This window comes from Podarcis muralis, chromosome 11 (genome assembly GCF_964188315.1).
Source record: "Podarcis muralis chromosome 11, rPodMur119.hap1.1, whole genome shotgun sequence".
Classification (NCBI taxonomy): Eukaryota; Metazoa; Chordata; class Lepidosauria; order Squamata; family Lacertidae; genus Podarcis; species Podarcis muralis.
This window is the reverse complement of record NC_135665.1, coordinates 52,271,191-52,397,310: the sequence shown is the minus strand read 5'-3', so window position 1 is coordinate 52,397,310 and position 126,120 is coordinate 52,271,191. Positions and strand designations below refer to the sequence as shown.

The following is a 126,120-nucleotide window of genomic DNA, read 5'->3' as shown; positions in this document are numbered from 1 at the left end:
ATTATTGCTGATAATAAAGGCATATATATATGGTGACGCTTCCAGCTGAGGTTCCCAGGACTCCTGCGAGCAAGGCGTTTTATGTGTGTTTGTCACTCATTTAATGCCCTGGATAGGAAACGATCCTAATCTGAAATAATCCTGTGTCGTGTGCCTCTTTCCCTACAAAAGGGTTGTTGGAGACTTGTTTTCATTTCGCCTTCGAGACGCTCAGCGTGGAAATCCAGAGCCGAGTCAAAGGCATATTCAGCACACAAAGAGCCGCTTGTCTGCCTGATTCCATACAGAAAGCAGAGTATTGATCCGGAGGTGGGAACATGCAACACCTCACCTTTAAACTCTGGCCCACGTGACCAGGGAGCTCAGCAGCCAGAAAACAGGTTTATTTTTCCAGGTTGATCTTCTCTCACCCTAGAGAACCTCAACCCGCCATGCCCACCCCCCAGGTTAAGAGAATAGGGGCACTCACTGCTCCCCTTTTTCCCTACAGGAAAATGTAGGTGAAAAAGGCCGCAGAGATCTTCAAAAAAACCAGCCTTGGGGGTTCCTGGGTGCCGCATGTTTACGCTTTGCTCCAAATAGGGGTTCTCTTCCCCCCTCAAGCCTTACAAACGGATGGATCCTGATTTTGACAGAGATTGGAAGCTGGCAGCGCAGTCTAAGTCATGCCTACTTAGAAGTAAGTCCTATTGAATGCAGTGGAGCTTACTCCCGGGTAAATTGGCGTTGGGGTTGCGGTCTGAGTGGCACAAAAGAACAGGTGGAGCGATCTGCTGGGGCTTCGTCCGATTTAGCGCAGCGTCACGTGTGAATGGAAGCACCTTTTCGAGTAAGTCGGCTGGAGATCACTTGGACTTAACTTTCCGGGAAACGGGTTTAGGAGCGCGGAGTGCTGCTAATCCCAGCTAATCGTTTCGATGTGCGGTGGATCCCCCTGTTCTGAGGCGAGTCAGAGAGGCTTTCTTTCAGGAGCAAAGCGGATTCGCACCCAGGAATTGCGATTGGCTCCTCTGGAGTCCTCTGTAAAAACACCTCCTTCTTAGTTTAAAACTGACACGTGGATGGATTTTCCTATTTCTACCAAACAGGAGATTCTCCCTCTCAAGCCCCAAACTGAGCACGTTTCAAAAGTGTCCCTCCCACCCACTTTTTATAGGATTTATATTGTTGTCAGGATTAAGATTTTAATGGAGAGGGAATTGAAATAATTCTAATGGCTTTTTATTCTGCTCTGACATACCAAAACAAAACAAAAAAATCTAGAATATTTTTTTGCAAGAAATGTAGATGCGTGCCCATAATTTAATACACCATCCCTATCTAAAAATGTTTATGGTGACGTTTCTATTCTTTCCTCGCTCCTTGGAGAAGTCCCCTTTCCACCCTCTGTTTATCCTCATAATAACCGTGTGAGGTAGACTGGGCTGAGAGACGGTGCTCCACCAACAATTAAAAAATGCAGCAGGATGATTGGGTAAGGAACTGGACTCCTGACCCCCTGACCCCAACTCAGAAAGGTTGCATCTCAAAGTGACTTCCTTCAGTTTAATCCCTATTATTATTATTATTATTATTATTATTATTATTATTATTATATTTTATGGAAGGGGTTATACTACCCACATCAAGATACAGGTAATATTAGAGAGATTTATTTTAGCACAAAATATAATGTGTTTGTTTGTTTGCAAGCCTAATCCTATTTGATCATTTAATACCACAGAAATTTTAAAAAGGCTATCCGGAAGGAGTGATACCCCAACGTCTATTGAGTTAACCTTGTTGCTTTACCTGAGAAGCTGGGACTTTCCTTCCCACCGCTGTCTAGGACTCTTGCACCCACGTAGGGCTTCAATTCTGAAAGCGACTGAACATCTCCATCCTCAAATTATCCACTTATCATCATCTTCATTATTCCTATCACTACCGTTGTTAGCCTACATTCAAGAGGACTACTCCAGAAGTGAGTGGTTTGAGAATTTACCGCTCCCGAGGCCAATACTGAATCAATTTCAGGTCCTTGTAGTCTTGATCCTAGGCATGTTTACTCAGGAATTAACCTCGTTGGGTTCAGTGGAGCCGCCTCCTAAGTAAGCGTGCATAGAGTTGCAGCCTATGGCTTCCATTTCCAGCGAATTTACGTGGGAGACAGTCCCAATCCACGCAGGGTTTACTTCAGAATAAACACGCTTGGGCTCAGGCCATATGTATTCATACTAAGGGCTTTACGTACGAGTAACCCGCCCTCTCCCATACTCAAACCTTACTTAGGGGCAAGTCCCATTCAAATGATAATACCAATGAAATCCTATTGAGTTCAGTGGCCGTTATTATTATTATTATTATTATTATTATTATTATTATTATTATTATTATTAACTTTTGAGTAATCACGTCTCGTTCGAAGTCCTGATTTTTGTTTTAGCATGAGGGTCTCAAGCGTCCTCGAGATTTGGGGGAGGGGCGCTACTATCCCCCCCCTCCGTGTCCCCCCCTCAAGAGCCCCACAAGACCATGTCACTGGTCCAAAGATTTATTTTGCAAGCTTTTCTCAAGTTGTTTTTTTTTTTAAAGTGGGGCTTCTCTTTCTCCACGCCCCCCCCCCGCAGCCCACCATTGTTTTCCGAGCCAAGTTTTCTCTAACAGCTGGAAGTGGTTGGAAGGGACTGTCTTAAGAGACCCCCCGCTCTTCTTTTGACAGCTGATCAAAAGAAAATAGGTCACGCTTTTCAAACTTATGTCCCTCCTGCCCTTAATTACTGTCTCTTTAAACAAAGGCAACATCTGCGCAGCCTCAACCTGCTCTCTCGTCCGTCCCCCCCCCCCCCTTGGAGAAGCTGTTACTTCTGGAAGGGGCTGCGCGCGCTCTCGTTCTCTCTCTCTCGGCGGCTGGCTAGTCCAAGGAGGCTGGCACAGAAAATGCGAGGGATGGGTGTGTACTAGTGGGCGGGTAGGCAAGGGCTCTGGGAGGACCCCAAAGCTGCAATCCTAAATAAGCATCGCGACTGGAGCAAAAATCCCAGGGCACTGAATGGGGTCTTAACTGGTGGATCAATGCGCGTGGGATGTGGCTGCAAGCAGCCTTGCTTGCGAGTAACCCTCGCCATGCCCAGTGAGGGGAGGAAGCATGCATAGGATCCCACTGCGACGACGCTAGCTAGCCGAGCTGGATAGGGTTTACTTCCGAGTAAGGACGCTTAGGGTTGCACCTTCTCAGGTCCGGAATTGGCCCAACCCAATTCAGCGGAAGCCCTCAATTTCTGAATTGGGGGGGGGATGATTTGGGGCTGGGGGCTGAGCCCCTTTCAAGATCGACTCCTTACTCGGGAGTAAGTTCCTTAGACATCAATTTTACTTGATGTGGGTGATCTACAGGAACACTTCCCTTGGTCAGCTTGCAAGCGCCATCCTATATGTTTACTCAGAAGTAAGCCCGACTGCGTCCAATGGGCCTTACAGTGGGTATACAGTATAGGACTGCAGTCTTCATTCATGTTTGAGTCTCGGTCCTTTCAATGGCCTTTTATTTCTCTTGTTTGAAGGCATGCTTACTTAAAAACTGAGTTCAGCGAGGCTTACTCGCAAGTGAATGTACATTGGACGGTTTTAAAAAAAAAAGTTCGGTGTAGAACGTGCAGCAGGATCTTAGACATATTTGCACTCAGAATGGCAACCCACGAGCTTATTAGGGCTTACTCCAAAGTAAGTCTGTAAAGGATTTGCTTGCACGACGTCAATTTCCTCCTTGCAACCCTGGGCGAAGTAACCAGAGGAGGAAGCTATGTCGAACTTAGGGAGAATTTGTTTGGGAGTAAATAATCTAAGGTAAAGGTTCCATGTCTTGATATGAATCGGGCCAACTGCATCCCTTGGGGTTAATCTTCTGGAGTCTCTGTGTTTCTGGTTATTAAGAGCTGTTTGGAAAGTAACCACCAAAAGTACAGGTTTTTAATAATCATAATCACCATACATTTGTATTTTCTTTATTATCTGCTAATTAAACTTGAGGGTGTTCAAGAGCAGGACTTTGGCATTTGTTTCGACTCTCTCTCTCTCTCTCTCTCTCTCTCTCTCTCACACACACACACACACACACACGAAATCTCATTAAGCTTCTTGAAAGCACAACTACTGCAAAGCTTCTGCCGTGTTGGGGGTCCCTAACACAAGACAGCCAAGCGTCTCCTTGGATTTTCTCACATTAGTGAGGTTTACATTCGAGGAAACCGTGCTCTTTATAAGCTTGCCATCCTATCCTACTTCCGAAGGAGGGTGTGTTTGGAGCTGAGCTCCACTAAAATCAAGGGTCTTGCTTCCATGGACAGCTAAGCGCATTGGCCACGATCCAGCCTAAATTAAATGCCTTATAATTAAATGCCATTGCAGGCGCTGAACTTTCCCATTGAAATCAATGGGCGTTTTAGCAGCGGCGCGTAGCTGCGGCCGAATCTTGGCCGTTGGCTTCGCAACTGGATTGCCTTGCAATACACGTCGATGTAAGTGCGCAGCTCCGACGTGTTCAGGAGCCGGTGTGCATGCATAGGATTGCGATACTTGCGCGCAAAAAGGCGACCTGGAAAATTTGTAAATTTGATGCTTCGTGCCCTCGGGGCAGAGACCTCTCTATTCCTTGCGTCAGTCTGCTTAAGCTCTATGCGCCCTAACAGTTTAAGGATCGAGGTGCCAGTTTCATAGTCCATAATTGCAGGACTCATTCGGCGCAGACTTCCACCGAAGCCTCTTTTTGGAAAGAGGCGAGGAGGAGGAGGAGACTGGGATGGAATGGCGAAGCAGCCCAGCTAGAGGCATTCTTGGGACTGCCGAGATCTCCATAAAGGGCCATCCCCTCTCCATAAATAGCGCATATATTATGCATATTCACACACACACCCCTTGTTGTTGTTTGTGGTTGCAACGAGGCAGGCGCCGCCGCTGCCGTCTACCTAGCGGGGAGCTGCAGCCTCGGCCGCCACGCTCCTCAGCAAAGATCAACCCGCCGCTAATCAGCGTGGCTGCTGCATAATGAAGCCAAGTTTGGCTAAGTTCTGTCGCGCTCCGGGAAGGCGGCGCAGGGTGAAGGGAGAGAGAAGGCTGAAAGATTCTCCGGATCCAAAGGCGATCGGCTAGGATCACAAGCTCTGTTCTCCCCCCCCCCCCCCCCGCCTCTTCCTCCCCAAGAGACAGCCGGTTTTATGCATTTATTATTATTATTTGCGATTTTTATTTTTTTTCTAAAAACCAGCCATCCAGCAAAGCCAGTCCAAATATTCCCAGTAAAGAAACAACACGGAACATCACCTTTGAGGGACTTTGAGCTGGTGTAGAAAGGCAAAGCTTGGGTAGGGGGCTGGGTGTTTGGTGAGGAAGAGCCGGATCCAGGGCTGCCTGTCTTACTCGAAGGAAACCCCACAGGACTCCAGGGAGGCTAGCTTTCAGGCAGGCGCGCAGAGGCGTTGCAGCCCTGGATACCTGGGTTGGCGGTGGACGGGCTCCCTAAATAAAGACCGACCATGAAAATGCGCGCGCGGGGGGGGGCAATCACTAACAGTGGGGCGCTACATAGACATTTGTGTGTGTGTCTTTGTGTGTGTGTGCTGTAGCCTTTAACGTTGACTAGCTGGTGCCTGTGCCTAACAGAAAGGAGAGCTGGAAAAGAGATTTCTGCTGGGCATCGCCACCCCTTTTAGGTACTCACTTAACCGCCTCTGATTACTGCCTTGGCGTTGGCGGTACCCCGTTATTTTATTTTTATTTCCGAGAAGGGAGGCAGCTCCCGGGCGTGGCTCTCCTCTCCCCCCCATCTACAGAAGCTCCCTCTCCCGCGTTCCCTTTGTGCGCGCCGTGCGCCCTGCTTGCGCCTGGGCGCGGAGAGAGAGAAAGAGAAAAGCAGGGCTGGCCAGCTCCGTCTCGATACCCAAGGCAGGAGGACGCTGCATCTTTAAATTCTCTCTCTCTTTCATTCTCTCTCTCTGCCTCTCTCCTTGGCGTTTGATTCCAGTGCCTGGGAATCTTCAGGCAAGCTTGAAGCCTCCCGGCGCGTCGCTCCTCCTCCTCGCCTCTGCCATTGGCCGGGCTCCCGCAGACCTTGAGCCGGCTGGCTCGGCGAGGCGTCCTGAGTGGGCGATCTCCTCGTCCATCCGTCCGCAGAGCCCGCCTTTTCCCCGGGGCTGGGCTAGGTTGATGGGAGGCGAGCCTCGATCGCAACTCTGGACAGCTCCAGCTACCCAAACAGACGACGTAAGAGCAGGAAAGGGCTCGGACATGGCGAGGCGGCTGCAGCGGCGCTGGCCAGGCTGACGGAGAGGCTGGTGGCTGCCCTCCCTTCTCTCTCTCTCTCTCTCTTTCTCTCCCCCACCCCCCCTTCTCTCTCTCTCGGCTCCCCTCCCGCCCCCCACACGCACTCACCACACAATTCACACACGCACACAACTGAGAGGCCTTATATCGACACCCCCCCCCCGTCCAAAAAAAAGAAAGGAAAACCCAACACAGCAGGAGCGGCAGCAGCAGCAGCAGCAGCATCCAGCATCTTCCTCCGGCGAAGCGCCGCGGCTGGAGCTTTTGATCCCCCCACCTCCTCCCCTTCCCCAGAGCCAAGCGACCCCCGGAGCTCCGTCTGTCTGCCTGCCTTCCCCCTCTGCACCCACCCCCGCGAAGCCCCCTGGTGCCGACCACCCCTCTCCATGGACTGAATGAAGACTGCGTGCACCTCCTATCGATGCCTAACCAAAGAGCTGGACAGCTGCGCCATGAACCCGGAGATGACAATGGAGACGCTGGGCCCCTTGCACGGGCCCTCGAGCCATGAGCAGGAGCTGATGGGCAGCCCCAGCCCCCACCACCACCCCAGCAGCCGGAGCGCCGGATCGCTCCGGGTCCACCCGCCGCCGCCGCCTCCGCCGCCTCCAGGCCCTCCGCCGCCGCCTTCCCACCAGGACTTGGCGTCCGCCTCGTCGCGTTCAGCCATGGTGACCAGCATGGCCTCGTTGCTGGACGGCGCGGGGGACTACCGCGCGGAGCTGTCCATCCCCTTGCACCACGCCATGAGCATGCCGTGCGACTCGTCTCCTCCGGGCATGAGCATGACCAGCACCTACACCACGCTGACGCCGCTGCAGCCCTTGCCCCCCATCTCCACCGTGTCGGATAAGTTCCACCACCCGCACGCGCACCACCACCCGCACCACCACCACCACCCGCACCACCACCCGCACGCGCACCACCACCACCACCAGCGCCTGTCGGGCAACGTGAGCGGCAGCTTCACCCTCATGCGCGACGAGAGGGGCCTCCCGGCCATGAACAACCTCTACAGCCCTTACAAGGAGATGCCCGGCATGGGCCAGAGCTTGTCCCCCTTGGGCGGCAGCCCTCTGGGCAACGGGCTGGGCTCCATCCACAACACCCAGCAGGGCCTGCAGAGCTACGGCCCCGCGGGCCACGAGAAGATGCTGAGCCCCAACTTCGACGCGCACACTGCCATGCTGGCCCGCGGGGAGCAGCACCTGTCGCGGGGCCTGGGCACCCCTCCGGCGCCTATGATGTCTCACCTCAACGGGATGCACCACCACAGCCACCCCGGAGGCCACCCTCAGTCTCACGGGCCGGTCTTGGCCTCCGGCAGGGAGAGGCCCCCGTCTTCTTCCTCGGGAACCCAGGTCAACAACTCCGGGCAGCTGGAAGAGATCAACACCAAAGAAGTGGCGCAGAGAATCACGGCCGAGCTGAAGCGCTACAGCATCCCGCAGGCCATTTTCGCCCAGAGGGTGCTGTGCCGTTCTCAGGGGACCCTTTCAGACCTTCTAAGGAACCCTAAACCTTGGAGTAAACTGAAATCGGGCAGGGAGACCTTCAGGAGAATGTGGAAATGGCTGCAGGAACCCGAGTTCCAGAGGATGTCAGCCTTAAGACTTGCTGGTAAGCCTTCCCACCCGTCCCTCTCGCTCTCCCCGGTCTTTCCTTGTGTCACGGGGGGTCACCAGAATATTCGCTCTCCCAGGGAGTCAGCGGCCAAGTCTGTTGGTCCTCGGGTCAAAACAGGTTGGAGGCTAGGGAGAGAGGTTACTTCGCCTACGTGTTTGTGTGTGTGTGTGTGTGTGTCTGTGTGTGTGTGTGTGTGTGTGTGTGTAGGGCATGAGTGCTGCACAGGCTTTTGAACTTGGCTGATGGGTTGTCCCAAGAACCAACCGCCTTGGTTTTCGGGAGAGGATGCTCGCGAGACAATGCCCAGGCCCCTTGGTCTCCTTCCCGCCTCCCTCCGCGCCCTTGCCTTATTATTATTATTATTATTATTATTATTATTATTATTTCGGTGGTCTCGGTTTGGGTCTCTGTGGTACTTCTGGATGGCGACACCTATAAACAATCCCCGATGTTTCTATCTTCCGAGCAGGAATGCTCCAAAATTAGACATCTTCTTGGGAGAGGGTTGTGTTGTTGTCGTTGTGTTGTGCCACTTCTCTCCCAGGAAAGTTCCCTGGAAGATGGAGAAAAGGGAGCAGCTCTTCTCCCCTGACCAGCTTTTAGGATGCGCGGGGAGCGGGCGCGGGAGAAGACAGCTACAGCTTTGTGTATGCTGTGAAACAGGGGTCGCCAACCTAGTGCCCCTTCGCCAGGTGATGCTGGACTTCATTGCTGACCCACTGACCATGCTGTCTGGGGCTAAGGGGAGTGCAAAAAGCATCTGGCGAGCGCCACGTTGACTATCCCAGCTTTGGGAAAGGACAGTGCCTTTCTCAGTTCCAATCTCTGAGTGCTGTTTGTGAATTCTTTCGTCTATTTATTACATTCGAAATGGAGCACAAAACCAAAGCCTTTCTTTTTGGCGTCTGCTGTGGTGTCTGCAAGATAAATAAAAGCGTATGTGGTTGTGTCGAGGTGGAAATCTTCCATCCTCGTCTACCCCCACCCCCCACCTTTCCCTTCAGATATGTGTGTGTATCATTTAAAAGTCATCATGAGTGGAAATGGAGAATTAAAACCCGCGTTCGCTCTGCGAAAAAGGAGGCGCTGAGATTGAAAGCTACCAGATGAACGCATCAGAAAGCTTGGGGACTCTTTTGGGAGGGAGGGAAGGAAGCAGGGGAAAGGGCGCTATTTTCTGCAGAACAGATTGGATATATTTGAGCGTGGGGGGAGGGGGAAGGAGAGAGAACAATCACATTTTTTTGGTATATTGTTCTTTTGATGTGTGCCGAGTTGTTTGCGGGCGCCCTCTAGTGGCAGCTAAGGTAAGCCTTCTACCCCTTCTATTGTTCTAAAGATGGCAAGGAATTTCGTCCATTTGTGCGTAATGAAAAAATATTACAGTACGGATTGTTGACAAATGAATCAGCTGGATAAAGGTGGGCAGGGGGGTCAGGTCGGCAGATCTTACTATGCAAATCACGCTGAATGGGCTGAAACTGGGAGACGCCAGAAGGGAATGTGTATAAATATATATATTTCCATCCCATATAATGTATGCATCAGTAGGGGAAACTGATTGCACCATGGTTTTGACAGCTATTTTGCGGTGCAGCCTCGGGTATGGAAAGATAACCCTGCGCGGGGATTCGCCTCTCATCCTTTCATCACCCTTCATCACAAGGTAGTTAGATGCCCAAGGCTAGAGTCACAGAGGAGCGTGTTGATTTCTGGTACATTGAGATCTATTGTTTCCTAGGCTTGCTCCAGCTGGGCATATTTAAACATTCTCACGCAGTCTAACGCCCCCGTCCAATGTTTACAACCGCGTTTAATAAAAGGAATCCCTCCTCCTCTATCCTTGACAATTGCCTCATTCACCTGTAGTTTGATTGATTCTGGTCTGTTGCAATTAATCGTTGGCTGGTATTGATTAGCAGAGGGGAAAACTACTACATAGGGATACCTCCCCCCCCCCCAAGAGATGACTTCGCTTCCAAATTCTTCTCACCTCACCCCAATTTCCCACCCCACCCCATCTCCAAAATTACCCTTGCCTTTTATACCAAAGGACTGATCGATCCTTTGCAGGAGATTTCAAATTTCCTTTGGGGAGGGGGCGCTAGGAGGGTGGGGAGTGGGGTTTCTTTTCCTGACGCGTCTCCAGCGATTTATTAATAATTAGCATTCCTGCTCTCTTAATTATGAGCCGCGTTACCAGCTCGTGGGAAACTAAGGCAGGAGAGGAAATTGAATGTGTGAATGTTTTGCTTTCCTGGCGAGGCTGGGTGTGTGGCTACATCCTTTGTTCGTGTGTGTGTGTTGTCACGTCACTCTTTCCCTAACAAGACAGTTTGTGAACACCTCGTCTCCAAAGATGAGCTCCGCTTCCACCCGCTCCTTCCCTCCCTCTCGGCCCCCCTCCCCTTTCTCATTGGGTCTTACTGATGATAATTAACGTGAGAACCGTCTGAATTGGTCTATCGACCCGCCTTTTGCATGGTATTCCCCCTTTTAATAGCAAGGTTGTTTGCGGTAATAAAGCAAAGCGTTGGGGACGAAGGGAGGGGGGCCGGAGCGAGTCTTACGGTGGTGTTTTCCTCTTGGTTCAACGCGGCGTTATTTTAGACTGGGGTGCTGAGGGGGGTCCCATATTTCTTTCTGGTTTTTCTGATTTATGCAGAGCCGAAGGAGTTTCAGAATGGGGGGAAGCGCTGGAATGCACCCCCAAGTCTCTTGCTTTTTAGGATTCAAGTCCTCAACGCCCTTCTTTGGAAGTAAACCCTATGGATTCCAATGGGACCGCAGGCACATCTTGTGTCTAGAAGCTCATATTTCAAAGCATTAAAAAATATGCTGACTTTCAAAGCTGCCCGATTATAATCCAAAATCAGAGGTGCAAGGGTGACAATAGGTGGGAAATACTTTCCCGTCCTGCCTATTATATATCAGTAGGCTAAGATACTATTATGAACGTTTTTGGCGTCGCGATCCCATTTAGGTTGCACTTTTAACTCCACAGAGACACTTACTTCCGAGTAAACATATAGAGGCTTGTGCTCTTAGGCTGCTTCCTTGCAGCTCCCCTCTGAATGCGCTACGCGAAAGTAGGGCCCATTGAAATCAACGAGCTTTCCTTCCAGCAGGTGCGTTGAAGGTGCGGCTAGGAGTCAGTTAAAGAGGAGGAAAAACTTGATTGTTTGATAAGGTTTCTAGTACAGCCACAATCTCGTTCCCTTGTTACTTTCAACAGTATGCGGGTTGCACCTTTTGAAAAACCGCGTTCCGTTTTGGATGTTGATCCGCCGTTTTATTCCGAGTAGCCCTGGCACACTTGTTGCAACGCAGCCTAAGGAGTTCTCCACGGTGCGGGGATGGCCAATATTGCCATATTCACCACCGCAGCTTGTCTATTGGCGAAGCAGCTGGCATTGCTGGAAGGATCCAACGGAGAGAGGAGATATTACCATGGACTTTACGCGTAGCTGCAGACACCAGCAAAAGCGCGGGGGACGTGCGCAGAGAAAAAGAACAAAAGCCCTCTTTCTATGAATTATTAAACTAAATCTGGGTGCTTATGGAGAGCCGGGGGGAAATGGGGAACGCTTGTGGGGTGGGGGTGGATTGCGAAGCGCACTCCGGTTTGGGTTGAGGAGTCGCAGAACCGGAGCCTTGGCAGCAAACCGAGGGTGGAGGTTTCTGCGCATTTCAAGGGAGTGACAACCCACCGTTTGGTCCAGTCAATTTCACAGCTGCAACAGCAGCGACCTGTGCAGAGGGGTGGGGGAAGGTCTGGCCAATTTCAAGAGCCGCGTTTGAGTGATGATGGAAGGTGACTTGGTATAGTCTCTCCATCTCTCTCTCTCTCTCCGAGCTATTAAAAATTCATGCTCAAGCCCCACAGGGCGAGATGGGCCGCTGTGCCGGGGTGATTTCTTTACATATTTAATGTCTGTTTAGGCTGTTTGCTCAAGCAGAAAGCAGCCTGCAATAATAATAATAATAATAATAATAATAATAATAATAATAATAATAATAATAATAGGCAGCCACTCGAAAAAGCAGCAGCAGGAAGAGTCGACGGGTTTCAATGGTTCGAATTTTACCATTAAAATTTATCCACACAGAGAGAGAGATGCAGAAGGCAGACGTTTCTCCTAACAGCCTTTTCTGGGCTGGGCTGGTAGTGGTGGTCTCTCCCCTTAGCCGCGCGTAACCATCGCCAGGCCGGCCTGCCCTCGCTGGCAGAAGCTCTGAACACGCTAGTTAATTGTTTTCACCTTTGCGATAAATATCACTTATGCAAAAGTCGCCCCGCCACTCTCTCCATCCACTTCCTCGGCGCCCCCTCCCCATCCCTAAATTTAACGATTTTCAATTAAGAGGAAGAAACATAACAGGAAGAGGGAGGGAGGGAGGGGCAGAGGGGGAGAGAGGCCAGATAATCACTATAACGCATGCATTGATTATATTTGTGTATCTGTGTGTATCTACGCATATAACACATGCACACATTTCGCTGGCTGGCCAGCAGTGCAAGCGGGAGACATTCCGAGGGATTTTATTTGCTCCACGCATATATATTCCTTTTCCATTGCTGTGCGGCGCTGGTTATTAATGAGCGCCCACATTTTCCTCGAACGGCTAATATTAGTGCTATCAGGAAGCTATCGTTTCGATTAACACCCGGTGTTCCTTTAATTACCATTCCCTCATTTGCCCTCCCCGCCTCCCTCTGGGGAAGATTGCGGGGAGAGAGAGAGAGAGAGAGAGAGAGAGAGAGAGAGAGAGAGAGAGAGAGAGACCTTCAGCCCCCGGCTGACATTTTCTCCTCTTGTTATGGCGAGTTCTGAATGCGCAATGGCCGTTGCGCAATTCCAGAGCATCAGATGTGCGCCTAATTGGCACAGGAGCACATGGTCAGGTTCCCACTCAGATCAATGCAAATGTTTCTGTTTGCAAACAGAAGGACTCTGTCCTCCGCCGCCGCGCCTCCCTTCCCAGAAGACACCTATTTCGTACAGAACATTTCCCTCCTTTAAAAAAAACCAACAGCATTTATTTGTGTGAGTGTTTTAGGTTTGAGATTTCCCTTGCTGTCCTAAAGACCTGTTAAATGATAATTTGTGGCTAGGGTAAGTAAGCACACTCATGAAGGGAAAACAGAACAAAAAAACAATGGAATTTTGACTTCTGCCAGATGTTCCAAGCCGCCCTAATGCCAAAGGAATAAGGGCATTGGCAGATGATTTAAGGGTGGTTAATTGTGGGATATGCAGATCGTGGAGTAATAGAGGGCACAATTATAGTGGCAATTAAGCACCTCTGAAGTCTCACTGAAATCGGTGGGAGAGAGAGCACACGCCTTTGTGTGCTTCAGTATCGCACATAGGAATCAATGGGATCTGAGAGTGCTTAACAGTGGTTGAATCAGCCCTGTGTCTGCTTCGTTGAACACATGCTTGTTTATAGATCTCTGCTATTTGCTTTATTCATTCATTTGTTTTGCTTGCTTGCTTTAATTGCAATTTTTGTGTTGCCTTGCGTTTTCATGCCATGAGCTGGCTGAAGAGTCTTTGGCCTCTGAATATGGGGTGTATATATTATATAAGAGAGGAGAGGCAGAGCAGACTGGGATTTTCTCCAGTGCAGACTGGGAACTGCTCAAGAGTGGTGCAAGCATATTCATTATGAACCATACAGATTAGTGAATACAGCTGTAATTGGTCAGTGAAATGGGGAACAACTTCGGCCTAATCACCATTGAAAGAATTACACACCTCTGACTTATTTCTAGGAGCTTTTGCAGGACCATCTACCAGTGGATTATGTTCATACATTGTGCATGATAGTTACAAAATAGGCTTACTCCCAATAATATATACCTGATTTCTGCAACCTGATTGAATTATCCCCCCTCCAATTTAAACTTCAATGTACACACTACCAAAACCAGTGACCAAAACACCCATTAAATTGTTGTGAAATTCACCCTGTACTAAGGATACAGACCTAAACAGACTTGCTTTGGAGTCAGCCCTGTTAAATTCATTGATACTTATTTCTGAGCAATTTTTTAATTATCCTTAAATACTCCTTAACCTTATATCAATGAACACAACCCAAGAGAGTTGGGAGCATATTTAAAACCAGTGAACTTGAGCATGAGTAAGAGTTATAGTTCAGCAATATGTTTAGAAGCAGAGTGCTATTATAATATACAAATGCCGAAAGAATACAGTGTCAGCAATAATAACCCAAGAATAATGTAATGCAAACCACTCTGTTAGTTGAATACTGCACGTTTTGGCTAATCTTTTAAAAACAAATTTATTCATCACAATGTGCACATGTGTTGTGCTATCCTGGTGTAAAAATGGTGATGCGCATGTGGAAAGAAGATTCTGCAATCAAATAAGCATTTTGGATCCTGCGCATGAAATAGTGTGTTGTGCAGAAGGAGGGGGATAAACGCTAAGTCATATTGCCATTGTCGAACAGATCATCAGTACTAATCTCCAGGGCTGGGAAAGACATTTGTTTGGTCGTGCCTATGGAATGAACACTTCCCAAACAAACTGAAATACATATTTTCTTCAATATTTGCACTCACTCAAACTTAGCAATGCAACTCTCCACCCCAAAAGTGCATACAAAATTGTACATATTAAGGGGAGTTTGCACACAAAAAATGCCTATATTCATGAAAATAACATACAAAAATGATGGGTATTAGACAAGGTTGCATACAATAATGTGCACAAGTGTTCATGCAAACTATTTTTTAAAGATAATAATAAAAAAATTGCAAAGGGATATGGAAATGGGGAGAAGTGACCTTAAGGCTGAAGAAATGAGAAATAGAAATTGATCAATCCATCCATTTTTACTTATCACATATAGATTCTATCTCTAGACTCAGAAGATGGTGAGACCTGTCCAAAATACAGAACATAGTTTTGAATGCTATGGTTTGAGGGATTTTGAATGCTATGGTTTATGCAGTCTTTAATTCTATGGTTTGTGCAATATGGTTTGTGGGGAGACAGGGAGCTGTGTCAGTACTTATATATAAAAGCACTGCTTAGTGGCAGGCTTTTTGAGTTCAGCAGTGTGTATGCAATATCTCTGATTGGTGCCTGCATGTATTTTGCTTTATGCATTCATATTCCCACCCTTTTTAGCAATTTCAATCAGTACCTTCCAAAATTTGCCTGGGTTTGTTTACACATCCCTCTCTGTTTATTCTGTAGCCTGTCACTGCAACATGCAAATATAAATAACGAAAACATTATGAGAGAGAGAAAATATTTGGAGCACCTATTCATATCAAAGCCTTTATAACAAAACACACAGTTTCCCCTCTTCCAAAACAAACCATCTTGCAATACCATAATATTCAATACTATGTTTTGTATTTTAGACAGGTTGTTACAATGCAATCTCTTTTTATTCATAGATATTGGTGGGCAAAATATTTGTGTGCACAGATACATTATGGAATATGTAGCAGTAGAGAATAAGCAGCCAAGGAATCATTTGACCCAAATCAAGATGCAAAATTCTGTCCCACACCTTTTCCCTCCATTTCCCCACAGCCTAGCACACAAAGCCACCTCTGTCCCTGGAGTGTATGGGAAGTTTTACTTCTAGCCAGACCAACAATTTCTTGTTTCCTTACAGAAGCTGGACGGGGACTGTAAACATTCTGACAGTTTTTGAGTGACTGGAATGCTTATGAGCATTCTTGGTCATAATAACAACCCAATCAATTGGTGTTAGAAAATTCCCGGTCACAAGTGGAATAATGATACTTAGCCACTGCTGTGTTTGAAACACGTGCATACATGATAACGAGCATGTATTAATAATCTGCCTTTTAACCAATTTGTTGGATAAAATTTAAATAACTTACATACTACAAAAAACGGAATATGTGGTTATTTTTCAGACCCTGAAATAACTTGCAATTTACAGTGCAATCTATACACATCTACTCAACTAAACTCCACCGATTTCAATAGGAATTACTCCTAGATAAGTGTGCGCAGGGTTGCAGCCTTGAGAAACGAAAGCTACTTCCCATTGTTAGTACCATGGACATACTTAATGTTAAAATTTCCTTTGCTTGTTGCAGTAACACAGCAGAATTTTTAAAAGGTGTATGGAGGGATAAACAGACGCACCAACTCAAAGATTGGCCTCACCCTTTAAAATTAGCCCATTCCCAATCAATCAACTAGGGTCCAATCCAAGCACACTCACTTGCAGAGAAACTATTACACTTAAGGCTTACTTCTGACTAAATAGGCATAGAATTGGTCTAATAAAGGCTTGGTTGATTAATCTAATGATCAGACTGATTAAGGCTTATATACCAACTTTTAGCTAACTGAAAAAGTTTTGATTTACTGGATGTTGGCATCCGTCTTTCACAGGAGGCAATGGAAATATTGCGTCCATAAAATTCACTCTAAAAATATGAGCATCCTAAGCTCAAGAGAGTGTGGTTCAGAGAAAAACGGGTATTCTAGATTCAAATTCTAATTCAGGAACTTGTGAGTCAGCACTGGGCCTGTTGTTGTTTATAGGTTTATAGGTTTGCCCATCTGTAAAATGGGAGCAGTAGTGAACTACCTAGAAGAGTCGTTGTGTGGCTCAAGAAGCAGTGTTTGTGTGTGCGCGTCATGCTTGCTTTAATATGAATTTTCTTTCAAATAAAATAGTGTCACTTGGCTTGTTCTAAATTCATGTCCTCATTGAACCCCTTACATGCCACCAAATTTTACACTGGAACCACTACATGAATGATTTCAATGTGTGGGGCTCAGCCCAGACAAATCTAAGCACAATTAATCCTCAATTACTTTAAGTGGAAGAGATTTAAGCACATGTAACAGGTAAGGACGCGAGTGGTGCTGTGGTCTAAACCACTGAGCCTAGGGCTTGCTGATCAGAAGGTTGGCGGTTCAAATCCCCGTGACGGGGCGAGCTCCCATTGTTCGGTCCCTGCTCCTGCCCACCTAGCAGTTCAAAAGCATGTCAAAGTGCAAGTAGATAAATAGGTACTACTCCAGCGGGAAGGTAAACGGCGTTTCCGTGCGCTGCTCTGGTTCACCAGAAGCGGCTCAGTCCTGCTGGCCACATGACCCGGAAGCTGTACGCCGGCTCCCTTGGCCAGTAAAGCGAGATGAGCACCGTAGCCCCAGAGTTGTCTGTGACTGGACCTAATGGTCAGAGGTCCCTTTACCTTTAACAGGTAAGGACTCTACTCTACACCCCATGTACAAAAAAAGCAATCAAGACACATGTAGTAGGAGCAGACCTTATCACTAACCTATAGCAGTGCCCATGTAACTTCCTTAAAAGGAATATGAATGAAGTGGCTCTATGGAAGTAAGTTTATGCAGTTCTATGGAAGTAAGTTTATGCACAGCCTAAACTCTGTCATTCACTGCATGAGCAGAAGTCTCAGATCCCAAGAAGTAATGGCACTGCTTCATTCTGCTTTGGTTAGATACCTCCTTGTTTGGAGATCTGTCTCCAGTCCTGGGCCCTTCGGTTTAAAGGACATTGGCCAAGTGTGTCTGGAGGAGGGCAACAGTGCATTGCAGGGGAAAGAAAGCAGCTATTGTGCTTATTTTACACCAGAGTATCCAGATAAGGCAGTCTCTAGTCTCATAAAACCAAAGGGGACAGACCACCTAATTGAGTGGTATGGAATCAGGTGTTCTTGGGCTACAGCTCCCTGCCCACTGGCCATTCCAGCTGGGGCTGATGGGAGATGGAACCCAACAACAGCTTGGGCACCAGAGACTTCCCACCCCCACCCCTGATCCCTGTGCCTTGAGTTACTCCAAGTCCCACAGCCAAATGAAAGGATGGAGCTCAGTGCTAGAGTATCTGGTAGTGAGAGCTCCTGCCAGTCCGTGCAGGCAGTACTGAACTAGATGGGCCAATGGCCTGACTTCGTATGAAGCAGCTTTCTATGTTCAGTTCCACTGTTTCCCTCAGCCTCTGGATTGAATGTTGGAAAGTTGGATAATAAATTGGTGGAGGTCTCAGTTGACCAGAAGGCTTTCAGTTCCTGATCCATATGCTACGAACCACAGAGTCATAGAATCATAGAGTTGGAAGGGATCGCAAGGATCCTCTAGTCCAACCCCCGGCAACACAGGAATCTCAATTTAAGCATCCATGACAGGTGACCATCCAACCTCTGCTTAGAAACCTCCAAGGATGGAGAGTCCACCACCTCCTGAAGGAGACCATTCCACTGTCAAACAGCTCTTAATTTCAGAAAGTTCCTCCTGATGTTCAGTCGGAATCTCCTTTCTTGTAACTTGAAGCCATTGGTTCGAGTCCTACCCTCCAGAGTGGGTGAAAACAAGCTTGCTCCATCTCCCATGTGGCAGCCCTTGAGATATTTGAAGAATATTATGCACTCACTGCTCTCCATGTTTCCTTTTTAGAGGAAATTCAGGCCCTTCTTCCACATTCTTTAGTGTGGTATACAACCAACCAGTTATTCTAGCATGACGTGGTGCGCAGTTTAACCTCCCTACCCTATCCTATCCCTGTGTGCTCTCAGTGCACCCCTCTGCTCCAGAGGACGGAGGAGAAACACAGAGCAGATCTAGATGGGACAGGGCAGTGTGGGGAGAAGAGGGAGGAGGAAGTTTCATTGCGCAACTCAAAGGCATTGCACTAACATAACTGCCCAGTCTGTCATTCTTGTGTTTGCTTTATTCCCTGGGTCTTTGTCCCTCAACATAAATTTACTCGTTTGAAGTAGCTGCATGCATTATACTCAATATAATATATATTATACTCAAATACGAATGACCAGGAGGGCTGCCTTATGGCAGTTTGATACAGTGGTACCTTGGGTTACATACACTTCAGGTTACAGACTCCACTAACCCAGAAATAGTACCTTGGGTTAATAACTTTGCTTCAGGATGAGAACAGAAATCGTGCTCCAGCTGCGCGGCGACAGTGGGAGGCCCCATTAGCTAAAGTGGTGCTTCAGGTGAAGAACAGTTTCAGGTTAAGAATGGACCTCCAGAATGAATTAAGTACTTAACCCGAGGTACCACTGTATTAGTGAAGTGATACACACAGTTCTCTTTAGAGGACAGAGGCCCTGTTAAGACCATTTGGTCCAAAGTCTAAAATTACCTAACTTCACCTCTAAAGCAAATGGCCAAAAAACAACCACCACATCCTTGTCCATGCCAGTTTCATCCTTCGGTGTGACTGCCACTTCTGTCCCCACAGTCTGTTCATAGGTGGGTCTTGTAATTGCAGAGGGGCATGTGGGAACTGGAAAATGAGGCGCCAGCAAATTGCTCCATACATGTTTCCAGGAAAAGCTGTTGTCTGGATGCAGGCCATAGGTCGGTGGCAGAGCACATCTGTACACAGAAGGCCCCCGTGATCCAGCTGTGCAGGGAAGGGCCATAGCTCAGTGGTAGGGCAGCCGCTTTGCATGCAGAAGGTCCCAGGTTCAATCCCCAGCAACTCCCGTTATGGCTGGGAACGATTCCCAGTCCAAAAACCTGGATAGCTGCTGCCAGTCAGTGTACGCAGTGCTGGGCAAGATGGGCCAGTGGTCTAAAGCAATTTCATATGAGTTTGTTTTCTTGCGATGCTAATTGTATGTTTTAAGTATGTTATTTCCCCAGTGGGAAACATCTTATCTGGAAGTAAATCTGGCTGGTTGCAGTAGGACTTTGCTTTTGTATAACTTAACCTGACCCAGCTAGGAGTGTTTGTATTGGCTCCTGTTCTTGCCTGGTTTTTCTGGATGCTGTTTAGAAGCCATAAACCACTTTCCGTTCTGTAGGCCAAGCTGAACTCATTACAGTACCTGGCCTTAGACAAGCTGTTAGATCTTGGCTTGCAGCAACACGGGGTAGGGGGATAACAGCAATGACCCGCCCCACAGGATCCTAGAAAGGACAAATAGAAGCACTTAATTTGGGCACTTAATGAAAGCTGTCTACAAATACCAGAGCATGAATGGGAAGGACTGGGACTGATGGAAGCCCAACCACAGAATAGCCATAGCTGGTGCGCAGGGTTGCAGCCTTATTGACTAAGAAGCCCTCTTAGATCTGAGTAAGCATGCACAAGACCGGGTTGAAAATTTAATGGAACATACCTAACACCCATGAACTTTTGATTGCTTTGCGATTGGTGCAGCAATAAAGCACATTTGCAAAGCTAAGCATGATTTCAAATTGGATGGGGGACACCGTGTCCTGGACTGGTTGGGTGCAGAGGAATGGTGGGAAGAACTAGCTGGGGAACCATCAAAGGAGCCCGGCGAGTGGTGGGTTGACAATGAGCGGTCAGAGGGAGATGACTGGGAAGATGAGGTGGTGAGCTAGGAGAGTCTGTGGCCGAGAGAATTCAAGAATCAGAAGCTGAAGCTGGTGAGTGGGAGGAGAGAGACCAAGAGGCAGAGATTATTCAGGCCGGTGAAGAATCATGGGTATCTCTCCCTCCGGCTGTGACAATCTCCTCTCCCCACTGTATCCCAGAACCAGGAGAGGCATGCAAAGGGCGGAGGAGAGATTGGCTGCCCCTATGTAGGCATAGTCTCCGATTGCTTGGAAAAAAGGAGATATAGACAGCTGTGGGGAGGGGAGGGACCTTCAGTCTCAGCAACTGATTTCCCGGAGGAAGACCCACCAGGAATGAACTGCTGTGCCAATAAAAGGTTAGCTCCAGCTTTGGACTGTGATTACAGACCAGCGTGCTTTGTGACACCTCGTGTTGAGATTCCTGCATTGCAGGGGGTTGGACTAGATGACCCTTGGGATCCCTTCCAACTCTGAAATTCTGGGATTCTATGATTCATCAATCCAGCCAAAGTTTAGCCTCCTAAGGATGCACCCTTATGAACTTCCTAGTACATGTGTACCAAATGGGGCAGCACTCTATTGATTTTATTGGCTGATATTTTAGAAGTGTGTTTTTAATTCTCCCTTTGGAGTAAATGAGACCAGGTGGGTCATGCTTATGATTTATTGTGATTCTCCACATTCTCAGTGCTTTGACAGCCTTGAGTCGGGAGCTAGGAGAGGAGAGTGTAACTCAGTGATAGAGCACTAAGGTCCTGGGTTCAGTCCTTGCCTTCTATAGTTGGGAAAAGCCTGGTGATGTGAAAGACCTCTATGCCTGGGACCTGTCCTCTGATCTTTGTGTGTGCCAGTCTGTAGGCTGGATTAAGACCTTTAGAGGTCATAAACAGGGGAAAGGTTATGGTGCGCTCCCTGCATGTGCCATTCAAAACAAAAAGAACACTAGACGGTAAAAGAAACCTATTAAACATTAAAAGCTTTCCTAAACAGGGCTGCCTTCAGATGTCTTCCAAAAGTTTGGTAGTTATTTTTCTCTTTGACATCTGGTGGGAGGGCGTTCCACAGGGTGGGTGTCACTACCAAGAAGGCCCTCTGCCTGGTTCCCTGTAAACCTCACTTCTTGCAGCGAGGGAACCACCAGAAGGCCCTCGGCGCTGGACCTCAGTGTCCGGGCAGAACGATGGGGGTGGAGATGCTCCTTCGGGTATAGTGGACCGAGGCCGTTTAGGGCTTTAAAGGTCAGCACCAACACTTTGAATCGTGCGCGGAAACGTACAAAACTTCTATGCATGCAGATATTAGAACAGTTTGCCCCCCTAGGTTTTCTGATTGCAAACTTATTTCCAAGAGAGATCCATCCTTCCTTCCTTTTGGTGCCCCTGCTTCGCTTGCCTACTGGCTGCTACTCCAGCGCTGCCAGTCTGAGCAGGCAGCAGGAGGCTACCTAGGCGAGCAGCCTGGCGGCCAGCTCTTTCAGGCAGCTTTTGCATGGGCGAAGCAGCTGTGTACGAGCCAGCACCTTGTCAACAAACCAACGGAGGTGTTCGATTTGGCGCAGAGCCATTGCAGACCCCCCCCCCCTCCTTCCCTCTGTACTTGGCGGCTCTTCCTTCCTCCCCCCTCCCCCTCCCCTCTATTTGTTTCTATTTATTCCCGCCTGCCTTCTCGCTCGCCCCTGTGGTTGTGTCACTTTCTCGAGCCGATGTGTATATGGAGCCGGATCGATGCTGATAATGTTGCGAAGATTAAAAGCGCATTAATGCTGCCAACGACGGCAGAGCGTGCGCGCCCGACTCGCCATTGATTGGCCCGGCAACTCGAGCCGGCGCCTTTCCAGGAACTGCGAGCTGGCGGCGCGCGCCTTTCCCAGCAGAGGCATCAAAGGCTGCCGCCCCCCCCCCTCACCCAGCAACCCCCCCCCGCGCCCACCCCCCAGACTTTCCCAGCCTGGGTGGGTTTCTCGTCTGGCTCGGGCTGGCCCCCTCCCTCCCCTCTGGCTTCCCTACCTCCCCCCCCCCCCAGGGCATCGCCCCCTCCCCTCCACTGCCTTTCCCAGTCTGGGTGAGTTTTCTTGTCTGGCTTCCGCTCGCCCCGTCCCCACCCCCCGGGCATCGCCCACCACTCTTTCCCCGAAGTCTGGGCCGTTGGTGGGGGTGGGAGGAGAGAGAGAGAGACAGAAGCTGGAACTGACAATGTGGACGGCAAGGAAAGAGGAAAGGAGAACAAGCGAGCGTTCACTCCGAATTAATCGCCCGCGCCGAACCCGAATTGGTCCCCAGTGTTTCCCAAACTTAGGTCTCCAGCTATTTTGGACTAGTTAGCAGGACCGGTAGTCAGGGATTATAGGAACTGTAGTCCAAAAACAGCTGGAGACCCAAATTTGGAAAACACTGCTCCAAAGCCCCCCCCCCCCACCCAACAATCATTTTACAATCGGATCTCAAACCTACTTGGAACTCAATGGGAAGTATTTGCCGCCGCTTACTCGGAAGCAAGCCTCCCTGCATTGACCAAGGACCTTTTTCGGGCGCGTAGAATTGCAGTCTTGTTGCTTTTATTCGTTTGGGCTTTCTCTTAACCGGGAGACAGAGCTAAGGCGCTAGTCCCTTTGAAGTGGATGGGAAGCCGATGGGAATTTCGTCGATCCGGGTGTGGTTTGCCTTTACAAAATCCAGCGCCTCAATCGCCAACCGGTTTCCTTGGAAATAAATCCCCTTGGTTTCAGTGCAACAGGTTTCTAAGTTCACGTGTTTTGAACGGTGGCAGTTGGCATAGCTGCCTTCTGGATCGCACCTGAAATCCAAGCATGGTGAACGGTGGCAGGCAAGGCAAAATAGGGAGCAGAATCCGTGAGCCTTTTCCTCGGTTACCCATTTCCAGCCTAAGCGCTGAGATGCAGAAATATGTATATATCGCTACAGTTCTATTTTCCCTTGCAAGCCAGGTCCAGAGCGTCGTTGCTGCTCTTAATCCAAGCCCACCAATCTATGCTCATCCCGATCCTATGTATGTTTGACTCGGAAGCAGGGGCTGCAAAGTTGTGACCCCGATGATCAATCGCTTAGATGCGTTCATTAAAAACCTCTCGGTCTGTTAAAAAGAATCACCCGCTTAATCGAGCAACCGATTCCCCCTCCCCTTTAAAGAATTTTAAGTAGAAATAAAATTGCAGATGGTAAAGTGTCAACTTAGAGGAGACCTCCCCCTTTAAAAAAAATTCCTGCGCATCTATTGAATTATTTGCCACCAAGCGGTTTACACAATACTCAATAATAAACCATCAAAATGGGGGGGGGGGGGGTGAGGGAACGCCCCTTCTAAAATGGTGCTGGTTGTGACAGATCTGAGCATCCTAAAAATAAAATAAAAACTCACCCACCCACAATATGCCATTTCCTTCAAAACCTGCTTTTTCCACAGGCAGATATATTTATTAATTGACTTGCAGTTGAAAACGCATACAGTTAATCGACTGAAGCCGCAATCCTATGCGCACAAGGAGACCTTCTTCTGCGTAAACAAGCCTAAAATTGGGCTGTACGGTGTTTTGTAGTCCGATGATGCTCGGAAGTAAATCCCACTAGGCTCAGCGGGGCTTACCTTCAAGTAAAAGCCGTGTACAAAGACCTCAACTTTTTCTTGCGCGTTACCCGAATTGATTTCAGTGGTCTTTGGGCAGGTTTCAAACCTCAGCAGCACCCATCGGAGCGCAATTGCCACTGTATTCAATGGAAACAAATTCCATGGGAATCAATGAGGTTTACTTCTGAGTAAAAGCACCTAGGATCAGGATGTTAAACCCCACCGGGTGAATATAATAAAATCCTTTCTTAGGTGGTGACTTCCTGCTTGGTCTGGTGTGTTTGGACTGTACTAAGGCAACTTACCTAAGGACGCTTACTTGGGAGTAAGCCCCATTGAACTCTGTGTGCAGATTTAAAGAAACCCTGCGGTCCCATCCTGTGCGTGTTTTCTGTGCACACATCGTATATTTAAGTCTTACCCCCTCCCCTCCCCCCAAAAGAATCATTGGAATTATATTTTCTTAAGGGTGCTGGGAATTGTAGCTCAGTGAGAGGTAAACTAAAGTTCCCACGATTCTTTTTTTTGGGGGGTGCGGGTAAAGAAATGTGCTTTCAATAGATGGGGTGTATTGAAAAGCGATTCCCAATGCATGGGGATCACTTTCACCCTGGTCGTCTTTGCAAATCCCTGTCAAATCGCTTCAATGGAATGCAACTCTCGGTTTCTGAGTTTGAGCTCGCACCACAAATTTAAATACCTACCTAAATAAAGACTGAAGGAATTAATAGAAGAGGCCCCCGCCTGCAAAAGCCGGTCGCCGTCCACTTTAACGCTCAGCAGCGGACAATTCGGATTGCCCTGCGCCGAAAGAAAAGGGTCTAGGCTTGAAGCTATGGGGAGTCGGTCACTCTTATTTGCCAACACGCCGCTCCGATCCCTAAACTAAGGCTTGGTGCTGATGCAGAGGGGCTCAGCCCCCTCATCCCCCTCCCCCACCCGCACGAAGGGAAGAGAGTCTCAGGGCATGCACAGAGCGCAGCTCACTGAAAACCGCATCACCACAACCTTTATGGGGGACACATCCCGGCTTCCAAGGGGAGTTGGGTCTCATTTTAGCAAGCACATGTATGGACACCACCAGCCCGTCCTCAAGAGTGCTTTAGATGTTTAAATAAGTTAAATGCAAACTGCGCGGGTGTATATTAAGAGAATAAGGCTAGAGATTTCCAGTCCAACGTGCCGCCTACTTTCTAAATTCCGCCTCCTCCTAAATGCAAACGCCGTTATCTCCTAATTGCTGCTTAAGAATTGCAGTGCGCTGCTTTACCAAGAGGACGGTAGCAAGCCCGTTCCCCTACCCCCCCCCCCCGCGCGCACCCCCCCGTTAGCCCCTCCGGCCCCGCAACCCTTTGGAAGGTCAAATAGGTTGAGAAAGAGGCGCAGAGCGAGCGAGAGCTTTTGTAAATTTCATACTGCCCTTAGGAATTGATTTTTTTGGGGGGTGGGGGGAGGTTGTCACGTGACGTGACCGAGCCCAGTTAAGCAATCAGGTTTCCAGCCTTTGTTTCTGTTTGCTTTCTGGATCCACACAGCCCCGAGCTGCGGGCTTGGATTTTGAAAATCGGTCGCCACACCAGTTGCTAAGGCTTCAAGCGAGAGAATAAGTCCCAGAGGCTCTTATTCATGAGCAAACATGGGGCAGGGAAGGGTGTTGAAAAGGCCTTTTGGTGGAAACGTAAGCACACGGCTTATTTCCGTGGGATTTCCCATTTATTTATAGAGAGATTTCTGCTCTGCCCTTTTGGGGTGGCTTAGGACAGATAACGCCGCAATAACACAACCTAATAACAGTATTGGATAAATTGCATTGGGGTTCTGCTAAAAGGAGGTACTTCTTCACATAGCTTGGAGTTAACCTATGGAATTGTTTATATGCAGTTATTAAGAAAACCAAGCCTCTTGAGTTATAAGAAGGACTGGCACATTGAATCATAGAGCTGTAGGGACCACAAGAGTCATCTAGTCCAATTCCCTGCGATGCAAGAATCTTTCGCCCAACATGGATGGTGGAAGCATATTTGCCTTCTCTTTTGCATCCAAACTAATTGGCAAGGAAGGAATTGTTGACTATTGGTTTGTGGCACAGTGTTGAGAGTACTGGACTAGGATCTGGGTGACCAGGGTTCAAACCTTAACCCCATAAGGCTCACTGGGTGACTTTGGACCAGTCATGAGAATGAACATTCTTCCGGATCAGGCCAGCAGCCCATTTAGTCCAACACCCTGTTCTCACCTTGGCCAACCCAAGGTTGCCAAATTGAATAAAATATTGGGCAGGGGGACAGGTAAGCCCTGCCCCAAATAATCTATCACAAGACAAGGTGCACACACACCATTTGAATGGCATCGCCTATCAACTTTGGGGCCCCCGGACTCCTCTCACATATTTTATTGGGGGGACCAAAGGGACCTCGACCCCTAGGAGTTGACTCCTATGGGCCAATTAGATGGCCATGGGAAGTCTTCAAGCAAGACCTGAGCTCAACAGCATTCTCATCTCCTGTGGCTTCCAGCGACTGGTATTCAGAAGCAAAAGTGGAAGGAGAATGCAGCCATCAGGTTTAGTAGCCGTCCAGAGTTTTATCCTCCATGAATTTGTCCAATCATCTTTTAAAGTTGGTGGCCAGGGACGCGGGTAGCGCTGTGGGTTAAACCACAGAGCCTAGGACTTGCCGATCAGAAGGTCGGCAGTTTGAATCCCTGCGACGGGGTGAGCTCCTGTTGCTCGGTCCCTGCTCCCACCAACCTAGCAGTTCGAAAGCACGTCAAAGTGCAAGTAGATAAATCGGTACCGCTCTGGCGGGAAGGTAAACGGCATTTCCGTGTGATGCTCTGGTTTGCCAGAAGCGGCTTAGTCCTGCTGGCCACATGACCCAGAAGCTGTACGCCAGCTCCTTCGGCCAATAAAGCGAGATGAGCGCCACAACCCCAGAGTTGGCCACGACTGGACCTAATGGTCAGGGGTCCCTTTACCTTTACTTTAAGTTGGTGGCCATAATGATGCCCAACTGTTAGGCTGAGAGAGCCCTTTTCTCTCTGCCTAAACCTGGTCTCTTGGGATGTTGTGAGGACAAAATGAAAAGGGGGAGAACCACGGTTGTTACTTTGTGTTCATTGGAGAAGCTGGGATATGAATGTAGTTGTCATAGCAGTAGCAGTTCCACAGTGCAAGTTTGACTGCCTTAGTTGTGGCGTCTCCACCTACCAGGGACCTGTAATATTAGTAGATTTCCTGCTTCAGCAGAGGGCTGAGCTAGATGATTTTTGCAGTCCCTTCCAATGCTACGACGATGTGATGCCCTGTGACCAGGGTGCAATGATTAGGACCCGAGAACATCTTTTAAAATCTACAGCCTTAAGCACACTTACTAGAGGGAGGGAGTCTCATTGTAGCATTTCCATCAGAGCGCACTTGCTTAGGAGAAGTAAATTAGTAACACAAACTCTCTCTGAAGCCGTGAGTAAGAGGGGGAAAATCTCATCAGGAGTGATATAATATCTCTTCTAAATTGTAGTAAAATCTCTTGATTGCTCATAACTCAGCAGTGATTTGCTTTGTTGTTTTATTTTTTTTTTTAAAACACCACATGCAGTATTTCTTACTTCTAATGGGGAGATAAGAAGCTCCCTCTATTACACAAGAGATTTGTTTAGCCCTATGCACATAGTTAAAACCCCTCCTTGGTTTTTAGCAGCATCCATTTCATGGGACCCCCTCATTCTACATTATCAGTTGTCATGGCAGCTGCAGCAGGATGAGGACCACTTGCTATAGTGGTGACAAACATGCATTTCGATAACTGTATGTTAAGGGCAGAGGAGGAAACTCAGTGAGGTCTTGCTGTTTTCAGCAACTACTTATGATGTTCCTTGTCTGCCCTAAGGCAAATGCCTCAAGAATTCACAAAATAATGTGTGGAAACCAGACTGTTCAATGCACTTAGTTCCTGCTGATTTCAATGCAACTAATGGGTGATGGATGGCATAAGAAAATGAACTTAATGGTCCTTAATGGTCTGGAATCTCTCTCTCTCTGCCTTTGGGATGTCACACTCACCAGAGTTTCAGAAAAGGACCGAGAAATAGATAGAAAAATTTTCATCACAGAGAATTGGAAATGTTACACTGGAGTCGGATGCGTGCAGGATTATTAGCACATGTGCTGCCTACAACAAGAGTCTGTTTGCTTCCACTATGTTCTCCTAATGCCCTCTCATCCAACAGAAACTAAACTCTATAGTGTTGTCCTTGACTCATCTACACTCACCCTGGTCTCCTGCCAGGAAAGCGGGATGCCCAGAACAGCAATGCCATATGAACATGCAGCATGGTAGCATGTTCACATGTTCATGTTGTGCCAAGAAGATATCTGGAGAAAATTAAGCATCATCCTAATGCCCTCCAGATATTTCAGATGACAAGTGTGATCCATAAATTGCAATAGCACCAATGAGAACGCCGAGCTATAACACAAACTATTTTTTCCTACTGTTTTAAGGTAGAGATAGGGGGTGAAATCGGATTCAGTTCTCATTGAATGGCAGACTTACCCACTTTTCATATTCCAAACTGAAACAAAGGCATCTTTCAAAATTGGTGCTTCTCCAAATTTTGCAGTGCAGCCTTCCAGCCAAGCAATGTGTACAAAAATGCACAACTAGGCTAAAGTATGCATATAAATATACATATACCTACATACACACCAGTGACAATAGCAAACAAAACTGCATTATGTTGGAGAAAATTGCTTTGCAAAAGTGTGTACATTAGAAAAAAATCTACTCCAAAATGCTGATAAATTTCCTGATGTGGAAATCTGGAAAACTGAACATAAGATTGAAAAAACAAGAATCCAGAATTGACATATTCACCCAACCCTACTAAGGCATGAGGCACAGTGAGACGTGGCTGTCTCTATGGAGATATGAATAGATGTTAGCAAAATATGCCGTGGAACATCAAGTCAATTCCCATCCCTGCCCTGCCATTGGTTGTCCTAATCAGTCCCCAGGGATGCAGGAGGTTAATGGGAACACATTTCCTTTTCCCCTTAATGGTATAGCACACTGAAGGCTGCCTTTGACCTCTAGCCCAATATTGTCCACTCTGGATGGCAGAGGCTTTTCACATCATCCGCTGCCTGAGAGAGAGATCCTTGTTTAACTGGAGATGCAAGAGACTGAACCGAGGGACCTTCGGCATTCAAAGCAGCTGCTCTACCACTGAGCCTTTGCCTAAGACTGTGGTCCCCTCCTTACAGTACCCAAAGCCTAGTATGTGGGTTTAGCAATCTGGAGCCACTTGCAATGCCAAATTCAATGCCTTGCATTACTGCAGCCCTCAGTCTGTGGTACGCTGTGGTGTGGGTTATTTATGGGAAATGCATGTGTGAATGGTGGAGACATCACATCAGTCCCTTGAAAGTCCATAGGTCCCATCTTACAATACATGGGGAGTGCCCATGAATGCAATAGCGCTCAGGAGGTCTTCCCCTGGCATCCATAAAGCATCTGAACCCCCGCTCCACACTGCCTCTTTTCCCTCCCTTGAAAAACACATAGAGCTCAGAGAGGAAGTTGGAAGAGCGGCACTCTTTCTCACTTCCTCTTTCAGCTCTATGTGCCGTTCAAGGCACAGATTACTGTACAGTCATACCTCATGTTACGTCTGCTTCATGTTATGTTCTTTCAGGATATGTCCCGTGGCGACCCGGAAGTACTAGAAAGGGTTACTTCCGGGTTTCTCCGCTCGCGCATGCGCAGAAGCGGTGAATCGCAACCCGCGCGTGCGCAGATGCGCCACTGCAGGTTGCGTTCTTTTCATGTTGCAAACGGGCCTCCGGAACGGATCCCATTCGCAACCAGATGTACCACTGTATAGTGTAAAAATACAAAGAGCTGAGAGAGGAAGTTGGAAGAGAGGCACTCTTTCTCACTTCCTCTTTCAGCTCTATGTGCCTTTCAAGGCTCAGATTATAATGCACCTGACATTTTCCCTTGGAAAAGAGAGGTGTCCATGTGCGCTCTCTATCTCTTAGTGGGTAGCTGGTCTCATCGAGGGTGGGGCGAAAAGTAATTGGGCGGGGAGAGATGGTGTCCACAGCGCTCCCTCAAAAATCCAAATGTGTCTGTGAGTCTAAAAAGGTCGACGACCCCTGTAGTGCACTATAATAACATCTTTTATTCAGTCTTACTTTTACTTTTCAGTCTTTACTTTTATTCAGTCTACTTTTATTATCAAAAATGCAGGCAGTGTGATAAAGGATGAAGATAAAGGAACGGGGAGAGAAAAGGGTTGCCTAGGGGGAGAGAAAGAGAGGGAGAACGTGAAACGAGCACTGGAGGAATATTATATATCTGGAATATACTTCTTCACCTAGCAGGTGAGTTAATTCATGGAATCCAGGGCCACAGATGTGGTATGGCAGGGCTTTAGATAAATTTAGGTAAAGATCTTGTTAGAGACATTTCAATGCTCTGGTGATCTGTTGGGAAAGGACCTTGTGGCTCAGTGGTGGTGCTCTGCATGCAGAAGGTCCTGGAATCAAATTCAGGGATCTCTAGGCAGGACTCGAGAACTGCCACCAGTCATTGCAGACAATGCAGAGCCAGATGGACCCAATGGTCTGATTTAGCTTCCTGTGTTTCTCAGTACAGATGAAGGACACATTGGCCCCAAGAAGGAGGAAACAAGCAAGGTACCCTCACTGGTGATACTGTGCCCATTGTCTCTTCCAAAACACCTAATAAGTGCTTCACTTAAGTGGCTATTATTAAGGAAGATTGCTGTAGGATTGCATAAGTCTCACCTTGGTGCAGGATTTAAATGAAGGGTACAACTATCCCCAAGACTTGGCCATCTATCCTCTACTTAAATACCTTCACTAGTTATGGGCAGCCCCTACCTCCCAAAGGCAATTTCTTTCATCATTGGACAGCTTTTACAGTTAGAAAGTTTCTCCAGTGTTCAGCCAAACAGTGCTTCCTTGCAATTTCCATCCATTAGTTCTAGCTCCTGCCCTCTGCGGTAAAAGGGGAGAAGTTGACTCCATTTTCTGCATGACAGCCCTTCAGACGATTGAAGTTAGCTGTCAGGCCTCTCCTTAATCTTTGCTTCTCCAGACATGCCAAGCTACTTCAACTGTTCCTCACCGGTCTGCTTTCAAACCTTTTGCCATTTCGTCTTGGCCACTCTTCTCAGTCAAAAAGGAAGTCAAAAAGAGAAAGGTTGCTACGTGACTCATCCTTTTGTTACCTGGACAGGTTAGGTCATGCCCACCTTCTATCACATGCAAAAGGAAGGATGCTCCAGCTAGGAGGAACAGGAAGTTTCTCCTGGCTACACCAAACATTCCCTCGCATGTCTTCTCTAGCATTTCAAGGAATGTTGTACTTGACTGCCTCTCATGGATCACATCCCACAGACATGAAGGCTGGCAGCATCAAACCTGCCATGTGGGAATCCCTTGCAGACAACTGCAGTGCCTGGAGACAAGTCTGTCAGGTTGTGTATCCACAGCAGTGACAAGAGGAGGAATTACTGCTGGGAGGAGCACAGAAAGAAGAAACTGGTGTATCTGTCTGCAACAGCACAACTTGACACCTTCAACTGCCCCAGCTGCAATAAAACATGTCTCTCCTGCATTGGTCTCTACAGCCACAGCAGGCGCTGTAGCTCTCCAAGGGTTTGATTTCACCCTCAAAGGCACACTCCTCCATTATCTCATTAGACAGACGGATGCCAGCAGCATATATAATTATGGTGGGTGGCGCTGTGGTCTAAACCACTGAGCCTCTTGGGGTTGCTGATTGGAAGGTCGGCGGTTCAAATCCCCGCAAGGGGGTGAGCTCCTGTTGCTCTGTCCCAGCTCCTGCCAACCTAGCAGTTTGAAAGCACACCAGTGCAAGTAGATAAATAGGTACCACTCTGGCGGGAAGGTAAACAGTGTTTTTGTGCGCTCTGGCACTCGTCACGGTCCTCCGTGCGCCAGTAGTGGTTTAGTCGTGGTGGCCACATGACCCAGAAAGCTGTCTGTGGACAAACACCAGCTCCATCGGCCTGAAAGCAAGATGAGTGCCGCAACCCCATAGTCGCCTTTGCCTGGACTTAACCATCCAGGGGTCCTTTACCTTTGCCTTTTTACCTTATAATTATGATTGTGGTAATTACAGAAGAGCACAAGGGGGAGGGGGCGGTTTCCAAATGATGATCTAACACAAGTCCTGCAAACCCTCTAACGTTTCATAAAATACAACATGCACAGCCTGAGCCAAATATTACTGTATTCAATAGTAGCATTTTCCCCAGGCACTGAAGCCATAGGCCAAAATACTAATACAGGCAGGGGAAATATTAGCATTCATTCCTTGCTGCACTGTATCATTTTAAAGATGAATTATTCTCATAGAAACAGGTTGGCTTTGTCGGGGTTATAAGCATACCTCGACCGTAATTTAATCACATTTGGACTTTGGCTCCAGTAATCGAATATACATACACATTCTCCTTCAGGAAGAGAATAATTTAAATGTATATAGCCAGTATTGACTTTGGAGCATGTCGTAAGTACTAATCATATGAAATCAGGATGGAGCAAAGTTACATTAAGAGGAACGAATAATTAAAGACATTGGGTAGAGGACAAATGGTATATATATATATATATATATATTCTTCCTAGAACATCTCCTCCAAACAACCTAGACCAGAATCTCTCTCAGCCTTTGCATTCTAGAAGTTTAAAATGAAAACAATAATGCCTGGTGTATATTCCAAAAAAAGAGAATACAAACCAAAACACAGCTATCCTTTGAAACTCACACTTATTGGAATTTTGCAAAGCAGTTCTCCAGACAGTGTTTACAAAAATGCATATATTAGAGGAATGTGCCCATAAAAATTAATATATCACAGTAAAAATAACATTGGAATGCATTATGTTAGGGGGAATTGCTTGCAAAAATGTGTACACTAATCAAAACTGTGTATAAATATGTGTCTAGTATGATAAATTCACGCTAAAATGCTGGTGAATTTTCACGAAGTTTTGTGGTTTTTTTTAATTGCAAATTGCTGCAAAATGTGGAGAACTGAACTGATTTATAGGATGAGAGACTGAGAGCACCGGAATTGACAGATCCTTCCATCCACTCCTGGTGCTTACAGCCTTAAAAATCAAAATGCTTAGTTCAACCAAGGCTCTGCTTCCCACTTTTGGCACGTTATACTTCCTCGTCCCACAATGCAACAGCATCATCCATTGTTTTGTGTGCTGAGAAGCTCAAGAGATATTCTTTTTCTGGGAATAAAATAAAAATGGGAAATAAACTCCTGGAAATGTCTGGGGGAAATGAGTGCCCATTGACTAACGAATTCCCTAGTAAGTTTTCACAAATGAATATTCTTTTTTTTCTCTTTCCCTCAAATGTGTACAGTGGTACCTCGGGTTACATACGCTTCAGGTTACAGACTCCGCTAACCCAGAAATAGTGCTTCAAGTTAAGAATTTTGCTTCAGGATAAGAACAGAAATCTTGCTACGGTGGCGTGGCAGCAGCAGGAACATAGGCGCCGACTCCATGGGGCTTGAGGGGGCCCGAGCCCCCTCAAAAATTCGTTTGGGGGGGCTCCGCCCCCCCAATAATCTCCGGCGCCCCTCCAGCAGAGCGCCATCGCCGCCCCTCCCCCAGCCCAAAATGCACAGGGAGGGGCGGGCTGCATGCCTCCTGCCCTCCCTCCCGAGCAAAAGCTCCACCCAATTTCCTTTGGAGCTGATTAATAGGCGCAGCACGCTCTCCCCTATTCGCTCACGAGGAGGCGGCGCCACTTTATTTGCATATTCATGAGCTTATTTATTATTCATGAGCTTTCCCGGGCCCCCCCAATATTTTTTATAAGTCCGCATCCCTGAGCAGGAAGCCCCATTAGCTAAAGTGCTGCTTCAGCTTAAGAACAGTTTCAGGTTAAGAACAGACCTCCAGAACGAATTAAGTACTTAACCTGAGGTACCAGTGTATATCTTTATCGTTTTAAAATAGATACATTTATGCCAGGAAAGCAAACCAAACCAACAGACAAATAAACAAACTACAAATTGACAAACAGTAGCAATATATCAAACAACACAATTCTTATAACCAACATCCAGTGATGTGAACGATTGTAAAACCTGTAAAGCAAGAGATTAAAAATGACTTCCAAAGGAATATTCTTAACGTTAAGAAGACTTTGAACCAGCACCCACTGAAAATAATAATACAAGGGAGCAAATGCCCCCTTTCCATCATGAGCTGATCAGTGGGTGGGTGGGTGAAATAAAGTCAAACAACATCGGGGGACTAAATAAAGGCAGCAGCACCACCCTAGGGGAGCGGGGTTGTATAATATGAGTGGAAAATGCAGTGAGGGGCAAAATAAAATGTGACAAAGGGTATTGATGTGCAGACAGCCTAAGGCAGAAAATCCCCACTCTGGTTGAACCACTGGGAATCTTGTTCAGCCAAACACAGCAGGATAAGGTCTGTTTAATAATTAAGGACCCATTTACATGGCGGGAGCTTTTCTTGCAAGACCTGACTGGCATGTTATCCTGGACAGCCAGATTGCTGACCGCTGCTTGCGTCTCGTCAATGTCATTCTCCTTCCATCAGGTTGGACGCTCTAGATACACCAGCTGCTGGGTTTGAAAAGTAGGGTGAGTGGATGAAACCTGCCAAGGGGACCCCGTGGCCTTTTCAGTACTGGCCCCGACTTGGTGGAACGCTCTGTCACAAGAGACTAGGGCCCTGCGGGACTGGACATCCTGGCCTTTGGTTTGGACTCAGTTTGACCCTTATGTTTCCCTCCCCTTATGGTTTTGATCTATGGGCTACTTTTAAAATGAGGCTGCATTTTAAATTGCATTTTAACCTGTATTTAAAATTGGGTTGTCCCCCCACCCCCTTATGATTTTACTGTAATTTTACTGGTGTTAGCCGCCCTGAGCCCGGCTCTGGCCGGGCAGGGCAGGGTATAAATAAAATTTATTACTATTATTATTATTATTATGGGGCATGCAATATGCTTGCCACAGGGATGCCACTGGTTCCCCTTGATGACTGATCTCCGCCCTGGACCTAGCGGTGGAGCAAGCCAATCAGGCACCTGGGGCGGTGTGCGTGCCCTGTGCCCAGGGGCGGGGCCAGCTGTCCACGGGGGTGAGGCCAGCCATCCATGGGATGGGGCCAGCCAGGGTAGGATGCTCTGCGGGGCCTCTGAGGAGTCTGCCTGCCTCCTCCCACTCAGCCGCCCTACAGCTGAGGGGGAGGCAGAGAGCCGACCATTTGGGCAGCGCGGAGCCTGTGGGTGCCCAAGCCACCGTGTCACTCCCAGGAGAGATGTGTGGCTCGGGTGCGCTGCAGGACCCACGATGAGTGCCACCCTGCATTTTGTCACCCCCCTCAGTGGTGACACCCAGGGTGGTCCGCCCCCATCACACCCCCTTTCCTCTGCCCCTGCCAGGACCATAATGCTTGCAAGTTCTCACCACATGGATTTGGAGGCAGGGTTGCCATATTTTATTGCAACGAGAAGGAAAAGTAGAAGGCATCTAAAGAGACCGGCATGGCTGCACAAGGAGCTTTCGGAAGAGCTGCGGTTTTAAAGGGGCGTGTATAAGAAATGGAAGAAGGGGCAAATCATAAAGGAAGAGTATAAATGAGTAGCCAGCACTTTCAGAGAGAAGGTCAGGTGCGATAAAACTCTGAACAAGCTCAGGCTTGCGAAAGAAGTTTAAAATGGCTATGTTTGAAGCAGGACGCAGGTGGCGCTGTGGGTTAAACCACAGAGACTAGGGCTTGCCGATCAGAAGGTTGGCGGTTCGAATCCCTTCAGTGGGGTGAGCTCCCATTGCTCGGTCCCTGCTCCTGCCAATCTGGCAGTTCAAAACCACGTCAAAGTGCAAGTAGATAAATGGGTACCGCTCCGGCGGGAAGGTAAATGCCGTTTCTGTGCACTGCTCTGGTTCGCCAGAAGCGGCTTAGTCATGCTGGCCACATGACCCGGAAGCTGTACGCCGGCTCTCTCGTCCAGTAAAGCGAGATGAGCGCTGCAACCCCAGAGTCGTCCGCGACTGGACCTAATGGTCAGGGGTCCCTCTACCTTTACCTTTATGTTTGAAGCAAGAAGAGGAACAAGGAAGCAATAGGTCCTCTGCATGGAGAAGACAGAGAAATGCTATTGGGTGGTAGACGGAAATACTCAATGCCTGTGTCTTAACCCAAAAGGAAAGCAGCGCTCAACTTGGTTATAATAGAACTAGTGATGATGCAGAGACAGAGCTGTAGCTCAGGAAAAGGATCTGAAAGGGCTGTCACATTTAAGATGGAGCAAGCTTATTTTCTATTGCTTCAGAGGGTAGAACCTGAACCAATGGATTTAAGTTGCAAGAAAGGAGATTCCGACTAAGCAGCAGGAAAAACATTCTGATAGCAAGAGCTGTTCAACAGTGGAATGGTCTGCCTTGGAAGCCCTTGGAGGTTATTACACATAGGTTCAATGCCCATCTGTCAGGGATTCTTTAGCTGTGATTCCTTCATTGCTGGGGGTTGGGAATCCTTTCCAACCTACAAGTCTATGATTCTGTGAGAGCCACATGTTCCCCATTCTGTCCTAAAAAGGTAAAGGTACCCCTGCCCGTACGGGCCAGTCTTGACAGACTCTAGGGTTGTGCGCCCATCTCACTCAAGAGGCCGGGGGCCAGCGCTGTCCGCAGACACTTCCGGGTCACGTGGCCAGCGTGACAAGCTGCATCTGGCAAGCCAGCGCAGCACACGGAAACACCATTTACCTTCCCGCTAGTAAGCGGTCCCTATTTATCTACTTGCACCCGGAGGTGCTTTCGAACTGCTAGGTTGGCAGGCGCTGGGACCGAGCAACGGGAGCGCACCCCGCCACGGGGATTCGAACCGCCGACCTTTCGATCGGCAAGCCCTAGGCGCTGAGGCTTTTACCCACAGCGCCACCCGCGTCCCTCACCATTCTGTCCTAGACCACTGTAATTTTCTCGGCCCTCACTGTAGGCTTTTGAGAATGCACAGGCAAAAGCTCTACCTCTGTCCCCATCTTAGCTGTAATTCTGGACTGAAACTTGCAGTCCTGATTAGATGCAAAAGAAGAGTTACTAAATGCAGTGGGAAATAGATCGCAATACACAATTAGTACATGGCACCATGCGTCTATTTGAAAATTCGGCATCTCCTCTTTTCTTACTCTGCCGTGTTGTGGTTCGTGGGGAGCTATGTTCTGTTGTGTGCAGAGGTGATATATGCAAAATGTATGCAAAATTATAAGGTCCCCACCACTGACACCGCACGGCCTATTCTTCATTTACAGGTGCTGTGGATTCAAGGCTCCCCTGCCTGCTTTGGCTGCTCTGTAAAGTTCTGTGTACATTGATGGCGTTGCATAAATTATTGCAAGCATCTTTTTTTAAATCCAATTTGACTCTGTTGCCTGCCTAAGGTTTAGAAGATGGGTCGGGAGGCCTGTGCAGTGTTTAGCCTGCATCGTTCCTGCCGAATCCCCGGAGCCTATTTCCATGTTAAACGTAAGGGCACCTTCAATGTTTTCCATTTTATGTAAATTGGCCATGACCCAGGGGTCTTTTGGCAGCTGTCCAGCACCATTGTCTTTGCTGGGTCTTTTCTTTTCTTTCTTTCTTTCTTTCTTTCTTTCTTTCTTTCTTTCCATTGGCTTAAGTGATGGCATCCCCCAAGTCCAGTCTGTTAGCGGAATCTGTTGTAAACACACATCCATTGATTTGCATTTGTCAGGGAGGGAAGTTAAACCATCGAGAAAAGAAGGCTTCCGCCCGTTGTGTGTGTGTGTGTGCGTGCATGCTTTATGCAGAGCCAGGGAAACCTTTTCCATTGATCCTATTGATCCAATCTTTCCCTTTAAGGAAACCGCATAGTTAAAAGGCACCCTTCCCCCCCCCCCCACTCCCGCCGCCCAACACACCCATTCGATAGATTTATCCTTTATGTGTGCCTGCAACATTCTTTTAAGTGGTTTCGTCTGGGTAACAGCGGATGGTATTAAACAAGCAGACGAAATGGAAAGCGAGCTACTTCCGCCGAAGAAAGAGATCTCGAAATTATTAGCGGAAGATGCCCGTGCAATGGCCGGCTGCTATCAAAAATGCAGGAAGTTGTGTCACAAAAGGCATGGGGGAAAAAGAAGAAGCAAGAATGAACATAATGCCTTTTGCCCTGGCTCTAGAATTAGCTAACCTGCAGCCACTGACCAAGGTTGATGGGAATTGGAGTCACAGACTTGCAGGAATCTTTTGCCCAACATGGGGCTCAAACCTACGACCTTGAGACTAAGGCCTGCCCACCCTTAATATTTAATTCAAGTTGGCACCCCTGCTTCCAGGCCTCACACCCACACTGGTCCCAGGTTTGTGGGAGGGGAATTATTGGTTTACTTTTGTATTTATTATGTATTTTAGGTTCTTGTTTCGTATTTTTATGCTGTGAACTGCCCTGTGATCTTTGGATGAAGGGCGGTACACGAATTTAAACAGCAACATCAACTCCAGATAGGGCTGGAAATTACTCTCCACCTTAAATCCAGGGAGCCACTGCCAGTCAGTACAGAGCTAGATGGATCAATGGTCTGATTTGGCAGCTCCCTACATTCCTATGATTTTTATCAGAACTTGGATTATCTGAACATACTTCAGGCCAGAGTTACTCAATCTTGGGTCTTGATGTTGTTGGTCACCAACTCCCATCAGCACCATCTTTGCCAATGGTCAGGAATGATAGGCATTGACTTCCAACAATATCTGAGGATCAAAGGTTGAAGAAAGTTGTCTCAAGCTATTTACACAACGAGGCATGTTTACGCTCTTTTTTGGGTTCCTGTGTTCATGTCTAAAAGCTATTCCCGCACCCCATCCTGGCACCTGGGCCTACATTGCAAATGTCTGCAAGGAAGGAGGCTGGACACATCTGTGTCCAGATGTGAGGAGGTGGGGCCGGATGGCATGTCCTGTCGTGGGGAGGGGTTACTCGGCGCAGGCGCACTTATGGGTTGGAACCTGAGTGAAACATCTGCATAGGGCTGTTGTGCATTTTTAGAACCTCTCAGCTGATCTCATGAGCAGGGGGAGGGGTGGTGGTGGTGAAATTCAGCAGTGTTTTAGGAACAGATAATTAAACAGTTGGCCTGTGAGCACATAGAAAAGGATGCTGTGATTACTAAGAGCCAACATGGGCTGGACGCAGGGCCATCTTAAACATATCCAGCGCCGTGGTGCAAAGCTCCCTCCACCCCCCAGTTTCCCAGAGTTTTTTAGGGAGGACAGCGCTGCCGGCAGGTTGGAGAAGGCAGGCAGCGGCTGGAGGGCGGCTCCTCCAGTGGGGAAGAGGCAGAGGCTGGATGTGGCACCTCCCGGCTCAGCTGGCTGCTTCGTGCCGCCATGGCCACGGCACACGGAGGCTCTGGGCACGGCACTGCTTTGCGCAGTATGGTGAGGGCGGCGAGCTGATGCTGGGAGGTGCCACGTCCAGCCTTTGCCTCTTCCCTGGCGCCCTCCAGAACTTGGTGCCCTGGTGCTCCGCGCCACTAGCCTCTATGGGTAAGATGCCCCTGGCTGGATGAGTTAGCTGTTTGGCTGATTTGTAGCTGGTTGACTGACCGAACCCAAAGAGTGCTCACTAATAGTTCCTCGGCATCCTGGGGGAAAAGTGACAAGTGGGGTGCCACAGTGTTCTGTCCTGAGCCAATTGTTGTTCAACATCTGTATGAACAACTTGGATGAAGGTACTGAGAGGATGCTCATCAGATTTGCAGATGACACCAAACTGGGAAGGGTAGCCAATGATTCTGAAGACATCCTTCTCAGACCAGATTCAGAGCAGCAAAGCCAATGGCAAACAGAAACCCTTATGAACAGGGCAGCACAGCCAGTGGCCCTCCCAGTAGCCCATGACAGGCAAGCCACTGAGCTAGCCTTTGCCAGAAGATCCTAGACCCCTGCCACCTCTTCCTGTTTTGGGATCTTTCCACAAACTGCACGGCTTTTTAGTTGATGCAACATTTTCTAGAAATCATTCTGGGATAATTCTCATGGAAGGAAACATTAAGCTGGCTCCAGCTTTGGCTTTGCAGAGGCACCCTTACCTTGTTAGGCTGAAGGTCCTTTAGTTGGATGAGAAGCAAGCAAGGAAGTGGGAGGGATGAAATTGTCAGGAAATGGTTCTACTGTCTGGTTAACAGGGCTGGCGTTTTTTTGTTTTAAAACCCAGCAAAACCAGTTCAACCAGGAACAGAAGAGCGACAGTCCTGGGGCTGATGGGAATTGTAGTCCAAAGTAGCTGGAAGACACCAGTTTGGGGAAAGCTGAGCAAAATCACCATTCTGAAGAGTTCAAAGGGCAGAGTTCAAACGTGGTTCAGATTAATTGCCCACAAAGCCAGGTTCCTAGGGTTTGTGTGCTCCCGCAAAGCAAGTAAAAAAAATTCCAGACAGAGGTGCTATATCAAATCCAGGGTAGGCAAACAGCTGCATTTCTGGGGCAGTGCCAGAAGGAATTCTGTTTACAGAAATGGAAGTAGTAAGACAGGCTCACGCTACTTGGTTATAAAATTTAGTTTTTTGTTTTGTTTGTAAAATACTGCTTATTCTTGTGGGTTTGAACCCTACATTGAGCAAAATATTCCTGCATTGCAGGGGGTGGACTAGATGACCATTGTGGTCCCTTCCAATTCTACAGTTCTATGACTATGAATAAGAAGCAGTTTTTTTCTTTTGCCACTGGATAATTGGTATACTGGAATGCCTGACGTGCAGAGGAGAGGCAGAAACTGGAGAGAGAGGGCAGGCAGGGGGATACTCAGACCGATGAATAATAAAAAGTGGTTCTATGAGAATGGAGAGAGCCTTTTGTTTATGCAATTAGGGATTCCAGCAAGTGTCATTAACCTGTTTCTCATTTGTTGGCTATTTGCAGAAGCCAGGGGTCAAGGGTCAAGTAGGCCTACTGTATAAACAATGATAGTCCATCGAAAGAGTCAAAGGCAGCAAGACCCTCTTCTGCAATCTACAAACATTGCTGTCTTTCTGCATTTTCCCTCCCCTCAAGGTTGATGAGCAAAATGCTTGCATAGGTTGAATATGGATCCCAGTTGCTGAAGCATGTGCTTTTAAAGTGCATCTCAATAGATCGGGAAAGGGGAATTTGTGGCTCTGCAGGTTATCTGGATTCTCATCCACCTGCAGCCAGCTTGGCCAATAGGGATTATGAAAGGCATGGTCCAACAGCATCGGGGAGGGTGGGGCACAGGTAGAGATGGAGGAGAAAGAAATGTGTTCAGGTTGCAGGTTCATGCAAACCTACCCGATTCACATTTCCTGAGTCAACAAGCAAACCGAAATGCAGCCATCCTGTGCGTATTGCACTCCTCCAAATTTTGTGATGCATTTCTTCAGCAAAAAGTGTGCACAAGGATGCAGGCATTAGTGAAAATAATGTGTCAAGCTACATTCTAGTAGACCCAGATGCGTGCAAAACTGCACTTATGATTTGTGCGTTCTGTGCAAAAATGTATATGGATCTTTCTCGGAATTTGTAAGAGAAAATGTTACAAATGGATGCAGAAATGGGGGAAACTGAAAGTTCGCAAAATGAGAAATTGAAGTGGGTTGATTTGTCCACAGGTCCCTCACCCCTGCTGACAGAAAAAGCTGGTACAGCATCATGCCTAAGAATGGGAGCCAGGCAACTCCATGCCAAACATTACTAATAGTTTAGGAACAAAGTTATGTTTATTTTCGGTGCGTTGCAACAAGATTTAGCAAGGTCCAAATTCCTGCTTTTGGAGATGTTCAAGGTTAAACTGCAAGGGGGAGCAGTTAAGAGTATCATTGTGTGCCCATGTGTATGTTTGTGTATGCCGCAATATCCATTGCAGCGTTATTTACACAGCTCTCCCACTTTTGGTTTTGAGTCTTTGATGGGCTGTGTATGTTTTTAAGCAATGGGATGGGTGGTTTTGGCGTAGCTAAACAAAAGCAAACAGCCGTGCTTCACAGTTTTCCTGTTGTACGCAAACCATGGCATTCAGTTCTTAAGTCTGATTAGCGCAAACCACGGTGGATCTGATGTCTTACCTGAGCCCAGTAATCAAACCATCGTTGTAGGCGCTCTGGCCAAAGCCAGGCAAGAGTTCCGCACCTCCTTAAAGACTATAATTGTGACAAGAGCTTTCGTGGAGTGGAACCCACTTATCCAGGTGTCTTTCATACCTAGAGGTATTTTTTTGTGTTATTAAGTAAACCATAGAGCCAAAAGGCAATGAAATTTAAAAAACGTAGAGAAAGGCTCAGTGGTAGAGAATCTGCTTTGCAAGTAAAAGATATGAGGTTCAATTCCCGACATCTGCAGGTAGGGCTGGGAATGTCCCCCACCTAAAATCTTGCAAATCTCCTTCCTTGGAGGTTTTTAAGCAGAGGTTGGATGGATGCTTTAGTTGAAATTCCTGCATTGCAGGAGGTTGACCTAGATGACCCTCAGAGTCGATTCTAAGTCAGGTTGTCCACTAAGGAACACATCCCTAGGGCTGAAAAGGGTTCCCTGGACCTTCTCTAAACTAACCAAGTATAGTTTCAGACTCTGTTCTGCTGCTAGTTTGAAGTAGAAGAGTTTGGATTTGATATCCCGCTTTATCACTACCCGAAGGAGTCTCAAAGCGGCTAACATTCTCCTTTCCCTTCCTCCCCCACAACAAACACTCTGTGAGGTGAGTGGGGTTGAGAGACTTCAAAGAAGTGTGACTAGCCCAAGGTCACCCAGCAGCTGCATGTGGAGGAGTGGGGAATCGAACCCGGTTCACCAGATTACGAGTCCACTGCTCTTAACCACTACACCACACTGGCTCTCAGTAAGGTTCAAATGCCAATAAAGTTGAATTCCGCGCATGAAAAGGCAGGAGCCCCTTGGCCTTTGACTCAGGCAGCAAAAAGTCTTGGGTGGTCAGCCCTGCTTCCCTCTCCCAGATGATGTTGTGCCACTAATGATGGGAAACAAAGGAACATGTAGCTGGACAGACAAGGTGTTTTGGGCTTGGCAGCTCTGTAGACTTAATTGGAAAGCAGATACAAAACACACTTGGTACCGTCTTGTGCTCTGAAGAAAGTTTATTTCCGTCTTTGCCAAACCTGGTGTCCTCCAGATACTCTGGACTACAACTCCCAGCATCTGGGCTGATGTGGGTTGTAGTCCAGAGCATCCGGGGGCACCATTTTGGCAAAGGCCGCCCTATATCTTAGCCATTAAAACAGCTGGTTTGAACAAAGCGATATATCTGGTTTTGTTTTAGTTGTTCAAGACTTGGGTGTCTTCCAGGTTTGGAGACACACTTGTGGAGCTGTTTGTGAACCATGCAAGGTGCAGAAGGCACATCTGCCATGCAAGGTTTTCTAAATATTGTTATGTAGCTCTGGGTTGCATTGCACACAGCCTGTTCAAACCCCCAGTGAAGAAATGGGCTTTCGCTGTAGGTCTGGCATCAACACTTGGCAGTCCTGGGCAGCCGCTGGGGCCTGACCACCCTCTTGGGATCTCTTGATGTTGACCTGTGTGGGACTGGGGCCCTACAGCCCTCCTGCCCTGGATTTAGGTGGTGGTGGGCAGCTGCTAATATTGTAATTCACCTGCTCTTAGGAATTTCCCATAATGCTTCAGAGCAATATTCCATTTGGGCATTGGGTGAAGTCCTAGTGACGTTGCCTTGACAGGAGAACATTTATCTTAGAAGGATGTCAACACATGGGGTATTTTCTTGTTTTATAATGATTATTATTTGTTAGAAAGTCCTTTTCAGGAGCATACGGAGTCCTCTCTCTTTTTGCTTCCTTTGGTTTTGTTTTTTAAAAAAATATTTCATTTTCATTTTTTAACAATATTCTTATACATTCACATCATTTTCAGTTTCTGCACTTCTGGGATTACTTAGATCCCTTGGACTTACCCCACCCCACCCCCTGGTTTCCAATTTTCCCCTATTTTTATTGCATCTAATTACATTTTTCTAATCCATTTAATCTCCTTTTTCACTTTAAGTCATATTACATTGTGTTATAATAATCCTGCTAATGTTTTTAAGTATCTACAGTGGTCTTTAAGGTATTCTATACATTTTTTCAACTCTTGACTAAATAATTTTTATCATCTTGGTGTCTGATCTACACTGTCATCTTTGCCATTTCGGCGTACAGTGGTACCTTGGTCCTCAAACTTAATCTATTCCAGAAATCTGTTCCAAAACCAAAGCGTTCCAAAACCAAGGCACACTTTCCCATAGAAAGCAATGAAAAATGGATTAATCCGTTCCAGACTTTTAAAAACAACCCCTAAAACAGCAATTTAACATGAATTTTACTATCTAATGAGACTATTGTTCCATAAAATGAAAGCAATAAACAATGTACTGCAGTCACACAATCAATCAATGAATCAGTAGCTGAACTGGGTTCCACAAAGTCACAAAAACATAAAAGAGCCACAAAAACACAAAATAAATAGCAAAAACAGGCAGAACTCAGCGTAACAGTCAAATCAGAAGCATAACACTCAAAATGGAGTACCTTAAGCTTCCGGAAAAAGTTCACAAACCGGAACACTTAGTTCCGGGTTTGCAGTGTTTGAGTTCCAAGTTCTTTGAGTACCAAGGCGTTTGAGAACCAAGGTGCCACTGTATTCCATCATCTTGGTTATCCATTCTTCTTTGGTTGGGACTTTCTGTTTCCTTAGTTTCTTAGTGGTGTTCTTTATGCTGATGTGGGCACTGATGCTAGGCACTGCCACTCGTAAATGTGTGCTCAGGATTGGAATCATTTTTCCTTTCCTTTTTTTGCAATTTCAACAGGTTTCACAAATTTTCATGTTACACGTTTATTTGGTTCCACTGGAACAAATGCCATATTAACACTTTCTCAACATGTTGTTGTTGTTGTTTAGTCGTGCCTGACTCTTCGTGACCCCTGTCAGATTACAAATAATAAAATTATTATTATTATTATTATTATTATTATTATTATTATTATTATGGAATAGGACATATCTGTTTTCAGCGGAGAAGTGTTGCAGGGTATGGAATCATATGATGCTTTCTGCAGGTGGAGAGTAATTTAATCGGCTTTTTTCATGTATATTCTATCTTTTCTTCAATTATGGACTCAGGTAGTCACACCAGAGGCGGTTTTAGGGCAGCGCCACTGGTTCACCCACAGTTGACATGCAGCCAAGGAGGGCATCTTCTCAAAGCCTAGTAAGCACTTGCCTGGCAGGGTCCTAGAGTCCTCCTACCTCCTTACTAAAGCTGGGCATTAACTTACTGGGCATTGGGAAGGAGGAGGAAGGGCTTCAGGATGCTGCCAGAGCCTCACACCTCATTCTTAAAGCCCGTCACTTACTCAGCTTTTATAGGGTGAGGCTGGAAAGGGCGTCAAATTTTGGCCTTGCACAGGGTAAAACATCACCAAGGTCACATATCCAGGCATTGGCTGGATCCAGACCTGCTTAGCTGTATCAAGGTGGTAGCTTCATTTGCTTTCAGGCTGTACCCCGGGACCTTGCATATTAGGGAGAAGATATTGGGGGGATCTGTCTAGGAATTCAACTGAGTTTACATTTACAGTCGTACCTCGGGTAAAGTACTTAATTCATTCCGGAGGTCTGTTCTTAACCTGAAACTGTTCTTAACCTGAAGCACCACTTTAGCTAATGGGGCCTCTTGCTGCCGCCGTGCCACCGGAGCACGATTTCTGTTCTCATCCTGAAGCAAAGTTCTTAACCGGAGGTACTATTTCTGGGTTAGCGGAGTCTGTAACCTGAAGTGTATGTAACCTGAAGCGTATGTAACCCTAGGTACCACTGTAAAGGCAAAGCTACCTAATTCACAGTTTCCAAAACAACATGCTAGCTGAAACTCGAAATGTGCACCTCTCCCAATTTTGCAGTGCAGCCACTTAATGTGTACAAAAACAAATGCATTTCTGAGGACTTTTGTTAAAAAAAAAAGCCCTTGCAAACTAATAAGGAGGAAGTGAAATAAGAAACAAATAGATTTGCCCCTCTTTAGTTCTATCTTATGTTGAATTTCCATCAGTTCCACTTCCCCACTGCAGGACCTCCCCCTCTCCAAATACACCCTGAAAAGCTGCTCCTGGGGTTGGGGAGCCCTTCAGAGCAGTGTGATCAGGAAGAAATGGGACCCCCGCCCCCATCTTGGGAAAGTAGAATTACTTTATATAACTGCAAAGCTGCTACAGTGGTACCTTGGGTTACAAACTTCATACCGGAGGTCCATTCTTAACCCGAAACCGTATTTAACCTGAGGCGCGCTTTCGCTAATGGGGCCTCCCGCTGCCGCTGTACCACTGCCGCACAATTTCTGTTCTCATCCTGGGACAAAGTTCTCAACCCGAGGTACTACTTCCTGGTTAGCAGAGTTTGTAACCCGAGGTACCACTGTATTGGATGCAGCCACGGATGCTTGAGAAATCAGTTCTTTGCCATTCTGATTCAAAGGGATTTAAACAGACCCAAGCTCCTTAGACTAATGTGTGGATCAGAACATAATCAGCATACCCTCCAACATTTCTCCGATGAAAGTAGGGACGTCCTAAGGAAAAGCGGGGCATTTGACAAGAAGTCAAAAACATCACTGGGCACACCTGCAGTGACTCTTGGAATCCCATCCCTGAAAGTGCTTTAATCATCCCCCTCCATCTTGCACCTCAAGGGAATCCAGGAGCTGTAGAGCAGGCAGGAAAATAATTTATTATTATTATTACTATTACTATTACCTCGCCCATCTGGCTGGGTTTCCCCAGCCACTTTGGGCGGTTCCCAACAGAATATTAAAAACACAATAAAACATCAAACATTGAAAACTTTCCTAAACAGGGCTACCTTCGGATGTCTTCTAAAATTCAGATACAGTCGTACCTTGGATCTCAAACGCCTTGGCTCCTGAACAAATTGGCTCCCAAACTATCGAAACCCGGAAGTGAGTGTTCTGGTTTTTGAACAATTTTCAGAAGCCAAACGTCCAGCACAGCTTCCATGGCTTCCAATGGGCTGCAGGATGCTCCTGCAGCCCATCGGAAGCTGCGCCTTGGTTTTCGAACGGTTCCCGGAGTCGAACAGATTCCTGAAGCACATTCTGTTTGAGAAACAAGCTACGACTGTAGTAATTTCCTGTAGTTGTTCCACAGGGCAGGCACCACTACCGAGAAGGTCCTCTGCCTGATTCCCTGTAACTTCACTTCTCGCAGTGAGGGAACCACCAGAAGGCCCTCAGAGGTGGACCTCAGTGTCTGGGCTGAACGATGGTGGTGGAGACGCTCCTTCAGGTATACTGGGCCAAGGCCGTTTAGGGCTTTAAAGGTCAGCACCAACACTTTGCATTGTGCTCGGAAAGGTACTAGGAGATATGTATTTATAACAACAACATCATTCTTAGAATCTTCTGCAAAAGATAATATAGACTGAAATCATGTTCATACACATGATGTGGGTCTCCAGACACAAGCTATCTCACCCTTTTGTCAAAAAAAGAAAGAGAGAAAGGTCCATGTTCAGCGTTGCTCTGACAGAAGGGAATGCCATTCAAGTCCTGAACGCAGAACAGGTTTGTGTGTCGAAGTGAAGGGTCTTTTGTCTAAGCCTGTTCCTGCCAGGTTGACCCCCCACCCCACTCCTCCACCCCCGCTGCTTTCAGATCTCCAATTGATCTCTGGCAGAGATTTGCATGTGAAGAGTGTCTGGCATTGCACTCTCATTTGATAGTCAACCAGACTTTTCATTGATTTAAACTGTAAGAAGAATGATGGGCAGTTGATAGATGGTGAGAGATACAGAATCAAGCTGCTGGGGTGTGAAAATATGAGGTAGCGAGAACATCAGGCCGGTGGTGATGTGCACATTGTGTAGAGAAGAGAGAGAGAGAGAGAGAGAAAACAGATGGGGCATTTTGGGCAACCCAAGTTGCTCCATAGCTGCACAGAGCACTTTGAGAACAGCTTTGGACACCCCAGAATGGAAATGGAAGAGGAAGCTTAATCTACTCTCTTTAGAGCATGTTCAGAATGGCACCAGACAACTTTCATCTCAGGAACAGTGAATGTTGTTTTGGATTCAGGGCCATAACTTACAACTGTCTTTGCAAACTTGGTTCCCTGTGGAATATTTCGACTGCAGCTTCCATTTATGGTCCGTTTATGCTTGCTGGGAGTTGTGGTCCAAAATATCTGGAGGGCACCAGACTGGCAGTGGCTCTTCAGCAGTTCAGAAAGGGACATCTAACTAAGCCCCTCATAGTTAGAGCACATGCGTTGCATGCAGACGATCCTTGGTTCAATTCCTTACACCTCTAAGTAGGAAAGATCCCTGTCAGAAGTCCTGGAAAATCACTGCCCATCAGCATAGACAGTTTTGAGCTATTTGGACCAATGGTCGGACTCAGTACAAGGCAACTTCCTGTGTATCCCTTCTGGCTAGGAGAAGACACCTCAGAGAGCCTCTGCTACTCAATGTAGGCACGACTGAGCTTAATGGACCATTTGGTAGCTTCCTGAGTTCCTGATAGATATGGCTGGACTCCAGCTCCCATAATCCCTGACCATTGGCCCTGTTGGCCAGCAGGGGCAGATCTACTATGAAACTAATGAAGCTGAGAGCCAGTGTGGTGTAGTGGTTAAGAGCAGTGGTTAAGAGTGTAGTGGTTAAGAGCAGCCGAGGGTCAATGGGTTTTAGGCATATGGGTAAGGCTGGGTGGAGGGTGTTGCTGTGATAGCGTCCCAGTGAATGGGTTACTGTTGCTTACCAGTGTGGTGTAGTGGTTAAAAGCAGTGGACTCGTAATCCGGTGAACTGGGTTTGCTTCCCCGCTCCTCCACATGCAGCTGCTGGGTGACCTTGGGCAAGTCACACCTCTTTGAGGTCTCTCAGCCTCACTCACCTCACAGAGTGTTTGTTGTGGGGGAGGAAGGGAAAGGAGAATGTTAGCCGCTTTGAGACTCCTTAAGGGGAGTGAAAGGCGGGATATCAAATCCAAACTCTTCTTCTTCTTCTTCTTAAGCTTCAAGGCCCCTAATCCAGGAAGGACCCCAGAAGCGACTTTCATCTACATTGCTTAAAAAAACATTAGGTCCAGTAGACCCAATTTGAGTTGCACAACTCAGATTGTTTAATTTCTTGTTGTATATATGTCAACAATCCCAAAGTTTGAGAGTCAGTAGCACATACGTTGTAAAAGTGGAATGTCACGGTAAGAGTGCTTAAATTCTTTATTCCTATTGCCTCTAGAAAATGATATTGCAAGGAAACTCTCATAGGATAAAACTGTACGTGAATAGATTGCTAGAAAAATCTGAAAAGGTGTATTTTGTAGCAAGTGCTTCACGTAATATGAGATAATTCAGTATAGCAATTTTAATCAAAATTTGAGGTGTTTCCCCACCCAAAAATTGTGGTGTTGTGGAACAACCCCACTGAAGAAGATAACAGTGGTTATCTTAACCCAACTGAAGGAGATAACAGTGGTTACTCAGACCTTGTTGCTGGTTGCAAAGGGACCCCTATAACAGTTCAAGCTTTAGGGACCCAAAAATGTAGGTCTGCCACTGCTGGCCAGAGCTAATGGAAGGTGGAGTCCATCCTTTGCAGAACTGCAGGTTCCCCAGCCTTGGACTAAACTGGCAAATCTTCAGATGTAGCACAATACAGTTTCCTATAAGATGGATGGGGAGCAGGATCTGCTGGCGCCTCTGCAGTCTTGCTTGAAATTAGACACTTGAACCAGCAATGCTCCCTATTTTATTTAGCATTGCATTTATACCCATGTTACCCCCAAGGAGTTCAAGGTGGCATAAATGGGACATGGGTTATCCTCACAACACTGCGAGGCAGACTGAGAGACAGTGACTGGATGAAATTCACCCAATGAGCTTCATAGCCAGGTGTGGATCTGAGCTCTGGTACCCCATGTCCTAGCACAGCACTCAAATTACTACACCTCAGGGGGCAATGGGGAGGGAGAGAGGTGATTGCAGTGTAAAAATCCCCCCAAAAGTAGCATACAGTAATGAGGTATAAAGGCCTAGATCAGTAGGGCAGTAAGGCAGTGGACCTGGTAGGTGGAGAATTTTTTATTTCTGCAATTTTGCACAAAAAGCTCAACAAGTTTTGCCAAAAATTAAAAAAAAACTCAACAACAACATTGCCCAAAAAAATGTTCAAGTTTGAAACATGGCAACCCTACTGGGAAGCAGAAGAGTATGATGTTCCCCATAATATAGTAGGTCATTCAGATGTATGGATCTGCTCCACATGGCCTTGTCTAGTGAGACTGGTTTATGCTTTCATTATATTTTATCTCATTTCATTATATTTTATCTTGCATAAGGTACACAAAGGAGGTTGCTGCAACAAAACACTGTGATACATTTTTGCCTCCTAAGAACAGCTCCTCCAAGTGTCCCTATTTTCCAGGGACAGTCCCTGATTTACAGAAGCTGTCCCAGTTTCTAATTTGATCCTGGAATGTCCCACTTTTCTTTAGGACGTCCCTATTTTCATCAGAGGAATGTTGGAGGGTACGGAGTTATGAGCCCCACGAACCGAGGAGATAAGTAGCTGTATAACCTTTACAAGACATCTGAAGGAAGCCCTGGATAGGGAAGTTTTTTAAAATGTTGGAAGCCACTGGGGCAGCCCAGTCTGAGTGGTGAGATGTTGTTGTTGTTGTTGTTGTTGTTGTTGACGTCCCTATTTTCATCAGAAAAATGTTGGAGGCTATGTAAGGAGTGTGCTCCTGATCAGGGTTCCAGCCAGCCAAGCCATGGCAACTCCCACCTGGTTTTCCATTTCTCTTTGCCTATGAACACCCAGCATACCAGAGCTAGACTACTGAGCATGCTCAGTCTATATTTTGAAAACCATGAGTATGCGGATGCCACTCCTTAGTTTCTCTGTCGTCCAGTTTGGGCTTCTTTTTTAGTCTGCACTTGCCACTAGAGTTCACTCTTATAAGCTGCCTTTGGTGGGCGTTTCACCGGGAAAGATGGAATATGCATTTTAATAATGAAAGAATGACTGTGGTTAACTTCACACACCCACACCCCACTTGGAGATCTTGGAAAATTCCGGTGGTAATGGAAACAGGAGCGGGAACAGTCGGGGTTTGCGTATTCATCCCATGCCCAGAACTGAAATCAACCAGCGAATAAGATTGCTATTTGCTGTTGCTTCTGCTTTCGGTCTGTAAATGTTACATACTTATGTTCCACCCCATTGGCATTTCCTTTCCTTGTTTGCATTGGTACAAATGGAATGGTGTAACATAACAACAACGTAATTTACGCGATTACTGTATTTTTCGCTCTATAGGACACACCAGACCATAGGATGCACCTTGTTTTAGAGGGGGAGAACAAGGGAAAAAAATTCTCCCCCTCTCTGCTCAGCGCCCCTTCAGCGAAGCAGCAGGAGAAACGAAGCCCCTTCCATTTCTCCTCCCGCTTGGCTGAAGGGGCGCTGCGCAGCTCTCCCTCTCTTCTGAAGCCAGGAGAGTCTTGCTCTCCTGGCTTCAGCGAAAGGAACCTGAAGCCTGCGGAGCACAGCAGGAACTCGCGCTGCGCTCCGAAGGCTTCAGGCGGCTATCCCTGAAGCCTGGAGAGCGAGAGGGGTCGGTGCGCGCCGACCCCTCTCGCTCTCCAGGCTTCAGCGAAAGCAATGTGAAGCCTCTGAAGCGCAGAGGGAGCACTCTGGAGGCTTCGCGTTGCTTTCACTGAAGCCAAGGAGCCTGCATTCGCTCCATAGGATGCACACACATTTCCCCTTAATTTTTGGAGGGGGGAAAGTGCGTCCTATAGAGCGAAAAATACGGTAAATGGTGTAACCTATGTAATTTCACCACAGTGGACAGCGAGACGAATGATGTAGTATTGGGTGGCAGATGAACTGCAGTGCACTAGAAACAGCACTGCATGCAGTGGAATGGGGAAACGATGCTTTCTTACACCCCTGGCGCTGGTGTGTGAAGTACCTATGCAATCTGGGTGGCCCATAGGGTAGGAAACTTCTCTTGTCACCAGTGCAACTTGAGCTGACCTTGGCATGGCAACCACACTCCCTAGGGCAATGTCTGAACTGGGCTTACAGACTCCCAGTGGTCACCAAATCAGCTTGAAGTTCCAGCACCCACCAGGGATGGGAAACTTCTATGCTGGTAGGAGGAGAGCTGGCTTGACTAACAGCTTCCGAATGCCTGTTTTACAGTGATATGTAAAGTGTCTTTAGAGGGTATTCCTAAGGTTAAAAATAACAGGCAGGCTTAATGGGCAACTACCTGGCGGAAATAAGCAGATAAATATGTTTACCGTTCTAGCCTCCCCCCTTACGCTATGTTTATTTGTGTCTTCATTCCAATTGTTCCCTGTTACATAATGGTTTTGTACACAGCGGAGTACTTAACCTAATTTATATCGATCTCAATTGCTCTCATTTGTGCATACTTAATTCAGAGAGGTAATCAAATTGATTTCTGGGGCCTACTTTTTAAGAGATTGTACTAACACAGATATACAAGAGGTTGCTGTAACTAAATTAGAGGAAAAAAGGAAAACATTTTAAACCTTTGGAAGCCCTTTTTTGACAGTCATTTCATTGTGTTCAGCATTACGGGCGTAATTGAATTTCTCTTCACATTGAGGTCTGTTTGAAATCAAATTGAGAAACTGCTTCTTCTTCTTCTTCTTTAGTTCCATTGGGCAGATAACTCGGCTGAGCTGGATGCACTCTGCACACGCAGAAAACAACACATAATAAACCAATATGCAAGCCTTTCCCTTGGAAAAAATGCAGAGTGACTTAGGAATGTATTGGCTATGGATATGGTCCAGCCGAGGGTCAATGGGTTTTAGGCATATGGGTAAGGGCTGCATTCCACATGATACTTCAAAAGCGGTTCACTGGCTGGAGGGTGTTGCTGTGATAGCATTCCAGTGAATGGGCTACTGTTGCTTACCAGTATGGTGTAGTGGTTAAGAGTGGTGGACTCGTAATCCGGTGAACTGGGTTCACTTCCCCGCTCCTCCACATGCAGCTGCTGGGTGACCTTGGGCCAGTCACACTTCTTTGAAGTCTCTCAGCCTCACTCGCCTCACAGAGTGTTTGTTGTGGGGGAGGAAGGGAAAGGAGAATGTTAGCCGCTTTGAGACTCCTTTGGGTAGTGATAAAGCGGGATATCAAATCCAAACTCTTCTTAGAAAGCTACAAAGCCGAGCTGGTGGGAATGAACACAGGCCTGCATCCAGGCAAAGTTACTTCCCATTGAAGCCAGCAGAACAAAAATTAAGTCAGGACTAACAGAGACTCCTTAGGGTAATGATAAAGTGGGATATAAAATCTAAACAACAACAACTTCTTCTCCTTCTCCTTCTCCTTCTCCTTCTCCTTCTCCTTCTCCTTCTCCTTCTCCTTCTCCTTCTCCTTCTCCTTCTTCTTCTTCTTCTTCTTCTTCTTCTTCTTCTTCTTCTTCTTCTTCTTCTTCTTCCCAGGAGGGAAAAGGGGGGAAGGGGGTCTGAGGTGGTGGGGAGGTCAGCATGGCGCAAATGCACCAGCAGGAACACCAGATGGGCAAAGTAAACTGCTGCAATCACCCTTGCTTTGTTAGCATGCCACTTTAAACTACACTTTAAGCTTAGCTGTGGTTTTAAGGTGAACACACAGCATGCTGGTCCACGGGGAGAAAATTGCAGCCACTTTGCTCCCCCCACTTCTGCTGCTACCAAGAGCTAAAACCATGGTTTCGCTTGGCATTCTATCCAAGCCTGGGGTTGTGCTTTGCTCATTTCCAGGACTGGTGAGCTAGCCTTGGTTACAGCCTGTGCTTTGTTTGGAGAGAGGCAAACCATAAACCTGGGTTTGGACATCATACTGAGCCAAACCATGGCTTAACTCCTGCCAGCACAGAAGGGAAGAGGGAAGAGGCTGTGGCTTTCCCCCTGTGCACCTGTGTGCTGCACTTTCGCCTGTAAACCATAGTTAGGGATAACTGTGGTTTTAAGTGATGTGTGAACCAATCCGATGAATGCTCCATTCCTGGGTATTTCTATTTTAGTTGTATGCTTATAAATTGCCTTCCCCTGAATGTGAAAGGTGACAGAATAACAACATCAATAACAAAGGTGACAGAATAACAACATCAATAACAAAGGTGACAGAATAACAACATCAATAACAGCAGTCGCCCTCAAGTGCATGTCCTGGGGCACTTTGAAATGTGCCTTCCCAGCTGATCTCAGCAGGTGGACAGGAAGGTATGGAGAGAAGTAGTCCCTCAGGCAGTCAAGTCCCAAGTTGTTTAAGGCTTTATATACTAACAGTAGCACCTTAAACTTGACTCAGTAGCCCATTGGCAGTAAGGTGCTACATGCAGATACTAAGGCTTGCAGTTGTTTAATTTTGGATACAACATGTTCAGCAGAGGAGCAAGCCAATCGGGCGCCTGGGGCGGCACGTGTGCCCTGTGCCCAGGGGAGGGGCCTCATGGAACTTTGAAGTGTCAGGCATAGCCCTATTGGCTTTAGCCCAAACGTAGCAGAGTTTTCCTGCACAGCGAAGAAGCTAGTTGTGGCAGTAATGACAAGTCAGCTAGACTCAGAATAACTATTTACAGGATTTATTAAAAGGAGAAAATAAAACCAGCAGAGTTTCTGCATACAAAACAAAGCAAAATAAACCCTCTCTTTCTCTCTCTCTCTCAAAACCATACACAGCACTTCTACTCCTAACAACACCTCACATCAAACTGAGCTAGCAAACCCTTGATAACAGAGCAGAGTGCTGGTCGTTAACCAATCAGAGTAGTTTCTAGGTCAGGCAGACCTGGGCTTTCTGCCAAGAGTAAATTGACACCAGCTTGAGTTAATTGTGTGAAGCTAGAATCTGCAAGTTTCCCACGAGAACCAATTAACAGAAACTGAACACCCCCTCACAGATTCTGCTGAACAATTAACATCAAATACACCTATGTAGGAGATCATTTTTCCAGCAAACCTAAACCCTTGCACATTCGCTTGTTCTTTATCTTTGCCAATGGTTTAGTTAACACATCTGCTACATTTTCTTCACTTGATACATAAGTACAGGTGATTACATTGTCTTGTACACAGCAACGTACATTTTGGTATTTTACAGAGATATGTTTGGAACGCGATTTGAAACCCTCTGTTTTACTTAAGGTTATACAAGCTTGATTATCAATGTAAACTTGTACTGGTTCTCCACAATTTACATTTAAATCTGCTAACAAATGCTTGAAATAAATCACCTCGTTGCACAATTCACTCAATGCGGCGTACTCTGATTCCGTTGATGACACACTTACAACGTCTTGCTTGCGTGACCGCCAGCTGATTAAAGCTCCACCGACCATTATGACTAGTCCTGTGACAGATTTTCTATCCGGCAAATTTCCCCAGTCACTATCACAGTAGCAACTCAACATTTCATCCTCTGAAGAATTTAATTGTAACATATAGCCAATTGTCTGTTTCAGATACCTCAGAACTTGTTTTACCCCTTTCCAGGCATTTAGTGTGGGTTTTGAGACCAATCTACTTAATATGCCTACTGCATAGCTAATATCAGGTCTGGACCACTGTGCTATATACAATAAACTTCCAATTACAGAGTGATATACATCGGGATGTTCAAATTCAGGACCCTCATCTGTATGAAGTGTTTTTATGAAACCTGGATCCATAGGCACCACTGCCCCTTTGCAATCCTGCATCCTGTATGTAGTCAGTAGTTGTTTAACTTTGTTCTGCTGACTAATTAGGCAGCTGCCATCTTGGGCCCAGCACACTTCCAACCCTAGATATGTCCTAACCGGGCCTAAGTCTTTCACTTTGAACTTACTGGACAATTGCTTGGCAAACCTTTTAGTTTGTTTATCTGTTTTGCATGCATACAAAACATCATCTACATAAATCAGACAAAACTCTTGATCACTGCCTGTACCACGTACATAAACACAATTGTCAGCTGTACTCTGCTTGAAACCAAATGACACTAAGGCCTCATGGAAACATTTGTTCCAAGATCTTGCAGCCTGTTTGAGACCATATAGAGCTTTGTTTAATTTTAACACTCTATTGGAACCTGTCTCATAACCAAGCGGTTCGGCTAGATACAGATCTTCTGATATTGATGCATGTAAATATGCAGTCTGGATATCAAAATGGTTTAACAGGAGCTTTCTCTTTGCTCCAAGAGTTAAAATCAGCCTTACACTGTCCCCCTTAGCAGTAGGGGAAAAAGTCTCGTCATAATCTTTTCCAGGCCTCTGAGAGTATCCTTGAGCCACTAAACGAGCTTTGTATTTGTACTCTCCTGTCACCAGAGGTTTAAGTTTGTACACCCACCTGCAGCCTACAATCTTTGCCCCCTCAGGCGCTGCTACTGGTGTAAAAACCTTGTGCTCGTTCAGAGAGGACATCTCTTCCTCCATTGCCTGTTTCCAGCGCTCTGCTTCCTCTTTTGGTAATTTTAACACTTCCTGAAAACTCTTGGGTTCTGCAATTACACTAAACACATTTGCAGTATCTGGAGAAAAACGCACCGGAGGCACTCCTTTGTTTTGTCTTTTAGATCTTCTGGGAGAAAATTTTTCTTCTGACCCACTTTCCTCCTCAGAACTACGACCTCTCATTTGTTGCTTAGCAACTGGTCTTTGGCTAACACCACTTTCTTGAGAGCTCTTATCTGAAGTTTCCTCCCCCTCAGACTCTGATTCTCTGTGTCTATCTTCAGAGTCATGAAGCTCCTGGGAAGGTTCAAACCAAACCTCAGTATTGGCATGTAGTCTCTCCCAGCCACTATGTTCACAAAAACTGGCATTCCTGGAGATCACAATGCCATTTGTCCCTTCAGCAAAACGGAAACCTTTTCCCAGCTCCTGGTAACCCACAAACACTAACTGTTTGGTCTTAGGATCTCCCTTCTTCCTCATTTGTTTCGGAATTAATACCCAGGCTTTTGATCCAAACACATGCAAATGGTCAATTTTGGGTTTTTTCTGAAACAATTTAAAGTACGGAGTTGTACCTATTGTTTGATGAAAGAGCCTATTTTGGAGATAACACGCGGTGAGCATGCTCTCCCCCCAATAAGACATGGGCAAATCAGCATCATCAAGCATGGCAAACATCATATCTTGTAAAGATCTGTTTTTCCGCTCTGCAACGCCATTCTCCTCTGGGGAAAAAACGTTCGTTTTTCTATGCCCAATGCCACGCTTTTGTAACCAATCTTTAAAGGCATTTGACATAAATTCGCCACCTCTGTCCGTCTGAATCCTTTTGAGTTTAATGGACAGAAATCTTTCCACAGATGCCACCCAGCCTTTAAACTTAGTGAACACGTCACCCTTATTCTTCATGGGAAAAACCCAAGAATAACGTGTGGCGTCATCCACAATTGTTAGTGAAAAACGCGATCCACCCCTGCTTACAGCAAATGGACCAATTACGTCCATGTGAACCAGCTGTAGCGGTGACTCACTAACTCTGTCACTTCTGGGGTAAGAGACTCTGTGGGTTTTGACCTTTTTACACACATTACAATCAAGGTACTTGTTACAACTCTTTAAATTACCCCCATCAGCTAATTCAGACATTTTTAGTACACTTTTCCAGCAAGCATGCCCCATTTTCCTATGCAATAAGTGCACACAGTTGTCATGTATAGCTTTGTTATTCACTGCAGGCTGAGATTTACTGACTACTGCTGCAACTTGAGATCCTGCTTTAAGCCAAAACAAGCCTCCCTCTGACTTAGCAGTGCCTAAAATCTCACCAGCCTTCTTAATAATGCAACTGTCTCCTTCAAAATACACTTTAAACCCGGCTTTTAGCAAACAATCTACAGACATAAGATTGCTCCTTAATGACGGCACACAAAGTACATTTTGCAGGCATTCACGAAGACAAGGAACAAAAACTGCACCCCCCGAAATCACTTCGGAAGTACTTCCGTCTGCTAGAGCCACCTGGCTGCGCTGTGCTGAGTTCTTGGAAACAAACAATTCATCTGTATTTACGATGTGGCGAGATGCTCCTGAATCGACCACCCAGACCGCTTGTTTCTCATCAGCAATCTTGACCTCGCCGGTCACCAGCTGAGCCGACTGTTTTTGTTTGAAGAATTTCTTTTTACGCTGCTGCTGCTGCTGATCTCGTCTCTGCTCCTGCACCGGCAACTGAGACTTGACCAACTCCGGACATTGTCGTTTTAGATGCGCTGAAGACCCACATCGGAAACAACGCCTAACAGCAAACGCTGACTCCTCACCGGTACGCTGCTTTTGCTTCACCTCTGGCACGGCATGAGAACTCCTTCCAAACCGCCCGCCTGTAGAAGCCTCTGCAGCCAACGACCTTTCTTGCCTCTTCTGCCATTCTTCAATCAAACGCCCAGTAACGTAACTGACTGATAAATCATGCTCCTGCATGCCTTCTAGAGACAAAACTAAATTATCCCAGCTTTCCGGGAGAGAACTCAAAATAATAGCCACCTTCTCCTGCTGGTCTAATGCACAGTCTCTTTCCTGTAGCGCAGTAAACTTTAACTGTAAACTGTGCAGGTGTTCCTGCATTGTAACCCCAGGCTGTAACATTGCCTTGTACAATGCCTTGCGAATGAACAGCTTGGAAACCGCTGTCTCACGCACATGGAGTTCTTTAAGTGCTTGCCACACACCTCTAGCTGTCTTGATTCCCCTCACATACGGCAACTGGGAATCTTCCAGCCCCAAGACAATTGTGGCCCTTGCTCTTTGGTCTTTATCGAGGTCTTCATCATCAGGCTTCGCAGGAAACTTACTCACCACTTGCCAGAGACGATCCCTCTGCAGCACTGCCTGCATGCGTTCCGACCACAGCAAGTAATTGGAGTCATTCAGATGCTCAAAAGCCATCTGAACTGGTTGTGAGGCCATCTTGAGAGCGATGTCCCTGGAACCCGGAACCAGCTACTCACGACCACCGAGAGAGAGAACAGGAACCACAGCACCCAGCACTCACACGCTGCAGCTGTTGTCCTTGTGTCCACTGCGTCACCAGCTCACCACGGTCAGGAACCAGCCAGGAACAACAACCTCTGGAACTACTGGAACCAACGCCGTTGATGCTGACACCACCGCAACTCAGGCTGGCAGCACAATGCCCATAACCTCATGGGACTTTGAAGTGTCAGGCATAGCCCTATTGGCTTTAGCCCAAACGTAGCAGAGTTTTCCTGCACAGCGAAGAAGCTAGTTGTGGCAGTAATGACAAGTCAGCTAGACTCAGAATAACTATTTACAGGATTTATTAAAAGGAGAAAATAAAACCAGCAGAGTTTCTGCATACAAAACAAAGCAAAATAAACCCTCTCTTTCTCTCTCTCTCTCAAAACCATACACAGCACTTCTACTCCTAACAACACCTCACATCAAACTGAGCTAGCAAACCCTTGATAACAGAGCAGAGTGCTGGTCGTTAACCAATCAGAGTAGTTTCTAGGTCAGGCAGACCTGGGCTTTCTGCCAAGAGTAAATTGACACCAGCTTGAGTTAATTGTGTGAAGCTAGAATCTGCAAGTTTCCCACGAGAACCAATTAACAGAAACTGAACAGGGCCAGCCGCCCACAGGGTGGGGCAAGCCAGGGCAGGATGCTCCACAGGACCTCCAAGGAGTCTGCCTGCCTCCTCCCATTCAGCCACCCTACAACTGAGGGGGGGCAGCGGGCGGACCATTTGGGCAGTGCGGAGCCTGTGGGCACCCAAGCCACCGCGTCACTCCCAGGAGAGACATGTGGCTCAGGCACACTGCAGGCCCCACTGTAAGTGCCACCCAGCATTTTGTCATCCCCCTCAGTGGTGACACCCGGGGCAGACTGCCCCCACCGCCCCCCTTCCTCTGCCCCTGAACATGCTCTGTGTGGTGACCTTTCTATCTCCAGTTTCCCACAATTATGCCTTGACCTGCTTAATTATATGTATTTATTTTGAAATCTGAATCCTGCTTTTTCACCTCCAGAATTCAGGGAGACAGTGGTGCAGGGGAAGGTGGGGAATCTACTGACCCATCCCTGTGCGCCTTCCTTGGACTGCCCTAGCTCCTGCCTTGTGAGTGGCATCACCCCCTACAAATCACTGGTCCCCTCTCCTGGGTCACTCCCCTGGTCCCTTCCTTTTGGCACACTCTCTGCAGACCCCTGCCAACCCCCGACAGCCTGTTGTGGGATGTACTCAAGAATAAAGGGTGACATGGGTGGAGAACTTCTGCCTGGCCTTCAGGTCTCTGCTTAGACCACCCCTCTTATTGGCCCTGCTCCATGCCCTCTCTATATTCTTCTGCCTGGCTGGGAAGAGTCCCTGGATGGTGATAATGCTTCTTGTTTGTCTGGATGGATGACGCATATTTGGGGTGGGAGATCATGCAGAACACCTCTGGCTTTTGCGTAGCCTTCTGTGCAAAGTTCAGAGTTACCTCTCTCGTTCTTCCCGCTTCTGCCTCTGGCCTTGCTCACCACTGGCGTGTGCCCCCAACCCCCCTTGGAAGGATGCACACAAAGGAATATGACCCTTGGTTCCCTGCCCCTGATTCCTGCATTTCAGGGGGCTAGACTAGAGGACCCTTGGGGGTGGGGTCGCTTCCAACTCTACAATTCTATGAAGCATGGCAAACCCTGGTTTTCTTTAGCAGTGACATAAATATACATAAGAGACAAACGCATATACAGTCATACCTCATGTTACGTTTGCTTCAGGTTGAGTGTTATCAGGTTGCGTCCCGCAGTGACCCAGAAGTACCGGAAAGGGTTACTTCCGGGTTTCGCTGCTCGTGCATGCACAGGTGTGCAAAATGACATCATGCGCATGCGCAAAAGCAGCGAATCACGACCTGCGCATGTGCAGACCATAGCTGTCAACTTTTCCCTTTTCTTGCAAGGAATCCTATTCAGAATAAGGGAATTTCCCTTTAAAAAAGGAAAGACTTGACAGCTACGGCGCAGACGTGGGTTGCATTCTGCTCATGTTGTGAACGGGCCTCCGGAACAGATCCCGTTCGCAACCAGAGGTACCACTGTACACATAAACACCTAAAATTTGGGCTAACATACAAATTGGCCCTGCCACCACGGAGGCCGACTTCAACTGTTTCCCTAGTGAACTAATTTGTTTCAGGAGGTGGTCTGCTGCTGCGAATCTGCATGCAGAATCTGGCGACCATCCAGGTCGTCTTGTGGTCTTTGCCTAAGAGGAGAAAATTGAGTGTAGACTTATCTGAAAGGTTAGCAAGCCTCTCCAGCTGAGGGTCAATGGTATCTCTGCGTATCTCGTCATAAAAGGGACATCTAAAAAATAAATGCTCAGGGCTTCCTATTTCCCCTAATGGGCAGGCGCAAAGTCTCTGAGCATACGGGACTTTTCCAAATGCTCCTTCCAAAACCGGCAAGGGAAAGGCTGAGCTTCTGGCTAGAGTAAAGGCCCGTCTTGTGTTTCTTGATGCGAGAAAATAGAGGTATGCTGCCGGGGCCGCAACATTATCTCTTGACAACAGCACTAATAGATCATTGACTGTGGTACAGATCTGGTTCTGGAAAGGCCCCTGATCTCCAAATAATGTGGGCTGTAGGTAACAGGCCAGGTTTTCGGCTCTCCCGGTTGTGAATTCACCAAAAGCAGACTGTGACTTTTCTAAGCATATTGGCAGCTTGAATGCAGACTTGAGACATGACCTGTGGAAGAAGTAGGAAATTGTATAAGATGTGAGCTTGTTAACAAACAAACAAAAGGTGTAGAACGTTGTTTTAGTGTGAGTGAGTGAGTGAGTGAGTGAGTGAGTGCTTAAAAAAATAAATGGGGAGAGCAAAAGTGGTGTCTTTTAAAAGCACTTGCTATTGTTGCTTTTTAAAGCTTCATAATAATTGGTTGAAAGGTGATGAACCAAGAGTCACCACAGCCACCCCTTGCTCTGAGGATATGTGCCCATTTAATTGTTTGTAGAGATAGCCACTTAATGTGTCGAACCAGTGAAATATCCATGCTGCTGAGGAATGATCACATCAGAAACAAGGGGAAGGGAGGGCCCTGCTTCCCCTCTGTCCTCCTTAAATGATGCCCCGGTTTCCATGCAGGGATTTCCTTTTACTGGATCAGGGGAATTGCATGTGTAAGCAGCTCCGGCTTCAGACAGCTCCAACAGATAGCTTAAGAAAGCCTGAACTTCCCTGCCCTCCATTAATCTTGCAACAGGATCAACTAAAATGCTAACACTTTTAATGTCAGCATTAAGTGCGAATATTTTTAGTATTCTGCATCGGGCAGGCTTGCAAGCCTGTTTCATTAAGGATCTCACGCTAATTGAACTAGCTTTCCAGTTCATACATATAGAGTGATTCATTAATCACTCTTCCTCATTACAGATCTGATCACTTCTCCATAATGCATCCAAGGGGACATTATGATGCTTTGCTCAGAGTTAAGAAATGGATTGCACAATTAGCTGAACACAGTCACCCTGACTTGCTGCAAAGAGATATGCGGTTGCTTCCTACTGCCTCCCTGGCAAACCTGCTGTCACGCCTCTCAGTCAACGGGGGTGTTTGCCATTGACTTGCTGTGTGCATGACTTGCTGACTGCAGCATCAAATAATGGCTTGCATCAGGCGTGGGAAACTCTTTAGGTTTTGTTGTACCAAGCTCCCATCAGCTCCTGCCAGCTGATGTTGGCCAGGGATGATGGGCGTTGTAGTCCAGTGGCGTAAGGAGGGCCACAAGTTCAGGTCTCCTGGCATGACGAATAGGCCACAGGTAGAAGTTTCAGATCAACCCAGCACTTTTCAGTGCCTGCCATTCAAGTGCACTGAACAGGGATTTAACAACTGCAGCTGCCCTGGTTGAAATGTACCCAAATCTATTGCTGTGCCTTAAATGCCAAAATGGCACCTGAGCATTTTACACCTATAATTAAAAGATGCAATAACTATTCCATTGGAGTATTGAAACATCCTTCATTAAAGCGTATAATAAAACACACAAAGCACAGCAGTTTAAACAGATAAAAGAACCAGTTACAACAATAGAACCAGGAGAATGCTTGCCTTAAAAAGTTTGCTTTCAGGAGCCGGCGGAATGCCAATGTTGATGGGGCATCTCATATTTCAGCAGGGAGGGTACTCCGCAGCACTTCATCATGTGCGAACTAGCCTAAGGATGAAGCAATTAAAAAATAATAATAGAAGTGATGTGAAATAATATGAGAACACAACTGCATTTGGAGCAGTGTGTGTAGTTCTGACCACCTCACCTCAAAAAGGATATTGTAGAGTTGGAAAAGCTTCAGAAAAGGGAAGCCAAAATGACCATGTGGGATTAAAAAAAACTCACCTATGTGGAAAAGTTGCAGCATCTGGGACTTTTCGGTTTAGAGGAATACAAGTTAGAGAAGACATGATTTATTGTTGTTTAGTCGTTTAGTCGTGTCCAGCTCTTCGTGACCCCATGGACCAGAGCACGCCAAGCACTTCTGTCTTCCACTGCCTCCCGCAGTTTGGTCAAACTCATGCTGGTAGCTTCAAGAACACTGTCCAACCATCTTGTCCTCTGTCGTCCCCTTCTCCTTGCACCTTCCATCTTTCCCAACATCAGGGTCTTTTCCAGGGAGTCTTCTCTTCTCATGAGGTGGCCAAAGTATTGGAGTCTCAGCCTCAGGATCTGTCCTTCCAGTGAGCACTCAGGGCTGATTTCCTTCAGAATGGATAGGTTTGATCTTCTTGCAGTCCATGGGACTCTCAAGAGTCTCCTCCAGCACCATAATTCAAAAGCATCAATTCTTCGGTGATCAGCCTTCTTGATGGTCCAGCTCTCACTTTCATACATCACTACTGGGAAAACCATGGCTTTAACTATACAGACCTTTGTTGGCAAGGTGATGTCTCTGCTTTTTAAGATGCTGTCTAGGTTTGTCATTGCTTTTCTCCCAAGAAGCAGGCGTCTTTTAATTTCGTGACTGCTGTCACCATGTGCAGTGATCATGGAGCCCAAGAAAGTAAAATCTCTCACTGCCTCCATTTCTTCCCCTTCTATTTGCCAGGAGGTGATGGGACCAGTGGCCACAATCTTCATTTTTTGTTGTTGGTTTTTGTTTTTTGTTTTTTGAAGACATGATGCTGTTGTTGTTTAGTCGTTTAGTCGTGTCCGACTCTTTGTGACCCCATGGACCAGAGCACGCCAGGCACTTCTGTCCTCCACTGCCTCCCGCAGTTTGATCAAACTCATGCTGGTAGCTTCAAAAACACCATCCAACCATCTCATCCTCTGTCGTCCCCTTCTCCTTGTGCCCTCCATCTTTCCCAACATCAAGGTCTTTTCCAGGGAGTCTTCTCTTCTCATGAGGTGGCCAAAGTCTTGGAGCCTCAGCTTCACGATCTGTCCTTCCAGTGAGCGCTCAGGGCTGATTTCCTTAAGAATGGATACGTTTGATCTTCTTGCAGTCCATGGGACTCTCAAGAGTCTCCTCCAGCACCATAATTCAAAAGCATCAATTCTTCAGCGATCAGCCTTCTTTATGGTCCAGCTCTCACTTCCATACATCACTACTGGGAAAACCATAGCTTTTACTATACGGACCTTTGTTGGCAAGGTGATGTCTCTACTTTTTAAGATGCTGTCTAGGAAGACATGATAGGGGTGCACAAAATGTTGCATCTCTCTCTCTCTCTCTCTCCCTTGCAGCAAAAATACAATAAGAAAGTGAAGTTACTAACAATTTGCTGCTCTTTTATGACACCCAAAGTTGTGGCTGCTTCACTCTGCCTAATGGTAGGGTCTGTGCTGTTTGTAAAGAAGCCCAGTGTGGTGTAGTGGTTAAGAGCGGTGGACTCATAATCTGGTGAACCGGGTTCGCTTCCCCACTCCTCCACATGCAGCTGTTGGGTGACCTTGGGTCAGTCACACTTCTCTGAAATCTCTCAGCCTCACTTACCTCACAGAGTGTTTGTTGTGGGGGAGGAAGGGAAAGGAGAATGTTAGCCGCTTTGAGACTCCTTAAAGGGAGTGAAAGGCAGGATATCAAATCCAAACTCTTCTCCTTCTTCTTCCCAGATGAGTCAGATTAAGGTTTTTGCTTGGAACATTTGGGTCAAACCCAAGTCTGGCCAGCAGAGTTCTCAGATCCAAATTTTAGGTCAAAGCAGATTGCAGAAGCCATTCAACACGCTTGCAGCTTTACTGAGAAATGCGAAATGGGACCTGTTCTCCCTGGCATGAAAATCCAGTTGCTTCTGTGGAAGGATTGCAGGTCTCTCAGTTCCCTTCTCTCCCTCCAAGGCCTCAAGTTTGCAGGTGGGGTAGGTCACAAACAAGGTCCCACAGGCGGTCTGCAAGAAGCAACGCCTGCCACTCTGAACAGGGACTAATCTCGACAGCCAATTCTGCCTTATACACATGCAGAGGCGCACACACATTATGCCAGTTAACAAGGTGTGCAAGCTTTCCAAAATCTTCCCAGCCTGCAAAAATGGCTCAATATGCAGAATGCAAATGTTGCAAGTTTGGGGGAACATACCAGATTCTGTCTCAATTCTCCTGGCAGTGGGCTCTCCATATCATCACTCATCTTCGCAGCCGGTCTCTTGTCCTCTAGTTACCAGAGTCTGCATTGTTAGATGTCTGGTAAGAACTAAAAATGTTCTTGTTTGACATGACTTTTCCTCTCTTTTTTTCTATCTCTCGAGGCTTTTGCTTCTGAGAAATCACCTGATGCAATGGCAGCTTCTTTCTCTGGCTGTGAATGCTAATGATTTTGCTGAGTGCCTCACCAGAGCGTCCCTCTGAGCCTTTCGGAGATTTCCTCAACAACGTTTTCCAAATTTCCCTGGCAAGTAGCTGACATTTCCTTATTCCCTTCCAGGGACAGCCTCAAGACAATCCATCCCAGAGACAGCTCAGCTCAGCAGTGATAGTCCAAGACATTTTGCTTCCTGAACCAAAGCGCCAAGCCGTGCCCCTTGCCCACCCCCCCTCCATAGAAAGGCCAATCCTTTCACACATCAATGCCCACCTTCATCTGTCTCCTTCATTTGGTGTGCTTCCTTGGAACAGGGATTTAACAACTGCGGCTGCCCTGGTTGAAATGTACCCAAATGATGTTACTCTAAGCAACTCGTTTCACTTGGTGCTATGGTAGAGCTGGCCCTTTAACCCACAAATTACAAAAGATTAATTTAATCTAAACCACAGAGCCTAGGGCTTGCCGATCAGAAGGTCGGTGGTTCAATTCCCTGTGACGGGGTGAGCTCCCGTTGCTCGGTCCCTGCTCCTGCCAACCTAGCAGTTTGAAAGCATGTCAGAGTGCAAGTAGATAAATAGGTACCCCTCCGGCGGGAAGGTAAACGGCGTTTCTGTGCGCTGCTCTGGTTTGCCAGAAGCGACTTAGTCATGCTTGCCACATGACCCGGAAGCTGTACGCCGGCTCCCTCGGCCAATAAAGTGAGATGAGCGCCACAACCCCAGAGTCGTCCACGACTGGACCTAACGCTCAAGGGTCCCTTTACCTTTACCTATGATTATGATTATACCCCACACACCTGGCTGGGTTGCCTAAGCCACTCTGGGCAGCTTCCAACACATATAAAAACATAATAAAACATCAAGCATTAAAAATCTCCTGATACAGGTCTGCCTTCAGATGTCTTCTAAAAGTTGCATAGTTATTTATCTCCATGGAAGGGCAATCTACAGGGCAGGTGCCACTACCAAGAAGACCCTGTAAGGTCACTTCTTGCAGTGAGGGAACCGCCAGAAGACCATTGGAGCTGGACCTCAGTGTCTGGGCTAAACAATGGAGTTATGCAGGAGCAAGTCTGAAAAGGGCTTTACAGATCAGCACCAACACTTTGAATTGTGCTTGGAAGCCAGTGTAGGACTGGTCCACACACACTCAAGAGTGCTTAAAGCAGGAATTGCCAACCTGTTTAGATCCATGGGCACATGTGGATTTCTGGGTGAATGTGTGTGCAGTGGAACCTCAGGTTACGTACCGTCCTCCTTATGAATGCTTCGGGTAACGAGCTCTGCTAACCTGGAAGTAGATGCCTCTACAGTGGTACCTCAGGTTACATACGCTTCAGGTTACAGTCTCCGCTAACCCAGAAATAGTACCTCGGGTTCAGAACTTTGCTTCACGATGAGAACAGAAATTGCACAGCAGCAGGAGGCCCCATTAACTAAAGTGGTGCTTCAGGTTAAGAACAGTTTCAGGTTAAGAACGGACCTCCAGAATGAATTAAGTACTTAACCCGAGGTACCACTGTAGTTGCAAACTTAGCCCAGGAGCGGAAGTTGTGCATCGACAGCAAAGCAGCAACGGGAGACACCACTAGCAAAAGTGTGCCTCATGTTAAGAACAGTTTCGGCTTAAGAACGAACCTCCGGAACAAATTAAGTTTGTAACCGGAGGTACCACTGCAATGATAAAAACAATTTAAAATATCTAAAAACATATAAAGGGAGGAATTAAATGTAGCGCTACGGCAATCGTTCTGTCAGTGCAAGCATTTTGCTTTGCCGGACAGGACAACCTCCCCTGTCCTCCCCCTGCACAACTTTCTGGGGGTTCTCCCAAGACAATTTTGTGGGGCGTATGGGGAGAAGAGAGCAGGGGACAGCCCCTCTGAGCTAGCAGAAGTCTTCTGCTTAGCGGGACTCATTAGTTGAATCCCGCCCAAAATGCTTTTAAAATGATTTGAATGGCAAAGTTGTTATGAAACCACAATCTAAAAATATTATAAGGAAGGAAGGAAGCTGACAGGTCTATGTCCATTGCAGTACATTTTAATACTTGGTAAATGCTTGTCAGCATCTTCAAACCCCAATCAAATGCAGCTGTGTGATACACACATAAAAATAATTCTCCTCCCCATTTAATAGGAGGGAGCATAAAGAGGGATGGGCATGCAAAGTGGCTATGTGTATACTGCAGCAAGTTATGCCTTGGGATGGTGGTTGTTTGCACTCAGAGCTGTCTGTGATCATACAGGGAAGGGCCATAGCTCAATGGCAGAACATCTGCTTTGCAACATGCAGAAGGTTGCAGGTTCATTCCCCCAGCATCTCCTGGTAGGGCTGGGAGAGACTCCTGCCTGAAACTTTGGAGAGCTGCTGTCAGTCTGTGTGGACAATACTATGTCTGTTAGGCTCATCACAAGGTAATTTATTGTGCTTCTATCCTGAAACATTCCTGCCTCAATCCCAGCGCACTCTAGACAGCCAGTGTGGTGTAGTGGTTAAGAGCGGTAGACTCGTAATCTGGTGAACCGGGTTCGCTTCCCCGCTCCTCCACATGCAGCTGCTGGGTGGCCTGGGGCTAGTCACGCTTCTCTGAAGTCTCTCAGCCCCACTCACCTCACAGAGCGTTTGTTGTGGGGGAGGAAGGAGATTGTTAGCCGCTTTGAGACTCCTTCGGATAGTGATAAAGCGGGATATCAAATCCAAACTCTTCTTCTTCTTCTTCTTCTTCTTCTTCTTCTTCTTCTTCTTCTTCTTCTGTCTGCCCAGAAACAAACCCTCAAGATTCCTCATGCAAATTTCACATGCTTAGCCGAACATGTATTTCTGGTGTGTAGTGTGGCGCTGGTTTCTTTTGCAGCCATGAGATGTGATTTCAGATTCAGTGATTGGGGCAAGGGGAGATGAGGAGGGCAGAGAAGACCCCCCACAATTCCTTTCCCAGAGCAAACTTAACAGCTGGAGGAAAGTATTTACCGAATCGCATCGAGACGCATTCAGCCTTTGCATTATTTATTGTTCGCTACTGAGAAGGATAAGGCCATGAATTAGTGATGTGATAAAATAACCTCCCAAAAAACCTTTTAGGAACAACAGTGAAAAGGTAAGAGCTCCTGATCATATTCCGTAACTTCTCTTGGCTTTTTGCGGGACCATACTGGAGACAGGCATCATAAATAAATAACCTAAGTGAAGCAAAAAGAAATGGGGGGGGGGGAGTGTTGAGGTTGGGGAAGAAATCTCATACGACCCTATTAAACCAGTAATTATTCCACATACACACAGTTTAAGACTTGCGGGGGGGGGGGGGATTTATTAGAACCTTTAAAAAAGCCCCGCTTAGCTCCTGCCTCATGAAAAGTACAACTAAGAATAACGGCAATGGAGCAAGGTCTTTTTCAGTGGTGGCCCCTCATTTTGCAATTTCAGGCTCATCTGGCACTTTCAGGTGCCTGGTGAATACCTTTTTTATTTCCCCAGGCCTTTTAAATCCATTTTAGACTTGAACCATTTTTACTCTTAGCCAAAGAGTATATTGCTGCTGCCATTTGTTGAGGGTTGGGGTTTTTGATTAGATGACCCTTTGAGTCCCTTCCAACTCTGTGTGGGTTTTGTGACTTTTAGGTTGTTTTATTTCTTCTTGTGGACTTCTCCGAGAACTTTATAAGGCAGTCCCACTTTAAGTAAAATAAAATAAAAATGAAACTTGATAAAAGCCACAACGTTGTCATTTAGGATGTCCTTACCACTCATCTTGGAGGTGTAATTGCTCAGTGGTACAGGCAAAGTGCTCTTCATATGCTCAGAGGTACTCTTGCCTTCAGTAGGACTTCACATGTTTGAAGCCTGAGTTGACAGTGAAAATACCCTTATTTTTCCATGTATAAAATGATGGTTGTTTAGGGTGTCGTTTTATACACGGATAGTGTAAGTGAGGAACGGGCGATTGGTGGCATCTGCGAATTGGAGAATCCGATTGGCGATTGGGCGGGTGATTGGTGGCTGCGGCAAGGCCTGCTGATGATTGGCTGCTGCTAAGGCAATTGTGCGTGTGATTGGTGGCTGTGGCAAGGCCTGCTTGCGATTGGCTACGGCGGTGGCGGCAATATGGTGGGCGATTGGCGGCTGATGGCGGCAAGTGGGCAAACAATTGGTCGCCTTGTCGAGGTGTGCGATTTGCAGTGGTGGTCAGGTGGGAGATGGATTATTGGCAAACCCCCCCCCCCAAAAAAAGGGGGTGTCTTATACACGGGAAAATCCAGTAGATTCAAGAGAGACAAAGGCAGGTATTGGTATGATTACATGAGAATAATAATAGACTGGCTTACTTTACAAGGGTAACTGTAAGGGTAACTGAAATAACGTTTGTGATTATAGTAACTTAGTGAAAGGTAAAGGTACCCCTGCCCGTACGGGCCAGTCTTGACAGACTCTAGGGTTGTGCGCCCATCTCACTCAAGAGGCCGGGGGCCAGCGCTGTCCGGAGACACTTCTGGGTCACGTGGCCAGCGTGACAAAGCTGCATCTGGCGAGCCAGCGCAGCACACGGAAACGCCATTTACCTTCCCGCCAGTAAGTGGTCCCTATTTATCTACTTGCACCCGGGGGTGCTTTCGAACTGCTAGGTTGGCAGGCGCTGGGACCGAGCAACGGGAGCGCACCCCACCGCAGGGATTCGAACCGCCGACCTTTCGATCGGCAAGCCCTAGGCGCTGAGGCTTTTACCCACAGTGCCACCCGCGTCCCTAGTAACTTAGTAGTAACACCCATTTGTAAGAATGTGTCTCAGAATGACACAGCTAGGGACTGCTGGCTCTTGCTTCTCTCTGCATACACTCATTCTTGACCATTTCCTTCCAGCCCCTGACTTTGCTTTGTCCTGCACTGGCTGCCTTTTCCCTCTCATCAGGGAAAACAGCAACTAAGCGTGAGATGAGGGCAGAAATTGGCTTGATGGCTGCTGATTTCATATTATTGGTTATCAGCAGTGATTTGTTCTAGTAGGGAATGGGTATTTTGGAAAGGGGAAAGGTTGCAAGCTTCCTGAGCAGCTTGTTACCTTCTCTCTCGCCTTTCTCCTTCCCAAGGCAGAAAAGAAGTTTTGGAGAATGTGAACAGAAACTCTCTTAAGTGTGCAGGGCTATTCATACTACTGATACTACCAGTAGTAGCTGCTAGTAGCGGTGGTGGAGCAAGCCGATCAGGCGCCTGGGGCGGCACGTGTGCCCTGCTCCCAGGGGCGGGGCAAGCCAGGGCAGGACACTCCGTGGGACCTCCGAGGTGTCCACCTGCCTCCTTCCACTCAGCCACACTACAGCTGAGGGGGAGGTGGCAGGCGGACCATTTGGGCAGCGTGGAGCGCAGAGACGCGTGGCTCAGGCACGCTGCAGGCCCCGTGGTGAGTGCCACCCAGCATTTTGTCACCCCTCCCAGTGGTGACACCTGGGTCAGCCCACCCCTATTGCACCCCCTTCCTCTGCCCCGGCTAGTAGTAGTTGCTAGTAGTAGTAGTAGTTGCTAATAGTAGTTACTACTAGTAGTTGTTACTACTAGTACTAGTAAAGGTAAAGGGACCCCTGACCGTTAGGTCCAGTGGTGGCCGACTCTGGGGTTGCAGCACTCATCTCGCTTTATTGACTGAGGGAGCCGGCGTACAGCTTCCGGGTCATGTGGCCAGCATGACTAAGCCGCTTCTGGCGAACCAGAGCAGTATATGGAAATGCCATTTACCTTCCCTATTTATCTACTTGCACTTTTGACATGATTTCGAACTGCTAGTTGGGCAGGAGCAGGGACTGAGCAACGGGAGCTCACCGCATCGCGGGGATTCGAACCAAAAACCTTCTGATCAGCAAGTCCTAGGCTCTGTGGTTTAACCCACAGTGCCATGCCGTCCCACTAGTACTAGTAGTTACCATTATTATTATTACTGCTAGTACTATTACTATTCCACTTATTGTAGTTGTTGCTGTTGTTATTCCTAAGGTCTGGAGTCATAAGAGTCATAGAACAGAGTCTTATCAAGGGATGAGGATGCATAGCTTTTGGTGCCAAGATCTCGCGGGAGCCAACTGACTCACACGAGAGCTTGGCATCCAATCAGAAGCCAGGATGGTGAAAATGCGATTGTTGATGGCATGTTATTCCTATCCAGTTAGGGTGAGCACGTATAATAATAATAATAATAATAATAATAATAATAATAATAATAATGTAGAAACAATCTGCCTTGGGCCCGTTTCTATCTGGGTGAGGAATCCTGCATCTAAACACTTGCTGCAGACATGCTTCTTCCACCTGATCCAGCCCCTTATATGCCCAATCAGTCACAGCAGGGGGAGACCTCCTGCAGATCTTATCAGAAAGTTCATTCCATAAAATATAGGAACCAGGCCTTTAGTGTTGTGGCATCTACTGCCCTTGGAATTCCCTCCCCTTGACGCTCTCTGTTGTCTTTGGGGCAGCTGCTGAAGAGTTTCCCCTCTCAACAAGCAGCCTAAGGCTGCATTCAGACAGCATTTATTCCATTTCCCCAGTTCCACACCTGATGCTTTCTGCATTTTATGTGATATTTTTCTCACAAAAGCCACTCCTTGAAATCTAGCAGATGTGTCGCACTCATTTTCACAATGATTGCTTCCAGAAAGGAAAAAGAAATGTTTGCAACCTCGTTAAGACAGATTTGGGGTGGGATTCCAGCAGACAGTTCTTTCCTTCCATTTTCATGGATGAATCATGTGGGAACGGAAGCACACATGTGTAAAGAAAGCAGCAGCATGCCCAATGATGTCAGAAGGCCGACACCAAGACCCAACAGAGGAACACTTTAACCCAATCCAAACCAACCCCAGCCATGTGCAAATGAGGTTTGGTTTGCTCTGCTAGTGTCTAAACTGAACCTAAACAGTTTCTCAAAGGGCATTGCTGTTTTGTTTTGTTTTGTTTTGTTTTGTTTTGTTTTGTTTTGTTTTGTTTTGTTTTGTTTTGAGAGCCAGTGTGGTGTAGTGGTTAAGAGCAGTAGTCTCGTAATCTGGGGAACCAGGTTCGATTCCCCGCTCTTCCACATGCAGCTGCTGGGTGACCTTGGGCCAGTCACACTTCTTTGAAGTCTCTCAGCCCCACTCACTTCACAGAGTGTTTGCTGTGGGGGAGGAAGGGAAAGGAGAATGTTAGCCGCTTTGAGACTCCTTAAAAAGGAGTGAAAGGCGGGATATCAAATCCAAACTCTTCTCTTCTTCTTTTGTTTTGTTTTGTTTTGAAATACATGTAGATCAGGCATGGCCAAACTTGGCCCTCCAGCTGTTTTGGGACTACAACTCCCATCATCCCTAGCTAACAGGACCAGTGGTCAGGGATTATGGGAACTGTAGTCCCAAAACAGCTGGAGGGCCAAGTTTGGCCATGCCTGGTGTAGATGTTCCACACGGGCTTTCCACTTTTCATCCAGGGAACTTCAGTTCTGCAAATGTGCATTTGGCAAGGACTTTCCACACTCAAAACAAGGAGGGGAGGAGAATTATGTTGGCTCAGCTTTGTCTCCAACCATGTGCATTAACTTAGCAGATTAATGTTGCATTTACTCAGCATAGTACTGCCAAGGAGAGCAGGAAATATAGTACTGTAGAGTTCATGGGAGTAGATATAAAATATTAGGTCAAGATTGTCTGACCCGCTATGCTAAAAGAGTTATTTGTTCTGTATTCATTTCACAGTCGTTTTCACTTGCTTCAATAATATGCTATACTTTGCCTACCAGATTATGGACTAGGGCTGCCTCCGAACCATCGCTATTTTGTAGGAGGGATTCGAGAGCACACTAGGTTTGTGCAATTAAAGCACTTTAAAGTGCTCTAGTGCAACAGATTCACTACTATTTAAAAAGCATGCTTTTTTTAGCTTAGAAAAATGATGAATGAAGGATGAACTGGAAAGCGTACAAACACCTTGCAAGCAAATCAGGATAGCCACTTCTCATTGTCATGTAACTGCTCTGCAAACAAATCAGAATAAATGCTCAGTAATTACCAGACATAGTCTAATCTCTGCATAAGCTTTCTGCAAGCAAATCTGCATGAATGCCCAATAATCAGATCATCTGGAGGAGCCCCGAGGCTGCCAATTCTAACCACAGCAAGTCACAAGTAAGTCCTGTTGAACAGGGACGTGGGTGGCGCTGAGCCTCTTGGGCTTGCTGATCAGAAGGTCAGCGGTTCGAATCCCCGCAACGGGGTAAGCTCCCGTTGCTCTGTCCCAGCTCCTGCCAACGTAGCAGTTCAAAAGCACGCCAGTGCAAGCAGATAAATAGGTACCACTGCGCTGGGAAGGTAAACAGTGTTTCTGTGCACTCTGGTTTCCATCACGGTGTCCCATTGCGCCAGAAGCGGTATAATCATGCTGGCCACATGACCCGGAAAGCTGTCTGTGGACAAATGCTGGCTCCCTCGACCTGAAAGCGAGATGAGCGCCGCAACCCCAGAATCGCCTTTGACTGGACTAAACTGTCCAGGGATCCTTTACCTTTTACTTTTACCTGTTGAATTCAGTGGGGCTTACTCCTGAGTAAGTGGCGTTAGGATTGCAGCCTAACACAGGGCTGGATTTGAGGGACAGCAAACCCACAGCTGCTGGAATCAGGCAGAGAAGCATGTCTCCTGAAGAGACCTTGTAGGAAAAGAGCGAAATGCTTCCATTTGGGAATATATCCCACAGCGTTCAGATAATCAGGTCTCTTAATTTTGGGGGCGGAGGAAGGAATCAGTAGCGTAAGCCAACACTAATAGCTATATCTTTTGGAAATACAATGATTTAATTGTGTCTGCGGCAATTCTTCCCAAGGGATTAACACAATCCATTGTAAGACCTGCTTTTCAGTTTGTCTTGCACATAGATTTCTCGGTGTTCGTTTCCACGAATCTGTGAATGCCCAGCTTTCATTTAGGATTGTGAGGAAGATGTGAATCTGTCCATAGAAATCAGTGGTTGGGATTTAACACACTTTTAAATGTTTCGGGGGGGCAGGTTGAGTTATTGTTTTTGTTTGCATGTGTTTTTATGTCTTTATATGTTATGTGTTTTTATGTTGCAGTATATAATGAGGGAGGGACGCAGGTGGTGCTGTGGGTTAAACCACAGAGCCTAGGACTTGCCGATCAGAAGGTCGGCAGTTCGAATCCCCGTTACGGGGTGAGCTCCTGTTGCTCAGTCCCTGCTCCTGCCAACCTAGCAGTTCGAAAGCACGTCAAAGTGCAAGTAGATAAATAGGTACCGCTCCGGCGGGAAGGTAAACGGCGTTTCCATGCGCTGCTCTGGTTCGCCAGGCTTAGTCATGCTGGCCACATGACCCAGAAGCTGTACACCGGCTCCCTTGGCCAATAAAGCGAGATGAGCACCACAACCCCAGAGTCGGTCACGACTGGACCTAATGGTCAGGGGTCCATTTACATTTATATATAATGAGGGCAGTATATAAATTTAATTTTAAAGGCTAATGCTATTTTAGGATGCATCAATGGAAGGACGGGCCAGATCAAGGGGTGTAATAGTCCCACTCTATTCTGCCTTGTTCAGACCCAATCTGGAGTACAGTGTCCAACTTTGGGCTCTACAATTTAAATAGGATATTGACAAACTAGAACATGTGCAGAGGAAGGCAACCAAGATGGTTAAGGGTCTGGAAACCATGTTTTATGAGGAATGGTTGAGGGAGTTGGGTACGTTTAGTCTGGGAAAGAGGAGACTGAGAGATTATAGCCACAAAATATCTTAAGGGCTGTCATGTGGAGGATGGAACAAGCTTGTTCGGAAGGAGGAATTTTGATTTGGCTCACATGTAAAGGTGGACCTTTTAAATTAGCACTTTCTGAATCGATACACAAAACCAAAATGCAGCCACCCTTCAAAATTCACACTTCTCCCAATTTTGCAATGCAGCTCTCCAGCCAAGTAAGGTGTACAAAATGCACGCATGGAGGAGAAGTGTGGGGAGAAATGCACATATTGGTGAAAAGGACGTGCAAAATGCATTACATTTGGGGAAATGGGATAAGAATGGGCACATTGGGGGGGGGGAATACAGTGGTACCTTGGTTTAAAACCATAATCCATTCCAGAGGTCCGTTTGTAAACCAAAACAGGTTGTAACCCAAGGCGCGCTTTTGCCACTCTCAATTTTTTTTTTGTCGTAATCCAAAAAAAAATGGGTTGTAATCCAAAAAAAGGTTTACAAACCGCGACATGCACTTCCGGGTTTGACGTGTTTGTGATCCAAAATGTATGCGAACCAGACTGTTTGCAAACCAAAGTACCACTTTACATTAAAGTGCTGTTGAATTTTCACAATGACTTTTTTAAAAAAAGCAAAAACCAACCAACCACAAACTAATGTGCAAATCTGGATAACTGAACTTGAGGCTGGAAAAATGAGAAACTGAAATTGTGCGATTCCTCAAATTTGCTTAATATACACATTTGTGCAATGCAGTTTCCCCTAAAACAATTCACTTTTGTTTGTTATTTTGATATGCTTCTTGAACACATTACTTCTCCTGCCAACCTAGCAGTTTGAAAGCACGTCAAAGCACAGCGGGAAGGTAAACGGCAATTCCATGCGCTGCTCTGGTTCGCCAGAAGCGGCTTAGTCATGCTGGCCACATGACCCGGAAGCTGTACGCCAGCTCCCTCGGCCAATAAAGGAGATGAGTGCCGCCACAACCCCAGAGTCGGCCACAACTGCACCTAATGGCCAGGGGTCCCTTTACCTTTACACATTACTTGGCTGGAGAATTCACTGCTGCAAAATTCAGAGGAGTGCAAATTCCGAAGGATGGCTATTTGCGTATTGTTTCGGAAAGTACAGAATAGGGTAGGTTCCCTTTGAAATCTGAGCAGAGCAGAGTTTTTCCTCCATTGCTAGGGGCAGAGCCATGGTAGTCTGCCTATATGCTAATGCCAACCCGGTTAATTACACACTCTGTATTAACCGAGATGGTTTTTACTATGCACTTTGCTTGCATTAGTCACTCCCAGTCAGAAAAGATGGGCCTGGGCAGGTTGGATATTGACGTTTCTGCAATTTGCACAATAAAAGTTGAACAGTTTACATCTACTCTACAGCTTCATCAATGTTTTCAATGTATCACCTGCTCAGTTGACTGGTACTTATGCATGCATTGATCCTCTTTCCCTTTCTCTCTCCTCTCTCTGTTTCTCTTTCCTAAGCATGCAAACGCAAAGAACAAGAACCAAACAAAGATCGGAACAACTCCCAGAAGAAATCTCGTCTGGTTTTCACTGATCTCCAACGCAGAACACTTTTTGCCATCTTCAAAGAGAACAAACGTCCGTCCAAAGAAATGCAGATCACCATCTCTCAGCAGCTGGGCTTGGAACTTACCACTGTCAGTAACTTCTTCATGAATGCTAGGAGGCGGAGCCTCGAGAAATGGCAGGATGATCTGAGCACCGGGGGGCCCTCCTCAACCTCCACCACTTGTACCAAAGCATGATCGAAAGTCAGAATCTAAATTGGGCACAACTCAACTAATATATATATGGAAAGGAATGGATTCTTACTGGGGCCCTTCACTGGTGATTTGAAAGCACAATCCTCTTACAACAGTAATACTGATTTACAACACAGGGCATTTTAATTTTATTTAAATGGTTTTTAGGGATTTCTTTTTTTAAAAAAAAAGTGCAGGTCAAAAATACATTAAAAGGCAAGACTAAGCATGTCTGAAACATAAGTAGGTCATGCATGACCCAAATTAATCCAGGGTTATCATGGCAGAGCCAACGGAAGCTGAAAATATTCATCAGCTTCGAGGGCCAAGGAATCGGTCAACAAGACAGCATCAATTTTGCTGAGATTTGTTCACCAAAGGAAATCCAAAGACACTGGACCTATTTTGTTTCCAACATGCTTAGTTTCTCCACTCTACTATACCAAAGCTCACAAGCATTGAAACATACAAGTACTGAGCACAAACTTAATCTAGACCTAAGAACACGGGGGGGGGGGTTATTTTAGAAACTCAGGCATGGTTACGTTAAACATTTTCAGAACTATCCGACTTGCTTTCTCTTAAGGGGGGGGGATGTCAATGGAGATAAGGTCTTGGATCAGTACGATTCGGTTCCCTTGAACCCAAACTATCAAGCACAAAGACACCAGAAAACAGGAACAGCTCTGGACTCTTTGCCTGTTCTTACAAGACGTGCTCGGAGTTAGGGGGTGTTAGCGAACACATTGGTTTCAAGCACACTTTTGCAGGTCTTCACAATTTCTATTTGTACATAGTGCAGACACACACTCAGGAAGCCAGATTAAGATGCTACCACAGACAGAGCAAATGCAACACTTGAAACGCTCTAGACTTTATTTTATATTTTTTAAAAAACCACTAATCGTGAATGTGTCCTAAACAGTTATGAGACATCCAATTTCATCCCTTCACTTATTTATTTAATTATTATTATTTTTGGCCACATCCATTCTGTGTTTGAGTTAGTTGGTGTTTCCAGGCAGGAAAATAAAGCCAATGCCTTCATAACGTCACTGACCACTGGAGCACTTACTCCAAGTCTCTTCCATGGATAAAAAGCATCCCACCCACCACTTCATGTAAGAATGCAACACACCAAAGATGCAGGATATTGCAAGCCAAAGACCATTATAACTTGCCATTTTCCAACCTCATTGTCATCACCATTGTCCTTGTCATCAGTGTAGTCAGGTTTTGAATATGTTAGAAGTAAACACCAGTCAGTGTACGGCTCTATTCCAGTTCACTTGTCCAGTGAGCTGAAAGAGACAGTGTTCTCAAGTGAAGCATCAAAGATAACTTTTAATCTCACTAGGGTACAGTGTTCACCTAAGGACACCCACACACAACACACGTCATCTTTCTCATCAGAATTGCTATGGTCACTCAATGTGCATATTCACCAGTGAATAGCCCCCCATTCCTTGGAACACCACTTGAGTGTTCAAAAGCAAGCCAAATGCTGTAACGATCCTTTAAAGACACTTGAGACTCTTTTATGTACTACTTAATCGAAACCAAAGAAACTTTTTCTGCACCTACTTCTTCTGCAACAAACTGTTCCATTTAGGGGGGAAAAAATAAAGAAATGAATAATAATTTAAATAAAAAAATAAAAAAACCAAACCAAGGAAGCACGTCAGGAAACAAACCAATGCTAACACACTGTGTTTTGACAGACATCTTGGGACATTTTTAGGAAGCAGAGTTCAAAGAAAGGGTTGACAAGAAAGGAAACGAATGGAAAAGCCAATGGGGATTGCTGCTTCATTTTGACAACTCAGTAATCTTAAAGTTGAAGATTGTCTTTAATTTGTGCCTATGCAGTTTTTTCAAAAGAACAAGGAACAGAGCAACCGAGACCTCAACAGCTACAATACCAAAGATGAGGATTTCTCACGACTTTTAGTTCAGTTCATTCTCCCCCCCCTTGCACAGCTAATATGCGTATAGCACGATTGATCTGTGCAAAGGTAAATTGATTCTGTTTCTTTTAAGCAACAAAAAACAAACACACAAAAAGGATGATATTTTTCTTTTTAATATTGAAAAGTTCTTTTCTTTTCTTTTTTTCAATTTCTGCTCTCACGTGGAATCTTCCAAAGGATTCCATGGGCTCCAAGTATAAGATGTTGGGATACTAAGCTAATGAATCTTCTCCAACCCGATGTTGTGCGTGTGTGGAGTGGAGAAGCATCTTACTCTTTAAATGATAATTTTGGCTCAGTGGGGTTGCATATGTTATGTGATTTTTAAATGATAACCTAGGAGACAGGGGTCAGAGGACAACTTTTGTGAATGCAAATGAATTGTATGTGTTCTTGTTTCATACTTGAGGAATCTCAAACTGTTGGAAAGGAGCCTGACACATATAATCCAGACAGTGAATAGTTAGTTCTTTGTCAGATCTTTGGGCAGTTTAACTTCACTATCCCGTGTCCTGCACATGGCCATTAAGTCTTGACCACTCAGGTCCAGATTCTTCCACCAGACCAGTGTTTCTCAAATCAGAAAATCATAGACCTTCTCGACCTTGTAGCTCTTTGGTCCCCACACCACCAAGCAGGCCCAAACAATCCTATGCCTAGCTCCTGCTCACACAGTATACAGCTCTGATTCATCCATGGTATACAGCTTCTTCCCTCAGATTCATATACATTCACTCTTCCTGGGAGAACTCCCTCTCTGAACTCAGGACATGACTCTACCCTTTTCAGTCATCAATGTGAGTGGAGTGATAATCCTTCCTTTGGAGAACCCAGAATATTGAAAGCATATTAAGTAATAACACACCACCACCCTGGTTGAGAAACACTGTTCTTGGTGACTTTTAAAATATTGCGGACCCACCAATGGTATTCTGTCTCCATTGAGAGCCTGCGTTCTGTTAATTTGAGCTAGTAATGAAATTTTCATAACCGCTATATGCAAAATCCACCTCCAGTCACCCCACTTCAAAGGGGAACCACCCTTAAGGCACCTCCAGCTCCTCTGTGGGGTGTTGATTTGCTGTTTGGGAATCAATAACTTAAGCTGGATGAGGAGCTGGAGATGTTGACTTGCAGGTATCATCCACACCCATTAAAATTGTTGCTAGTATTGTTAGACTTTGGTAGCAAAACTCCCCCCCCCCCCCTTTAACAATTCTGGACTAAGCTCTCAGCTCAGATCCATCACTATAACAATAACAGGGTAATTATGATTAACTTCATTGTAAGAAAGAATTTGGAACTATTGCACCAGTAGAACAAACTTGGATTCTTCCATGAGAAAGAGTTCAAGATGAAATGTCTTTTCAAACCCCAACCTGAAGATATAAAGGAAAAGCATCCAAAATTCATTCCAAAGTGCTTTGGTGTGAGAGGTGGATTTTACTTTTATCAGAAGGGAGTGTTGGCCCTAAAAGTCTTGGAGCCAAAAACCTAAATTTCCCCTTCCAATTGTTTTAAGAATTTCCATGGCAGAAACTGAAAGCCTGGCTTGAGGTCTAACCATTGCCACGGTGGCTTCTCAATGGTCACAGAACATCAACACTGAGTGAGTTTTGCAATGCGTCTTGTGCAAATGAAAAAGATCACGAGGTCCATGTGAAAGTCTGGGTATGGTCAGATGCAGGCATCGGCAGATGTGGCGCATCCCTCCAAAATAAGATACACACTTTGCATCTCGGGTCATGTTCTATTCAAGAATGTTCACTTATGCAATGCTGTTGATTCATTCTTGCATTTGATTTGTTCATATGTCTCAGACGTCTAACAGTCTCTTATTGGGATGAACATGGTACTTCAGCTGAAGAGCAAAAGGCCATTTCCAACCTCTTCAAATACTGCTCTCTGTTTTTCCTTTGCTTGCCAGGGAGGGACGGGTGATTCTGGGGGACTTCCTAGGCAGCACAGTCAGTTCAAGCACTGGCCAAGACTGTCAGGCCTCACTCTTGCCCTACATGAACTGAGAGTGTGCCCTATATTACAGCCGCCCCTTCCCCTGTGGCTGTGTGTACATTGCAGGGAAACATTAGCAGCGATAAGCAAGCTGTCTTTCTCGGAATGCTTGTCTGCCATGCTGGCTGCTCTTAGGTATCCAGGAAGCCCAGGAACCCTAGAGTGACACAGATTGAATGCCACTGATCTAGAATCCATTTATATTGCCTTTTTTCCAGTTGTTGGTGAATGTGGGGAACTATTTTTTTTTAATATCCAGGTGCTCACACCATCAGACACACTCTGGACTGCAGAAGATGTTTCTGGATCATTTTTTTAGGGAGCATGGCCAGCGCTCCAGTCCTGTCAATTGAGACCATAGATCAGGCACCCCCAAACTCGGCCCTCCAGATGTTTTGGGACTACAGTTCCCATCATCCCTGACCACTGGTCTTGTTAGCTACGGATGATGAGAGTTGTAGTCCCAAAACATCTGGAGGGCTGAGTTTGGGGGTGACTGCCATAGATGCTACAGGGAAAAGGCCACGTTACGCTCAGTCACTTGCAGAGTCTTTGCATCAGTGTAAACGGCTGCAACAGGAGGGATTTCCTAAATTGCAGAAGTCCGCCTTTGTCCAAAGAGTATTTTGCATTGGTGTTACAAACTTTCAAGCAAAGTGGGGGGAATTCCCTCCACATTTACCTGCTCCCCCCCCCCACGCACTGGCATGACAGTACACACACATAACTCTGGTAAGGCAGGGATAACTAAGTGCTCCCCTATTCCTTGAGCCAGAACAGGGTTTCCCAGGCTTGGCCCTCCAGCTGTTTTTGAACTACAACTCCCATCATCCCTAGCTAGCAGGTCAGGGATGATGGGAAATGTAGTCCCAAAACATCTGGAGACCCAAGTTTGGAAAACTCTGAGCTAGAACCACCCACTGAGACAGTATTAGAACAAATCCCGCCATACTCTGTCAAAGATGCGGACAAAATCCAATTGCAGCCATACCATACAGACAAGCAATGGGCAGAAAGCACTCAGTTATCTATTGGAAAGGCTAGACAACATTATAAACATCTCAGTGCTAAGATTGCTGTCCAAAGAGGCTTGTAATCTATGCGAGTCACAAATCATGAAAGACTCCATACTCCATTTCTGTTATATGCAGGCAAAGAAGTCACAGTCAACAACAACAGGAAATCTAGGTTAAAAACAAGAAATGCGGAAGACACAGATTTTGCATGTTAAGGGGAGTGGAATTCAGTTTTATCCAAGCACTTAGAGGCACTAGGGCTCAGGATAATTGCTGGCATTGCACTGAGCAACAGCTCAGTACAAACGATACACTTGATGCAAGAGCTCTGCATTTTGACTATGTTCTTCTTAACTAGGACCTCCCTTTCTACCCAAGCAAAATCCGCGTGAAAATATTTTACATGGCAAAAGGTTTAGGCTGCAATCCTACATTCGCCTACTTGGGAGAAAGTGCCATTTAACTCAGTGAGACTTACTTTGGAGTAGATGTGTATAGGATTGCACTGGCAAAGCAATGTCAGGAATGGGAAACCTGTGGCCCTGCAGCTATTGTGAGAAACCCACCACCCTCATCCAGCAAAACTGAGGCTCCCCATCCCTGCAGTAAGGCATACCTACATTACAAATTTATAGTGGGCTTCCCCTAAAAATCCCATGAAGGGTAGTTTGGGAAAGAGAAACTTCCTTTAGAGATCCTTAGCCCCCTGCTACCTGGGGGCAAGTCAGAGATGTGACTTTTGCTTATCATCACACATTAGGTCTTCCATTTACTCCAGGTTTGAGAGAGAGAGAGAGATTAAAACTCAGAATAGTGGAGCATGCATGTATCTCATTGGGTTTTCCCACATAGTCTGAAACATCAAAAGTATTTATCAGCATTGAACTGCATTCCTGAGGTCAGCACTGGCATTATGTGTGTGTGCACATATGTACACACACACACACACACACACACACACACACACACACACGGCAAGCCCTGGAAGGCAAAGCTCCAGAGCAGGAATCCCTAGGGATAAGGAGAAAGAGTCATGTGGAGAGCAGATTCATTGCACACAATTAAGGTTGCTAAGGTTGTGCTTTGCTAGGATTGGAGTGCCCAAGTGTTGATAAACTATACCTTATCCACAATGATGTGTTCCCGTGTGTGTGTGTGTGTGTGTGTGTGTGTGTGTGTGTGTGTACCCATTGCACATGGATATATACATATATAGACACACACATTCAGACTTACCTGCGGTCTTACTCTAAAAAGAACTCTGACAGCATTTCTGGCATAATGGTCACATTGGTGAAAAGGGATAATCTCAGACTATCAAATCCTGTCATCTGGTATATCTACTCAGGCATGAGACGCATATTCTGTTTTAATTATATGAATACGAAAGAAAGTGGTTAATGTTTGACATGCCATTTGTAGCTCCACCAACGGCTGCCAACAGTTTAGCCGGTGATTTCTACTCAACGTATAACACACATTCTTCCTTCTCTGAAGTTATCCAGTGTCTCTGTTCCCATTACGAACAGCCGCTTATGTTCCTAACCTCTTGTGGTCTTATTTTGACTTGTCCCAGCCATATTTCCTTTGTTGCAGTTGCACTGTTGGTAAACATTTATGTAACTTTGCCACCTGCCATTCACCAAATGACAAGGGCATCTTGGAGACATGGCAGCCATTGTTAATATTTTTAATTTTTTTAATGTCTTGGCTTAAACTTCTGTATAAATGCATTGAGTACTGCTCATTTTGTGTGTTCTGCTCCACCAAATAGTAGCGATATAGTATCCCAACATCTTCCTTACCTTTTATACTTGGAGTTTTTTTTTCATGGGCACATCCAAGATGAATTCAACTTTCAAGAAACCTTGGATATTGTTTAATCATCTGTGGAGGAACAAAGAATGTGCTTGATTACTTCGGTTGAATAGCTTTATACTGGATCTCTCTTAACTAAAGCTAAATCCAAAGACCTACGGAGGACAAAAACCAGCAAAACGTAAAGCTCAGACCGACTTACGGGAATAGCAACCTCCTTTTTTTTTACCCAAAAAAAAGAGGAGAAGTGGCAATGACATAGCTATGGGGGAACAAAAATTCTGATGTTTTTCTTGCTTGTCACCATATTTAAGTATTTTGTGATTTTTTTTATATAGATTATGCTTGGCCTACTCTATATTTATTATGGGAATTCTTATTTTTGCTATTGTTTAAAAGTTACGCCAGTCATCTTCAAAGCCTTTATTTCTTTCCTGATAATGTTGGGGCTATATTGGTGGTTATCTGTCGTAAGATTTACTTTGATGAGATCAAGGCCTAAGCCGAAAGCCTTAGCTCCACTTAAATTTTCATTCCGACCAAAGCTTCTGTTGGTTCCAATGGAGCCAGGGCGCCATCTTGGATTTTCGGATGCAACTTTAGCTGGAGCTAAAACGGTAGGGTCTCGCTTCTGTTGATTACCCTTTGTGATTATTTTGATGACGTTGCTGGTTATTTTGGTCGCAGCCCACTTGGATGTGCTCCCAAACATGTCCCACTGAAATGAACCAAAGTTGTGCAGGAGCATGGATGCATGCTACTGCCGCAGATTTCAATGGGTCGTATGCAAGAGCCTTTTCTGCTGGGCTGGCCTTTTTGTTAGACTTAATTTGCTCCCCCCCCCCCCCCCGCTCTTATTTATCAATCCTAGAATCGTAGTGCATCCTAGATGCAAATCTGAGGTTAGCACATAAATTTAATGGGGAGGGAGGGAGGGAGTATTAGTAAAGTTCTGTTACAGACATGGGGGGGGGGAGAGAGACAAGGTACCAAAAATATTAAATTGTCCCCAACCCCTCTCCCTAAACTGGAGCATGCTTTATTTCTTATAATCAATCTCAATGGTTTTATAAAATGATTGACCCTTAAGTTATTTAATTTAATTCCTCCTCACCTCACTCAAAATAATGAAACCAAAAAAAACCAGTGAGGGATACCTTTTTAATTATTATTATTATGGCACATAAGAGCCTTCATAATATAACTTATTTATTTAACTTATTCAGCATCTACTGCAGGTGCCCTTGTATAGTTTATATTTTTATTTTTTTTATGAAATCAACTTAAAGCACTACAACTTATTTGCTGTCAGAACAACAGAGTGATGATTTTTTCTTTTTCCTTTTCTCTTTTTGGACAAGCAAGGAATATTTTGTCTAAACCATGCATTCAGGAACAACAGGGGATTTTTTAAAGAAAAAAAAAAACCAAGACACTGCAACACTTTGCCTGAACTTTGTGGCTTTTTAAAAACTTAAGCTGGGGGAAAAATATAAAATAACAACAAGCAAAAAATAATAATAATAATAAACAAATAAAAAATACCTAAAAAGAGAGAAACCCTTAAAGTAGCTGCTTCCAAGAATGAACTTTGTGTGTGTGTAAAAAAATAAAAATTAAAAGGATTAAAAAAAAAACCTGAAAAAGGAAAAAAAAAACTTTCTATTTCTAGTGAGAACCAAAGAGGCTACCTCACTGACTTTTTCCATTTGTAATTTTAATCGTGTTGATGATACCAAAGATACCAAAGATTTCTTTCTCTGTGCGGTCTGCATTTTGCTTGTGCTCTTTATAGTTTTAACTTTTCCTCCTTTACATCCAGTATGTACAGCTGCAACTCAGATGCCCTGTCCTCTGTCCCGACAAACGCCGCTATCAGAGGGAACTGCTAATTCTGACAAAGTCATTTTCTGTGTTTTATCCTTCCGCCGCCCCCTCTTCCCCCTGCCCCAGTCCCTACCCACCGCCTCCGAAAAAAATGAGACCCACGGCTTGATCTCAGGCACAGTTGCCTTCTTACAGCAGGAATGGTCCAAATGCAGAAAAGAGAGGGGTGTTGTAGCTGATGGAATTGCCCAGCAATTTTTGCATCATGATGCTACACTGAAGGATGGCAGCGTGCATCCCTTTCTGGAATGAATCAGAAAGATGTACAAAATCTAGCATCGCGCTCTCTGGAGCGGACTCTCCAAGTACCCCTGTTTTCCAGGGACAGTCCCTGATTTACAGAAGCCGTCCCAGTTTCTGAATGTCCCGCATTTTCCTTAGGACACCCCATTTTCATCAGATAAATGTTGGGAGGTATGGAGTTACGTGACCTCCAAGCCAAGGAGATAAGCAACTACACAATCTGTAGAAGACATCTGAAGGGAAGGGTTTTTTTTTAAAAAAAGTTTTATTATGTTTTTATATATGTTGGAAGCTGCCCAGAGTGGCTGGAGCAACACAGTCAGATGAGCGAGGGCATAAATAGTAAAATTATTATTGTGGAATAGGACTTCCCTGTTTTCATCAGAGAAATGTTGGGTGGAATGCTGGAGTGGCCTTAGCCAACTGAATGGGAATGTGAGTCCCTTTCTGGAATCTAGTTGTTTACTGGATCTAGTTGCCCATGACTTGATTGGGACTATGGCCTGGGACCGATGGGGAGAGACAGTCGCTTGGTGCTAGGACTCAGGCTATGCACCCAGGTTCAACCACTGCCATCGCCTGTTAAAAATAAATAATGTATCGCTGCTGAAGGAAGCATGAGATACACTACAACTATTACTGTGGATTACAATTGATGGGTAACAGCTGGTAGCAAGAGAGAATGCAGCTCTTGAAGACCAAAAATGTTGCCCACTACTAGCTAGCTGGACCAGACCAATGGTCTGACACAGCATAATTTAGCTTGGTTTGTTCACAGACATGCAGCAAGTGCACCAGTTTTAAGGGGACTCACTTGAGGGGAGCATTCAGACTCTGTGTAAGACTGTGATTATAGATTCCCATCCTTGGATGTAAGTTCCACTGAGAACAATGCAATCTCCAAGCAGGTGTGTTTAGGATCCGGGTCAAAGAGATGAATGTGCTAAACGTACCAAATCATACCCTTAAAGCAGGCTTTGCCTAACCCAACATCCTCCCAATGTTTTGGACTACGATTCCCATCATCCCCAGATGGCCGGGAATGATGGGAATTGTAGTCCAAAACATTGGGAGGGTGGGCAGGTTGGTGAAGGGTGCCCTAAAGTATACCCTGCCTTGGAAGTAAATCCAACTAACACCAGTGGTGCTTACTTCTGAGCAACTGTGGCTGAACCATCAACCTATGCATTTTATTACCTTCAGTTTGCCCAGTGTTCTTCCGGCTTGTGGCTATTTGGAGGTGGAGCTCCAGCCATGTGGGCTTCTCTGCATACACAAGCTTCCAGGGTTCACCTTCAGCAGCAGCTCCATGTTTCACCTTCAGCAGAAGCTCAACAAGGCATCTCTTTGAATGCAAGGAACGGCCCAATTCACTGAAGAGCTTGATTCTCATGCAAGCTTCTGCACAAGGATCAGGGTAGATGTGTTTGAGATCAAGCTGTGGGATCTACAAAGTAAAGAAGGCAAATGTGTTGAACATGAGTCATATTTTATTGCTATTCTTGTTGTTCCTAGGAAATTACCTCAGCCGTTGTTGTTTCTCCTTCTGCTAGCTGCTAAATACTTGTTGGAAATATCTGAGGGACTTCACCCTAGATTTGTTGACACCATTTGATTCTGGCATACACAGGTTGTCTGTGTGTCTTAGTTTACAATACATAGTCATTTATTTCAGAATGGTCCTCTGCTAGAAATCCAGTTTAAAGGGATAAGAAGAGAGAGTAAACAAAAAATCACAAATATACATCTTTTGATTATTATTATTTTATTTTATTTTTGAAAAAAGCAAACCACAGGCAGATTAAATCAGTATATTTTACTCAGTGGTAGAACATCTGCTTTGCATGCAGAAGGCTCAAGGTTCAATCCAAGGCATCTCCTTGGGGATTTCCCTGCCTCCTGAAAACCTCAAGAGCAGCAGTGCTGCCAGTTGACTTCCAAGGTACATGGAGCAATGGCCTGACTCAGTATGAAGCAACTTCCTGTGCTCCAAAATATTCAAAAGACCTTGTGAAATTTGCTTTTAGAAGTTCCTCACAAACTCTGAGGAGAACTTGCTTCCAGGTTTTCCCTGGGCTCCGAATTCCATAAAAAGGACGCAGGAGAAGACCCTTTCCCAGCCATCACCAATTTGGCCTCCCCAAAAAGAACATCTGAAGCAGGAACTCACTGTCCCAGGGGGGGGGGGGACCCTGCTTCTTAGAACTCTATTCTGCCATTTCCCAGCTTAAAAATTTGCAAAGCTCATTTTACCTATTCCCAGATTTTGTTTAACAATCAACCCCACCCTGGAAACAATAGCCCTGTGAGGCAAAAAGGGGTGGGGTGGGGTAAGCCATGGCTGTTTATAATAGTATATTAATGTATAGCGCAGATGAGACCTAGGTTTATTATTATTATTATTATTATTATTATTATTAAAATTAATGCCTATTTCTAAGAAAGATCCAAGGCATCTTACAGCAGATTAAAATATACAAAAAGTAAAATGAGACAATATTGTATACAAATGTAATTAATAATAATAACTATGGTTCCTCTTCCATCCTCCACTTTGCTTTTTTCCAACAAGGCTTTAGCAGATTGGCATAGATTTTTTGACGTGCAAACTGTGCCCTTCGTCAGTTCAACACAACAAAACCCCAATCCTGTCACAGATTCCTTTTTGCCTTCGCATCCTTCCTTTCCCCTCCTTCCTCCCATCCCCTCCATATGACGTACTTCACCCCCCCTCCCACCGCCACCAGTTTCTTGACTCCTATTGTGTAAAGTTTTCTACATTGCGTATGGCGATATGCCTTCAACATAGAGCTATAATAATTCTCAGGATGCCTTCCATGTGTGGAAGACAATGATTGATCCTTTGTGTTGAGCCCTTCCCGGCCGGGCCCTCCGTCGACCTCTCGCCCTGCAAGGGAACGTCGAAGGAAGTCCCAGAGCCTGGACACAGAAAATGATGCAAAATTGGCAGGGTCCTTTGATGGCAAACCACATTACCTATCAGACTCATGCTTCACGTGCAAAGTGTGAACTTACCACAGGATGAGTGCCTTGCTTGAACCAAAGCAACGATTTTGCCAGTCTAGACCTCTCTGTGCTTTTTTTTTAATTCTTCCTGTGAATACCTCAGCGTCAACTGGGCCGCCATATTGTAACTGGTGGGCTTATTGTACTGTGGTGCTTTGCAATGCAACCCTGCAAAGAACATGACTTGTAATAATAATACCAAAGGTCCTTTCCTTTTCTTCTTCTTCTTCTTCTTCTTCTCCTCCTCCTTTCCCCTCCTTCTCTTCCTCTCCTCTCTCTTTCTTCATGGTTCCAAAGCTTTAAAATATAACCATGGGCATGTTGGCAACGCAGACCGCTCAATTCCTTACCGAATTTTCTCAGATATACCTCATAGATGATAGTGTTTAGAGTAATGTTATTATAGCGTATGTAATAAATTATTCACTTGTTTCATTTTGGTAACTGTGATTTAAAAGAAATAAAAAAAAGCTTTATACGTTTTAGGTTGTGCTTTTGTAATAGACAGGAAAAAAAAGGTGCGCTTAAAGTTGTATGTCCGTCTTTCTTCCCTTTGGATTTTTATTTATTCTGGATTGGGAAAAGTTGCAGAATGAGCCCAAAGTTTACAGTTTTTCATATTTTGCTGAAGAAACAATCTGTGTTAATTTGCTCTGTTGAAGAAGAAAAAAAAGTATGATTTATTTTCTACATTTGTGCTACTTGGTCTGAACAATTAATTGTTCTGTGTTAACGGTGTAGTATTATAATTAGCAACTGCTATAATTTCAGTGCTATAATTTTGATGCATGAGGCAAAAGAAAAAAACTTAGCAGTGTAATGCATTGTGGTTCTTAATAGCAATTTCTTTTTCATTTGGAAATAGATGTTTCCCTTTCATTTGATGAAATTTATTTATGCATGAGAGCCTGTTATCCGTTAGCGGTTGTGAAACAGTTTGTGTATACATTGCATTTAGACTGTGAAAAATGTGCACAGTTCTGTCTCATACAGTTGAAATATTGGTTTGCAAAGTGAAGGTATTTCCGTTCTAATATGCATTTAGATCAGTTCACATTGGGGAGAGAAAAAACCCCCACACCCAGTCCAAATTAGATTCAAATTATAATGTTAACAAGAAAGATTAGCCAGTCGGCAGTTCCCTGTTTCTAAGACAAATGTCACTTATATGTGGGTACTTTGACACCTCTTAATTGGAAATATGAGTCAGCTGTGCATTGTTTTCCAATACAAAAGGAGTTCCTTTGGCTTTATGGTTAAAAAATAAAATAAAATAAATCTCCAGCAATACATGAAATATTATAGCAAATTTATATAGCGATTCTGAGAAGATGAAGAAGAAAGAGCAGCAATTTCCCCCTTAGCTCTGCTGGGAATGAACACCAAACTGATGGTTCAGTGATTGTTTCTCTTGGGGTGTATACAAGCTGGTCAACGTTTGGCATGCGCCAAACCCCACCGGAATTAGCAGGGTCTGTTCAAGTCTTGTTGTCTGCAGTGACTGACAACAGGCTCTTTTGGTAGTTCAGCCTTTAAAAAAAATATTCAATAAAAAACCACACACCCGACACGGTTATAATAGCTACTCATCTACCTTGCCTATGCAACTGTATTTCACTTTTCAAGTGTGTCCGAAGGGTGTTTGTCCGTTTTGTTTTGTACCTCACCCCCAAAAAAAGAGAAAGAAAGAAAATGGGGACAGCCTTCTTTACAGGGTGCCGCGGCTTATGTTTACGAAGGTATATTTTGGAGACAGGTCAAGAATGCTGTGCACTCCGTTCTGACTCGGTGCTTTCAGAAGCATTTTGCTAAGGAGGGTGGGCAGCAATAGATTTTGGTCCTTGGTTGGGGCACCTTCGCTGATTCCAACCACGGACGCAAAAACTGGACACCCACAAGATCTGGTCCAGCATTTTGGAACCAACCTCAAAGGCAGGGTAGACCTTGGGCCTGCCATTATCGGATGTCAAGCACGCGTTCTTGCATCTGTCTCGGCCAGCTCCTTGCAAGAGTGCTTTGCAGAATCCTTGTGGTTTAACAAGAACGATGGGGTGCACTCTCAGGTTATGAGGGGAATTCCTTTTGACCCAATCCCTGCAGCACACTCTCCTGTCAAGGGTAGCACACAATACTTGAACCAGCCTTGACCAAATTAAAACAAAACCAAAACCATAGTATGTGGCAGAACTGGCTTGCCTTTAGCACACTGGATCTCCTTTGGGTTCGTTACTGGTCCCATTTGCAAACTTTCTGCCTCAACCCATCCACCCGGCCACACCATAAAGCCAAAAAAACTGCTAAGTACACTTTACTATGTTTAGGAGAGTGCCACTTAGGAAATAGGCCGTGTGTGGGAAACGGCAGTCTGCTATACAAGACGACGTCCAACATTAACATCCGTAGTGTGTTTCTATGTCTTTTGTCATTAAGAATATATTGGACGTGTGCTTTACATTAGTGCAAAGGAACATATTTTTTATTTGGCCTTATAAAAGTAGATTGTGATAAACGAAAGCTTTGTACTATAGTCTGTTTATTTTTGTTTTCCTATTTATCTGCCAAAGATGGTACTGGATACAAGGATTTTAAATAGGTTTTTTTGTAAGACAGTTAATGATTGTAATAGTGTTTAAAAAGAAAAAGGAAAAAAACTTCCCAAAAGCTTTATATGTTCTTCCGCAATAAGCCGAACCAAATATCTGTTTCAAGTGAATTCCAGTCATGCTAACAGATTCACAAACCATAGTTACCCGAAATGCAGCCGGTTGTTGTAATGTTTGCATAACACTCAAATGCATTTATTTTATTTTTTTCTTTCGATCCAAAGGAAATAAGGGGTATGTGAGAGAATGGCAATGCCAGCTGCTGTTTCGCCAAACAGCGGGTGGTCCAGCTTACTAAGTTTTGCCAAGAATACTTGTAATTTAAGGTATATTTTATAATGCCATTATATGTCTTGGGTTTTCGTTTTTCGTTTTTTTTGTTTTTCTTTTGTGAAGGTGATATGTTAAATCGAGTGTTCCAGACAAATAAAAGTAGCTACAGAATGAATGTTATTTTATTATTAAATGGTTTTTACTCAATTATTTGTGCCAACAGACATCCTTTACCTTAATAACAAATTACTGTATATGTGTCAAAGTCTTAATTTATAGTTCTTGATGTGAAAATAAAGAGAAAAACACGTATGGTTTGTCAAAGTTGAATAAATGAAGAATGCCTACTCTTTTTTATTTTTTATTTTACTTTACTTTTATTTTGTTGCATCCCCTTGCACAAGACACACCTTGTGCCATGGACAAAAGGGAGGAATTGCCTGAAACACTGCAGAGCTTCTGCCAATCATTGTAGACACTGAGTTATGCCCAAATGTTGTTAGTGGTTAAGAGCAGTAGTCTCGTAATCTGGTGAACTGGGTTCGATTCCCCGCTCCTCCAAATGCAGCTGCTGGGTGACCTTGGGCTAGTCACACTTCTCTGAAGTCTCTCAGCCCCACTCACCTCACAGAGTGTTTGTTGTGGGGGAGGAAGGGAAAGGAGAATGTTAGCCACTTTGAGACTCCTTCGGGTAGTGATAAAGTGGGGTATCAAATCCAAACTCTTCTTAGAAAGATACAAAGCTGAGCTGGTGGGAATGAACATAGGCCTGCATTCAGGCAACGTTACTTCCCATTGAAGCCAGTGGAATGGAAATTACGTCAGGACTAACTCGACCCAACTGATTTCAATGGGAATTAAGTTCAGCTAACTTGGTTTGGATGCAACCCACAATTCTACAGTGGACCCTCTAGTTACATACCACTCTGGATACGTAATTTTCGGGTTACGAACACGGCAAACCTGGAAGTGTATACTTCCGGATTTCGCTGTGTGCCCACAGAAGCAGCACCTCAGCCTACAGACTTTTCGGGTTGTGGACGGACCCCCGGAACAAATTTAACTCGTATCCGGAGGGTCCACTGTATAAGGCTGCATTTCTAAACACAAATGCCTGAGAGCAGTGGTGTTTTTTCCTGGGGGGACACAGGGGGACGCATACCCCTAAACATTTTGTGAATCTAAGTTTGGCCTCATTGAGGGGCAGTATTTCAATATGAGTAGGAAAATGAGAGTACCCCCTAAACATTTTTAAAAGAAAAAAGCACTGCCTGAGAGTAAAACCCATTGAATTCAGCCGGGTTGAGTACGCATGCATAAGGTGGCTTAGTCCAGAATTCATCCCAATGAAGCGGGAAACTGGCCAAGAGAGAGAATAGCGTCAGTCCGGAGTTTCTGTTATTATAGCTCCCAAAGGGCTTGCCTCACTTTCCTGAGTGATGAAAAATTCCAGGGGTTGCCACTCACAGTATTTGCAACACTTAGAACCATAGAATTGTAGAATTGGAAGGGAGCACAAGGGGTGTCTAGTCAGTGGCGTAGTGTGGGGGGTGCAGGGGGGGCCGGCCGCACCGGGCGCAACATCTGGGGTTAGGGCAAATCCACGGGTTAGGGGGCGCAAATCCACAGGTTAGGGGGCGCAAATTACTTGCCTTGCCCCGGGTGCTGACAACCCACGCTACGCCGCTGTGTCTAGTCCAAAGTGGAGTGGGGGGGGGGGGGGAACTGAGGCGAAGTCTGCATCCAAACCATACCTTGCAAGCGTATGTAAGGCACATTCCACTTTCCCCAAAGAATGCAGGGTACTGTGGTGTGTTAAGGGTGCTGCAATTTGTAGCTATTTGAGAGCTAAACTACAATTCCCAGAATTCTGGGGGGGGGGGGGGAGTGCTTTAAATGTGATTTAAAAATATGGTGTGTATGCCACCAGTATGTACTAAGTGTATTGTGTAGCTTTTGACCTTCCTCACAAGTTCCCAATCCAAGATTCTCTAGAAAGAAAGACTGTTAAATCAGTAAGTCCAACAGGTGTGTGTGTGTGAGAGAGAGAGAGAGAGAGAGAGAGAGAGAGAGAGAGAGAGAATGAGAATAAAAGGGCAACCAAATATAACTGGGATAGTTATCTTTTACCCCCCAATAAAAGTGTTTTAGTTACCTAGAAGAGAGTTGAAGGTTTTCTGACAATGGATTCCGTTGACCTTCATTTTACTTTGAATGGAAAAGTCCAGCATTTGTCTCTCGAGTGGCCTCACGCGGAGTAGAACAGATGCAATTGCATCAACAAACAAGGGAAAGCACTTAGGAGTGAACTTTCCCTTTGTGTCTCAGAGCTGCTGCTTCTTTTAAAAGGAAAAAAAAAAGTTAAAGCGTTTAGAGAAGCCATTTCCTCTGTTATCAGCTGAAATGGAAAAACAGCGCACAAACACAAATACATACACAGGACCTTAAGTCCATTTCCCTTTGACGTTAGATGCAACTGGTCTCAGGGCTGACAGTGGCTCATACTAACCTGCTGAAGCAATATTTAAAGCCATGATTCCCAAGTGGTGTGCCAGGGTACCCGAGCAGGCCATGAGAAATTAATTAATTGAATAATAAAAAGCCACCCCTCCAATCACCCCAAAAGTACCCAGCCAGAGACACAATTGTGTTCTGGGCTCCTGGCTGGCTGTTCTTCATTACTCTGGGCTTGCGTCTTGAAAGGTGGTTCCAGTTTCAACTAAGAAGAAGTAAGACTTCAGTATCAGGCTAGGAGAAACACAGGTTTGGAACAATGGTCACATGTGTGACAACTCCTGGCATGTGGCATGGGATGAGATCAGTTTGCTCAGAAGCAGCCATAGAGGACGACTTGTGTAAACCTGGTCTGGTGGGGCAGGGCTCCAGCCAGGTGCTTTGGTTACAGGAGCACAAGATTTGGCCCATTGGTGAACCTGAAGAATGCTGAGCACCAGGATTGTCTCTGTTGGTGCAATTGCATGATGCTGACCTCTCAACTGCCTCATCCCCCGCCCCCTTCCGCCTGGTAAACAGCAGCGGCCCATTTGCATGTTCAGACCTTTAAACCCCCCCCCCCCAAAAAAAAATTAATTCAGACAAGACTCAAATTTTGGTTTGGTTTTTGGCAGAATTTAGGCCACAACTTTATTGATTACAGAAAGTGACTGGTTGCATAGGCTCTGGTTCAACTAGCTCCCTGCCATGCAGGTAGCGCTGACCCAAGGCACCAGCATAGGTCAGCCAAGGGTGAATACCCGGATAGGCAGAAAGCTGGGAACAGGCTATGTCCACCACCCAGATGTCCCCCTGGACTCAGGCACAGGCACAACCCCCTCACAGGGTTGACCAAACCATTGAGTCCCTGGATTCCTTTAACAGAATACCCTTCATAGGGATGGCGAGAGCGTTCTCCCATCCCTATCACCTGAACCAGAGCCTATCCGCAACCTTACAAGTTGCGATGATTTGATACGCGGCAGGCGAAACCCAAATGGCACCAGCCAATCAGCCAAGTGGGGAAATTCTTGCCGTGCCCCTGTCCCAATGACAGACGACACACAATGGCATAGCAAGGTCAAGCACACAGCCCTAAAAGTAGGGAGAGGTGGGCGGGTGTTCCGAATGCACGCGCCGAAAGAGGAAGTTCTGGGTCACATGCATGGGCATAAATAGGTCCCTAGATCCATTTAGACTGCGTCCCATTGGCCTGATTAAATCCTGCATCAAGGGACCTACCAATTGGGTGTTGTGGCTATCCAATCGTACCCACCCACAACACAGGGTTTGGTTGCCAGGTCTCACTGCAACACGTGCCCTCTTTAAGGGAGGACCCGATCTGCTGGGAAGCTAACATAGCAACTCCACCTCAGCTGGGCAACCATTCTGCATGTCTTCCCCTAAAGGTTTGCTCCATCTTCTGTGTCCCCATTTTTGGAGTGGCGTTTCCTCTTTTTGGAGTGGCGTTCCTTCTGGCAACGCATAAGTGACATTCTACCAGTCCAGCAACCGAAAGGACCCATCTGTGTTGCCCTTGCGTTTGTGAGTTCAGTTTTGTAGACTTTGGATACTTACAGAGCCTATATTTCGCTTGACCTGGTGTTAAGCAGCACAGACCGCGGAGATGGATGGCAGTTCAGCCGGCTGCAACCAATTGTCACTTCTGACTCTGAGCCACTTGACTAAATCTAAGAAACCACTTCATATTTTTCTGGAGTGGGTGACTGGAGCAAACCAAATGGCCATTAAGAGGATCTGAAGTGGCAATTAACTGATGAGATCAATTCACTGTATTAATTACCCTGCCCTGCATTGTGCGGCTTGATTGACAACATCCTTTCTGAACATTTCCATTCATTCCAACAACCACCCCACTGGGAACAATATTAGGCCTGGTTTATACATGCAGCAGGATAAGGTGATAATTTGGGAGGGAAGGGGGGTAGAGTGGAATGTACTATTCCAGACTGCAGGTGTCACTTGTATTGCTGTCTTACGGACACAAACAAAAACGCTAATGTATTGTTTTTTAAGCATATACTGGAGAAATGTTGCAGGCCAGGGTGTTTGCCCCGCTTTGCTAGGTACAGGAAGTTTGTGTGTATTTTATAACACAGCAAAGCATTCCATAATGTGACTTGTACTCTGAAGCAGTAGACTCCATTCTACCAGCTTTGGCTTTCCAGATGGTGTTAAAAAGGTAAACGGACCCCCGACCATTAGGTCCAGTCGCGGACGACTCTGGGGTTGCGGCACTCATCTCGCTTTATTGGCTGAGGGAGCCAGCGTACAGCTTCCAGGTCATGTGGCCAGCATGACTAAGCCGCTTCTGACGAACCAGAGCAGCGCACGGAAATGCCGTTTACCTTCCCGCCAGAGTGGTACCTATTTATCTACTTGCACTTTGATGTGCTTTCAAACTGCTAGGTGGGCAGGAGCAGGGACCGAGCAACGGGAGCTCACTCTGTCGCGGGGATCTGAACCACCGACCTTCCGATCGGCAAGTCCTAGGCTCAGTGGTTTAGACCACAGCACCACCCACATCCCCCAGAGGGTGTTAGTTAGACTATAACTCCCACCATCTCTAACCAGTAGCAGTGCTGGCTGCTGGACTCAGAGGTGGAGTCCAACAATGTCTGAAGGACCACAGGATCCCCAGCCCAGATCTAGAGTTGTCCGGGCTGATTAGCAGCCCATTCAAGACGGACAAAAGGAATCGCTTCTTCACACTCAAGATGCAATTCATTTATTGCACTGACTGGCTTCGCTAGCTTTTAAAGAGGCCAATTTATCCGCCAACCTCTCATCCAAGAAAGCAAAACGAAGCCCCCAGATTTAAGGCAAACTGCTTTTATTTTATTTTACTTGTTTACGTTAAGGCATCTCTGTGCCACCCTTCCGTTTAACAAAACTCCCAGTTGCCAGAGCAATATCAAATAAAAACAAACATAAATTAAGCACACAAGAGCAGTAAAAAAAAAAGACTAACCGGAATTAATAAAAAACAAACAAGCCAGCAGATTCAATAAAGCGCAGAGGCAGAGGCACACACACTCACATTAAAGCCAGCTTAGTTGGTAGAGGTTCTGATTTGCCTGCAGAAGGTTTCAGGTCTAATTCCTGGCATCTCCAGGGACTGGCAGAGTCTCTTGTCTGCCAATGAGTGTGGGCAATAAGGAGCATAAAAATATGAGAAAACACTGTTGAATCAGGTCAGGTGCCCATCTAGTCCAGCATCCTGTTCTCACAGGACTAACCAGATTGTTGTTGTCGTCGTTAAAATTTGTATACAATGGTATACCTCGGGCTACAGACGCTTCAGGTTACAGACTCCTCTAACCCAGAAATAGTACCTCGGGTTAAGAACTTTACCTCAGGATGAGAACAGAAATCACGCGGTGGCAGCGGGAGGCCCCATTAGCTAAAGTGGTACCTCAGGTTAAGAACAGTTTCAGGTTAAGAACGGACCTCCAGAACAAATTAAGTTCTTAACCTGAGGTACCACTGTACTTTGATAGTACAAAGATGTCTCTTGCGCTCAAAACAGAAGCAATACAATTGACTTGAGTAGGACAGGAGCCCATGGGAAACCTTCAGGCAGAAGCTGAGTGCAGTAGCAGTCTTCCCCGCCCTGCAATTCCCAGCAGCAGGCACTTACAGAGACTTACTACCTCCAACAGAAGAGGCAGGACGTAGCCATTGTAGCTGGTAGCCAGTCTCATCTTCCAACTAGATGAACAAATGCCCTGTCTCTGCGTCCTCTGTTTCTAAACAAAAGGGCCTTTGCTAGCTGTGTGGAGAAGACATCAAATTCGGCTTCAGATGAGCGAACCGTTTTGGGATTGTGTCCTCATCCTCAGGGGAGCCCCAAGGTTTCCAGAAGCACACAAAGTTTTAAAACGGAGCCCCGTGTCCCAAAAGCAGCCCCATGGAGACTGAACATGCAGGAATCTCAGCTACGGTATCCATGGCAGATGGCCGTCCAACTTCTACTTAATAACTTCCAAGGAAGTTATATATTAATAATACGCACCTTAGCAGGCAGAGGCGCCGCTTGTTGTTACAAGTCAGGCAACAAAATGCACTCATTCAACTATGTTTTAGTCAGAGTAGACTAAGGTTAATGGTGCTGGAGGAAACTCTTGAGAGTCCCATGGACTGCAAGAAGATCAAACCTCTCCATTCTGAAGGAAATCAGCCCTGAGTGCTCACTGGAAGGACAAATCCTGAAGCTGAGGCTCCAATACTTTGGCCACCTCGTGAGAAGAGAAGACTCCCTGGAAAAGACCCTGATGTTAGGAAAGATTGAGGGCACAAGGAGAAGGGGACGACAGAGGACAAGATGGTTGGACCGTGTTCTCAAAGCTACCAGCATGAGTTTGACCAAACTGGGAGGCGGTGGAAGACAGGAGTGCCTGGCGTGCTCTGGTCCATGGGGTCACAAAGAGTCGTACACGACTAAACAACTAAACAACAAGAGGACTAAGGTTATCAGACGTCGCCGTTTCCCGGGGACAGTCCCCAGATTTACAAATCAGTCCTCTGACAAAATCCATCTATTTACTAGGAAGTTGAAGTGTCCCTGGATTCATTGGAAAAAAATCTGGTAACCTTAGAGTAGACCCACTGACATTAATGAACATGACAAAGGGCTCGTCCAATCTAACACTTTCCCTCTGATTTTTGGACACGGGTCGGAGAGCTTTTTTTTTCATTCTGCCGCTCTCCCCGGGAAAACTCACTCTTTACCGTTAAATTGGAACAAACAAACATCCACAGAAAACATCTGTGTATCTGGTAACAGCAGCACACTGTGAAGAGCTGCACTTTTTCTCTCCAGAGCATGAGTGGGGGGGGGGGGAGAATGTGCAGCCACCCTACACAAAATATATTATCTTCTTTGCCAGCAGGGAGACAAGAGATTGGACAGGAAATCTTTCTAGGGTGTTTATAGGCTTCTTTAGATTGGTTGTCATTATAAACCACTTAGGACGAAGACTTTGGAGTCTAATTAGTCTCCCCACAATGTATGTATTTAAAAGCCGATGGATGTGAAACGCTTTTTGTGTGATTATTTCCACACGCCCCGGATGATTTAAGCTCCACTCTTGGAGAGCTTCAGTAAAGGAAGCAGGATCCGTGACAGAAGATCCGCCATTTCCCAAGCTCTGCAGGTCTAAACACCTGTCAGGGATGGATGGCAAGGAGGTACTCTAGGGGGTGGAACTCTAGGGGGGAGGAAATAAGTACACCCTAAATTCTGCAGCCAATTCAGGTAGCAAAATTAGAGAAGCAATTTCACCAAACATGCTCCAGGAGAGGACTGGATTTCTCCCAACTTTCGAATCCCTAGCAATTCCAAGGGGACTGAGATAACCAGGCAACCTTTTAGGCTTTGTGGGCTAAATACTGATTAGCATCCAAATTTGACAGGTAGACGGGGCTGCCCACCAGTCAATCCTCTGGTGTCACAATGCTCAAAATGGCGGCCAAGTTTGACCAGAAGACTGGAGGCTAGTTAGATGGACCAATGGGTCTGACTCTGTATTAGCCTGCTGCCTTTGTTCCTACATTGTTCCATAATTTAATTATGTGTCATGTGGAGATCCCCATCCTGAATGTATTGCCGATTTTGTCCTATAGTGGAGGGCATGTGGGGCAGTGAGGATTTCTCCCAGTCTTCCCATCATTCATAATTTTATACTCCCCCCTGTCATTCCTCTCGCCTCCCAACCATGTTTTCCTACTAAAAAAAGCAAACATCAGTGCCACCTTATAATCTCATTCAAATTCTTCTCTCTGTATTCTTTAAAATCAAGGTGCAGCTCAGGGGACTGTAAGTATAATTTTCACTAACACCACCAGGAGTTGTGAGGAGAAAAGCGTTCATTTACCACACAGGAAATGCCTTTCCCTCTTGGCTGGCAAACATCAATAAAATATATTTTAAAAAGCCTTCTAAGACAAAAATTACATTTCTGCCATACGGTTGTTTCTATCAGTTTAAGGTCATGACATTTATACTCCATTCTCCATTAACATTTTACATTCCGTGCCAGCCAGATTAACTTCACTTTGTGCAATCAGTCTATTCTTATGACCTTGCCCTGGTCTCCCTGCTTTTTGACCCGACAAGATCTTGCATGATTATTTCACGTTAAACCGCTTTCTCTCTCTCTCTTATTTTATTTTAAAGAAACGAGAAACAATTCTGACCTTGAACAGAGAAAAAACAACAGCGCAAATTATTAAACACCTATACGGAAATATGTATTCAGAGGAGTGATTAGTTATTTCAAAGTACTATGATTATTATTATTATTATTATTAATTGATTTACCACACTATTCCTCAAAGGTAGGGCTGCATATTCCATGCAAATGCAGCACAAACACAGAGTTTTGATAACGTGTCTAGAATTTGGTATCAGGAGAAAGGGAGATGATGAGGTTTGGCTTGGTTTTGGCTTGGTGATTCATAAATTAAATGACATTACATAAATAAACTGGGTATTCCTAAACCTGGTACCAGCCCTAAAGCCAAATCTTGGGCAAAGTAAGGTTGTGGTGCTCTCCGTAGTTGCCCCTTCATATTCTGAGCACTCTCCATTTTGAGAAACTGTGCAGTAGGAAAAAAGGAACCGTACAGCCTGGTCTCTATCATGAGGCAGCGCAGAACTGCAGGAATGTACCAGGAGACACAACAAGGATGATGTGGGAAAACATGGTTGCACCAAGACAAGGAATGGACAGATATGTCAAGTTCCGGTTTCTCCCATTCTCTCGCTTTTGCAGTCTTCAGTTTATTCACATTTTAATTACTTCACAAAATTTATATATGGCTTCATTGTAAAGCAAAACCTCAAAGTGGTTTACAAAAAGAATAAAGCTATAAATTTAGCAGTAAAAACAGTTAAAAGCAACTCTTTAAAACGTTTTTAAAAAAATGAAAACCTGAGATAGACTCGAAACAGATTAAGTCACACCAACATTCCACATATATGGGTAGCCTTCTCTAAACAAAAATGTTTTTAGCAGGTTCTGAAAAGAGTACAGTGAAGGTGCCTGCCTAACGCAAAAGTTCAGTTTGCTTTGTGAAAAACCATCAGCGTTTTAGTGCGAATTTATGCTAATATACACATTTTTGTACGCAATCTGGCCTAATGCATGCATTTCTGCAAAGAACATTCCCCTAAGACGTTGCATTACTGCATGTTATTTGCCCGAATGTACGCTGTGGTCTAAACCACTGAGCCTAGGGCTTGTTGATCGGAAGGTCGCAGCTCAAATCCCCGTGACGGGGTGAGCTCCCGTTGCTCGGTCCCTGCTCCTGCCCACCTAGAAGTTCGAAAGCACGTCAAAGTGCAAGTAGATAAATAGGTACCGCTCCAGTGGGAAGGTAAACCGTGTTTCCGTGAGCAGCTCTGGTTCGCCAGAAGCGGCTTAGTCATACCGGCCACATGACCCGGAAGCTGTACGTCGGCTCCCTCAGCCAGTAAAGCAAGATGAGCACCGAAAACCCCAGAGTCGTCCACAACTTGACAGTGCATTCCAAAGATAGGGGTGGGGGTTACAAAAAAAAAGCAATCCGTGACCTCCTCGCCTCAGAGTAGTGGCCTAAAATGGCGTTTGTCTGCTCCTGATCCACTACAATGGGAACAGAGTCATGTTAACCAAGACACATTCAGATCACGGCTGGGAGAAGCCTAAGGAACAATTCGCACCTCCAAGCAATCATGCATCCATAGGGAGAGCTGAGGCCCACAGCCATAATGCATTACGCAATAATGTGTGGAGGGCTCTTTTAACCCACACAGCCCATTACAAGCACCCACCACATGCCTTTCCATCTCCTGCTCTGCGTAAGAGCTACAAGAGAGCAAGCATAGTGTTCCTTCTTATGGTACACGGCCATTTGGAGTGGGGGGTGGGTAGGGAACAAGAGGGGGAGGGGCAGGAGGCTTTACGTTTCGGCCTATATAGAAACCATTCCCAATTACTCCAGGGTCCATCTCTTGGAGAAGCTATAATGGCAGGAAGCCATAATATATTAAAACAGTAGATTAAAACAAACAAGAGCCTTTTGGATCGGATTACACATCACTTTCCTCACGTCTGACAACAGACGAGATCCAAGGCAGTAAAAGACAATCGTCGGCCATAATGGTCTAATAACTCTGTGCTAAAAGTACTTGTGGGAGTAGTCCGCGACCAGCTCAGCACAGCCTCCAGGATACATAGTGGGCCTTAAAATCCGCAGCGGCGGACTCTGGAGCATTACTGCATAAGTGCTCGTTTAAGACTTCCTCCGAAATGCAACATGCTCACTTAAGAAACGTAATTAGGCCTCACTTGTGGGTGGCGTTCACACATTGTGGATCATCCTTAAAAATGACAGGGGAGGGGTGGGAGGGAGAGGAGGGGGGAATGAACGACCTAGAGAGCTCTGAAAGGTCCATTACGCCTCTTGTTCCATTACGTTGCCATGTGGGAAAATTACCACTTTATGACAAACGCAACGAAGGAGCATAGCACGTTTTGAGTGTGCTGAACCAACTGATGGCAAGAAAACAACGTATCTCAGAGGCCCTTCTCATATAAGGGTGTGCTTGCTGGTGCCCATGTGTTTTCTGCACAGGAAATGAGAATGGTGGTAGTCTTGGCAATGCCTTCCCTTTTATCTCCCACATAAACATGCCAAGAAATGGCTGAGTTCCACTTGTTGAAAACAGAGGGGGCAGGTCCACATTCCAGGGAAGGCCCCATAGTTCAGGGGTACGAGGCAGCCAGCATCATGTGTTTTTTTCAAATAAGAGGCTTCAGGTGAGCATGCTTACTTCTGAGTTGAACATGCTCTGGAGGGTAGGACTCGAACCAATGGCTTCAGGTTAAAAGAAAAGAGATTGAGCCGAAACATCAGGAAGAACTTTCTGACCATAAGAGCTGTTCAACAGTGGAGCGGTCTCCCTTAGAAGATTGTGGACTCTCCATCCTTGGAGGTTTTTAGGCAGAGGTTGGATAGCCATCTGTCATGGATGCTTTAGTTGAAATTCCTGCATTGCAGGGGGTTGGACGAGACAACCCTCAAGGTCCCTTTCGACTCTACAGTTCTGTTCTGCGCAACTGTTTTGGTTCAACCTTCAAGGAAATCTAACCAATCTATATCTATCTGTCTATTTAATCAATCCATATCTCTATCTATCGAGAAACAGATACAGTGGTACCTCGCAAGACGAATGCCTCGCAAGACAAAAAACTCGCTAGACGAAAGGGTTTTTTGTTTTTTGAGCTGCTTCGCAAGACGATTTTCCCTATGGGCTTGCTTCGCAAGACGGAAACGTCTTGCAAGTTTGTTTCCTTTTTCTTAACACCGTTAATACAGTTGCGACTTGACTTCGAGGAGCAACTCATAGCACGCGGTGTGGTAGCCTTTTTTGAGGTTTTTAAAGACTTTGGTGATTTTTGAAGCTTTTCCAAAACTTTCCCGACACCGTGCTTCGCAAGACAAAAAAAATCGCAAGACGACAAAACTCGCGGAACGAATTAATTTCGTCTTGCGAGGCACCACTGTATTCTAGGCAAGATCCCTGTAAGCATAAGTGCATGGCCTAGAAGGACTCAAAGGTTTATAATGGGAAGCTGTAGCTCAGTTGCTATGAATGCAGATTGTCCCAATCCCCAGCTGGGAGAGATTCTCTGCCTGAAAAGCTGGAGAGCCACTGCCAACCAGTGCAGGCAGTCCTAATCTAGGTGGACCAGTGCTCTAACCCAGTATAAGACAGCTTCCCATGTTCCTATATCATTGTGAGAACCGCATTCTCAGTGAGGAAACTGAGAGGCAGATTATTATTCAATCATACTTCCACCCCACTTTTTCTATTCCGATTAACATCTAGAACAACTCAGAAAAGAAAACAGAAATACAACAGGCAATATTAAACCCACCAATTAATATAGCAGTCGTTTAAAGCAAGAGCAGACCTAGACATTGACAGCCTCTGAATTAAAAATAAAACCAGTTCAAGCAATGTATTTCTAACAGAGAACAGGGAAGGATGGAACCAGGTGAGAACCCCACAGGGAGGGCAGTCCAAAGTCTCTATCAAGCAGGCTCTGTCTTTTCTACTCACTCGCTTAGCCACCTATAATGAGGGCACAAAGAGAGCAGAGATTATGGAAACATTAAACTCCAGGCAGCAGGGCCAGTCTAATAATTTTTACTGCCTGAGGCAGAATAGCAAATGGCACCATCTGCACTCCAGTACATAGCGCCAAAGATAGTCAAGTTACGAGGGTACTTGAGCAACTGCCCTGCTTCCTAGCAATAGAAATGCAATGATAATAAATTTTAAACGAATGATTTTCTGCTTTTTCGTGACACCCAAAATTTGCTGAGGCAACCACCTCACTCTGCCTAATGGCAGGGCCGGCTGTTGCTATAGAAGCAAGCGGGTAATGCCTGAGGTAAACCAACACCTTGACCATTTTTGAAGGCCAATACTGAAGTTTTGAACCAAGCCCAGGTGATGCTAGATGCTGGATGCTTGAACAAACTCAGAATAATATGCTCTCATCATCTAGCACTAGGCAAAAGTCTGGCTGTCATTTTTTGAGCAGTTGGATGTCCTGAGCAATTTTAAAAGGCACACAAAGTACCATTCTGTGTGATCCTATTAAAGTTTCACATTGTTCTGTGTGCCATGTCAGAAAGCAGTCTGCCTTCATAGTCTTCTGCCTCTGTTTCAGAGATATCTTGGCCTTCTCTGCATACATCACAGTCCTGAAATGTGTGTTCACCATGACTCATCATTAAAGGAAAGTTTCATCTTTGATGAACAACTCTGAGTTCCTTTCTGTGAGTAAGCTCAGTCATCTGTGGTCCATAGAGTTCTTTCCAGCACCTCATCCTTTAATGATTATGGTTAATCATGGTCCACTTAGCCTCCTACTCGACGCCAAGTGTGACACATCTACAACATGGTATGCAAGCGCATACCCCTCAACTGTTCCAATGATGGGACATTCTGTTTTGAGGGGGTGTGCTCTTTGAAAGCATGGTCCCTCAAAACATGCATTTTGGGGTGCCACAGGGGGAAAAAGATGCGCTTCTTTCAGGGCTGCGTGAGATTGCAGTGCCCGAAAAATCTATAACTGCCTAAATGTAACAGTGCAATCCTATGCAAGTCCACTCAAAAATGCAAAGGGCAACAGATTGTTGCACATCACTGCCTGTTTCAGAAGCCAACAGAAGGCAGAGTGGGTGACTACAATACACAATAGTCAGGGGTCAGCAAACTTTTTCAGCAGGGGGCCGGTCCACTGTCCCTCGGACCTGGTGGGGGGCCAAACTACATTTTTTAGGGGGGGGAATGAACGAATTCCTATGCCCCACAAAAAACTCAGAGATGCATTTTAAATAAAAGCACACATTCTACTCATGTAAAAACACCAGGCAGGCCCCACAAATATGCCAGAGATGCATTTTAAATAAAAGGACACATTCTTTGTTGTTTAGTCATGTCCGCCTCTTTGTGACCCCATGGACCAGAGCACGCCAGGCACTTCTGTCTTTCACTGCCTCCCGCAGTTTGGTCAAACTCATGCTGGCAGCTTCGAGAACACTGTCCAACCATCTCATCCTCTGTCGTCCCCTTCTCCTTGTGCCCTCAATCTTTCCCAACATCAGGGTCTTTTCCAGGGAGTCATCTCTTCTCATGAGGTGCCCATTCTACTCATGTAAATAGACACTGATTCCCGGACCATCCGTGGGCCGGATTGAGAAGGTGATTGGGCCGAATCCTGCCCCTGGGCCTTAGTTTGCCTACCCATGCAATAGGTGCTTCGGAAATGTCTAAGCAAGGGGGAGGGGAGACAAAGGAAGATCCTAGTCCTTGATAGAGAAAAAGAAACATTGCAAATACACGAGAGTTTCCCTTTCCTTTCCCCCTCCATCTGAATTGTTGGGACACCATCTATGGCTGGTGTGTGTGTGTGTGTGCGTGTAGGCATTGCGTTTCAAAGCGCTTTTGGCACAGAGTTAGGTGCACTATCACGGCCGCCAGGGGATATTGTTTGAGGAGAGATTTCTATTTATAATGGCTCTTTTCAGAAACGGCTGTGCACTCGCTGCTCTTAAGCTTTCAGCTTCACTCACGTATTTTGCTTTTCTGCTGCTGTATAAGGTTTTCCGGACCTCTGGGGAGTGTAAATGTGCCTCCACGTGCATTTCCGAAGACATCTTTGAAGCCTTGGCATAAATCAGCAGAAGTTAATTTTTTGTAATGTATTTTTGTAGTGAGACAATGAGACACTTCCCTTGTACTCCGCTGAGGCCTGGCTTACTGGGAAATTCTGAACACCCAAGGCGTCCATAAAAATCTCTGGGAGCACCGGGGGGCACAGTCCTTCAAAGTCCTTCCACTAAATGTGTTTGGATTCACTTTATCTGCTAGTTGTTTTATTTTGCTGTGTATTGAGATGCTAGCCAGGCACAGAGCGTAGTGCTGCTCTTATTCCAAGTAGATTTTCTCACCTCGAATTAGGGATGGGGTAAACGTTTGGTTCAGTTTGCACTGCAGTGCAAATTCCTTATTTCATATACCCTGAAACAATACGCAAAACAAACTGCGTTTATCTTTCAAACTTTGCGCTTTCCCAGATTTGATGATCTCCTCCAACCAAATGACGCACGCAAAATGTGTACACGAGAGGAATGCATATATTAGTGAAAATATAACATGCCAAAAAAAAGAGGTGTTGTATTAGGGAAAATTCCATGCGAAAATGTCTACATCTAGAGTGATTTGCACTAAAATGCTGATGAGCTTTCACAACAACTTAAAAAAAAATATTACTACTTAGCAAACGGGTAGGGAGGTTCGAAGAACAGAATTTATGAATAGAAAAATGAGAAACCGATGTTGAGAGAGTCGTTCCTCCCGCCCTCTAATGACATCTCGCTGTGTTTTGAAGCTTGGGTTGCTTCCAATCCTCTTGGGGGTGGCTGTGTTGTGTTTTTAAAAAGCCGTAATAGTTACTATTATGACACTTTAAAAAAAAGCTTTTTAGTCCATTGCTTGAGCAGTGAGGGTAGTTTCTCTCTCCCTCCTTCTACTGCAACCCTACTTCATTCTCCCCATTACTTGTAAGACAAATAGCTCTTAAAAGAGCTTTTAGGAATATCTGTTTGGGCCTAATGAACCTCATAAGATCTTTGGTCAGGGAGGGAATATCACATCAGCGCTGATGGTGGGGGGCAGGGGCATAATCAATATGTGGGTGGGTGGGAGGATAGTAAAAAGCACCTCAATACTCGCTAAGGAACAGCCCAGTTACCCAGGAAAATTGAGAGGGTGAGAACCAAAGGTTCAGATTGTGTAAACTGGAAACATTTGCTCTGATAATATACAGCGGTACCTCGGGTTACATAAGCTTCAGGTTACATACGCTTCAGGTTACAGACTCTGCTAACCCAGAAATAGTGCTTCAGGTTAAGAACTTTGCTTCTGGATGAGAACAGAAATCGGGCTCCGGCAGCATGGCGGCAGCAGGAGGCCCCATTAGCTAAAGTGGTGCTTCAGGTTAAGAACAGTTTCAGGTTAAGAACGGACCTCCGGAACGAATTAAGTACTTAACCCGAGGTACCACTGTACAAGAGAAGGAGAAATGTTGGTGTGTTTTGTTACTTTAGTTTAGTGCACACTCTCCAACATTTTTCTGATAAAAAATAGAGCCGTCCCATTCCATAATGATAGTTTTACTATTTATACCCCACACATCTTACTAGGTTGCCCCAGCCACTCTGGGCAGCTTCCAACATATATAAAAACATAATAAAACATTAAACATTTTTTTAAAAAACTTCCCTATACAGGATTGCCTTCAGAGGAGTCGGGGGTCAGGTAACTCCATACCCTCCAACAATTCTCCGATGAAAATAGGGACGTTCTAAGGGAAAGTGGGACATTCTGGGCTCAAATCAGAAACCAGGGTGGCTTCTCTAAATCAGGGACGTCTCTGGAAAATAGGGGCACTTGGAGGGTCTGTTAGTGTAGTGCTTAGAAGACTAAGCTGAGTCAAGGATTCTCCAGTTCAAAGAATAGTTCCCAGGATTCTCTGGGGGGAGTCATGTGCCTTAAACGTGCACTGAATATGCTTGAGAGGCGTAGTGTCGATCTGTTTTTAGTTGCCTAAAAAGATTGCTCATCCCTTATATACCAAACTGATCACTGAGCTCTGCAGGTTCCGCACAATGTAGGTGTGACACCCACACTATGGTATCTCCTCCTTAGATAGTGTCAGGGAACTGCCATCAGTGCAGGAGGGAGAGAGCAAGATCCAGAGGGATCCCAGAGAGTGTCCCGGGATTGGGAGAGGCAGCCCATCTTCAGGGGAAGAGAATCAGCGTAGCACCAGTGGAGAAGGGGGGCAGATGGGGGAATCGGCGAAGCGGTCCCATGACTCCTTGCCGGGGACCAGCGGGGAGATTAGGGGTCCTCCGCTGCCTACGCCCTCCTTGCGCAGAAGGCTTTCGCGCAGAGAGAGGAGGAGGAGACTAGGCGTCAAAGAGCTTCTTTGCTGGAAGAAGTTTAAGAAACGCCCACTGACGGATTCTGCCAGCGATTGAGACAGCCACGGGAGAGTGGCTGTCCGGACAGAAAAGGTTCACTCAGGCAACCCAGCCAGGTGTTTGCACCGGCTTACGCACGAGCAACCCCTAGAACCATTACAGATAGGCACTGCTTATTTTGTAGGCACTCTATGGGAGAAGAAAAGGCTAAGAACTACACAAACCCGTCCCTAAGATGGTTGAAAAATGCCTCCTTCTGGCAACTCCTCCTTATATGCCTCCTTCTGGCAACTCCTGCAGCCAAACGTCTTGCTCTGCTTTCCTTTGGACCACATCAGCAAGGCTGAGAGGGGCGGGTCTTGTAATCTGGGCACCCCCAAAACCTCCATACACACTGCCCAGGTGTTATGTACTGAGTTGAATAGGATTCAGAATGGAGCAGTCTGATTGGTCCTAGAACAATAGGATTCAGAATGCAGCAGTCTGATTGGTCCTAGAACAATAGGATTCAGAATGCAGCAGTCTGATTGGTCCTAGAACAATAGGGTCCATAATGCAGCAGTCTGATTGGTCCACAGGAGCCACCCAATCCAGCTCCAGGTGGAAGTGAATCCACAACCTGATTGGCCTACAGGTGAATCCCGGAATTAGCCAATCATGTGGGGCCCATTATGTAAATAATGTATATAAAGCAGACATTCTGGGGGAACTTCCATTCCTAGTCATCACTATGAGCTGAATAAAGAGCATGAAATTCACTCTCGACTCCGAGTATATTTCTCCAGGCTTGCACCCTGGGGAGGTCACTTTGGTGCTTCTAACACAGGGGTTTGCCTTCACCCCTGGTGGCACACTCCATTGTCTCTCAAGAAAGATGGACGCCAACAACCACCACCATTGCTGTTATCCTTTCAGTGCCTACTGAAGAACTTCCTCTTTCCCAGTCTGCATCTGCACTGGAATTGTTTTAAGGGATGTTTTTCTCGTTTTCATCACTTGTTGTTTGCCACCCTGGGCTCCTTTGAGAGGAATGGCAGGCTAGATATTTAATAAAGAAATAAATGATAGTTAGCTTGCGTCTACCACGGTAATGGAGAATCGGGAAGAAGTTCCCTGGGAAAGAAGATATCACATCCAAGGAAAGCAATGTAAGTAAGGAAGGAGGCAGGTGTACAAATTAACCACTTCCAAGTCAGGGAGGTAGTGATATTAAAAAAAACCCCCACCATATATAGGACTCTTTTAAGTCCCTGTATTTGGAATGAGTGTGCTTTAAATCCTCTAACAAAGATTCATTGGAGGCCGAGTCTGGTGCCAGCAGCCATGGTAATTCCAGCTGCAGTAGTATCTATTAAAGTTGCTGCAATTTAAAAAGCTCATAGTAAAGCACGAAATAAATGCTACGTATATGAGCTGTTCAGGAAATTGAAGAAAAACATTGCAAATCAGCACTATTTTTCTTTTGAAAAATTCTCATACAGCCATTACTTACATTGCTTTTCAAACCCTGACGGGGATTGAGAGAGAGAGAGAGAGAGAGAGAGAGAGAGAGAGAGAGATCAAAGTATTTCAAGGAGGGATGCTTCTGAGGTTGGCTCCAGCAAACATCACAAAATGGATCCTAGCCAAAGTGTTTATGCATTTGTAAGAATCAGGCACGTAATGCAGTGTGGCCACATACATAGGCATGGAAGCTGCTGAGATCTAGTTTATATCAAGCGACTAGGAAGGGGAGGGGGCAGGGAACCGCAAGAAGGTAAAGAGAACAAAGAAAATGTCTGTTTGAAGCAACACATGTGAAATATACTCAGAGCCGAGTGTGAATTTCATGCTCTTTATTAAGCTCATAGTAGCAATGAATGAAACTTTCCCCCAAACGTCTAGCTATATATACATTATTTACACAATGGGCCCCGCATGATTGGCTAATTCCAGGCTGCTCCTGCAGGCCAATCAGATCGCTGATTCACTTCCACCTGGAGCTGGCTCCTGCAGACCAATCAGACTGCTGCATTCTGCATGCGGTTGGAGGATGGATGGCGGCTAACAGATTGAGGTTGAATCCTGACAAGACAGAAGTACTGTTTTTGGGGGACAGGAGGCGGGCAGGTGTGGAGGATTCCCTGGTCCTGAATGGGGTAACTGTGCCCCTGAAGGACCAGGTGCGCAGCCTGGGAGTCATTTTGGACTCACAGCTGTCCATGGAGGCACAGGTCAAATCTGTATCCAGGGCAGCTGTTTACCAGCTCCATCTGGTACGTAGGCTGAGACCCTATCTGCCTGCAGACTGTCTCGCCAGAGTGGTGCACGCTCTGGTTATCTCCCGCTTGGACTACTGCAATGCTCTCTATGTGGGGCTACCTTTGAAGGTGACCCGGAAACTACAACTAATCCAGAATGCGGCAGCTAGACTGGTGACTGGGAGCGGCCGCCGAGACCATATAACACCGGTCTTGAAAGACCTACATTGGCTCCCAGTAAGTTTCCGAGCACAATTCAAAGTGTTGGTGCTGACCTTTAAAGCCCTAAATGGCCTTGGTCCAGTATATCTGAAGGAGCGTCTCCACCCCCATCATTCTGCCCGGACGCTGAGGTCCAGCTCCGAGGGCCTTCTGGCGGTTCCCTCACTGCGAGAAGTCAAGTTACAGGGAACCAGGCAGAGAGCCTTCTCGGTAGTGGCGCCCGTCCTGTGGAACGCCCTCCCATCAGATGTCAAAGCGATAAACAACTACCTGACATTCAGAAGTTTTTAATATGTGACATTTTAGTGTATTTTTTATCTTTGTTGGAAGCCGCCCAGAGTGGCTGGGGAAACCCAGCCAGATGGGCGGGGTACAAATAATATATTATTATTATTATTATTATTATTATTATTATTATTATTATTATTATTATTATTATTATTCTGGATCCTATTGTTCTAGAATTCAGCTCAGTACATAACAACGATGGGTTGTTATGTGGGAACCCATCGCTTGTGGCTGGGAAAACAAAATTGGTGGCAGAACTCTTCCTGAGCCACGAGGCAGAGGATTAATTTGTAAGATTCCCGGCAGGCAGCCATGCTAGTCGGTTGTAGCAAAACCAACGCCATGGCATCTTAAAGGCCTACAAGTATACTGTGGGGTTTGGACTGCAAAACTTTATTCCACAATAAATTTGTTGCTCTTTATAGTGGGTGGCGCTGTGGGTAAAAGCCTCAGCGCCTAGGGCTTGCCGATCAAAAGGTCGGCGGTTCGAATCCCCGCGGCGGGGTGCTCTCCCGTCGTTCGGTCCCAGTGCCTGCCAACCTAGCAGTTCGAAAGCACCCCCAGGTGCAAGTAGATAAATAGGGACCGCTTACTGGCGGGAAGGTAAACGGCGTTTCTGTGTGCTGCACTGGCTCGCCAGATGCAGCTTTGTCACGCTGGCTACGTGACCCGGAAGTGTCTCCGGACAGCGCTGGCCCCTGGCCTCTTAAATGAGATGGGCGCACAACCCCAGAGTCTGTCAAGACTGGCCCGTACGGGCAGGGGTACCTTTACCTTTACCTATAGTGCCAATGGATTCCTTGTGCTACTGTTATTATTTAATTGCTAAAAGAGTTTCGTTTCTTTCCCTGCTTTTGTGTACAATCCTTAAAAGAACATAAAAATTGCTCTGACAGAGAGTGAAGGCTCCTTTATTATCAACAAGCTCTGGACAGTCCTGACCAAAAAAAGGAGAAAAACACCCTAGAGAGTTAACCACCTCAGCAAACCTTTTCTGTACATGTGCGAAGCAGATAAAAAAAAATATGTTTTATTGGCTTTAGATAGATACGAAAAGCATGACAGAAAAGAACGAACATTCTTGTTAAAATGGGATGCTTATAAGAATATACGCGGGGCGCGAGAGTGACCCCCAAGGCTCAACGCCAGTTCTTATCACAAGGCAGTTGCGGGTGCCATTTCTTGTTATTCCACCCAGTGTGAGCCATGTGGTGCAGCCTTAAACTCTTCTCCTTCGAGAACAATGGGGATGACACTCTCAGTGCCTTTGCCTTCTTCACTGGCCTCATGACCTCCTGGCCTTTGCGGTTCATAGGTCACCTCAGGCAGCAGGCAGGCAGTTTTTGATGTAACCTCTGAACTCCAGAGGATAAAAGACTGCGAAGCCCTGAGAGACGATCCATCTCTGCGCGGTCACAATAAAGAATGCCATTCAATCAGGGCACGGCGTACAAATTAAATGACGCTCTCTCTCCGGCGTTCGCTCCTGAATCTAAATTCGCCTTGTGTATTGGGGACCGGGAGAGGGAAGTGTGGGGCGAGGTGTCGCGAGGGGAGAGGGAGCTGCAACAGAGCAGGGGAGGACGACCCTCCGAGCCAACTCGGTGAGGTGCAAAAGCAAATTGGTGGCGTGGGACAACGGGGAAGGCTCTCCAAGCCGTGACTGACAAGCACGATTAATTTGCAAGCCGTTCCTCGCTGTGGTTTGATGCGGAGATGCTCATCGGTGGAAGGAAACATTCTCTCCCCTGCTTGGGAGAAAGAGTAGGTCTTCACCTGGTGCTGGAAGGATGTTAATGTTGGCTTTCCATGAATGAGATTACCCAGGCGTCATTCCTTCTTGTTTTAAGTCATCCCTTTCATCATCCTGTTCCAATAAATATTACAGAAATACAGTGGTAGCTCAGTTTAAGAACAGTCCTGTTTACAAACGATTCGGTTTACGAACTCCACAAAACCGGAAGTAGTGTCCCGGTTTGAGAACTTTACCTCGGTCAAAGAACAGAATCTGAACAGTGGAAGGGCACCGGCGGCAGGAGGCCTCATTAGGGAAAGTGTGCCTTGGTTTAAGAACAGTTTTGGTTTAAGAACGGACTTCCGGAACAGATTAAGTTTGTAAACCAAGATACCACTGTACTTTGTCAGCGGAGAATTCCAGAGGCTGAGCCTCTACCATTAGGTAGGGTGAGGAAGGCGCCATTTTAAGTCAACAAATTGACCATTGCATATTGTACCACAGTGGAGGGGCACCGTGCAGGTTGGGTTTTTGCAACTCGGGTATTGTAGCACCTTGAGATTTCTCTGGATGCAATAAGTCTACGTGGGGTGTTTTCTTAGCAGCGGCCAAGCATTTTCCAATCTGCCTGTGGTGTGATGAGTGGGAAGAATTGACATGATTAGGCCTGTGACAGCCAGACGGGTCCACTATTCACTCTTCCCTGCAGTAAAGGGGGAAGCTGCCAGACTCAGAGCTGTGACAAGGCGAAGCATCTCAGAGCATTCTTGTTTAAAGGATCTCTTGCCTGCTTCCTCCCAGATGAATCTAGTGGCTTTTGTGAGGCTGGACAACTAGCTGACCAACAACACAATGAATGTAAGCCCCAATAGGTCTTCGTCCCAGGCCAGTGGTCATAGGGTTGAGGCCTAAATCGTTTAGGATTCATTTAGTTTAGTTTCAAGACCAACAGACAACACATATCCAGTTTGTTGTACCTTTAACTAATGCTGTTAGCCTTGTCCATAATTTACGGCAAGAGTAAAGGAAGCAATTTATGATGTCAAGAAAATGACTGACCGCTATTATCAACTGTACTTCTCATTTCCATATTGAGCAACTCAAATCCTATTTTCTACAGACTTCTCACTTGTCACCTTTCTCTGATTCTAATACAGTTTGAGAACTGTTACTTCCATATTTTTTACCCATATGGGCACGAATGGTGGAAGATTCCCCAATCCATTAGCCGCCACACTGACATGACTGGATTTAATAGCTTCGTAATAAACCCCCATTTTAGGATCAACAGAAAGCTCAAACCCTGTTTATCTTTAATTAATGCAATTAGCATTGCCCAGTAATTCTCTGAGCTGAATCACAAACCAAATGTGAATTGTACCTTCCACTTTTCTCTATACATTGGTTCGGCCTATGGATGGAATGGAAGGACTTACATACAACATTGTGAGACAATTCAGTCTGCAGTTAAGCAAATTTCACTACACATGGATTAAGGAAATAATAGTAAAGGTAAAGGGACCCCTGACCATTAGGTCCATTCGTGACCGACTCTGGGGTTGCGGCGCTCATCTCGCTTTATTGGCCGAGGGAGCCGGCGTACAGCTTCCAGGTCATGTGGCCAGCATGACTAAGCCGCTTCTGGCAAACCAGAGCAGCACACGGAAATGCCGTTTACCTTCCCGCCGGAGCAGTACCTATTAAATTAAATTAAATTAAGAATTAAATTAGTCAGAAATCTAAATACTCCTCAGGAAGTATATACACGACCTTTTAAAAAAACAACAACGCAGAGCCCCAAACGTCATGCCGAAAGCTTGAAAAGAACAGATAAACCGAAATTAACTAGTACAGTAGTACCTTGGTTTACAAACAGTCCTGTTTACGAACTATTCGGTTTACAAACTCCGCAAAACCAGAAGTAGTGTTCCGGTTTGTGAATGTTACCTCGGTCTACGAATGGAAGCTGAACGGTGGAAGGGCACCGGTGGCGGGAGACCTCATTAGGGAAAGCGCACCTTGGTTTAAGAATGGATTCGGTTTAAGAACAGACTTCTGGAACGGATTAAGTTCATAAACCAAGGTCCCACTGTAAACCTGAAGAAACGTTTAAGAAGGCTACTATATAAAGAGGTTGACAATCCTGGTAGTAACAGATATGCAGCCTGTTGATTCTCGCCTACAGATTTAGGCTCCCTATAGGTCTTGGTGATGTAAGAGGTTTATTAAACAGAAATTCATGCAGTTCTGTGGCATGGCTCTTAATACACACCTACAGCTGGGTATCTCCTAGGGCAGGGGTAGAAAGCCTTTTTGGCCTGAAAGGCCCAGCTCCTTATCTCCTGCCCTTAAGAAGCATTTTATGGTTAATTTGCTGTGATTGGATGCAGCCATGAATGAGGATCACAGGGTCATGTGCGTGGGCTTCCATATGTACACACATGCATGTATACAGCAATACATTCATGTTGGACCTGCATTTAATGGCTAATCAAATCTATACAGCATCTTGAATCTGAGCTCACCCTGGTCTTCCCTTCACCCTCAGTGCCTTTTCTACATAAACACACACACACATGCCAGAGATCAGTAATGAGAGCTCACTAATGGATTGGCTTAAGTATAGAACAACATCCCATCACTGTTCCAGAAAATAATCAATCAAGCACTTAATTTTAAACGTAAAAACTAAGCTGCCTAGAGACTGTTAATAGATAACCAAATAAATTAACAGTTGTGGGTGGGTTTTCATTTGAGACAAGGTCAAATTGCCTGCTCTCCCTTCCCCCTCCTCCTCTTGCCATCCTCTATTTTTTTTAAAAAGCTCTTTGTTAATGCTGTCCTTGGGTTTCAGCTGATTTTTGATAAGGGAATGGGAAATTGTGCGAGGCCGTCGTTTCCAAAGGGTGCTCTGAAGGGGCATGTTAGGAGTTTCTCACAGAGTAATGGAGGAGGGTAAGCTTCTGCGAATAGTAGCTTGCCCACCTTTTGCTAATCTCCTCCACATAATATTCAGCTTCGGATGGGTGTAAGTGAGGTTTTTGAGGCTCACTGTCGTCATTATTTATTATTATTATTTACTGACTTTATATACCGGCCCTATACCCGGAGGTGTCAGGGCAGTTCGCAGAACCCAGGGTGCCTTACAATTTAAAAACACTAAGATATAAAATGCAGAGTAAACAAGAGTCCTCTCAGGCCGACTGGGAGCCAATGGGATATGTGGCCCTTGGTCTGGGCCAACTTGAATAAAATATGGGGGGGGAGGCCAGGGACGCCCCGCCCTGCATAATCAATCACATGACATGGTGCACACGCACCATTTGAATGGCCATGCCCATCAGCTTGGGGGGTTTGGCCCCCTCAGATATTTTATTGGGGAGGCCAAAGGACCTCAGTCCCTAGGAGTTGGCTCCTATGGGTCTTTAGCAGCTGCAGGGATGTTGGGGGAGCAGCTGCCCCAACTGGGTTCTCACAGGCCATTGATGGTTCTGCCAGGAGCCAATGGTTTTATGTCCTTGCTTGTGCTTGCATCCCTCAACAAGGATCTTTCAGCGCATTGCCAAAACACACACCTGTTTTGCCTTTCGATGTTTGGAGAACAACATAGCATCAGAGGTTCAGAGAGCCAGCTTGGTGTAGTGGTTAAGAGCGGTAGTCTCGTAATCTGGAGAACCGGGTTCGTGTCTCCGCTCCTCCACATGCAGCTGCTGGGTGACCTTGGGCCAGTCACGCTTCTCTGAAGTCTCTCAGCCCCACTCACCTCACAGAGTGTTTGTTGTGAGGGAGGAAGGGAAAGGAGAATGTTAGCCGCTTTGAGACTCCCTAAAGGGAGTGAAAGGCGGGATATCAAATCCAAACTCTTCTTCTCCTCCTCTTCTTCTTCTTCTTCTTCTTCAGCCTGCTTTTCCCAAGAAAAGACAAGCAGTGAAGGCAGCCGATGCGACTTTGCTATTTGTGCTTTAATAAAAGGGTGAAGACATCACTTGCATCAAAGTTGCATGTCATGCTGCACATTTTCTATGCGTATATGACTGGTTTTTACACCAAGTCTGTTTCGATGATATTGATGACGATGCACCAGTTTGTAGAAGCATATCGCTAAGGTTGAGTGAGTTCCATAAACCAGCACGACACAAGCTTGCGCTGCTATTAGGCAGACTCTATCCATGTGCCTTTACACTGGCAAAGAACGTATAAGAAGAGCCCAGCTGGTGCAACGACAGCAGCAAGAATATTATTGGCACAAAAATGGAAGCAAGAAGAATTACCGACGAAAGAAGAATGGAGGATGAAGCTGATGGACTATGCAGAATTGGATAAATTAACAGGCAGGATTTGAAACCTGCGGGATCAGAGATTCTTAGAGGACTGGAGTAAATATATGAACTATTTGAAAAGTAATTGTGATGAACAGATTACGCTAGTAGACTGCAAGAAGTTTTGTAAGGTGGGTTATTTGAAATATTACAAGAAAGACTATGAAAAGAATTATTAGTTAAGGACAATTAAATGCAGTATAGAAATTAAGAAATGCAGAATAAGTGATAAAGAACGGAAAATCATCAGAGGTGTTGATGGAAGTCTAAAACATTGTAGAAGATGAGAAGATATGTTGTATGACTGTTGGAACGGATATGTTAAAAAAATCAATAAAAATGTATAAAAAAAGAAGAAGTGCCCAGCCGGATCAGACCAAAGGTCTGTCTAGTCCAGCATTTTGTTCCCTCATTTGCCAATCACCTATGAGAAGCCTACATCCAGGGCACAAGTGCCAGTAATATTCTCCTGCTTGGGTACTCTAGCAGCTGGCAGTCAGCTACTGTCTTTGATACCAGGGGTAAATAACCATTGTTTTTAATAACCATTGCCAGCTTTATGCTCCACAAATTTGTCCAGTACCCCTTTAAAGTCATCCGAGACAATGGCCATTCCTATCTGTACTTTCTGTTCTACTCTACAGCTAGTAGAGCTTCGCTTTCCCAACCAGCCTCAAAACTGATGCGCCTTCAGCGTACTATCAAATAAAGCTGTGACACCCTGATATTGCCTTACAATGGAGTAAGTTTAAGAGATCTGGTGATTAGGCTAGGCAATTCGTACAATGCACTCAAGGATTTGCTTTGCCATCCTTTTCAGATGCAAATATAAACAGTTATAAACTAATGCTACCGAAAAGACGTCAGCCAAATAGATGTGGGAAAAGAAAGCATCTGCGCTAATTATACACTCCCTGCTAATCAAAAACCACCCGTGTTTCTCTCCCCGTCATCATCTGCCTACCAGAAGCTGGAAAATTAATTGTTATCTACATTATGGGCTAACAGCAAAAAGCAAACCAAACAGGTTGGGGTAATTATCCCACTTGAGGTTAAGGATACATAAAAATTGAATTTTAAATACCTCCTGCTACCGTGGGATAAAACACGATGCCTCATCGTTAATGCCAGCTAATTCTTCCTCCCTTCTTTGGTACGAAGATAAAAACCCCAATCAATTTTTATAGCCATTATAACATTCCCACAAAACTTAAGACTTCAGTTTTCACGTCTGGGCAGATTCTCAGCCGACAGCCAAGCAATCTGCATGAGCATCCAAGCGCTGTCTGTTGGGGTTTGAGGAAGAGGTAGAAAGAAAGAGAGCAGTCCTTTGGTTTTGTGTGTTCTGCATTGACATCATCTTTTCTGCACTTCTGGCTTGTTAGCAAACCAAGATTAGGTAAAGGTAAAGGGACCCCTGACCATTAGGTCCAGTCGCGGACGACTCTGGCGTTGCGGCGCTCATCTCGCTTTATTGGCTGAGGGAGCCGGCGTACAGCTTCCGGGTCATGTGGCCAGCATGACCAAGCCTCTTCTGGCGAACCAGAGCAGCGCACAAAAACACCGTTTACCTTCCCGCTGAAGCGGTACCTATTTATCTACTTGCACTTTGTGCTTTCGAACTGCTAGGTTGGCAGGAGCAGGGACCGAACGGGAGCTCACCCCGCCGCGGGGATTTGAACCTCCAACCTTCAGATCGGCAAGCCCTAGGCTCTGTGGTTTAACCCACAGCGCCACCCACATCCCAGCCAAGGTTAAGGTGTAAGTATTGGTACGTATATATAAAGCCCTTAGTGGCTAGGGACCAGTTTACTTGTGGGATCAACTTATCCCACATGCGTCCATTCTATCAGTTACAGATTCTATACAATGCTCATTCTGCAGGTGTAAGAAATCAAGTATTTTTGGTGTGGCAGTACTTGCACTTTGAAACTCCCTGCCTATTGACATTAGGCAGGTGCCTTTATTGTTTGCTTTGTTTGGGCAAGCCTATCCCTGTTGACAAGTTTTAATTTCTTTTAATTTTTTGTTTTTTATTAATAATTTTAAAACATCTTGTAAAGCACTTAAGAGATTTTACTACAATCATAGAATTGCAGAGTTGGAAGGCACCTCAAGAGTCATCTAGATAAGCTCCCTGCAATGCAGGAATCTCAGCTAAAGCATCCATGAGAGATGGCCACCCAACCTCCGCTTAAAAACCTCCAAGCAAGGGAGTCCACAACTTCCCTTTATCAAATAGTATACCTGAAGAAGTGTATCCACCCCCATCGTCAGCCTGGATGCTGAGGTCCAGATCCGAAGGCCTTCTGGAGGTTCCCTCACTGCGAGAAGTGAGGTTACAGGGAACTAGGCAGAGGGCCTTCTCAGTAGTGGCACCCGCCCTGTGGAACACCCTCCCATCAGTTGTCAAGGAAATAAACAACTATCTGCTTTTTATAAGACATCTGAAGGCAGCCCAGTTTAGGGAAGTTTTTAATGTTTCATGTTTTATTGTGTTTTTAATATTCTGTTGGCAGCCACCCAGAGTGGGGTGTAAATAATATATTTGTTGTTGTTGTTTTAGCTTTTCCTTGCAAAGATGTGTGCCTTATAAATTATGATCAATGTGAAGCTTTACGGAACTTTATCATCCTATATACATAAAAATTCCCACCACCCAGAACCGAAGTTTGCTCATGCCTACAGTTACGACATGGCTGGCATCTGTCTGTCTCAGGAGAGCATTCCAGGCTTACAGGTCTGGGCTGTGGCATCTATGAACAAGATTAGGCTGGTGAGTTGATTTGTGGGTTTCAGTCACCCTTCATCCCATTTCTCCCTAAGGCCTGGAGAACATGTGGCTCTGCAGGAGTTGCTGGGACTCCAACTCCCATCAGCCCCTGCTTGCATGGCCAAGTCAGGGATAATGGGAGTTGTAGTCAAACAACATCTGGGAGAGGCAGGGTTTTCCCATCATGGTTCTAAAGCAAAACTAGTTACTGATGTGGGAGCAGGATTAGTTTCCTAATCGTATCCCACAGCATAAAACGTACTTCCTCACCCTATCCATAAAAGGTAAAGGTAAAGGGACCCCTGACCATTAGGTCGTCATGACCGACTCTGGGGTTGCGGCACACATCTCGCTTTATTGGCCGAGGGAGCCGGAGTACAGCTTCCGGGTTATGTGGCCAGCATGACTAAGCCACTTCTGGCAAACCAGAGAAGCGCACGGAAACGCCGTTTACCTTCCCGCCGGAGCGGTACCTATTTATCTACTTGCACTTTGACGTGCTTTCGAACTGCTAGGTTGGCAGGAGCAGGGACCGAGCAACGGGAGCTCACCCTGTCGCGGGGATTCGAACCACCGACCTTCTGATCAGCAAGTCCTGGGCTCTGTGGTTTAACCCACAGCGCCCCCTGCGTCCTTACCCTATCCATACTTACCCTTAAAAAAAACAACAAAAAAAGAGAGAGAGACAAAAGAGAGCCCAATATTTTATTTATTTGACTCAAGGAAATTTATAATCTTCTGCCTGCCAAGAACCAGCAGTACAAGCTTGCCACCAGCAGTCTTGCATGTTCACCACCATTTGAAAAAGAAAAAAACGCTCTAATAGATCATTTGGAGTTTAATTGACAACATGAATTAAATCCAGATCAATTTGCATCCATAGAAATACCACAAAAACCACAGTGGCTTGACAGCTAGAAAGCGATAAGCAGATCTATAACGCAGCTCTGAAGAACGGCCTCATATTCCCGCTTGTTCAAAGAGAAGGAAGCTCTCTGTGAAGACAAGAACGCTGGTTTAAAAGAGACAAGGCTCCTCACACAGGAGCAACGGAGGGAAATGGGAAGGGCACTCTCTCCTCACAATAGTCTACATTCAACAGGGCAGCTTCTGGAGTAGAGCAGTTACCATTGGAGGACAAACAGCACCTGCTGTGGGTAAGTGCCAACAGTCTGGTGAATGTTTTACATTTACTGGCAATTCTTAAGAGATCCTGAAGGCATTTCAGACAAAGTTGACATTTCCCAGGAAGCATCAAAACTTTGTCTTAAGCAAGTGCCCAGGTGTCGTTCTTAACTCCATAATTTTACCATGCACAAACAAGTCCTTCTGACACACATTTCTAAAATTCCCCACTGGAAACCCTCCTCACATCTTAAGACCTACCAATAAATGGCAACATTCACCAGATCCGACATGTCGTTTGTTAACAATCTCCAAGAACTGGAATGATCTAAAGTAAGAGGCTGTCTGGAATAGAGCCTGAATTTCTTGACGGTTCCAGTTCAGAAGCATCAGCCAGGCAATTTGCATGGGTACAACATCCATTCCAATGAGACGCGTGCACACAATGCGCTTAACGCAAGTTCAGAAATGTAGGTTTGCGAACGCCCATGGCTGTACACATAAAGAGGTGTGCAGAATACGCACAGGTCATCAGTAGTGGATTTTTATTTTACCATGTCCAGATCACATTGGTACCAAGCACAGCACAGCTGTGGAGAATATGCAAAACGGACAATGCTCACCAGGTAACGTTCGCATTCTCCCCCCAGAATAATTCCCCCCCAAGTGGCATACAAAATTTGCACACAGGTTATGTGTATTAACCGAGTAATGTAAAAAGACACCTCTGATCGATTCACACGTTCTCTGATGTCAGTTGGCAAATACCCATACTGAGCAAAACACAGAATTTCCCATTGATGATCTCAAATTTGCACATGTTCTGCACCTTTGTGTATAGCTGCACAATCATCAGTGTTTATGCACATAGATATGAACACATTGCCTGCACAACTTGATTACCGAAGGTCTCCAGCTGAAACTAGCCTCAGCTTATAGGAGCTGGGATGGGGGGTGGATAGCCCCCATTTTGGAGGCCTGATCAAGATCCGCTCCCTCCCAGTAATGTTTTACACTTCAACAACCACCTATGAATTTGATTTGGCAGCATCAAAAATAAATCATAGTATGTATGGTGTGGGGTGATAATCCCCACCTCTCAGCTCATCTTCACAGTTCGGGGGCCTGTGTGCCTTACCTGTGTTCCAGGTAGAGTGGGTGGCTGGCCGGCCACACCCACTGCTGATATGCAGACCCCAAAGGATTGGCCAAGGCGGAATGTGGTTCCTGGGCCAGAAAAGAGGAGTCACTCCTCAGGTCCAAGCTGTTATATGGATGCAGCGCTTCCCTGAGTCTCATCCAGAAGTTATGAAGAGACATTTGTACTCATTGAACCACAACACACACACACAATCAATGCTGCCTCAACGTAGCTTCCCTCTGCCCCAAGCCACAGGCTATGGCAATTTCTTTACAGGTTATGCTTTCCAAGGGAAAAAATAAAAGTGTTCCCTTCATACAAAGGCCAAGTTTGACCGTGATGATAAGCCGAGAACCCTGGCTTAATACAGTGGTGTCCCGCAAGACGAATGCCTCGCAAGACGGAAAACCCGCTAGACGAAAGGGTTTTCCGTTTTTGAGTTGCTTCGCAAGACGAATTTCCCTATGGGCTTGCTTCACAAGACGAAACATCTTGCTAGTCTTGCGATTTTTTTTCGCTTTCCCCCCCTTTTTCTAAGCCGCTAAGAGCCTTTAATAGCCGCTAAGCCGCTAATAGCGCTAATCTGCTAATAGGGTTGCTTCGCAAAATGAAAAAACCGCTAGACGAAGAGAATCGCGGAACGGATTCTTTTCGTCTTGCGAGGCACCACTGTACGTCATATTGAGGACCAGCAAGATGCTGCTGTTTACCAGCTTGGTGAAACTAGGGATCACAGTTGGTTTGTCCCTAACTATCCAATCTCAGTTGCTGGCTTAATGAATCCTGGCTCCTTACAGAGAAACAAACCGTGAATGTCAAGCTAAGGTGGTTTGTTTACCTGACTGGGCCAAGGGACAAGCCTGAATGGCAGGCCTGAAAGTAAAGGCAGGCTTATGAGGGCCAAGGATCTGGGCTGTTTGTAGGGATGGAGATTCTCTGGCCCTCATAATGTTGTTGGACTGCATTTCCCATCATCCCTGACCACTGGGCCATGCTCTCTGGGGCTGATGGGAGTGAGAGTCAAGCAACATCTGAAGGGGCACAAGTTCTCGATCTTTGGCTTATTGGGCAGATGCTGCCACCAAGACCACCGAAATCGCACGTCCATTCAATTTGGACAACTCTGCTGTCAAAGGAACTGAAAGCTTCTGGGCTGGTGCAGAAAGAATCAATTCTGCATTTTGGGGGGGGGGGTAGGGGAAGAACAAACCCCACAAAAAAGAAAAAAAGCTTCATTTAAAAAAAAACACAAATACATGCTTTAAAAAAGGTGTCAGTTGATTAGAAACAAACCAGTATCAGCAGTGTGATGGTCAGTGTGGTTAGTTGCAGAGTTCCAAGCGTGGAAAAAACAACAAAACACACCACATAGGGGAAAAAAGTAGTATCCTACATGGAAGGATTTTAAAAATACTATTTTTATGACAAGTACATATTAAGAGATCTATGTTGTAACTCTCAGGTCAAGATCTTTGAAGTAGTTCTTTCAGAAGTGATCAAACTAACCTGGACAGCAACCAGTCCCCGCAAGCTGAAATCGAGCCAGTCGCTATTATTCAACATCACTGCTGAATCATGAACCCTACTCCAGTATATACGCAGCTCATAAGTATCAGAAGTTTTGCTCCTTTTTCAGTGCCTAGTGCCAAGCTTGATACTGCAAGGTGCTAAGAGTCCCCTGAATGCCTTTATAGGAAGACAAGTGTGTTCTCAGCAACCCCGGCAGGATGAAACCCTTTGAAATGTTACTTCCCTTGCAACGCAAGATCCCTCCATAGAAACAACAACAAAAAACATAAAAAGATTTCAGATTCATCCCTCCTTCAGACCAGTGCAAACCCCATTTGGGACCCTTCTTAGCACACACAGGAGGCTAATCGTCCCGTCTGAAGCGGCCCTGAGCGGGGCAAAAGAAAGCAGTGTAAACGGGCGCACAGGGCAGGATCCGCAGGGTTATACTCTGTGTCAGGTGAACCCACTGCAAATGCGCATCACAGCTCCTGACTGGTAAAGAACGATTTTGTCTTTCGGCAAGTGGGATTCACGCAAAGCGGGCAACTGAGGGTTAACTGCTTGGAGCAGATTTCGTTCGACTTGAGATGGGAAGAGACCAAGTCTGCGAGGGCCTGAAAATAAGTAAAATAATATAAAATGTTGTGTTTTTTTTTTTTTAAAAAAAAGGACAAAAACCACAAACATTAGGCTTCCAACTAACAAGGTAAGTGCAAGTTGATCTTACAACTTTTGTACATTATTATTGTTGTTGTTGTTATTGCAATCTGGGTTTATTGATGCAAGTATCAAAGGCCAAACTGACATTAAAAAACGTATGATCTGGAAAATGCCCTTCACAAGATTTTCCAGGTGTGTTTCAATAGACCATTGGGTATCTTGGGCATTTATTAATTAAATGCTTGGGTGGCACTGGTTCCACTGGTTGCTGGAAGTCAGGGAGGGAACAAATTGGGGTCAGCCTGGATGACACCACCGAGAAGGCCCTGTTTCATGCACACCCCACAGAGGAGGCCCTCTTTAAGCCTGCCTGAACCAAGTTGCTGCATCTGTTGCTCTTCAGCAAGTATCCTGAGTTAGTAAATGTTATTTTTTTATCTTTTACAAGGCTATTTGTGCAATTATTATTTTAAGGAATAGAAAAGGGGGAAATTCCAGACTGCCTTAAAGCATCCTGGATTACTTAAACTAAAAGGCTAAAACTAAGCTTCTCTTTTAAGCTGCAAAGGGATGGCACTCTGCTGAACTCACAAACGTGAGGAAGGAATAATTAAATATCTAATACAGTTGCAATCGGAATTATTCAAGTGGTTTCCCCAAATTCAGCTGAAAATGCAACTTATGTTGGCTTCTCCAGTCTCACTATTATTGCATTTTCAACTGAACTTGGGGAAACTACTTGAAGCATCCGAAGTTTCAACTGCTTTTGATTTGCTCATTGCAAAACAGCTGAAAGTCTGTCAATTTTGATAATAAACCTGATTTGCAACGGGGGTTGAATTATTCCGACTGCAATTGTACATCTAGCCTCCCCTAGCACCTATTCACATCCCAATTAGGGGAGCTTTGAATTTGCTGTCTCCAAGCACTGAC

General features: G+C 45.8%; 2 protein-coding genes across 3 annotated transcripts in view; one reads left to right on the top strand and one right to left on the bottom strand.

Annotated features, from left to right (window-relative positions):
• The first annotated feature begins 6,044 nt into the window (after nt 1-6,044).
• On the top strand, nt 6,045-92,455 carry ONECUT2 (one cut homeobox 2). The gene is made up of 2 exons (XM_028747900.2): nt 6,045-7,917; nt 76,975-92,455. Exons 1-2 carry the CDS (start codon nt 6,693-6,695, stop codon nt 77,259-77,261), a joined length of 1,512 nt encoding a protein of 503 aa, XP_028603733.2. The 5' UTR covers nt 6,045-6,692; the 3' UTR covers nt 77,262-92,455.
• Nucleotides 92,456-121,436: 28,981 nt separating this feature from the next.
• FECH (ferrochelatase) overlaps nt 121,437-126,120 on the bottom strand; it is a 22,161-nt gene continuing 17,477 nt past the window's right edge. For both annotated transcript variants that reach the window (XM_028748808.2, XM_028748809.2), the window contains exon 11: nt 121,437-125,141. In XM_028748808.2, coding sequence (XP_028604641.2) covers nt 125,007-125,141 — 135 coding nt within the window. In that variant the 3' untranslated portion in view covers nt 121,437-125,006. The remainder of the gene's footprint in view (nt 125,142-126,120) is intronic.

What these genes read in the sequence shown, in the direction of transcription:
- ONECUT2 (XM_028747900.2), top strand. Translation starts at nt 6,693, where the DNA reads ATGAAGACTGCGTGCACCTCCTATCGATGCCTAACCAAAGAGCTGGAC. An exon ending in GTCAGCCTTAAGACTTGCTG is followed by an intron (nt 7,918 to 76,974) that starts GTAAGCCTTCCC and finishes CTCTTTCCTAAG; the next exon opens with CATGCAAACGCAAAGAACAA.